This window comes from Anolis sagrei, chromosome 6 (assembly GCF_037176765.1).
Source record: "Anolis sagrei isolate rAnoSag1 chromosome 6, rAnoSag1.mat, whole genome shotgun sequence".
NCBI lineage: Eukaryota > Metazoa > Chordata > Lepidosauria > Squamata > Dactyloidae > Anolis > Anolis sagrei.
Window position 1 is genome coordinate 45,646,881 of NC_090026.1, and position 144,179 is coordinate 45,791,059.

Sequence of the window (144,179 nt, forward strand, 5' to 3'; positions counted from 1 at the left end):
CATGCACATAATTAAATGGCTATTATTTGGAAACTTCAGGGACTCCTATCTCCCTCATTTTTAAAGCCCATAGGGCAGGGGATCTCAACCTGTGGGTCCCCAGGTGTTTTGGCCAACAACTCCCAGAAATCCCAGCCGGTTTACCAGCTGTTAGGATTTCTGGGAGTTGAAGGCCAAAAACATCTGGGGACCCCAAGTTGAGAACCACTGCCACAGGGTGAAACTTTCTACAATGGTAGAACACATTTACCACTCTTGGCCCATCAGTTTAATAACATTTTGCTTATCCACGGATTTCTGGGGAATTTTCAAAGCTTTTATAAACAACATTTAAAAAAAAACTATAACAGCTAGCTCCTTGAATTTTCTATCCAACGACACAAGATAAAAGCGGACCATTCCCTCCAACTTTCAGAAATACTAATACATCTACTGATTTTAGGGGATTTTAAAAAGTTTTGGTAAAAACTGACAGTTTAGGGAGGGACAAATCTCTCCTTTCCTGATTGGTGCTTCTTATTCTGATGCATACTGGGAAATGTAGTTTAGGGCAGAACCTTTTGAATTCTTTAGCATAGGGTTCCTCCCCCTTCTCAAACTAGATTTCCCAAGTTCTGTGCTGTTCCTAAAATGCAATGCTCCCTGTTTTCACACCGAGAAGCAAGCCAATAAATTTTTATGTTGAGAAGCCAATAATTTACAGGGAAATTAATGGCAAAGGAGGCAGGTACAATAACTTGTTGCTTTTCTTATGCTTCCTTTCACTAGCTTAGCTTGCTTTCTTGCCTTGCACTGAATGAAAGTGACTTTGGAAGCCTTCCAACTTTTTACAAAACAGTAACGAAACAATATGGGGTCAGTTTTAATTCTTAAGTTTTTAGTGTGGGCCACACAGACGCTTTAGAATAGCTTCCGACTTACAAAACTTCCGATTTTCTTACGATTTCCGATTCATCCAATTTATTTGCACACCTTTATCGGCTATCATGTCTGCGATGTCAGGATGGGGCACCTGCATGACCAGCAAGGAGATGGGAGTCTGCTTGCTGGTCATGTGGGCGCCCCATTATGACATAACAGATGACATCATGGTTGCACCAGGCATAGTATTTCAGACTGACCCTGGATGAATCAGCCAATGTAGACTTGCTCATTATCTTCTGACATTTTGCTTCATCTCTATGAACGTTTGGTGGGTCTATGAGTAAAAGCCAGTTATTATTAAGGAGTAGGAAAAACAGATTATATTCTTTTATATCTGTTACCTGTCAGTGGGGTACTCCATTTTTCAGGTATGATGAAGTTGAGTTTTGCTCTTTCCAGGTTAACAGGGTGCCTGTCGAAACCTCAAAGACAAAGGTCACCCCCCAAAATGAAAGCAGCATGAAGATCCTTGCTGGAAGAGGAATATAAATCATTATTCACTTATGTTAATAGCCCTTCACTCACTTAATGGGGCAAAAGTAAAATGAAATATGTTTACGGGCATTATAGACTGGATCCAGACTTAATAACAATATGAATAAACATGATATCAGTGATGTCTACTTAAGGTGGCATTGCATCTAATCATTAGTTTCAGAGTAGTGCCTACTGCAGTGGTTCTCAACCAGTGGACTACAACTCATAGAAATCCCACTCAGAAATCCCAGTATACTAGCTGTTAGGATTTCTGGGAGATGCCCAAGACATCTGGGAACCCACAGGTTGAGAACCATTGGCCTACTGGATCAATGGAATTTGCCGATGTGTTGAACTACTAAGTTCCCATTGATTCAATAGATATATATCTTGGTTCACAATGTCTAGATTTTCAGCATCTGGCCTCAAGGTAGTTACAATTTTCTGGTTGTTTGATTTGTTTTCCCAGCATGGCTACATCCAGGCCCAGTCCATTTGGATCCATTACTAATCCACTTCCTACTAAAACTCACGTGCCAACTAGCTGCGGAGAAGCAACAGCTACACCCACATGCAGGAATAGGGGAGAAAGGTTTGGACTTCCATTTTCCCTAGAGGACCACAAAGGCAGATCAGATGCATGGACTAGAAGGGGGAGAGCTATAAGAGTTGTAGATAGCGGCTATTGGATAGAGATGGAGACACATGTCTCCCCCATGTCATGCCAGGTTCTTCGCCACCATCTACTGTTGTATGAGAGATTCCGTCCTGATGATGTCATAGAGCAGGAATCTACTGAAACAAAGATTATGTAGAAAATACAGGAAATCTCTCAATTCTCCTAAAGACCAAGATGCTGTTCCATGTTAAGCCTATGCCAATGGAGCAAAGGAGAAGCACAAGGGATGCAGAAGTATCCCTTGTGCTTTTCCTTTGATTCATGGACATATACACATACACATTTTGGTCCATGGGGAAAATGTATAAATTAGGTGAACTAAGTAAATAAATGCATGCATCTTTTGCAATTAAAATGAACATGAATTTTCATTTGGGGGGAAAAAACCAACAACAAAGTTTTGCAACTTGAAAGGAGATGAGGAAGGAAATGCAGGGTAACAAAATCAATCTATAATGGTTTTTATATCCCTGTACAGGACCACCATGTTAGAATGAGATCTGCTACCAGACATTTAACCTGTATATCAACTCAGATTAAGATCAATAGTGGCAATTCAAACAAAAGAAGCTGGCATAGTAGTCAAACATTTACATGCTATTAAGGATGTGGCATGCTCTTGATTTTGCTAAGCATTATGAATACTTACGCATTGTTTGTATAGCAAAATGCTGTATTAATTTTGATGAAATCCCACAAAATGCCCTTAGATGTCACTGTTTCTCTAACTCTAGATTCAGATCTGCTTTCCTATGGTGAATAACTCCAGTGACAAATTGCAGATACTCCCAGAGGGAAGGGTTTAGAGGTACCACTTTGTCAATTCAGAACACACTGAATGTGGAAAATATTGCATATGGAAAACAAGGGTCTTGTAGCTATTGATAGCTATTGATAGCAGTGCAGTGTGGGTTGGTACAACTTCTCATGCAATGGGAGTGGATTGAGAAAGAGAGTCACAGGAGATGAAATTCTTCCTTCCACACAGCTAGTACTGTAATGGAATACAGTTCTACAATACTGGAAATAACTGACAAAAAACACCAAAATCTAACAAATCACTAGTAGCTGATGTGCATCAATACAATAAGTCTATAACTAAATGAAATGATGTCTGTGTGTGTGTTGGAGGGGGGTGGGTGTCTCTGTTTTTAACTTGCCGCTGTGTAATTTCACTGCATGGCTCTGTATTTTAGTACAAATTGAGTATCTCTTATCCAAGGTGCTTGCAACCAGAAGTGTTTTGGATTTCAGATTTCGAAATACCTGTATTTGCACCTATGTACCTAGTGAGATATCTTGGAGATGGGCCCAAATGTAATTCATTATGTTTTGTATAGACCTCAAACACATAGCCAAAAAGTGATTTTATACATATTTTAAATGTTCCTTTGTATGAAACATTGTTTGTCTACACTGAACTATCAGAAATCCAACATGTCACTATCTCAGCCATCCATTTGGACAATTTCCGATTTTGGAGTATTTCAGATTTCTGGATAAGGGATGTTCAACCTGCATAACTTGTCTATCAGTTTTGTCCAACTAATTGTTTCATAAACCACTGTTGTATCCTCCAACTCTGTTGTTGTTGTTGTTGTTGTTGTTGTTGTTGTCTTTTCCTTATAAAGACTGAAGGCTTATAAAATCTACTTGAGAATAAGTTGCATTGAGTTCAATAGGATTTATGTTTGACAGGGCAAATCAATTTAATCAGAAACAGAGATGGATATCCTGTGTCCTTTAAGAAATTTGTTGGACTGCTATTCTCACCACGATGGTTATGCAATCTGGGACTTCCAAATGCATTTGGATTGCAGTTACTGCCCTTTTAGAGGCTTTTCAAAGGTCCAGAATATATAGATATGTTTCACAGTTTTGTTCACTTATTTGATACATAGTTGTTTAAGTCTAAGAACCTTTGTTTGTTTGTTTGCTTAATTTCAAGAATTTTAATGCTGCCTTTCTCCCGACGGACTCAAGGCAGCTCACATGATCATTAAAATAGACAATCATTAAAATAGACAATGTAACATAAGCCATTCATTAAAACAGACTATGAGATCAAAAAAGGTTACAAGGATGCTCCATAGCATCAATCGTAAATAATTAAAATTAAATTAAACTAAAATACCTCTAAAATTCCCGGATATCCATAAAATGCTAGGACTCAGTAAAATCAATTAAAAGCTATATAGTTCTTCTTTAAATCTATGCTTAGTTCTTCTACACTTTATTTTCTCCTGCTTCTACCATTCTCCTCCTCTCATAGAATCATAGAATCAAAGAATTGGAAGAGACCTCATGGGCTATCCAGTCCAACCCCCTGCCAAGAAGCAGGAATATTGCATTCAAATCACCCCTGACAGATGGCCATCCAGCCTCTGTTTAAAAGCTTCCAAAGAAGGAGCCTCCACCACACTCCGGGGCAGAGAGTTCCACTGCTGAACAGCTCTCACAGTCAGGAAGTTCTTCCTAATGTTCAGTTGGAATCTCCTTTCTTGTAGTCTTTCCTCCCAATCATTGCTCATTCAATATTTCCATCACTTCCTTCTTCTTCCTTTACTTATTAGGCAGCTGGACCCATTCTCCCTTTTAAAAACTGTTTAAAGAGTTCAGAACTGTGCAGAAGAAGTACCATCCAGATCTGCCTAAAAGGCCAGCGGCAAAACAAATAACCCAAGCTTGATGGCAGCTGCTTCTCTGATGCTCAGAAGTCAGATTGTTCTTCATTTAAAGAAGGGATCTGCAGGGTGCAAATATCTTTTAACTAATTAAAATTGATCAATATTGCTAAAACAAAACTGTGATATGCACTATGCCAGGCATCCTATACAACAGGGGTCCTCAAACTTTTTAAACAGAGGGCCAGGTCACAGTCCTTCAAACTGTTGGAGGGCCGGATTATAATTTGGAAAAAAAACCATGAATGAATGTCTATGCACACTACACATATATTATTTGTAGTGCAAAAAAACACATAAAAACAATATGATAATTAAAATGAAGAACAATTTTAACTTATTAGTTTATATGGGACGTGTGAGCCTGCTTTTGGCTGATGAGATAGGGTTGTTGTTGTTGTTGTGTGCTTTCAAGTTGTTTCAGACTTAGGTTGACCTTGAGCGAGGGCCAGGTAAATGACCTTGGAGGGCCGTATCTGGCCCTCGGGCCTTAGTTTGAGGACTTCTGCTTTACAACGATGACAACAATAGTAATGTTCATGTATTACCTGCTTCTCCTTACGACTTGAAGCAGGGCAGATTCTTTTGAGTGAGATTCATTCTTGGAGTAACGACAAATACACATATTTTCTTTTAATATTGATATCTTCTTAAGTTTATATAAAGCACCAAGTAATCATAGTAATCAAGTAATCTGTTCTTTAGCAGTGAATATTTGGGTCACTGTCTTTGGCTTAGATGTCTTTCTTATATGAAGACCACAATATAGCTTTATTTGCATCACCTTTAATCATCTTTGGCAAGGTTGAGATGTCCAGGTTTCATGATCAAACTAACAAACACTATTGTGATTTATTAGATGAAGTGTACGCTCCCAAGGTACATACTTATTACCCCAAAAGTGTCATTGGTGCCTTCTGTTTTCCTAACCCCGCTGTCATTTTTTAAACTTTAGGAATGATAACAATAATACCTCAGAGAGCTCTCACTCTTTTCCCCACTTCAAAAAAAAATCACCAATTGGAAATCATAATGGGGCCACCATAAGCACAACGAGTTAAACAGCGTAAGCTATAGAAACTCTTGACAACTGGAAGGCTGTCAGTTCAAGCTGCAGGTGGGGTGAGCTCCCATCATCGGCCCTAGCTTCTGCTTACCTAGCAGTTCAAAAGCAGCAATGTGAGTAAATAAATAGGTACTAATTTGGTGGGGAGGCAAAAGATGCCCCTGAAGTGGTGTTTCTCAACCTGGGGGTTGGGACCCCTTGGGGGAGGTCATGTGGGAATGTCAGAGGTGTTGCCAAAGACCATCAGAAAACACAGAATTTTATGATGGCAATGGAATTTCTGTGTGGGAAGTTTGGCCCAATTCTATCGTTGATGGGGATTCAGAGTGCTCTTTGATTGTAGGTGAACTATATATCCCATCAACTACAACTCCCAAAGGTCAAGGTCTATTTTCCACAAACTCCACCAGTGTTCATATTTGGACATATAGAGTATTCATGCTACTTTTGGTCCAGATCTATCATTATTTGAATCCACAGTGCTGTCTGGATGCAAGTGAATTACAACCCCAAAACTCAAGGTCAATGCCCACCAAACCCTTCCATCATTTTCTGTTGATCGTGGGACTTCTGTGTGCCGAGTCTGGTTCAGTTCCATCATTGGTGAAGCTCAGAATACTCTTCACTATAAATTCTAGCAACTACAACTCCCAAATGACAAAAATCAACCCTCCAAAACCACGCCAGTACTCAAATTTGGGCGTATCTGGTATTTGTGCCAAATTTGGTCCAGTGAATGCAAATACATCCTGCATATCAGATATTTACATTACAATTCATAAGAGTAGCAAAATTACAGCTATGAAGTAGCAACAAAAATAATGTTATGGTTGGGGGTTACCACAACATGAGGAACTGTATTAAAGGGTCACAGCATTAGGAAGGTTGAGAAACACTGCCCTAAAGACATGCTGGCAATTTGATCAGGAAAAGGCATCCATGGAACAGGTTCCTCAGCATGGAAAAATGGAACAACAGCTCCTCCCTATGGCTGAGTCGAGCACAGCCTCCAGATGCCGGAAATGTAACAAAGGGAAGCCTTGCCTCTGTCAATGTACTGTCTGTCTTTGTATAATAACATTAAATGTTTGCCATAAATCTATTCTGTAATCTGCTCTGAGTCCCCTAGGGGAAATAGCACAGATTATAAAGTATATTATAATATTATTTGTATAGTAGTATTACAATGCCCCCTCTTTCCTAGTGCTCATAAAATTATTTCCCAATCAAATATAGTAGACCCTTCTCACTTCCTTTTTTTGCTTCTAGGAATCCTGTCCTCTATGGAATTTTGACTTGAAACTGGCTCTTGGGATTTGGACAATAACCAAAGCGAACCTAATGTTGAGGCATCTAGCACAACTACACTAATCGGTTATGAAAGAAGATAATATCAGTGGATTATGGCTGCCACTGATATTATCTTCTTTCATAACCAATTAGTGTTGATATTCAAAGTGGTATGTGTTAAAACCAAAACAATGATGAACAAACAAAGAAGAGAAACCTAGATAATTAGTGGGATTTTTATTTTATTTTATTTGGATGTGCCACAGGTATGTCTTCACCACAACATTGCCACAACAGAATGATGATTTACCAGATCTACATGACAACCCTGTCCTGCCCTTTCTAAATATTCTTGTAGCTCCAGAGTTAAACAGCCTTACTTCCCGCCACCTCTCCTAATCCAAATCCAAATCCATGTCTGCTGGCAAAGAGGGCGAAGTGAATTGCCGATGTGAGAAAGACTGAGAAATCCTTGGGGTTGAAGGTGGAGAATATATATTAATAAAAAAAGAAAAACATCCAAACTGGTTCCATGTGAGCTGTTATGTTGTGACATTAACATTGTTCCTATGTACCAAACATATATAGTTTAACTGTAACACTGGTTCTTCTCACAATATCAGAGAAGGACTTGAATATGTAGTTGGCTGAATGTGGTGAGTGGATTCTGCATACGTACTGAAGGACAAAAAAAGGAAATGGAAGCTGTGGTGTGAGTGACAGGCTGGAAATTAGATGGTAGGGTGGTGTTAAAGTTCTTCCTTTTTCCATATTAAGACATGACTATGGGTTTCTACAAGTCAAGCACCCACAAGAGACTTTTCTGAAGCCTTTTCACAATGTCCAACTGTGAAAAGGTCTAATTCTGCCAGATCAGCTTACAACCCAAGCAGAATGAGGCAGTATTTCTACCCGTATTTATATACATCTTGGGTTACTTAAAAAAAGCTCCATAAAGAAGAGGTTCCTTAGCCATGTTGTTTCAACATGTCCCCACCTCCTTCAATGCACCTGAGGGCAATTTTGGAAGCAATGTTTATGCCATCCAGGACACTGAAGTGTTTCATCTAATGCTGAATCTTTGATTCCCTGAGTCAAACCTGAGAAGAAACAAGGGGACAAAAGGACACTAACAATTCAGAAGGACACATAATATTTTGGCAAAGAGATTTTTTTTTTGCTTTACTTGCACTGAGTCAATGCTTTCAGATCAACTCAACCAATATTGTTCATTCTGAGTACTCTTAGAGCAGTGGTTCTCAACCTGTGGGTCACCAGGTGTTTTGGCCTTCAACTCTCAGATATCCCAGCCAGTTTTCCAACTGTTAGGCTTTCTGGTAGTTGAAAGCCAAAACATCTGGGAACCCACAGGTTGAGAACTGTTACAGTAAGTCGTAACAGGATCAAGTATATGTGTGTGTTAAAGAAAACCTTATGCTGTTAATTATGTGTAGCTGCTAATGTAGGTCAACTAGTAAGTTTGACCACACCTGGTGGGGTGTAACTGTATGGTTTTTAGAATACAGTTCAGCTTTTGCTCTGAGGAGCCTTTACTCAACCATTTCTATTGCTTTCTCATTTGGATGAAGATGAAGAAGCCTTATTCTGATGGCTTACAAAGACTTTGCAAGTTTGTTGCACTCTTTTTAACATCGCAAGTTTATGTTTTAACTCTGCAGATAAGAGTAAAGTTTTATGTTATTTTTCCTCTTGCTTGGGTGCAATGTTTTTGTGTCTTCTGCATTGGACTTGACTGAAATATGCTTAGTGCAACAAGAACCACTGTCTTAGAGCAAGAGAAAGATTGAGAAAGACCTTTCCAGCCTTGATGTTGTCTTAACCCAAAGTGCTGAGGAGCATATTTGAAACTCTTTGTATAGTAACCATCTATCATTGACTGTTGCTCCTTCTTCAAATCCCTGCTTTACATGTACTGAATCATGGCTTTCAGACTAACTCAACCAATATTCTAACAGTTCTGAGAAAGAGAAAAACTGAAAGAGAGGAGAGGCCCCTTCCAGCCTAGATATTTTTAAAATTCGAAGTATTGAATCATTAACTATTACTTATTTAATTCCCTACAGTGATTGACTGGATATATAGCTATTAGGCTTCTTTGATCATGTTCGTTAGTTTCTAAAGTCGTTATTAATTCGTATTTAAATTAGCTTACGATCCAATATTGAGCCATGCAGGAATAGTGTGAAGAGTAGTTAAGAATAGAAACAATTTTTCCAAATTTTCGTAATTATTTCGTAATTATTAAGACGGGAAAGAAGGAGAGAAAAGTTGCAAGTGTTGCCTTTCCTCCCCATCCTCCTCCTCCTCCTGGAGATATTATTTTATTACTTATTTTATTATTTTATTTTATTATTTTATTATTTATTTTATTATTTTATTATTTATTTTATTATTTTATTATTTTATTAATTTTAAGTGATTTCAATTTGTATTTTTACTAACTTAATGTATTTTAATTTCATCCTGAATTTATTTTAATTTGGTTTCTGTTAGTTGTAAGTTTTATCACCAACAGTCAGCAACAGAGAGAGAGGGATGCTTCAGAAGTTCCCCCTGTCCCGTTTGGAGGTGTTTTTAGCGCATTGTGCAATCGTGTCCGCCATTAACGAATCGATTCGTAATTAACGAAATTTCGTAAATTTTGAAATTTTGAAATCTTAAATTTCAGAAGTCCTCAGAAATTTGAAACGCTGGCGCCCCCTGGAAACGAAGCGAGTTTAGAACCAAATTTTTTCTTGATCAAACAAGCCTTATAGCTATGTTTTCAAGCCAATGGTCTTAGACTCAGGCTCAAGCATTGTTCAGTCACAACGGAAAAGAGAAGTACCTGTACAAATATGCAGAATATTTTTTTCTTTTCCTTTCACTAAACTTTGCCATGACAAAGCCACAAATGATTAGCATCACAGGATGTTCAGAAAAGCTTGTGCTTCTGCACACCCCCACAATGCTTTCTTTCTTTCTTTCTTTCTTTCTAGAAATTAAATACCAAACACCTATGATCTCCTGATGCGGAAATAAGGACAATAAGAGGAATATTTTCAAAACAGGATATTTTGACCTTCTCAAGGAAAATGAGATCAGTTTTGAATAGATTCCGGCAATACATATTTTTAAAGCAGTTTTTAAAAAAAAAATTCTAAGCCCATTCAATCCTTTTGTGGTTACAATTATATTATCAACATATATGACAGTAGTGCTTGCCAGTCCTAAACATGTCCCTGTTTCCCCTTCCACAAAACTTTTATCTGCAATAAATTACAAATCTCCCATCGTACCTTGCGTCGGAAATGCTGCCAAGCAGTAGTCAAGCTGTAATTTAAGCTTTCCTATATCTACCTTACACATGGACTTGCAGGCCTGGATGACAGCAAGCATCTCTGGCTCAGCTATACCAAGTCGATCTTGACATTGGACATTTCAGCTCCTTAATGTGCTCCACTAATTCCAAATCAGGTGACTGTTCCCAAACCCTTCATTCCTAATTTCATTATACAAAATCAGTTACATCACATACTTCAGTACTTTTGCCCTCTACTTTTATTCCGTCAAAATGTCCTATAACCCCACCCCAGGATTCATACAGTGCTGGTCCTACTGAAGATCAAGTCCTGCTTTCTCTTTCAGTGTATGGGTTCATTCCGAAGTTCTGAGGTAAAAAGAGTAATTGGAAGAATCACAGTGCAAACATCCTCACGTGACAGCAGAACAATGAAGAGCAAAGGCTTTTGAACAACCTGAGCAAAAGCTATTCAAATATCACACACAAAACACTTGCCAAAACAACACAAACTGTTCTGTAAACATGAATAGGGAAGCCCCAGAACTCTCTCCCTTCATGAATTTCCACGGTATGTGATGTTGGTGAACGTGGAGGTAGCTCCCTTGTACAAGGGGTTGTTGGCCTGAAAGAGAAGGTAGAGAAAGGAGTGAGAACAAATGATATTCTGCATCTATCAAGTAGGAAATTTAGGTACTACCTATTCAGGGAGGCTAATTTGACTAATTTACGATGCCATAAAAATCTCCAGGAAGTATGCAAAGAATGAGGAAGTACTTCACCAGTGTCACAAATGGACGGTGAAGCAACAGCTCCCCTGGTGGCCAGAAGCTGGAATGTTAAATAGCCTCTGATTGTTTGTCTATATATGTTGTGTGTCTATGGCATTGAATGCCTGCCATATATATGTACATTGTAATCCGCCCTGAGTCCCCTGTGGGGTGAGAAGGGCGGAATATAAATACTGTAAATACATAAATAAATAAAATCTGCTAAGGAATAGGTGCATCAATGCATGCATTTTCAAGACTTGCATCAGGTCTTGTATAAGAAATAGGTGCATCAATGCATGCATTTTCAAGACTTGGCAACTATCACTCGGATCCCCAGGAGACCTTTTAGAGCCATATATGCACTTCTATGAATCTGCATTTTGAAACTCAGGACCCCAGATATACAGCTATATAAAATAGATAAAAAAACCAAGCATTTGCTGAAAATAGATCAGAATTTTCAAGGCTTGCTAAACAAGCTGATTTCCTTTTTCATAAAGTACATCTGAAGCATTTTTTTGCAGAGTCAAATGTAAATATTGCACATGGTTGCCAATAGATCAGAATTTTCAAGGCTTGCTGAACAAGCTGATTTTCCATTTCATAAAGTACAGATGAAGCATTTTTTTTGCAGAGTCGAATGTAAATATGTTGCCAATAGATTGTTATAGGACCAGGCCTTTGGGTAACTGGCAGATAATTGACAATGGCAATAATGATAATGTCATGGAAAATGGACTATGGACAGGCTTCCAATTGTGTTGTGCTCGCTGAATTTGTTTCTACATAAGGCTAGACAGCCAGTATTAATGCACTTTTCATTCATGTACTTTTTATTTTAAAATTAATTTTAAAATTAATTTACTGTGTTTTTATATGTATTACTTTATGTATTATTTGTATGTAATGGCATCGAATTGTGCTGGATGTACGCCGCCCTGATCCCCCCCCCCGGGGGGGGGGGGGAGGTTGGGAAGGGCGGGGTACAAATGGTTTAAATAAATAAATTTGTGTAAATGGGTGGCATTTAGAAACCTTTTACTGCTGCCAATTTTTTCATGACACCAACATTCAGCCATTTGGGGTCAGAATCCACTGTTTAAGAAGCAGTGCCCTAGAAGGCAGTGGGGGCAATTTAGGGAGATAAGATTTTTTTAGGAAAAGTAACATTTGGAGAGTGTTTTGTGGTCCCCGGGGTTCACAAATTGGTCTTGAGTACTGCATATGGACTACCCTTTCCCCACAGCTGGGTCCATACTATAGACTTAAACTGGTTTAATAGCTAGTGCTTTCAGGTGAAAGAAGAGACAGAGCTCCTGTTCCTGTTAATAGAATGCGTTATGTTTTATTTTTTTATTATTGTATACGGCATTGTATACGGTTTGCCACTTTGTTTTTTGGAAGCCACCCTGAGTCCCCTTGGGGAGAGAGGGAGGGTTAAAAATATATTTATTATTATTATTATTATTATTATTATTATTTTACTGACACAAAAACACAGTATGTCACAGCAAATTTTATGTGTGTGTGTGTGTGTGTGTGTGTGCTGGATTTCAAAGCACAAAATCACAAGTCAAACACTTCCCAAGCATCTAGGACTGTGTGATGTATTATTATTATTATTATTATTATTATTATTATTATTATTCCTTTAATATGTGCACAGAAGATGGAATAACATCAGGTGCTACTTGTGTATAAATGTAAAAGTACACGACAACAAACAGTTCCATGACACAAAATATTGCTACAGCATAGAAAACAAGGATGGAATAAAATATGTGGGATGTGAAGAAATACAATAAAATTGAGACTAAGGCACATCTTTATCCCTTATGGAGGGGCACACATTATATAATTCAGCTTCCCAATGATATGCTAAATTATTTTGTCTATCAATTCCCCTAAAACCTTAAGCAATGAAGCCAACAAAGGAGGAATAAATGATGCCCAGTACTGAGTTTATCAGTATGTTATGAAGAAAAAAAGATGTTGGTGATAACCACATGCTTCTATAGCTAGTTTCAGGTGAAGTCTGTTATAAAATTCTTATGAATATGTAATGTGGAATAATCACAGTATTTATTAAGGGCACAAAGGCATGGAAACTGAAATAGGTCTGCTCTTGGTCCCATCACACCATTCCGATGCCTCTCACCGTGTCCCATTTAGCTCTGGCTCGCTCTTCTTCAAACTTGGCAAACTCCCGCCGGTCATGGATGGTGATAAGAAGTTTCCAGATAAGAAGAGCAACCAAGCCTATAAGCAAGATGGCTCCAGTCACCGAGAGCAGAACTACCAAGACGTCGGGTCCCTTTGGGCAATCTACAAGAAAACATATGATCAAATAGAGTTATGAAGCATTTTCTTCACTTTTGGCCCCTGATATTTCCTGCATTAGTAAATCTAATTACACATATACTCAATCCAGGACCTATGTCAAAGGCCATTTCAAGTAATGGGGATGAGCAAATCACAGTCTGAAACAGGAATGTTCTGAGTTTCAATACTGCTGTTTTATATTTTACTAGCCGTCCCCTGCCACACATTGCTGTGGCCCACATGGGGGTTCTGTGTTGGAGGTTTGGCCCAATTCTATCGTTGGTGGGGCTCAGAATGCTCTGTGATTGTAGGTGAACTATAAATCCCAGCAACTACAACTCCCAAATGTCAAGATTCTATTTTCCCCAAACTCCACCAGTGTTCACAGTACTCGCATATTGAGTATTCATGTAGAGTTTGGTCCAGCTCCATCATTGTTTTAGTCCACAGTGATCTCTGGATGTAGGTGAACTACAACTCCAAAACCAAAGGACACTGCCCACCAAAGCCTTCAAGTATTTTCTGTTTGTCATGGGAGAACTGTGTGCCAAGTTTGGTTCAATTCCATCGTTGGTGGGGTTCAGAATGCTCTTTGATTGTAGATGAACTATAAATCCCAACAACTACAACTCCCAAATAACAAAATCATTTTTTTGAGTGAAGGACATACATTGGGTTGTTAGGTGTCTTGTGTCCAAATTTGGTGTCAATTCATCCAGTGGTTTTTGAGTTCTGTTAATCCCACAAACGAACATTACATTTTTATTTATATAGATGTGTTATTTAATTGTGCCACCCTTTTTATTTTTTATTTACTGTGTATAATCATACTTTCAAAAAGCTAATAAGTACAAAAATTTAGTATAATAAGACAACCTGGCAAAATGGCACTACCTAAAAGAATCCCACACCTTGTGTGACTGTGGAGCAGAACAGACAACTCTGCATCTGTATGCTTGTCCACTATGCCCTGCCTCATGTACAGAGGAAGAATTGTTGGAGGCTAAACACAATGCCATTGCTGTTGCCTGTTTTTGGTCAAAAGATATTTAGCCACCTACGCTCCTTCTATTTTTATCGGTTTTATATTAATTTATGCAATGCTTTTGACACGAAATAAAAATAAATTGTGCTTTTATCTGGATCGTTATATTTTACTATGTTTTTATTTGAATTGTGTCTTTGTTTTAATAGATTGTTTTGTATTTGTATTTTTGGGGCATTTTGTCTCATATCTAAGCCGCCCTGAGACCCTTCAGTGAGATGGTGGCATGGTATAAGAATAAAGTTATTGTTATTATTATAGAAAGTTGTTTTGCAAGCCTTCTTTTGGGAAATTGATGCTCAACTTACACCATTCAATATGGAACACATCTCACCACACTAAAACAGTGGATGTGGCTCTTAATGAGACATGCCGCATTATCACGGGGTGTCTGCGCCCTACACCACTGGAGAAATTACACTGCTTAGCTGGTATTGCACCACCTGACATCCGCCGGGAAGTAGCAGCCAATAGTGAAAGGACCAAGGCAGAGACATCTCCAGCTCATCCCCTTTTGGGTATCAGCCAGCACGTCAACGACTTAAATCTAGAAATAGTTTTATAAGATCTACAGAGGCACTCGCTGGAACAACTCAGCAAGCAAGAGTCCAAAAATGGCAGGCTCAAACCCTGAACCTCAACCAATGGCTGATACCAAATGAGAGACTCCCTCCTGGGCACACGGAGGACTGGGCGACTTGGAAGGCGCTGAACAGACTGCGCTCTGGCACCAGGAGATGCAGAGCCAACCTCAAGAAATGGGGCTACAAAGTGGAATCCACGACATGCGAATGTGGAGAAGAGCAAACCACTGACCACCTGCTGCAATGCAACCTGAGCCCTGCCACATGCACAATGGAGGACCTTCTTGCAACAACACCAGAAGCACTCCAAGTGGCCAAATACTGGTCAAGGGACATTTGATCAACTACCAAACTCACAAGTTTTGTATTTTGTCTGTTTGCTTGCTTTGTTCTGTTAGAAATGTAATATAATTTGACTGGTTGTCCTGACATGACAAATAAATAAATAAAAATACAATTCAATATTTCACATACAAAATCCAGAACTTATATGGCCAAGTAACATCTGAGTGTGGACAAGATGATTAAAAAAATAAAGATGGAAACATGTGTTAGGAGAGGTTGCAGCAGTCTGCCTTTGTTTAAGCCAACTGTGAAAGACAGAATTTGCTTTCTCTGTTGCTGAATTAAGTGGAAAGTAGTATTGCACTTTGAACTCAGTCTGCAAAGGGCAAATGGAGAAAATGTGAAAAGGCTGGAGAAACTGTTGGAAAAGAGGGACAACAAAGCATTAATGAGGTTTGCTTCTGCCAGACTGGGACTGTGTATCAGCTTCTGGCTCAGAGATGACTCCATAGTGCAAGTTTATTTGGAGAGCCTATGGTGCAACAGTAGGTAGAAATATATTGCCTTTTGTGTCTGGCAGATGCACGCATTACTAGATATTATTTCATAATCACAACTTGATGACTGCATATGTGAATTCCAATTTTGCCACACTTTTTCATCAGAAATTGTCGATATATTCACAGTTGCAAGTCATCAAAAGATGCACATGTTTGAGTTACCCAGTTTTCCAGAAAAAGCTCTCTCACATCCATTTGCCCAGGTCAAACCAGGCTAAGAAAAATTCTTAGTTGGTAAAATTCTGCTATGTTAAAGAAAATCTACTTTTGGAATTTGGTGTCAATTCGTCCAGTGGTTTTTGAGTTATGTTAATCCCACAAACGAACATTACATTTTATTTATATAGACTTAATATAGTTGCAACTACTGCCTGGTCACTCCCATGTGGGAGTCTAAGGTCATATCAGTGAATCCCATGAAGATTTTCCTGATACATCCCTCTTTCACATTCACCCTAGTTCAGTGGTTCTCAACCTTCCTAATGCCACGACCTCTTAATACACTTCCTCATGTTATGGTGACCCCCAACCAATAAATTAGTTTCATTGCTACTTCATAACAGTCATTTTGTTGCTGTTATGAATAGTAATGTAAATATCTGATATGCAGGATGTATTTTCATACACTGAACCAAATTTGGCACAAATTTATACTGGTGGGATTGGGGGAGGGTATTGATTTTGTCATGTGGGAGTTGTAGTTGCTGGGATTTATGGTTACCCTACAATCAAAGAGGTTTCTTCATTCCACCAATGATGGAATCTAATCAAACTTGACACACAGAACTCCCATGACCAAGAGAAAATACTGGAAGGGTTTGGTGGGCATTGACTTTGAGTTTTGGGAATTGTAGTTCACTACATCCAGAGAGAACTGCGGACTCAAACAATGATGGATTTGGACCAAACTTCGCAGGAATTCTCAATATGCCCAAATGTAAACACTAGTGGGGTTTGGGGAAAATAAACCTTGACATTTGGGAGTTCTAGTTGCTGGGATTTATAGTTCACCTACAATCAAAGAGCATTCTGAACCCTGCCAGCGATTGAATTGGGCCAAACTTCCCACACAGAACCTCCATAACCAACAGAAAATACTTGTGTTTTCTTGTGGTCTTTGGTGACCCCTCTGACACCCCCTCGCAACCCCTCCAGGGGTCCCGACCCCAAGTTGAGAAACACTGCCCTAATTCTTATCTTACGTCGATATTCTCTCTGATTCAGATTAAGTGCAATAGTCCTGAAGCAGTCCAGTACAAGCATTTACATGACAGAATTAGATTCAGACTGGATTCAAATTAGATATCAACTCTTTCTCCTAAAAACCAGAACACCACAGAAACTATGCAGACTGCCCAAAATGACTGGACAATGGGTTGTTGACAATGATGCAAGAAGTGGGGAAGGATCCTGTCCAATGAGTACAGGTTTCTATAGCTTCATGTTGATCATTTGGTGAATCAGTTACTTCCCAAAACAGTTTTCCCCAGAAGGTTTATGGATTAGCCAAACATCTATTGCTCCCTAACCACACTATTGTGTATATCACTTTAACAATCCTAAGGTATTATGGAAAGAGTGACAGCTTTTGTGGTTTCCCACCAAACATTAGCTGGTCTCAAAGTATTCCCTGCTGAGGTCTGGTTAAATCTACGCAAGTGTTAATTGGGTGTCAATTTCTTACATGCATCCTGAGTCACCAGCCAAATGTATATCCCCTGTGGCTAAGGGTGTGTGTCTTTTCGAATGCATTGTGCAACCAACTAGTGGTTTTAGCATCCTCTATGGGGGTCAGAATGACCTCTATGACTTTTTCTCACAGGTTCCATCATGCTTTCAAGAAGGAGGAAGTGGGTTTTATGTTGCTAGAGGCTACTGTAGAGTTCATTCCCCTTTGTGCTGCAAAGAAGACTGCCCTGAGTCCCTTTGGGGAGTGAGGGCAGGTTATAAATAATAATAATAATTTAAGATTGAAGAGAAACAACTGTAAAAGCTGACACAATATGAGAATTTAAAGATTGAAATGCAAAGACTCTGGCACAAGCCAGTCAAGGTGGTGATCGGCACACTGGGTGCAGTGCCTAAAGATCGTGGCCTGCACTTAAACACAATCAGTGCTGACAAAATTACCATCTGCCAGCTGTAGAAGGCCACCTTACTGGGATCTGCATGCATTATTCGCCAATACATCACACAGTCCTAGACACTCGGGAAGTGTCCAATGTGTGATCCAATACAACAGCCAGCAGAGTGTCTGCTGTAACTCATCTTGTTGTGTTTCAAATTATTATTATTATTATTATTATTATTATTATTATTATTATTACCACAGGATCAACATCTGAGAGCCTAACAGCTTTCTTCAGAAGTCTGACAAAGAATTGCATGACTCCAACCCTTTGTAGCAAAAGATGACAGACAGCACTTAATTCTGAACTAAGAGATGGCAAAGTTCAAAACTGAGCACAAAAGTCCTTGATCCCAGCCTAGGTAAAGTTTCTGTCCATTCTATATACCAAAAAGAGGCTTTTACTCCAAGAAATATAGAAGCCCATTTCTGCAGATGGTAACAAATCAATCCTAGATATTTTGGAAGAAAAATCAATTTGTATGGCATTTTCTGTTCTTATTTATAAACATTTTAGTAAAATTAATGATTGAATAAATTATAGAATTTTTCTTGATAAAAGAAAGCAATTACCATTTAACAACAAATGACAGTAATTAATTAAAATGACAGTGATAACATAAATTTCCTAACAATTTGTTGAGCTAACACTTAATAGTTAACAGTCAAATATTTGAGTAGTAACTGCTGCTTAGCTTAAAGTCATCTTGGCTCAAAATATTCCTACATAGTAAGTGCACCCTCTAGTTTTACTGTCCTTAGCTTACTCTGATTATCTAATCTTACTGGCTCATGGGATAGTAATTCACTTGCTGAATATGGATGTCGGGACAATTTTTTTCTCTTTGATGTACCCATTTTCCACAGAAAACTTTGACCTACCCGCAATTCCCCTCTCCTACAGCAAGGATGAGGAAACTCTGGCCTCAAAAGCCCCATGGCATTGTGACAAACAGGAAGGTATTGTAACAGTGCATATGAAGAGCCAATGTTCCTCCATTCTCACTCAACAGAAACAAAGCTTGAATGCGTGCCGTTATTTTTTGCATATATTGCCCATTTTTATCTTCATGTGTCCCTTAATTCGTCCTCTGTCTGTTGCCTTTCCACACCCTGTTGTAGTTTGCCTAAATGTACTTCTGACTTATAGCAACTCTATTGCTGGGTTTTCTCAGCAGGATATGTTCATAGGGGTTTGCCATTCTCTTTTCCTTAGGCCGAGTAGCTTCCCCAAAGTTTTGAACTCCCATTTCTCAAAGTTCTTGTCCGGCACTCAAACCACTACATGACACCAGCTTTCTTTTTCCCTTCACCCTAGATATTCAGATTTTAGAAGCTCTTCTGGAATCCATGCCTTCAACAATGTGTCTTAGGTGCAACATATACACAGTTGGCTGGAAAATAAAGCGGTTCCCGAGAATGAACTAAGCAGAACTGAGAAATGCTACTTTTTTGAACTACAGTTCTAAAGTAATTTTTCTGAATTACAACAGTCTCTTTCACGTATTAGTGAGAAATCATTTGCAATTGTCATATACACAATTGCCAAAGATCAAGCCCTGGATCAATGGTTTTTAGCCCTCACCTGGTTCTTCAATGACATAGAGGATAGATTTCCCACTGGAGTCTTCAAAATACTGGAAACGTACCACACAGTCATCCTCATCCTTGTAAGTACAATTCACAGCGTTTTCCCCCTTGTCTCCTACAATAGAAGGCCGAGGAAAGAGCAGTTAGTCCATTTCTATGTCTCCATAATGGACAATCCAGATGCTGTTGAGAAATTTGCAAGTGGGACTTGAAATGTCACAAGCATACAAAATCAAGAGCTTACTATTAGAGTCATGTGTGGTCCATTTCCCTTCATTACATTTGTTCTTTCGTTACTTTCGTTACCTTCGGGAGCACGTAACGGGAAGCCCCCTCCCAGAATGAAAATCAGCTCGACATGAAAGCAGGTGGGAGCGAATCATCAGCTCCCCCTCTGCTTTTGTGAGCATGTGGTGCTCCATACTTCCTTGCCTTGGAAAGAGAGAGTGTGCATGTGGCATGCATGCCTGTCTGCAGCCAAGTGCCTCCTCTAGAGTAAGAAAGTCAGAACTTGCCTCTTTGCCTTGGAAAGAGAGAGTGCATGTGTGGCAGGCAGGCCAAGAAACACAAAATGGGGCAAGGTTACCCGAACGCACAAGTCTACTTGCAATTAGATTTGAGGTAAGCAGGGTTTTGTTTGCTTTCAATGTGCAAGTTTGGATTCTCAGTTCAGAAATAATCAAACACAAAGTCTGGAGAGTGGGACTGTGTTTGTTGTTCATTCATTCAGTTGCTTCCGACTCTTCGTGACCTCATGGACCAGCCCACGCCAGAGCTCCCTGTTGGCCGTCACCACCCCAGCTCGTTCAAGGTCAAGCAAATCACTTCAAGGATGCCATCCATCCATCTTGCCCTTGGTCAGCCCCCCTTCCTTTTTCCTTCCATTTTCCCCAGCATCATTGTCTTCTCTAAGCTTTCCTTTCTTCTCATGATGTGGCCAAAGTACTTCATCTTGGCCTTTACTATCCTTCCCTCCAATGAGCTGTCAGGCTTTATTTCCTGAAATATGGACTGGTTATATCTTCTGGCGGTCCAAGGCACTCTCAGAACTTTCCTCCAACACCACAGTTCAAAAGCATCTATCTTCCTTCGCTGAGCCTTCCCTATGGTCCAGCTCCCACATCCGTAGGTGACTATGGAGAATACCATTGGTTTAACTATGTGGATCTTTGTTGCCACTCTTCACTATTTTATCAAGATTGGACATTGCTCTCCTCCCAAGAAGTAAACATCTTCTGATTGCCTGGCTGCAGTCTGCGTCTGCAGTAATCTTTGCACCTAGAAATACAAAGTCTGTCACTGCCTCCACTTTTTCTCCCTCTAATTGCTGTAGACTGTGTAGTCTACAACAATTCTTTATCTCTCTCTTTCTCTGTCCTCTGTCCTCTCTCTCTCTCTCTCTTGGATTCTTGACTAATGGGTTTTATGATTTGTGAGCCTGGTGTTGAGCTTTAGATACAGAACATAGATTTAATCAAAGTAATCAGCTATCTCATTGCCTCCTTATCTGAACTGAAGGAAGTGGCAACCTATTTTCTGTTGCTATTTCAATCTGACATGGGTATGATGGAGCGTATCAGAAAATTTTCAGAAATGAAAAATGACTCATATTTTTTACGCACCAAGTTCCTGAACCAACTCAATCACATCCCGGCAGTTGCGACTGCAGGCATCTTGCTCCATCAAGACACCCCGTTCAAACTTTTTACATTCAACACATTCTCTGTATAAGAAAAAAAAAAGGCAGGTGCAGTGAGAATATAAAAACAATAGTAAGGGAGGCATTCACTTCAAATTTGTCTCCTACAAAATGTGGTGAGAGAAGAGTGACTGTAATAGCACATCAAGAGCCCATCTCCATTCAGCCAAGTAATGTATCTCTCCAATAGAATACCACACACTTAAGGTTCCCAGGTCTCAGGATTTGTCCTAAGCAGCTACTAAGAATGGAGTGAGACAGCATGATCCCTCCCATTGGTGCACTTACTGATTTTATTCATTCTATTGATTCTGCATCAATAAAAGTATAAATTGAGGGAAGTCATGGTCCTACTCTATTTTGCTTTGGTCAGACCTCACCTAGAATACTGTATCCAGTCCTGGGCACCACAATTCAAGAAGGATATTGACAAGCAAAAACATATCCAGAGAAAGATGGCCAAAATGATCTAAGATTTGGATGCCAAACCCTTTGAGGCATGGCTCAGGGCGCTTGGTACATTTCGGTTGGAGAAAAGAAGGCTGAGGGGGATCATGATAGTAATGTTCCAAAAATTTTGAGAATGTCACATTGAGGAGAAGGTGAACTTGTTTTCTGCTGTTCTGGAGATTAGAACACAGAGCAGTGGATTCAAATTGTATAAGAAAAAAAATCAGCTGTACATTAGGAATAGCTTCCTGATGGTAAGAACTGTTTGGCAGTGGAATATGCTGCCTCGGAGCATGGTAGAGTCTCCTGTTCTTGAGGTTTTTAAACAGAGGCTGGATGGCCATCTGTTGGAAGTGCTTCAATTGTATTTTCCTGCATGGCAAGAGGTTGGACTGGATGGCCCTTGGCATCTCTTCCAATACCACGATTCTATGTCTGCGACTATATTCCACATGGCTAGACTAGCTCAATCAACTAAGAAACTACAGTACCTGTGTCTCAAACCCTTTCAATTCCAGATGGCCATTCTAATAAACATTACTCAATATCCTTGCCTACAATAATTTGTTTCTGGATTCGTCATAAACAAGAAGACAACTGGAAGAGGTTTTGGAGGTGTTAGGTTTAGGGTCCCCTTTAAATTCCAGGGTGAATGGCTAGAAGAACTAGTATAGGCTAGTTCCTGCTTAGATTAATCAGAGCATTTGCCAAATCTATCAGTCTCAACCTATTAAACATCAGACCCAGCCAGGTTCTTCCTATGATCTACAAGGTCACATTCTTCTCCTGCTGCTATACAACTGCCAGGTGTCATAAAGTTCTGCTCACACCTGACACCTCTGTGACCTATCAAACATTCCTCTGGCTCCATCACCCGAATTGCTAGGTCTCAGAGCTTTAGGAAAACTGGCAGTTCTGCTGCATTAAATGAGTCCATAATTCTTAACTCATTGTTTCTACTGACCTCCCAAGACCACGTAAGCAAAATCACGAATCACAAGGACAAATGTAACAAGAACATCTCATTATAATATACATAAGGGCCTGACAGGTATATGCAATGGAATTGGACCAATGTTCACAAGGGCTCAAAGATTCTGGGAGCTATAGTTTAAAATATAGATGTCAAAACCTGATTTTGAACTAAATATTAGCAGATGACATTTGAAATTAAGCTGAGAGCCCAAGGTTTCCACCCCTGAACTCATGGCACCTTGTCAGGACAGGAATAAACAAAACATGCTGATAGCATAAATATTGTGGAAGCAGTCATGGATGGCTAAGTCTCTCTGACATGCTGAGATTCAGACACCGAGACTTCTGGAGACAGAGCCTGGAAGCTCAGGTGTGACTTATTGGGTCAGCAGGAGAGCATGACTATCCCTGTGGCTCAGTGGCAGATTATTAATAGCAAGAGCTAAATGAAGGAATGGCTTGCTCTCTTGCTTCTGGCCACTCAACCTCAGATCTTCTGACCCCCCATGGAGACCTTGAAAAACAAGTCCAGTCCCAAGGACCAGAGATCTTCCCCATATAACCAAGTCATAGTTTTGAAACCAGCTCACTTCTTGACTACTTACTTCTTGATGGTGCAGGCATCAGGACACGTGGGGCATTTCTCACAGGTGTCTCCATAAGAGCCAGGCTGGGTACAGACACATTTCCCACAGGCACAGTATCCACGGCCTTGTCCACTGCACACCAGGCCATTGGTAGACATGCAGGTGTCAGTCCGTGTGGTGCAATTGCAATAGGCCCCTGTCCAATCAGGATCACAGTTGCAGTCACCACAGTCACATTTTCCATGGCCTGTAGGAAGACAGGAAACTAGCTTAGTCTGAGTCAAACCACTGATACAATTAATTAATTAATAATTAATAAAAATAAATAATACATCTAGACCAGTGCAAGAAAAATTATCTGGGATTTTAGGTAGCCATCTTCGCAAGTCCTATCTGGAGATTCTTACAGCCTGACTTGGATATGTTTAGGATCGGAAATTAGACAGGATCAGATGCAATCAAATTGGTGTGTAGACAAACCACTGTGTGACTAAAAGGCTGGATTGGAGCCCTAATTGAATTGAGTGTTGGACTTCTTTGAATACCTCAACGATTTCTCGCAGCAAGGGATCTGTCTTAGGATTCAGGGAAGACACTAGCTCTCTCAACTTTCAGATCCTCTTTAGTGACATGTGGTTAGTAATTTGAGATGTGAACATATATGCCATTATTCTGCTGGAGCATGTAAAAAGTGCAGGAACAGGTCATGGATTTCAAATGTAGTTTATTGCTGTTTTTTAAAAATGTATTTATTATTGCATTTTATGACTTTCTATCAGAGGGCTCAACGTTTTCAATCCTAACGGCTACAAAAAATATGACTGAAGTGCATAAGAAATGCTTTCTGACATCAACGACAAAGCTGAATAAGATTTCCAGAGGTTAGGAACAAAACTCCACAGTAGAGACTTGCACATTTTTAAAAAACCTAATGGAATTGTCCTCTAGATGTTTTTGACTTCAGTTTCCAGAATTCCTAACAGCTAGTAAAGTGACGGATTTTTCAAGTACAAAACAAAAGAGATTGTGATGAAAAAGTTTAAGATCCCGCGATATCTGCTGCTGGTAACATTGTAACTTGTAATAAATTGCTTCCAAATCGCTCCACAACAAACCTATGTATCAGAGGTGGCCCTAGGTAATTTTCAACGGTAAGCAAACAGTATTTCGGCGTGCCTCCCCCCCCCCCTTCCCAACCAATCACTGATATATATTTTCTGTTCATTGTGGGAGTTCTGTGTGCCATATTTGGTTCAATTCCATAATTGGTGGAGTTCAGAATGCTCTTTGATTGTAAGTTAACTATACATCCCAGTAACTACAACTCACATATGTCAAGGTCTATTTTCCCCCAAGAGCGCCCCTGGGCAAAATCAACTATACTGCAAATGCTTACTTTGCGTAATGGGTTGAGCCGCCCCTGTATGTATTCTTTCCTCTTATTTCAAGTGCAAACAGGGCTGGGAAATTTACTACTTTGGATTTAAAATTTAGAATCATAGACTCATAGAATCATAGAGTTGGAAGAGACCTCATGGGCTATCCATTCCAACCCCCTGCCGAGAAGCAGGAAAATTTCATTCAGATCACCCCCGACAGATGGTCATCCAGCTTCTGTTTAAAAGCTTCCAAAGAAGGAGCCTCCACCACACTCCGGGGCAGAGAGTTCCACTTCTGAACAGCTCTCACAGTCAGGAAGTTCTTCCTAATGTTCAGATGGAATCTCCTTTCTTGTAGTTTAAGCCATTGTTCCATGTCCTAGTCTCCAGGGCACCAGAAAACAAGTTCGTTCCCCCCTCCTTATAACTTCTTCTCACATATTTATACATGGCCATCATGTCTCCTCTCGGGCTTCTCTTCTTCAGGCTAAATAGGCCCAGCTCTTTAAGCCGCTCCTCATAGGCCTTGTTCTCCAGACCCTTGATCATTTTAGTCACCCTTCTCCGGACAATTTTGGATAATTTGGATAATTTTGGGGAATTATCCAAAAAAAGTATTTTCTCCAAGCAGCTCTGGCTGTGCCGTCGCACCAGGGGGCTATTATTCTTAATGAAGGAGGCGTGGACGTGACATCTTTCCCCAGGGGATTGCTTCTTGCCCTCCTATAGGAAACTGGAACTCTCAAAAACCCAAAACGCTGTAAATAACTCAAAATAAGTTTTATTGATCACAAAGTTATTTCTTTAAAGCAACGAGCTGGAAACTTCAGAGGGGTGAAGGACAATATACATTACAGTCTCCGTTAGTCCTGGGTCCAAGGTGTTTGAAGCTGAGAAGCCTTTCCAAGTTTCCTCTTTCCTCAATGGCTGTGAATGCCGGAGCAAACCACAACCCCAGTTCAGATGGCCTATGTTTGAAGACTCAGGATCTTCCTCTGGTGCCAAAAGAACCGGTTCGAAGGCGCTTGAGACTTCCAACATCGTTCATGTTGGTCTGAACATGAAGCACAAATCTCAAGGGTAAAAAACCTCAGAACTGGTGCTGAGAGGTAATTTAAATCAGGGTCTTTTAGAGTCAAGTCTCTTACTCACGTCTATCTGGTAGAAACTCTGATGGCAGAATGAAAAGAAAGGAAGCATTCCCCTCCCGCAGGAAGAGGTGGAGCCAAACAGTACTGATTGACAGCTATAAGTAACCAATCCATACAACTATACATAAGCAGGCTAAAAAGGCAGGATTAAGCATAATACAACAGTTTAAATCTTGCAACTAACAGTTCCACACATAGGTGGCGCCACTCGCGCCATCACACTGGCAGTGGCTAGTACTACACCGACCTAGAAACGACAGAAACTAGAACAAAAGACAGGTAAACTGAATGGGAGAAAGTTTCACAACTATTGTCAACTTTGAATCATATCCTGACACCTCTATGTTTTTCATAATTGTAACTGGTTAAGTTTGAACTGATGACAACTGGTTAACTTTTGCATCTACTGCTTTGAGTTTCCCAGAAAAGGGTCAAAATATAAATGAGGTAATTAAATAACATTTTTAGCTAGAAGAAAAAAAAATCTATTTAGTTTTGAGGCTGCCAAAAGCAACAACAGGAATACACTTAATATTTTACAGCTCTTGGAGCCAAATAGTAAGACCTCTGTCTCTGCAATTAATATAAATCCTGTTTGGCTGGACACTGATCTTTCAAAGCTACTGATGCAGTAAAGCCATTAGTATTGGGACATATGTGCCACAATCAGGAAAAGGGCCAAAGGCTTCCCACCAAAGACTCCCATGAAACTATCTGGAAAATGGTGTTTTCCCCGAGGTATTTTAGCTCTACTGTATTTCTATCCACATAATCCTGGCCAAAGGGCAGCAGCCTCCTCTGCAGTGGAATAATAATGAAAGACTGGTTAATGAAAAACTCAAGTGAATCATGAGTAGAGGGGAGACTAAATAGCAGCTGGTTGGAATATATCTCTAGTGGCGCTGGGGGAAAATATACATACATACACACACAAAGACACTCTTAAAAACAGGTCGTGGGTTGGTCACATGCATGAGAAATAATTACTCGAGTGGAATGAACAGAGATAATTTGGCTTAGTCAAATGTTACTGAAAAAGAGGGGTAAGAATGATGAACAGCAACAATATAATTATCTATCAATACACATAATAAAAGTGAAAATAAATATGTATGTGTGTATGTCGTTGCAGTGGCCTCTTACACAGACAAGCTCCTACCTCAAGAAACAACTATAACTTACACCACTCAAGAGACACCAATGGTCTTCCCTCTACTGACATTGCAGGTTATAGTGAGCACCATGAACAATGTACAAAAGCCCTCCAATGTCCTCCACAAACACCATACTGCCCACCACCCAAGTGAAGACTTTCATACAGGGACAGTTTCATCCTAATTTTTCTGTTTTTTCTCCACCACAGACATCCCTTACTCTCTCCATTGGTGTGGAATTTGCATGATCTCACCCACTTAACCATTTTCTACTCTTTTCCATGGCACATAGCTAACAGAGGAATTGATCAGCAACTGAACATGCTAGAGCAGTGGTTTTCAACCTGTGAGTCCCCAGGTGTTTTGCCCTACAACTCCCAGAAATCCCAGCTAGTTTGCCAGCTGTTAGGATTTCTGGGAGTTGAAGGCCAAAACGTCTGGGGACCCACAGGTTGAGAACCACTGTACTAGAGAGGTTTGGGGAGAATTCACCATGATATATAGGATGTGTAGGTACTGGGATCTGCAATCTAAAGGGCACTCTGAACACCACCAATGATGGACCTGGAACTAGCATGGCACACAGAGCCCCCATGACCAACAAAAAATACTGGAGGTCTTTGGGGAAAATTCACTTTGATTTGGGGAAATTGCAATTCACATCCAGAGAGCACTGTGAACCCAAACACCAATGGAACTGGACCAAACTTGGCACACATACCTTGTATGCCAAAATTTGATTACTGGAGGAGTTGGGGTGAGGGTGGGGGGGGGGGGAACTGACATTCCTTTCTGGGAGTTGTAGTTCACCCACAACCAGAGAAATTGTGACCTTTACAGATGATGGACCTGGACCAAACTGGGCACACATAAACCCCATGATTAATTCAACCTACTGGAGGGATTTGAGGGGACTTACTCACCATAGTGGGAGTTGTAGTTTACCCTACAGCCAGAAAGCACACTGAACCGCACCAAGGATGCATCTTGAGCAAACTTGCCCAACATAACAAACTTTAAGCACTGATGGAGTTTTTCGGGGTTAACCTGGCATGATGACAGCTGTACTTAATCCACAACCTTATGCATTCTGTACCATTAAAATTGACCTTTTCAAATAACCTGGGCAATGCTGGGTACCCAAGCTAGTATTTTATATTTGTATTCAGCAACCCCCACTAAAGGATTGAATTTATGCATCGTAGCTAGCTTTGCTCTCATATCTTAACCATGGTCGTATATTCCCAAAATGTAAGATAGTAAACAGAATCTCCCCTCTCCCCAAAATCAGAAAAATCTTAGCCTGATGGTTACAGTAGTTCAGGAAGAGCAAAGAAACTGAAAGCAACCCTGCTCAGAATTCACATTGTAAAATATATATGTTGGAAATTATGTCCAACAATACAACAAAAACATATAAGGAAACGTCACAGCCCATGTTCTCCAACCCTTATGAAAGCTCCTTCTGGACTTTGAAATCTGTGATCTGATCCCACCAGATTTGAAAGAGCTCAACCAGATTGCCTGTTAAAATTGAGTGCACGCATTCAAGAATAAGCAGCTATCTCTGGGGATAGTTATGGGTTCCTTTCTTGTTCTCAATTCTCAGATACAAGGCAACAACAACCTCTGCCTCATGTCAGTGGCATTTAGTGTACTACATGGTTATTGTTTAACCCAAACCACAGTAGCATCATTTTCTAAATCAAGGAGATTTTGGTTCCAGTGAGTTGTTTCAGCAAAAACCCTAGATCTTGTATCTGCTCTGATATCTGCTGAACAAGATTAGCAGAATAATAAAAACTCAGTGTTGTTGTTTTTCCTCTCTAAAGAATCACAATGGTTGAATTGTGCAATGAATAGCCCGGTTGTTTTATCAGTGTTTGACATGTGCCACAAACTGCCATGTTGCACAATACTTGTTGTATTTTACAGCTTACACAGAAACTTGCATGGAATGGAATGTGCTGTGGTTCTCTATGAAGGGCAAGGCGGAATTAGTCCTGCAACTCAGTGAGTCACACCAAATTGTTTCCTTTTCTGTTATCATCCTGGATAATTTACACAAGCATCTGATCTTGTATAGCAACACAGAAAGCCAATCTCAGCCTCTTCAACACAGTTAAATATAATCCCACATTTTCTGCTTTGAACTGGAATATACGGCAATGTGGACTAAGAAAACTCAGTTCAAAGCAGATATTATGGGATTTTCTGCCTTGATATTCTGGGTTATATGGCTGTGTGAAAGGACCCTCAAACAGTTATTTCTGCTATTATAATAGGAAACGTAATATGAACCTGGACCCAAAAGTATTTTTTTTATACTTGAGTTAGTATCCTCACCTTTGCATGAATAACAGAAGCTTTTATTCTACACTGAATTATTCTTTAAAGAATGTTATATGAGCTTCTGTGTAAATGATTACGATTCACAGATTTACTCTTAGGATTCATCTACACAGTTGAATTAATGCTTTGAAATCCTATAAAAGCACTGGGATTGTGGCGCAGCTGGCTGAGTGTCAGCTGCATTAAGATCACTCTGACCAAAAGGTCATGAGTTCGAAGCCAGCCCGCGTTGGAGTGGGTTTCCAACCAATTGTGTAGCCTGTTGTCGACCTTTGCAACCCGAAAGACAGTTGCATCTGTCAAGTAGGAAAATTAGGTACCACCTTGTGTGGGGAGGCTAAATTAACTAATTTATGAGGCCATAAAAAAGACTCCAGCAAAGCACTCCAGCAAAGCATGCGGGGAATGCGGAAGTATTTCATCAGTGTCGCAGATGGACGATGAAAGCGACAGCTCCCCTGGCAGCCAGAAAAAATTAAATAGCCTCTGTGTATGTCTGTATACGTTGTATGTCAAATGGGCATTGAATGTTTGCCATATATGTGTACACTGTAATCCGCCCTGAGTCCCCTGTGGGGTGAGAAGGGCAGAATATAAATACTGTAAATAAATAAATAAATAAATAAATTGTAGTTTGATCCTCATCAGAACTGTTTGGCAGAGAAAGCTAAAGAGTTGAAAATGACTTTTCATTGCATCTAGTCACACTGGCAATATTGCAGAAATCGGAATAAGTTTCTTCACATTCGGAAAAAGACAAGATATGTTTCAGGGCATTTGATGCTTTTTCTGCAAATGTAATCTTTTTCCATTTTCTACACAACAGGTAAAACTCTTCCATCACTATGCTAGTATTTTGAAGGCATTCATTGTAAAGTTATGTGCAATTGTTCAAGTTTATTTTAAATAGCCACAATTAATAAAGAGGAACACTAGCAGTTCCTGAACTACTTCTCTGTGCCTTGTATTTGTAAACCTTTCTTGAAGCTGGCTGTAAAAAAAAACCAAAAAGGCCAGAAATGGGATGTACACATTTAGCCTATAATATTCCATTGATGATGTTGCTTTTACAAATCTGTCTTGAATAGATGTGAGGAATCCAAACTTCTCCACCCTAGATTCCACCACTGATCTTGCTGTGTCAATAAATATCTCCTGAAAATCTTTTACAGATTCTGTCCACATCTCCTTGCCTGTTTTAAGAGTGTTGACATGTTGCAAACTACAGAAAAATTCCATATTTACTTTTTGTAATTTTTGCTAAGATGAAGGGATGATGACAGAAGCTTTTTTAGGATGTGTATGGTTACTACATATTCAGCATTCAGAACAGCTAAAAGAAGGTGTCCAGCTTGGGAAGAAGTCTCACTGTTGTATAGAGGACTCTCTTTTAGTTCTTCAAGTGTTCTCACTACAACCCTGGACAGTTCAACAAAACGTAAAACTGCATAATGTCACTCAACCCAGTGGGTTTCACAAAGCAGCAACAGGCTGTCTGCTCTTGATTCAGGGAAACAGTTTCTGATATTTTTCTTCAACAGTTGCATTCTGATGGATGGTGCTCTGAAGAAATTGCACACAGATGGTATTGTTCCTTGGAAGTTTCTGAAAGGTGGAATGCTACAAGTTTTTGCTAAGGCTAGATTTAGTGAGTACTGCAGTGGATGTACACACCCATTGGATACTTCTGTGATATAACTGCTTGTGCACTAATATGACCACTTATATTAGCAGATCCATCATAACCCTGTTCTTATAAGTACTGTAAATTCAGCCCAATTTTCCACTGTTTTCAAATTCAAAATAATGCCTGTTTTCCACCTGTCATATCATTTATCTTCACAAAGCCTATATATTCCTGCAACTTCAACATCAAAGTAACTTACTAAGAGTGTTAACTGTTCTAAGGTACTCACATTCAAAGTTTAATCTGCCAAAATAGAGAAGCACTGTGATGCATTGCATCTTTCAACATTTTTTACTACCATGTCACCACAAATGCCTATTAGTTTATTCTGTATTCGAGAACTACTATACTGAACACTTATAGCTGCAGTTTTGAGATGACATTTCAGGGCATTGTCTCCTTATTTATTTGTCGTGTCAGGACAACCAGTCAAATTATATTACATTTCTAACAGAACAAAGCAAACAAACAGACAAAATACAAAATTTGTGAGTTTGGTTGTTGATTAAATGTCCTTTGACCAGTATCTGGCCACTTGGAGTGCTTCTGGTGTTGCTGCAAGAAGGTCCTCCATTGTGCATGTGGCAGGGCTCAGGTTGCATTGCAGCAGGTGGTCAGTGGTTTGCTCCTCTCCACACTCGCATGTCGAGGATTCCACTTTGTAGCCCCATTTCTGAAGGTTGGCTCTGCATCTCGTGGTGCCTGTCTCCTGATCTGGCACAAGATCTCAAGGTGGTGAAATTACCATCATTGTGAAAAGGTTCTTCACAAGTCATTGCTCCCTATTAAAGTCAGTTCTTATCTATCACACAGGAAAATAATTTTCACAATTGGCAAGAGTTTCTTTCTGTTTTCGTCTTATTTTCTTTATTATGATGATGGACTACATCAAGACATTTAGGAAATCTGTTGATCCATTTGGGTTGAAAACTTAAATGCATCTTCTTATCCACAGGAAATACATATCCTGGCAATGGAGTCTGTGGATTTTGCACTAATTGAACTTTTACTTGGTCATCAGAAACAGACTTGTTCATATAAAGTCCAAGGTTTAACAATGACACAGTACTTTTCTTTGCTCTTGTTCCGTGGTTTCTTTGGCAGAGCTTGGATTAGATGAACCAGTGGTAGACAGCTCCGCTTCCACAGTTTCCTCAGTTCTGACCTGCAATCCAGGTGTGCATGTTCTTCATCAGTATCAGCCACTGCAATGATTCTCAACCTGCTGCCTTCTTGATCTTCAATATTTGGCCTTTTGTATTGTCGAAGGCTTTCATGGCCGGAATCCATGGGTTGTTGTAGGTTTTTCTGGGCTATATGGCCATGTTCTGGAGGCAATTTTTCTCCTGACGTTTCGCCTGCATCTATGGCAAGCATCCTCAGAGGTAATGAGGTCTGTTGGAACGAGGTAAATTGGTTTATATATCTGTGGAATGACCAGCGTGAGACAAAGGACTTTTGTTTGCTGGGGCTAGCTGTGAATGATTCAGCTGATCACCTTGATTTGCATTCAATGGCTTGGTAGCGCCTGGGGGGAATCTTTTGTTGAGGGTGATTTCTAGGCCTGTCGGTTTTGTTTCGTTAATTCGTTATTTCGTATTTAAATCGTTTTTTTTTTCATATCCGACGCGATATCAAAACATATTTTCAAACCCGGAAGGGTTTGAAAATATCGAAACAGCAGCCCCATTTTTTTTACGAGCTTCAGCTCGTCTCGTAAATGGAATGGCGGCTGCTGTGCTGACTTCAGTGCTGTGGTCATGTGCTGGTGCCTGGGAGCCAATCCGGCGCTCCCAAGCACCCCAGCAGTGAGTGCACCGTGGCAGGAGCCGATTAGATGGCGCGCGCGCGCGCTCACCCGCGCGCCATCCAATCGGCTCGGGCTCCTGCGCCCCCCTCCTCCTCCTCCTCCTCCCAGCTGTGTTGCAGGAAGTGCTAGGAGGAGGAGGAGGAGGAGGAGGAGGGTGCAGGAGCCCGAGCCGGATGGCGCGCGGGGCTAACAGCAGGAGCGGAGGCCGGTTGTAAAGGTGAGCGGAATGCGCTGCGCGCCATCCGGCTCGGGCTCCTGCGCCCTCCTCCTCCTCCTCCTCCTCCTAGCACTTCCTGCAACACAGCTGGGAGGAGGAGGAGGAGGAGGAGGAGGGCGCAGGAGCCCGAGCCGGATGGCGCGCGCGCGCTCCGCTCACCTTTACAACCGGCCTCCGCTCCTGCTGTTAGCCCCGCGCGCCATCCGGCTCGGGCTCCTGCGCCCTCCTCCTCCTCCTCCTCCTCCTCCTAGCACTTCCTGCAACACAGCTGGTAGGAGGAGGAGGAGGAGGAGGAGGAGGGCGCAGGAGCCCGAGCCAGATGGCGCGGGAGGCCGGTTGTGTGAGTTTACTTTTCAGGGCTGTATGTATGACCAATCCAGAAGCATTCTCTCCTGACATTTTGCCCACATCTATGGCAGGCATCCTCAGAGGTCTGTTGGAAACTAGGCCTGTTTGATCAAGAAAAAATTTCGATATTTAAAATACTAGGCAAATGGAGTTTAAAAAATGTTTTGTAAATATTTACGAAATTTCGTAAATAACAAAACATTTTTTTGGAAAGTTTTGTAAATATTTTAAATATCGAAACAAAAAAACACCCCAATTACAAAACGATTTTAGAAACAAATTTTTTCTTGATCAAACAGGCCTAGTGATTTCATGTGCCTGTTTGTTTCCCCTCTGTTGTTTTTCTGCTGTAATTTTTGAGTTTTTTAATACTGGTAGCCAGATTTTGTTCATTTTCATGGTTTCTTCCTTCACAGAGAAGCCATTGAAATCCACAAGCGTGTGGACAATTTCAACAGAAAGGAAGAAACCATGAAAATGAACAAAATCTGGCTACCAGTATTAAAAAACTCCAAAATTACAGCAGAAAAACAACAGAGGGGAAACAAACAGGCACATGAAATCACCCTCAACAAAAGATTCCCCCCAGGCGCTACCAAGCCATTGAATGCAAATCAAGGTGATCAGCTGAAACATTCACAGCTAGCCCCAGCAAACAAAAGTCCTTTGTCTCACCCTGGTCATTCCACAGATATATAAACCAATTTTTCCTAGTTCCAACAGACCTCATTACCTCTGAGGATGCTTGCCATAGATGCAGGCGAAACGTCAGGAGAAAAATTGCCTCCAGAACATGGCCATATAGCCCGGAAAAACCTACAACAACCCATTTGGCCTTTTCTTTTTTGCCATGAACTCAAAAACATTCAGTTGCTTTGAAAAACATTTAGGATTCTTTTTGGAGTCAGGTGGCTGAAAGAGAACACTAACAGCAACTAAGAGGGCTTTAAATCACAGAACAGCAACTCAAGACAATTGCACAGTAAGATAGCTGTATTTGGAATGACCCAAGGCTGCTTTCATGCCTTCCTTTTATACCCCAGTGGCAGGAACAAGAAGGAGGATGTGGGAAAGAGCTCTGAAAGGGGGAAGAGCGAGAGAGCAGTAATGTGACTACTTTCAGGTATGTTTTTTTTAAAAAAATCAAAAACTATTAAAGACATGCATACCACTGAAACCCAATTTATCTTGCTATATCCCACTTACCAGAACACAACTCCCCCTTGAAGCGGACACAGGAGAAGTCATCGCATTCGCAGTATTTTCCAGAGATTTTGCCAAAGTCACTGCCGTAGCAAACACATTGGCCGCAGATACATTCACCCCTCTGGCTGCAGAGAGGCTCTCCTTGACGGGGGCTGCAGTTGTCCTGCTGAGATGGGCTGTATTCTTCCTCTGAACATTCACAGTGGGAGCCCAGTCGCCCTGGGTGGCAGCGGCACATGCCACATTCAAAGGTCCCATTACCATGTGTACAGGTGTCACTATCAAGCTCAGCATGTTGCTGGCATTGGCAGTCACAGTCAAAGTTCACCTGAACTGTCAGGCTGTCCTGAAAGCCCACTGGCTTGATGGTGAAAGACTTCTGCTGCTCCTGAGGACATCCTCGCACCTTGGCCTCAATGCTGAAACTCACCTGAGAAGGGCAACACAAACTGAACTGTTTATGCTTAGTATATAAACTGCCTCTATCTATCTATCTATCTATCTATCTATCTATCTATCTATCTATCATCCATCTATCTATCTATCTATCTATCTATCTATCTATCCATCCATCCATCCATCTATCCATCTATTAGAGATGTGTATTTTTTTGTTTGTACCCACAATTCGGATCAAATTAGTTACATTTGTAGTTATGAGGCAATATCCATTACATGTCCCGACTAAACAGAACAAACTGCAGCCTTCCAGATGTCATTGTGTCACAACTCCTATCAGTTCTAATCATTATGTCTAATGATGAGGACTATAGGAGTTGTAATCCAGCATCTGGAACACTACATAAAATGACATGGTGGGTTGGATTCAGACCGCAGGCCTTGAATTTGATACATATGCTTTAAAACATAGAGATCAGGTTCGACATTGTTCAAACTAACAAAAAGTATCATTTCAGTATTTATAACCTCTAGATCAGTAGTTTCCAACCTTTGGACCTCCAGGTTCTTGGGACTTTAATTCCCAGAACCTCCACCCATCTTTGCCAACCCAGAGGACAAATGTTGAGAACTACTTAGACTATAGAAGTGTTTGTTCTGATGGACATGGGACAATAGGTGTCCTACACAACCCTTTGAAACCATTAGTGCCCTAGAGCTGCACCCCTGCAACTCACCGTGTCACCAATGTTTAGGCCTACACAGGACTTAACTCCTGGAATTACTTCATTATTAAGACAGGTGGCATTGAATGAAAGGGACAATTCTTCTGGTAGATTGCGTACTTCCAGTTCAATCTTGGAACGGATTTTCTGAAAAGAAGAGAAAAGATTGGGTTGCAGTGACCCCAAATCATAATTTTTTTTGTTGCTCTTTCACAACTGTAATTTTGCTACTGTTATTAATCGTAATGTAAATATCTGATATACAGGATGTATTTTCATTCACTGGACCAAATTTGACACAAATACCCAATACGCCCAAATTGAATAATTGTGGGGTTCGAGGGGAATCGATATTGTCTTTTGGGAGTTGTAGTTGCTGGGATTTATAGTTATCTACAATCAAAGAGCATTCTGAACTCCACCAATGATGGAATTGAACTAAATACTAGAAGGATTTGGTGGGCATTGACCTTGAGTTTTGGAGTTGTAGTTCATGTACATCCAGAGAGCACTGTGGACTCAAACTATGATAGATTGGGAGAAACAGACCTTGCCATTTGGGAGCTATAGTTGCTGGGATTTATAGTTCACCTACAATCAAAGAGCATTCTGAACCCCACCAATGATATTATTATTTTATTATTATTATTAACTTTATTTGTACCCCGCTAGCATCTCCCGCAGGACTCGATGCGGCTTACAAAGGCCAAGGCCTCAATACACAACATAACAATACAAAACCTAAAGCACATTAAAAACAATTAAAGCAATATTAAACAACAAACAATAAACAATACGCCAAGACACAATAAAACTGGGCCGGGCCAGAGTAATGGGTACAGAATTAAAAGTGCTGATGTGACAGGTGGTATATAAGGATTATAGGGTAAGTGCAGTGTGCAATATGCGGCAATCTTAGTTCTACTAAAGTGCTTCTGGGACTTGGTATTGGAGATTTCCTATTCTGGGAAGGCACATCGGAACAGCCAGGTCTTCAAGTTCTTTCTAAAGACTGCCAATGTAGGGGCCTGTCTAAGATCTTTGGGGAGGGTGTTCCAGAGTCGGGGGACCACCACAGAAAAGGCCCTGTCTCGTGTCCCCACCAAACGCGCTTGCGACGCAGGCGGAATCACGAACAGGGCCTCTCCGGATGAACGAAGTGAACGCGTGGGTTCGTAAACGGAGATGTGGTCACACAGGTAGGATGGTCCCAAACCGTTCAGGGCTTTGTAGGTAAGCACCTGCACCTTAAATTGGGCTCGGAAAAAAAACTGCAGCCAGTGGAGCTCCTTGAACAGAAGGGTTGACCTCTCTCTGTAAGGAGCACCAGTTAACATCCTGGCCGCTGCCCGTTGGACCAGTAGAAATTTCCGAGCCGTTTTCAAGGGCAACCCCACGTAGAGCACATTACAGTAGTCCAATATAGAGGTGATCAACAGAAAATACTGTGTTTTCTGATGGTCTTTGGCAACCCCTCTGACACCCCCTGGTGACCCCTCCAGGGGTCCCGAACCTCAGGTTGAGAGACGCTGATCTAGGCACTTCATCCCAAAGTACAGGCAGTGTTTTTATTCTACAACATACTTGCTTTACTAGGGCATCTTTGGTGGTTGCCTAGTTTGCTTCTATAATGCTGATAACATGGTGCATCTTTTGTATGTCACTGCTGGTTTACTCACCCCATAGGAATCCAAAATAATCTGCAGAATATTGCTGGAGTCACTTGTCAGGGTCCCTACTGTGGTGCCTGGAAGGAGCTCACTATAATTCTGGAAAGAAAGAAGTAAGCAGAAAGGCAGAAGCTAAGAAAATCTTGATGAGACTTTGCTATTTTGGCCAACATTTTCCCCAACAAGTGGGCTAGAAGTAGTGCATGACAAGATCCTTATTGTATTATTATTCCTCCACAAAGGCCTACTCCACTGGCTCAGTGTGACATGGAGCCACCTTGGGCTCTCAAAAACTTTGCCAGCATAGCACAAGCCCTAGCTGGTTTTAATAACCAGAAAAGGTTTTGAATTGAAATTTCTAACTGATGCACTGAGCTGGCATATGTAAACCATATGTAGGAGTTCACAGATGACCATTCAAAGAATTACAGTTACAGACAGGAAACCTGTCCTTCGTCCACACAACATATCCACTTCTGACTAACCATTTTTCTTTTTGGCTGTTTTTTGAGTGGCTAACTCTGTGATGGGGTATCAACTCTGTGATGGAACATCATAGTTAAATAATAGATACTCTGAATATTTGTTAAGCTATTGCATGTCAGTTAAAAATTTGCTTGTAAGAGACACAAAAAACTTTTATTTATGATATTTCATTGCATTTCATCCCAATCCTTTCATGTTGATGTCCCACAGTATCACAGTCCAATAACCTCAGAGCAAACAGAAGCTCAGTAAGCCCACTTACCCGGTAAAGTCCCACGATGCCATGAGTCACAGCAAAAATCAAGTTAATGTTTTTCTGGGAGAGTTTATCTGTCAGCAGACCAAGAGATGGGTAATCCTTGGGAAAGGGCAAGATAGATAAATTCTAATGTCACTTATGTCTCATTGGGGGGAAAACAACAACTGGGGATTATAGGGATGAGAAGAAAGTGACATATGTAGGCTTTATTCTCTTTTCCTCAAAAACAACAACCAAGCAAAAGAAAAGAAATGTGACTATGATACCAGAACTAGGTATTTATTTTCTTATAAATATTATCTGTGTATGCATTTCTGAAGTGAAGGGGTATAAGATCAAATAAATAAATCAAGCCAGGTCTCAAGAGTCTGCTCCATTTATCCCAGCATGCTGCCATGCTTTCATAGTTGGCATTACACAAATGAAGTAGAAACATTATGCAATTAGGAACATTCTCCATAATAGTGATCTATAGAGGCAAGAAGTAGGCTTGGCCTCTATTTCAACAGGATCCTTGCATGTGTCCCCTTTCACATAACTGGGAAAAGTGTTGCCTTTGGGCTTATTGTCACAGGAAGGGAAAAACTGTTTTCCATCATTTGAGGTAAACCTTTCCTCCTGCTTCACTTTTATTGGGATAATACATATTTATTCTGCTGTTCCTAGTGTTAGTATACTACTTTAGGTATTCAGGAGGTCCATCAGTCTCAATAAACTGGGGATGGGAGAATATGTAATTCTACATCTTTTATAATTGTCCAAATGTATCATCAAATATAGTAGAATGATCCTTGTAGTGGTTGTAGTTCTAGCTCTGTATCTGCAAAACAAGGTTCTTACCAATCTGGTTGAAGCTTCATATACATTGTTGCTGTCCATGTGGCAATGCCCATCATTGGGTGTAACAATCCCGGCTAGTCTCCCATCTAAAGCAATGTGTGTTTTGGCATCTGTAGTGAAGACCAGTAAGTGGGAGGCACCTGGTCTCCAGCCAATTTTCTCCTGAAACAAAACAAGAACAAAAGCATAGTGTCCATGATCCACACAGAAAAGTACAACCCATAAAGAAATAACCAAAGGCATAGATTTGACATCAGTTAGTATAAAATGGATATATTTTTAAGACTTAAACTCCGAAAAAAGTAATGGATAAAAAGTTAAGGGGGGAAAAATTAGACAAAATAGGGGATTGGATAAAGGTTGGAATGAAGAAGGAAATGATTATGGAAGAATTTAGAGAGTTAAAATTGACATGGTTCCATTGTATACAATTAGAAAATGGTTTAAAAATTGGGGGAAAGATAATAAAAAACGGAAGTAAGCTTAACCAATTTGAACAAATAATACAAAATGGAAGGGTTGTAGAGGAGCATGAAAATTTGAAAGGAATAACTAGTAAAGTATATAAGATAATAATTGAAATAAAGGAAGGAAAAACAAAAAATAACATCCTCAAGGAGATCTGGGAAGAAGATTTAGGGATAAAAATAAATGAAACAGAATGGCAACAATTATGGAGACAAAGACATTTTAAAAACTTATCAATACGGGTTAAAGAAAATTATTACAAGTTAATATGGAAATGGTACCTAACACCAGTAAGAATAGCAAATATAAATAAAAACTATTCAAAAAATTGCTGGAGAGGATGTCAAGAATCAGGAACATATATACATATGTGGTGGCAATGTAAATTTGTAAATAAATTTTGGGGGAAAGTATTTAGAGAAATAGAAGATATAATGTATTGTCGAAGGCTTTCATGGCCGGAATCACTGGGTTGTTGTAGATTTTTCCGGGCTATATGGCCATGTTCTGGAGGCAATTTTTCTCCTGACGTTTCGCCTGCATCTATGGAAAGCATCCTCAGAGGTAGTGAGGATGCTTGCCATAGACGCAGGTGAAACGTCAGGAGAAAAATTGCCTCCAGAACATGGCCATATAGCCCGGAAAAACCTACAACAACTATATAATGAGCATTAAAATAGAAAGAAGTCCTAGTATAGCCTTATTATCATTATATGGGAGCCCCCGGTGGTGCAGTGGGTTAAAGCCCTGTGCCGGCAGGACTGAAGACCGACAGGTCGTAGGTTGAAATCCGGGGAGAGGCGGATGAGCTTCCTCTATCAGCTCCAGCTCCTCATGCGGGGACATGAGAGAAGCCTCCCACAAAGGATGATAAAAACGTCAAATCATCTGGGCATCCCCTGGGCAATGTCCTTGCAGATGGCCAATTCTCTCACACCAGAAGCGACTTGCAGTTTCTTAAGTCGCTCCTGACATGACAAAAATATCATTATATAATAATAAACAATTGAAAAAAGAGAAATAAATATAGAAATAGAGGAGTGGTATAAGGAAGTATGGAAATTGGCAGTAAATGATAAGCTGACATGTATATTAAAAGTCAAAAGAGGTATATGGAAACAAAGTGATTTTGATGATGTATGGAGAAATTTATTGAAAAAAGGATTAAAAATAAAGAAGGAAAGTTACCTCAACAAGAAGTATTGAAATTTTGGACAGATGATATGTAAGCTATGGCTTGGAAGGCGGAGTGGGGAGCACAGCGGTTAGAAAATATGTAATTAAATTATTATTTTTATAAAAAAGAAAAAGGGTAATAAAAAAAAGTCTTAAACTCCACTCAGGATGGTAGATAATTTTTCAACACAAGGCTGTCCCAAGACATTTTGGGTGCTTCTGAGAAATCCAATTGATACATCTCTCCATATGCAACCAGATATATAACATGTTTACATCACTAAGATGTTCTTCTTAATCTATTTATTGACCCATGAAGGCCTGGAAAGGTGGGTGGCTCTTACATCACAGACAGTAGCTTGGATGATGGCATCAAAACCTCCTTCAGGTGCATCACGGTTCCTTGACACACTCTGCTTTTTCACCTCCTCATTGAAACGCTGAACTTCATCTGTAAGTGCCAACACATGTTTATAGCCAAACATTGGCAGGCAGTAGTTATCTGGTGGTTTCAAGCTAGAAAGCAATAGGATAGACTTAGGACAAGAGAAAGGAACAGTTGACTTGAGGGCTTGTCTGAAAATGGCATAGTTACTGATATGAAGAACCATTCTCTTCTCCAAATAGCACACTTCATTGCTTGGCCTTTTGCTGAGACACAAACGAAGAACTCCCTACTCCACTTCTGGCTGTAATCCAGTATATATAACTCAGGGAAAGGTGGAGGGGTGTATTTGTCTCTCTTATGACAATGCAAGACTGAGCTTAGAAAATGTAAGGTTTAGTACTACAGCTTTGAGTAAAAGAGGATTCATATATCTGCCCAGACACTAAGATCGAGCGGATTTAATCTTCTTGTATGAATATACCACTCGAATTTATTCTTATGCCAAGGATTGTAGTCAAAAATTGAATGGCAGCAAAGAAGTGAGAATAAATGAAGGGTGATATTATACAGAAGGAATATGTCAACCCAAGTGAAAAATAGCCAAAGCTAAAGTACTACTAGAGCTGTCTAAATGTCTGCCCTTTTCAGTTTTGTGAGACAGAAATAGTGCATGGGGAAGAATTAAAAAACCACTGGATGAATGACATCACTCAATATTTCGCCAGTGAATGATACTATTTTCTCCTGTATTTTTTCTGTATTATCACTTCTTATGGTTTTTATTTTCCTTCCTGAAGCAATTTCAAGCTATGAAGGATCATACAGGAAATGTGAGGTCAACATCCCGCTACAGTTGGTTGTGGAATTACTTTATTGAGGGCAAGGTCAATTGAGACTGAATATAATTAATCATTTGTGTGGTTCTAGCAATCAATTCACAATTGTACCGCACACTTCATGGCTAAACACTACTGCTCTATTCCATTTTATTTAAAGCAGGGCTGGGCAAAGTGTGGCCTGTGGGCTTTTTACCCACCCTCATTTTTTTAAAGTCTGATTTTGGGTTTGATTTTTGGCCCCTGAATGACCCTTAATCTCCCAAAACCACTTAAAAGACACCAGTTCTTTCCCTTGAGCTATTCCATCTTTCTCAAACAGAAAAAAAGAAAGAAGGTAGGGGGAAAGGAGGGGGAAAGAAAGAAAAATGGCCAAAATAGTAACCAGAAATGACATCAAGTCACTTTGGCGTACTGAAATGTGATGCTGTGGCCTGCCACAGGAAGGGAAAATGGTCCATCATGTCTAGTTACCCAACCCTGATTTAAAGTGTTTTCACCCCATTCTCTGGCTGGAAAAGGCCACAGAACACTTTACATTAAACCAATGTTACACTTTCCTCTTACTTTGACACTGTAAACAATCTTTATAAAAGACACACATAGATTTTGAAGACCTTAGTCCTATGTAAATATAACATGCTCATAGGAAAAGAAATTAAACATAAAAGGAAAGCACTAGGGAAAAGTCTTGATCATCCACTATACAACTTTTATAAATCAGGTTTTTTTTTGCACTTGTATCATTTTTCTTGAGAAATTATATATTTTCCATTGATTTATGCAACAATTAACTCCAATTACTTACTTATATTAAACTGTGTTACACAGGCACACAATCTGTTCAAAAATGTGATGGATGCTTGGCTGCATATTGTTTGTATGGCTTCCTGCAGAGCGACTTGGAAATGTTTACCATTTTAGCACAAAACCACCACCACAAAAAATAAAAATAAAAATAAATCCAGTGAATAGACAGCTGTCAAAAACATGCAGTGCTGAAATTTGTACAGATTGTGGGATCAGTTCAGGAAATTTGACAGATAAGTTTTTGATGTGCAATTCTCCTGCTTCATTCATAGAGTTTTGGGAAGGAAGAAGGGGAGATAAGATGTCAGTACTCAACTTGTAATTCACTTATCTCCCCTTCTTCCTTCCCAAAACTCTAAATATACTGGATCTCGACTTAAGAATTCTGCTTCATTGGGTAACCTGCTCACTTTTTATTTATTTATTTTATTTATTTATTTGGTACACTTGTATACCGCTAATATCTCAGCCTATACAGCGACTCATTGCGGTTTACAGCATATTTAAAACTACAATATTCCAATTTAAAATATAAAATTAAAATATAAAATACATACATATACATACATAGTATTGGGCCACCAATACAGACCAGAACATCTCATAATTAAAGTCACAATCCAATTCGTTGTCCGAGATTGCTAATCCATGATCAAAACATCATCACGTCGGGTTAGCCGAAAACTTGCTGGAACATCCAAGTTTTCAGTTTTTTCCGAAATGCCATTAGCGAGGTGGCTGATCTTATTTCAGTAGGGAGGGCATTCCAAAGCCGCGGGGCCACCACAGAAAAGGCCCTATCTCTCGTACCCGCGAGCCGCACCTGTGAAGCAGGCGGGATGGAGAGAAGGGCCTCTCCCGAAGATCTTAGGGTCCTGGTGGGCTGATAGGCCGAGATGCGTTCGGATAGGTATGTAATATTGATGCTGAAGTATTTTGAACATGCAATTGAAAAAAAAATCACTGGATTCAAAACAGTAAATTGAAGTGTCTATTTTGCACCTCTCAACATGTATTTCAAGATGAAGTGCACCTTACTTGCAACATCCCCAGATTTAGAAGGCCTGTAGCATGTTTGGGAGGAAAAAATGGACTGAAACTATAGAAACATTTTAAAAATGTAGGTAGGGAATAATATATACATGCATTTCACTAATGAGGGAAATGCAAACAAAAACACAAATTTTATCAGTGCAACAACAACCCCCCCCCCCCCCCGAAATTCAGATACATGAATTCCATTATGAGAAATAAAATGGAGACTTACAATCTAAGAGGAGGCAAGGATAGGATGAGAAAAAAACATGCATGAGAGGAGTTTTTTTTAATAAGCACAAGTCCTTAACTGATTTGCTTCTTAAATTTAGTTTAGAAATGTTCACAGTGCCTAAAATAAGCATTAAAATCAAACATTACAGAAAACAAATTAGCATTTTAAAGGCTCCCAAAACAGGCTGACATTCCTTTTTGTGGAGTACAGCTAAAGCATTTTCTGCAGGGTCCATTGCATCTCCTGCATTTGTTGCTAACAGAATTGTATAAATGGATGGCATCCAGAAACCTTTCACTGTTGCCAAATTTTACAGGACCCTAACACTGAGTTAAGGAACCCCAATTGGGGTTGGGACCCACAGTTTAAGAAGCATTGTTCTAGATGACATGTTTTTACAAAGAGATCATAGCAACCCAACTGTGTATCAGCAGAGAACTTACTCATAGCATGGATTTCTGATGGCTTCCGGAGGTGAAATGTACATGTAAGGGGACAGAGGCTTGTCCACGAAGGCTCCAAAGCCAATCCTCAGGTTACTGGTCACTGTACGCATTTTCAAGGCTAGGTTGGTACCTAGGTTCTGGATGTTACGAAGATCATCCTTCATTGAATTGGACAAGTCCATCAGATAGTAGATGTCTACAGGGTAATCTTCCACCTGCCGCACTTGCACCGTGAAGGTTTGGGAGTCATCTGAAATGTTAACATATGGGAAAAGTGTGAAGAGATAAGGTTTTCCCCAAGAGATTTTTGGCCACCTTCTATCTCTCCAAATGTTTGATTAACCATGTCTGCTGGCCAAGCACTGAGCAGCACACATACAACAACAATGTACCAGCCAGTTTCCCATTGTGGGAATTTCTGACCATGCACAGTCAATACCAGGAATGATACTGGTAACAATGACTCAGAATGTATAACTGGTTGCAACCCACTTCTGCTACAATAACCCATAAATGTTAAAAGCTGTGTGTCCTGCTTTACCTACCTACTGGTTACATCCCGCATAGATTACTGCAACGCGCTCTACGTGGGGTTGCCTTTGAAGACGGCCCAGAGTGCGGCAGCCAGGTTGCTAACAGGAACAGGGCTCAGGGAGCACACAACGCCCCTGCTGCATCAGCTCCACTGGCTGCCAGTTTGCTACCGGGCTCAATTCAAAGTGCTGGCTTTAGCCTATAAAGCCCTAAACGGTTCCGGCCCAGCCTACCTATCAGAACGCATCTCTTCCTACGAACCCTCCAGGAAGTTCAGATCATCTGAGGAGGCCCTGCTCTCGATCCCGTCTGCTTCGCAAGCACGCTTGGCGGGGATGAGGGACAGGGCCTTCTCTGTGGTGGCCCCTCGGCTGTGGAACTCCCTGCCTAGGAATATTAAATCAGCCCCCTCCCTCCTGACTTTTCAGAAGAGAATAAAAACCTGGCTCTTTGGGCAAGCATTCAAAACCCTGGAATAGATAGTCAAGCTTGAGATGGAGAATGACCCAGGAATGGCCAAGACGATGAAATAGATGAAGATTGGAATGAGAGGATACAGCTCTTTTTAAATTGTTATTGTTTTTTGTCTAAATGCACTTAATTGTTTTTGCTTTTTGAATGTATGTATTGATGGCATCGAATTGTGCCGATATGTAGACCGCCCTGAGTCACCTGCGGGCTGATATGGACGGGATATAAATGATGTAAATAAATAAATAAATAAATACCTTCGTGATCATGGCTTGTGGGGACAATGGAGAGAGCCCTCTCTGTGGTGGCCCCTCGGCTCTGGAACTCGCTACCCAGAGAGATTAGGCAAGCACCCACTCTGGCAGCCTTTAGGAAAAGCCTAAAAGCTTGACTCTTCCGGTGTGCTTTTGAGGAATGAACAACAAATCCCCATACCATGATCATCCCAGTACAAAGAATTGTCCTTTTGAGGCACTTTATCTCATCCCTTAGCGAAAATCAACCCCATCTTTTGTCCCATCTGAATCTCTTACCAGATTCATTACTCTTTACCTATCTCACCCAGGGTTTTATAATTTTATCCCTTGCATTTGGTCCTGCCCACTATGTTTAATTCTTTACTGTTTTATTTTATATCCTGTGTTTACCCTATTGTATTATTTTGTTATTGTTTGCATTTGACTGTTGTTTGTATTTTACTTTGCTTTATTATATTCTTGGGCTTGACCTCATGTTAGCCACCCCGAGTCCCCTTGGGGAGGTGGTAGCGGGGTATAAATAAAGTTTATTATTATTTATTATTACCTGGCCGCAAGTTGAGCTCAATCTTCTGTGGAGTCATTTGGGTGATTTCACTCCCTGACCCTTTATTGCTGAGGGGCCTATTCTCTAGGATGCGAGTGCTGCTGACTGGATACTCAATAAAGTCACTTGTACAACCATTTTGAAGAAGATTGTCTTTCAGGTCACAGCGAGAGAATCCTTGTGGCAGGTTCTGTTGGATGGAGAAAGAAAAGTGAAGATCAGCAATAAGACAAACAGTTCTCACAGATGGAGTCTGTGAGCCATTTAACTTTGTCATTGATCTGATATGATACTAATAAATACTTTCTAAGGCAAGAAGTGTTACAGGGATGAACCTACTTGGAGACTATAGCTTTGCATAAATCTTGCTCCTAATCTATATAAATAAAAATGTAACGTTTGTTTGTGGGATTAACATAACTCAAAAACCACTGGACAAATTGACACCAAATTTGGACATAATACACCTATCAGGCCAACGAGTGACCATCACTCATAAAAACGCTGGAAAACACAGCAGAAGGGACTTAAAAAGCCAAAAAAAAAATTACAACGTATGCACATAACCACATATATAAACATATACACAAATATACATATATACACACATATACATATATATACACACATAAAACACATATACACAGACCGGGCCACAGCAATGCGTGGCCCGGTCCAATGTGGGCTAGGCAAAACTACGGTGAGGTGGATCTGTAATTGGTTAAATGGACGAACCCAGAGGGTGCTCACTAATGCTTCCTCTTCATCCTGGAAAGAAGTGACAAGTGGAGTGCCATAGGGCTCCGTCCTGGGCCCCGTCCTGTTCAACATCTTTATTAATGACTTAGATGAAGGGCTAGAAGGCAGGATCATCAAGTTTGCAGACGACACCAAATTGGGAGAGATAGCCAATACTCCAGAGGACAGGAGCAGGATTCAAAACAATCTTGACAGATTAGAGAGATGGGCCAAAACTAACAAAATGAAGTTCAACAGTGACAAATGCAAGATACTCCACTTTGGCAGGAAAAACGAAATGCAAAGATACAAAATGGGGGACGCCTGGCTCGAGAGCAGTACGTGTGAAAAAGATCTTGGAGTCCTCGTGGACAACAAGTTAAACATGAGCCAACAATGTGATGTGGCGGCAAAAAAAGCCAATGGGATTTTGGCCTGCATCAATAGGAGCATAGTGTCTAGATCTAGGGAAGTAATGCTACCCCTCTATTCCGCTTTGGGTAGACCACACCTGGAATATTGTGTCCAATTCTGGGCACCATAATTCAAGAGAGATATTGACAAGCTGGAATGTGTCCAGAGGAGGGCGACTAAAATGATTAAGGGTCTGGAGAACGAGCCCTATGAGGAGCGGCTTAAGGAGCTGGGCATGTTTAGCCTGAAGAAGAGAAGGCTGAGAGGAGATATGATAGCCATGTATAAATATGTGAGAGGAAGCCACAGGGAGGAGGGAGCAAGCTTGTTTTCTGCTTCCTTGGAGACTAGGACGCGGAACAATGGCTTCAAACTACAAGAGAGGAGATTCCATCTGAACATGAGGAAGAACTTCCTGAGTGTGAGAACCGTTCAGCAGTGGAACTCTCTGCCCCGGAGTGTGGTGGAGGTTCCTTCTTTGGGAGCTTTTAACCAGAGGCTGGATGGCCATCTGTCAGGGGTGATTTGAATGCAATATTCCTGCTTCTTGGCAGGGGGTTGGACTGGATGGCCCATGAGGTCTCTTCCAACTCTTTGATTCTATGATTCTAAAGCGAATTCACTACATCTGGCAGTGTAGCCACCTATAATCCAATTCACTACATCTGGCAGTGTAGCCACCTATAATCCAATTCAAAGTAGATAATCTGGGATCAGATCCTGGGATATAGGGCAGTGTAGAAGAGGATACAGTGGAACTCCCAGTACTGCAACTATTTAGTATGAAAGGTGGATTGGTCTACCATAAAACAGGCTCTGTTCTTAGTGAACAACAAAACTCAAAGAATTACAGCACAGGGAGAGGCCTTTCCTTAAATGAAAGCTAGACCAGTGTATCAAAGCAAGGGGGCAGAAAGGCATCATACATGGCCAAATAACTTTTAAAGGATGAAACAATTAAAAGAACTAAAGCAGCAACAAACTTTGAATTACCATTCAAATCTCGTAATTAGTATGTAAAGGACTGAATGTGCAAACAAAGAAACTTGCTTTCTTTTTGTTTTTCATACTTCTTATGCTTATGTCATCCATTCTATCCTGCCATCTTTCAGCTAATAAAAGTTATAGGGATCCAGTGTGGCGTAGTTTGAATCCCCATTTGGCTATGAAAACCCACTGGGTGGCCTTGGGCAAGTCATACACTCTCTACCTTTTCAGGCTCTGCCCTGTTCCCAGATGGTTCCATACAACCAGAACTATACAGGGTTAGTCAAAATGCATAGGCCAATAAGCCATTCAATTGAATGGCTTATTGGCCTATGCATTTTGACTAACCCTGTATTTTTGAATTGTGTCCAGAAAGAAACAATTTAGCAGCTTCTAGAGGCTCCAAGTCAGTCTATAAACCAACTTGGAGCCACTAGAAGCTGTTAAATGCAATGTATGTGTCATATTTGAGGAAAATACTAAATTCTTATTAATTTGATTACAAGTTTGGGGGCTTTAAAATGCTGTTGTCTATGCAAGCCTTATAGTTTGCACACCAGTCTTTTTAAAACTGAAAGCAAATTGGGCTGAAATTTGTTCAGATAAAACAAAAATCTACCTTAAATTAAAACAAATCTAGTAAGTGTAGCAGTTATTGCAGCCCAAACTCCACAGATCATAATAATTTTGCACGTATAGGTAAAGGTTTTCCTCTGACATTAAGTCCAGTCGTGCCTGACTCTGGGGGTTGGAGCTCATCTCCATTTCTAAGCCAAAGAGCCAGCGTTGTCCATAGACACCTCCAAGGTCATGTGGCCAGCATGACTGCATGGAGCGCTGTTACCTTCCTGCCAGACCTATTGATCTACTCAAATTTGCATGTTTTCGAACTGCTAAGTTGGCAGAAGCTGGGGCTGACAGCAGGAGCTCATGCCACCCCCCTGATTCGAACCAGCAACCGTTCAGTCAACAAGTTCAGCAGTTCAATGCTTTAGCCCACTCTACTACCGAGGGCTCCATATAATGACCCTGAAAAACTCCGAAAAATTCAAGAAATCCCATTTTCCTTCGAATCAATAATTCTATAAGCAGCATTACTTTGTCACCAATTATAATAGCTGCCTGGGAAGAGAAAAAAAAACCCACCAGCCCCCAACGTCTTATCTCTTCCTCCAGACTATTAGTAGCGGGAACACTGCAGGGGGCAAAAAGACAACCAAAAAGGGGATAAGGATGAACATGCAGCAAGTGGAACACTAAGAGAAAAAGCACAAGGAGAAGGAAATTTAAAAGTTGACAAAGGATCAACATGATACTTCAGTATATTTGGTTGGGGGTAGAATCTTCTAGTTTTGATCTTTTTATTTCCCCCAATCTTTGCAAAGATTTTTGTGCATTTGCAACAATAGAGTATCTTTTCTCTGAGCTCAAAGGAGAAGCAAGAAAAGACCCCAAAGACAAAGTGCCCGTGATCATGTTCAGACTGCCTTTCCCTTTTGATGGGGAGCATTTAAAACCATCTTTTCAGGGAATGGAAATGCAGTTTAGACAATACATGGTGTGCTCCTATAGAAAAAGACTGCATTTAAAAAACATTTAGTCTCATTATAAAGCATGGATACAATTACATTGCTCTCCACATGCATATTACACGTGATTTTAGACAAAAGACTAAGAGGTATATCCTTCCCAACTACTAATTCTAATCCTCCTCTACTGACAATTACCTAGAAAGATGGGACATCGACTGAGCTACAGAAACAATGACAAGTTGACAACTCGAGATAAATCCTCAGAATTAGACAAAATCTCTGACTTTTCTGAGCAATATACAGGCATGTGTCTTAACAAAGCCTCTAACAAGGAAACTCATTTTACAAAATATGTTTACATCCAGCCATCTCTTCTTTTTTGTCGTATTTGAGGCATGAGAATGACCAAGAAGAGAATGTTCAAGAAAGATGGCAAAGTGGTAACAGATCACAATGAAAAGGTAAAACTACTTATTTTTACTTCAATTTTCTCCCCAAAAGAAATCTGTTTGCTTCCATGCAACAACAAACACCTTGACATGGTATCTTGATTGCAAATCAAGATGGAAAGGTAAACTTGTGCTCCAGCTGCGCCTGTACCTTGGGAAGTCTAACTTGACCACGGTAGTCCACGCTCTGGTTACATCCCATAAAGACTACTGCAACGCTCTCTACATGGGGTTGCCTTTGAAGACTGTTCGGAAGCTCCAAATGGTCCAACAGGCACCAGCCAGATAACTAACAGGAGCGGTGCTCAGGGAGCACAGAACTCCTCTGCTGCACCAACTCCACTGCAAATGCAATGTAACTGGCAAATTTAGACCGTGGAATGACTGGACGATATGATTGGAAAATGTTTTAGTAATGAGATGCTGAGTACTAATGGTTTTATATGGTTTTATATGATATGTTAATGGTTTTTATTGGTAATTTATAATAATAATAATAATTCAGTTCTTGTGGGTTTTTTCGGGCTATCACAGAGGGCAGGGGACAGGCCTATTTTCATAGAATCATAGAGTTGGAATAGACCTCATGGTCCATCCAGTCCAACCCCCTGTCAAGAAGTAGGAAAATCACATTCAAAGCACCCCTGGGTTGGACCAGGTCTAATAGTTTGCAAATAAAAGATTTTCATCAATAGACCCTATTTCTTAGAGAGGTGGAGGAACCTTACTCTTTGGACATGTTTAAAAGGAGACTGAGGATATTTTAGCAGGAAATGCTACACTGAGCTTGGGGTCTGACTCAATAGCCCCCCTTCCAACTCTATGATTCAATAAATTAGAGGAGGTACACTGCATAAAGGCAGATATAGAGCTGTCTGATGGCTTGGAAAGGTGAGCTCACTACAAATGGGAGAAAAGGGCAAAACACTGCCTGGCCAATTGGCTGGATCTGGCCTTTTCACCCCAACATAGCAATTGGGTAGATAATCAATTTTGCACGGACACTACCACTTCAATATCAAAGCTCTTTTTTTTGTTTGGGGATGATGTCTGGAAGCACTATTCTCAAAGACAAAAATGTATCAAGCTGAAATTCTACTACGGTGGAGTGTGAAGGATAGAACTAAGGACCTCATCACATGGAACTGAAATCCAGACAAGACAGAGGTCCTACTGGTCGGTCGTAAGGCCGAACAGGGCATAGGGTTACAGCCTGTGTTAGATGGGGCTACACTCCCCCTGAAGACACAGGTTCGCAGCTTGGGAGTGATCCTGGACTCATCGCTGAGCCTGGAACCCCAGGTCTCAGTGGTGGCCGGGAGAGCTTTTGCACAATTAAAACTTGTGCACCAGTTGCGCCTGTACCTTGAGAAGTCAGATCTGGCCACAGTGGTCCACACTCTTGTTACATCCCGAATAGATTACTGCAACACACTCTACGTGGGGTTGCCTTTGAAGACTGTTCAGAAACTTCAATTAGTCCAGCGGACGGCAGCCAGATTACTCACCGGAGCGTCATACAGGAAGCATACCACCCCTCTGTTATGTCAGCTCCACTGGCTGCCGATCCAGTATCGAGCACAATTTAAAGTGCTGGTTTTGACCTACAAAACCCTATACGGTTCCGGCCCAGCGTATCTGTCCGAACGCATCTCCTTCTACATCCTGCCTCGGAGTTTAAGATCTTCTGGGGAGGCCCTGCTCTCGGTCCCACCTCTATCACAAGTGGGACTGATGGGGAGGAGGAGCAGGGCCTTCTCGGTGGTGGCCCCTCGCCTGTGGAATTCACTTCTCGGGGAAATTAGGTCATCGACATCCCTCCTCTCTTTTAGAAGGAAACTAAAAACATGGATATGGGACCAGGCCTTTGGGTAATCTGGCAGATAGACAAAGGACAATGACGACTAGAATTGATAGGATTTGACAATGTGGAATAAATTTACGGATTCTGAGCTGGCAAACGTTGAGCATTTGACTGGTTTTATTGATTGTGATGTATAATTAATTGTTTTAATTGTTTTATAATTGCTGTTGATATGTTTTTATCTTATTGTTTGTGCTGGCATCGAATTGTGTCTTTTGTAAGCCGCCCTGAGTCCCCCCTCGGGGGTTGAGAAGGGCGGGGTAGAAATGCGTGAAATAAATAAATAAATAAAGCTTGGGGACAGCAGGGGAATCCATTGGGCAGCAGGGTGAATCCGTGGGGCAGCATTGGAAACCATTGGGCAATGCCCCAAATCGCCCCCTCACTATCCCATGCAGTTTCCCGTCTCTCCTCGGCTTGATCCTACACAATCTCCGGCTTATTCAATGTGGACACGGGCAGTCACACACATTATTAGGGTTGCCTCTTAGCATACTGTCAAGACACAGCGTGTACTGATCCAGGACGGAGCCTGCTAGAAGTAGCACTATGTCATGTAATGGGTTCCATCCTGGCTGCATCCTAGGACAGGCATAAAGCCCCATGTGATGAAGTTGTCAGTGCCGGTCAAGGCTACTCTATGCAGTTCTCATCATCTTCCTCCAGACTGATACCAAATTGAGATGAAGGTAGCCTTGGCAGAAAAATTCTGAACACACAGCCTTATTTACAAAAAAACAAAACAAAAAAACCAAACCAAACAAAACAAAAAAACTGGGCTGAGGCAGGAAAGCATGAGTAAAACCAAATGTGTTCCAAATACAGGGCCTCCTTTTTGCTCTTCCTTGGAACAGTCACTGTTGTACTGTTACATTTCCTTTCCCAGAAACTGGGCTGATAAGAGGAGAATTAATGGTCCCTTCAAGAATGCCTTCCTGAAGCTGTCTTTTTCTGGCTGGCTCTCTTCAGACTGGCTCTGACCCCATCTACATGGCCATGAATGGAACTTTATGGCAGTGTAGACTCATATAATTCAGTTTAAAGCAGATAATGTGGATTATCTGTTTTGATAATTTGCAGTGTAGAAGAGGCCTAAGTGAAAAAGCACTGCTTTCTTCTTCTGGACTTGTTCTACTGATGGGGGCAACTACTACAACTATTTCCTGCTCCTCCCCTCGGGATGATGCTTGGGAAAATGGAAGGAAAAAGGAAGAGGGGCCGAGCAAATCCCTGCAAATCCCTGCTTTAAAATCTTCATATTTCCAGGTGACAACAGGGAACTTTGGCTTGTCATATAGATGTTTGAAAGTAACTATATACTTCAGGTTGTTACTATCTTTAATACTTTTATACTGAATTCTTATTTGAAGCAACAGCTTACTTAATTTTGTATACTTTTTTATTCCAATGTCCTGCATTTATTAGATTTCAACATGTGGAAGTAGAAACAAACATCTATCTATCTATATATAAATGCTCTGTGCATAATGAGTACCTTAAAAACAAAAGAACCAATGAACGAAATCACACCAAATTTGGCAACAAAACGTCACACAACACAAGGAGTGACCATCACTCAAAAATTATGATTTTGTTATTTGGGAATTGTAGTTGCTGGGATTTATAGTTCACCTACAATCAAAGAGCATTCTGAACTCCATCAATGATGGAATTGAACCAAACTTGGCACATAGAACTCCCTTGACCAACAGAAAATACTAGCAGTGTTTGGTGGGCATTGACCTTGAGTTTGGGAGTTGTAGTTCACCTACATCCAGGCAGCACTGTGGGCTCAAACAATGATGGATCTGGACCAAACTTGGCACAAATATTCCATATGCACAAATATGAACACAGATGAAGTTTGGGGGAAATAGACCTTGACATTTGGGATTTGTAGTTATTTGGGATTTATAGTTCACCTACAATCAAAGAGCATTCTGAATCCCACAAATGACAGAATTGAGGCAAATTTCCCATACGACCCCCATGACCAACAGAAAATACTTAAGGCCATCCAGTCTGACTCTCTTCACCAGGGCAAGAAAATGTAATCAGAGCCCTCCCGACAAAGAGCCATCCAGCCATAGATATAGATAGGTAGATAGGTAGATAGGTAGATAGATAGGTAGGTAGGTAGATAGATAGATGATAGATGATAGATAGATAGATAGATAGACAGACAGATAGATATAATTCACACACACACAGTATCATAGATTTGAAAGGAACCCCTAAAGAAGGACTATGATATGTTGCATATTCCAGAGTAGGCAAACCAGACACTCCCCACATCAACACTGACAAACAACAAGAAATACTGTTTACCCACAAGCATAAAAAAATACATATATTACAAACCAACACTTTCTCATTACTTAATTTTCCAGATCACCAGACTGGGCCACAGCAACGTGTGGCAGGGGAAAGCTAGTTATTTATGAAAAGTTTCAAATGTGTATGTTGTGTTTTTGTCAAACTTTTAGGGTAGATATTTTATCTCCCCATATAGTTCTAGTGCATGCTTGAAAACAATACAGAAAGAGGAGGAATATAACAGTTTCTTATGGCAAATCCAAAAATTACTACCTGCTAGAATTTATAGTAACTTTGTTTTCATATCCGTCTCCAAATTTCAGACAAAATTCAGACAATCCAATTAGTTTAAAATCTTTTGTTATCCTTGGCTTCTGTTTTAAAAAAGAAAACGAAGGGACATGTCTCATTTTGGCCATACTAAATTCAGCATAATACATATGAGCAGAGTGACTCTGGGCAGAAAAAGAGAGACAAGCAAAAAAAAAAAGAGGCTCTTTCTTCTGAAATGCGGCAAAAGGGAGGTCTGGGGACCCTAGGGAGGGAAAAATATCATTTACTAAATTAATACAACATGTTAGGAAGTTCCTTTTTTGGCAAGTTTTGCACCCGGGCAGGGTTGTGGGGTGGCTTTTGGCAAGACAAAGAAGACGGCTTCTTCTAATTGTAACATTTCTCCAGTAAACAGAGCCTGGAGGCTCAGAGGAGAGATTATTGCCATTTTTGGAAACTCTTGTCAGGGTAGGCAAAACAGCTCTGTAGTCATAGCTGCTGTCTAGGAATACAGAAGACCAAACGCCGAGGCAGCTGTGGGAGTGGAGGGAAACGGTGACGTATTGCCCTGAACTAGCCAATTTTTAAGTTTCCCCATCATATTATAAACAAAACTGGCAAGAATTCCTGGCAAAGGTCCTTGTGGTTCACTCGTCGCACGCCCACAAATATTCTTCTCGTGTAATCAACAGCCAGGATGTCTGATGAGCTGGATCAGATGCCTCAGACATGGACTGTGCACAATCCTCGGTTTTCGAGTTAATCTCTTCGATATATTTACATTCCCTCCGACTCAGTTCTTAGCTGTACAAGGAATGTGGAGCTCTTGCAAAAAGCAGCTCCACATTTACATGTTTGACTTTAGCAGATTTGATTATTCATGGATTTGATTAAAAGGTTTTCTCTAAGAATATATATATGTGTGTGTGTGTGTTGTTGTTGTTGTTGTTGTTGTTCATTCGTTCAGTCATCTCCGACTTTTCGTGACCTCATGGACCAGCCCACGCCAGAGCTCCCTGTCGGCCGTCACCATCCCCAGCTCCTTCAAGGTCAGTCCAGTCACTTCAAGGATGCCATCCATCCATCTTGCCCTTGATCGGCCCCTCTTCCTTTTGCCTTCCGCTTTCCCCAGCATAATTGTCTTCTCTAGGCTTTGCTGTTTCCTCATGATGTGGCCAAAGTACTTCAACTGTGTCTCTAGTATCCTTCCCTCCAATGAGCAGTTGGGCTTTATTTCCTGGAGGATGGACTGGTTGGACCTTCTTGCAGTCCAAGGCACTCTCAGAACTTTCCTCCAACACCATAGTTCAAAAGCATCTATCTTCCTTCGCTCAGCCTTCCCTAAGGTCCAGCTCTCACATCCGTAGGTGACTACAAGGAATACCATGGCTTTGACTATGCGGATCTTTGTTGCCAGTCTGATGTCTCTACTCTTTAATATTTTATCGAGATTGGACATTGCTCTCCTCCCAAGAAGTAAGCGTCTTCTGATTTCCTGGCCACAGTCTGATTTCCTGGCCACACACACACACACACACACATATATGCTAGCTGTCCCCTGCCACGTGTTGCTGTGGCCCAGTTTGGTGAAGTGGAAAATAAAGTAATGAGAAAATGTTGGTTTCTAATATATGTAATTTCTTTATGCTTGTGGGTAAACAGTATTTCTTGCTGTTTCTTTGTCAGTGTTGATGTGGAGAGTGTCTGGTTTGCCTACTCTGGAACATGCAACATATCATTGTCCTTCTTTAGGGGTCCCTTTCAAATCTATGATACTATATCTCTCTCTGTGTGTGAATCATATATATCTGTCTATATCTATGGCTGGATGGCTCTTTGTCAGGAGGGCTTTGATGATGTTTTCTTGCCCTGGTGAAGGGAGTTGGATTGGATGGTGTTAAGTATGGGGGTTCTGTGTGGAAAGTTTGCCACAATTCTGTCATTGGTGAGGTTCAGCATGCTCTTTGATTGTAGGTGAACTATAAATCCCAGCAACTACAACTCCCAAATGTCAAGGTCTATTTTCCTCAGACTCCATCTGTGTTCATATTTGGGCATATGGAATATTCGTGCCAAGTTTAGTCCAGATCCATCATTGTTTGAGTCTACAGTGCTCTCTGGATGTAGGTGAACTACAACTCTCAAACTCAAGGTCAATGCCCACCAAACCCTTCTAGTATTTTCTGTTGGTCATGGAAGTCCTGTGTTTGGTTCAGTTCCATTGTTGGTGGAGTTCAGAATGCTCTTTGATTGTAAGTAAACTAAAAATCCCAGCAACTACAACTCCCAAATGACAAAATCAATTTTTTAGTGATGGTCACTCCTTGGGTTAGTAGGTGTCTTGTGCCCAAATTTGGCAGCAATTCATCCAGTGGTTTTTGAGTTATGTTAATCCCACAAACGAACATAACATTTTTATTTATATAGATAGATATGTCCTCCCATCTTATTTGCCGGGGTAATGCTAGCATCCTGGTCTCCTCCCAATTCAGAAGCTATATCCCCACCAAGATAGACTTCTACAGGCTTGAGCAGGCATGGGCAAACTTTTGCCCTCCAAGGGTTTCGGACTTCAACTCCCACAATTCCTAATAACTGATAGGCGGTTAGGAATTGTGGCAGTTGAAATCCAAAACACCTGGAGGGTCAAGGTTTGCCCATGCCTGTGCTAGAGAATGGTGACATATGCCCTGACATCTTTTGATCCTTTCTGGTATTTCAGATGGGAGCCAGCTTTTTTCTGCTTTCCTTCATGGGTAAGAAAAAAGGAAGAAATAAGGAAGGAAGGCCCTATTCTTTCCCATCAGGAAAGTGGAAATTCCATTTATATACACCTGACGGAAGCTTGTGATCTGCTTCTAGATATCTGCAAGCCTGTTTTTTCTCTCGCCTGGCTAAAAGTTCTCTTTCCCTGTTGTCCTGCAATTGAATAATTTAAAAATCAGTAATAAGATTCAGATGAAATTTGCCTCCAGCCGTAACCTGAGCCTAGAAGATGAAGTTCTACATCAGTGGGTCTCAACCTGTGGGTCCCCAGGTATTTTGGCCTACAACTCTCAAAAATCCCAGCCAGTTTACCAGCTGTTAGGATTTCTGGGAGTTGAAGGCCAAAAACATCTGGGGACCCCAGGTTGAGAACAACTGGTCTACATCCCACTGTTAGACCAAAAACAGGATAGCCTCAATGACTCGATTGAATGTATATAAGTGAATATCAGTTCTCTTTGATTCAGTGCATCTACTTCAGTTGGGATTCACAACTGGATTTAAATGTTATCAAGATAGACAGTTTTATACTGTTGTTATATTTGTTTATATTTGTATTATCTTATGGCATCAAATTGTTGCCGGTGTAAGCCGTCCTGAGCCTCCCTCCCCCCCCCCTCCCCCAGGGTTTGAGAAGGGCAGGTTAAAAATGTGGGAAATAATAATAATAATAATAATAATAATAATAATAGTAATAATAATTTGATGGAGAGGAGACTCCAAGTGTTATTTTTCCTATAATGGCTGTTTGGCTTAAATAAATCTCATTCAAAAAGCTGTTTCCTGGGTAGAGACATTATAAGTATAATATTTTGCTAATTAGCTGCAGGAGAATGAATAAACAAACAAACAAATAAATATATAAATCAATACATCATGCTGCAAAGAAAAAATAAATGAATGAATAAGTAGTTGAAGTACCAAAACAGCTTTTAAATGTGTGCTCCTACATTTGGAACAAATCTTTATAGGCAGTGAAAAGAAACTGGTGCATTCCAACAGATATCTGGTGTTATTCTATTTGCTGCTTGCCAACTAAGTTATCTCCAAATTCCATGTTTCTGGGAAGTCTCTGAAATGGCATGAAATTGAAATTGCCACTAATTGAAGTGAAGGGGAGGGGGGAGGGGGCAGGGGACAGTTTCATCTTGTCTCCTGTGCTACGCTAATAATATAATAATATAATATAATATAATATAATGTATATACATATAATATTTATAATATTATAATGTAATACAATATAATAATACAATATTATAATTATATATTTTATATTACATGTAATATTACTAATAATATTACAATATAATGGTATAGTACAATATAGTAATATATGATACTGATATTGTACTATGCTAATAATATAATAGATTGTATGTAAATATATCTTGTACGCCACTCTGAGTCCCCTTCGGGGTGAGAAGGTTGCATATAAATGTTGTAAATAAATAAAATAAATAAATTGATGAGTCCATAGAGCTTCTAACAGTTATTCTAGCAAAACAGCAACTTTTGATGGGAAGATAGATACATTTAAGTGATCTCTTCCTCGTTGAGAGCCAGTTATTCTGAATCTGATGCATCATCAGTTAATTAAAAATACCTTTGGGAAATATGTCAAAGGCTCTAGAAAAGCAAGCCGGATGCAAACATATGCTGGAGCCAATAGGTCCTAATATTTAGATTTTAGCAGCCATGAAAAACATTCTTGAAATATTTCAAGAGGACTCCACTTTTAATTAGGTTTTTCTTATTTAACAGAAGGACATTCTTCAGTCTTCTTTTGCACGTCCCTGTCTCCTCACCACACTTCTCTTGAGAGCTTCTAGAAGGGTAGGTCCTAGCATTTTTCAATCATTACTCTTCTGTTTTAAAGAATTACTTCCACTTTTCCTGTATGCATATCCTGCTACGATCCAACACTACTATTGGGCATGCGGAAGACACAGTAGTGGTGAACAGGAAGTTATGTGACTCTACAAAACATTTTCCAAATGTTCTGGATACATTTTTGTGTAGAAAGTGTTTTAGATAAGGTGCATCTCAAGCAATGTGGAGTAAAAAGCCACTAAAATGGTAACAACCAGAAAGACAGTAGGCTTCTTAAAAAAAAATATTGCAGATTTTATCAAGGCGCTTTTGTCCAAGCATCTCTAGATGTTCCTTTGTATGGATGAAGTTTCTAGCATGCATTAAAAGATTGTTGTGCTGTAAAAGAAACACAATGATAAAGTGGCACCGTCCGCAAATGTCAACATGAAAATCTGCCAACTGGTGATTCTGTGCATGTCTATCATGTCGGAATGGGAATTGCAATCATTATGTACCTCTCCTAATCATATATCCTCCTTCTTAGAGAAAGTAGGCAAATTTTCAACATTTGCCAGCATTTACAATATGAATACTTCATAAACTTACAGCAATTTAGCCAACTTCTTGCTCCAGAATATCTGCCTAGAGGTTTATCTTATGACATTTCAGTGTCACTTGAATGCTTTTTGTTCCAGATGAAGACCTTTACTTCCACTTTCATTTGATTACATTGATGCTGGCTCTTTCGTAAGTACAGTATTAGCTTTTAACTTTCCCCCCATTGTTATTTCTCATTAAACATTAGTTATGAAATGGTGCCAATATCAGTGATCCAGGGACTCTGCTCTGAGGTTTAATCTGCATTTTGAAGGAGCTTTCCATGGTGCTGAACTGTATACTCAAAATCCGATTGACACCTTGGTTAGTTCCTTTAATGTTCAGTCTGAAATACATTTGCCATTGTATTGACTGGTGTTTGAATTATACTGCTTGTATTGAGAGCTTCTTATTGATATTTGTTCTTGCTGGGTTTGGAGGACACCTCAGCTTCATGACTGAGGTGTCCTCCAAATCTTCTTTGACAGTCTGAAAAATATGGGGGTTGGTAAATTATAATAAACAGAAGCATTATCACAGTTTCTGAACCACGTATACCCTGCAGTATCATAAAGTGTCACTCGAACTTGTGTAACAAGTAACAGTATCTTTACTTCAAAGGATCAAACGGCAACAATATATAAAGCAGTCTCTCTGAATTCACATAGAGAACAGAGGGAATGAACAGTCCTTTTAAATAGTCTTTAAAATATGCTTCCTGCCTTAAAAATGATAAGGCTTCAGAGAGCTGGCAGCCATTTCCTTCCTGACTGTTTCCAGTCAGCACTCTCTTCACTTTCCAAAGTGAAAGTGGCAGTTAAAACTGTTTGTCTCAGCAGCAAGCCAGAGATAACAGCCAATCAGAACTCTGGCCCCTGGCATGCTCAGCCAATCAGCTGCTGACACATGTCTTTCCAGTCAACCCACCACATCATGGTGTCTCTTTTCAAATCCTCACAAAAAAGTAATACTAGCCAACACATGTTTTGATTAATCAAATGTTAGATCTGTTCCTGGTATATTTGACCTATTCATCCCAAAAATGGCACCAGTTTTCCTCTATAACTCTAGGTTTTGAGATACAGAACATATGCCCTATACCAGTCTTTATCTTCTCTCCCATAGAAAATCATACTAACCACATCTAAGAAACTAGAGCTGATATAGTCTATCCAATGCAATTTTCTGAATCAACACCCCAACAACCCAGAAACAGGCCTGGAAACCAAGACACCAAGATTGAAATTTTTTTTGGGTTGGGCTATGTTGTTGTTGAGCTAATGTTAACCCTCCAGAGCAGGGGCCCTCAAACTAAGGCCCGGGGGCCAGATGCGGCCATCCAAGGTCATTTACCCGGCACTCGCTTAGAGTCAACCTAATTCTGAAACAACTTGAAATAGTACAATAACAACAACAATCCTATCTCATCAGCCAAAAGTAGACCCACACTTCCAATTGAAATACTAATAAGTTTATATTTGTTAAAATTGTTCTTCATTTTAATTATTGTATTGTTTTTAAGTGTCTTTGCATTACAAATAAGATATGTGCAGTGTGCATAGGAATTCATTCATGTTTTTTTTTTCAAATTATAATCCGGCCCTCCAACAGTTTGAGGGACCCTTGATCTACAATGACCTGGCCCTCTGTTTAAAAAGTTTGAGGACCCCTGCTCCAGAGTGTTTAAGCCAGAAGTGTAAGGGTAAAACATAAATGCTTTAAAAATCAGTGTATAAAATAAGAGATTTCCAGCCAAGGAACGATAAGCTGATTAAAACAAAACAGAAATAGTATGACCTCTTTGTTGTTGACACAGAAGAAACCTACAGTGAATATGAGAAAAGCACATGATATAGTTTTAGTTATGCCTCACCTCCTCAGAACACCAAGCACATTGTGGATTCACAGTCAAACACTGTTGGCATGAGTTCACTCCTCGTGTAGTACAGATATTACCACCTGAAACACAAAGAACAGAACTTTAGATGGGGAACTTTCATGGACAACTACTGGTGGCAAAGTACGTGACATAGAATGCTGTCCTGGAACAACAAAAACACTAAATTAGATGGCATTTGAAACTGGTGGCAATTTATCTGCCACTTTCTTGCTGAACCCCCTCAGCAGTAACCAAGAATGCACTTCATTTCCAAGGGCTCACATCACACAATCTTCACAATCAAGAGTAACTTGATTCTCCAACTTGATTCTCCAAGAAAAGGAAAAGGGGAATGGCTCTTACTCAGATTCCCAGATTCTGGGGCCTAAATTCAACTGCTGGGGAATTAGAACTGTATTTAGTCCTGAGTGTCCATGCATTGACTTTCATCACAATTTTCAAATTCAGGATACAAATACAGGCAGTTCCCAAGTTACATACATCTAACTTACAGTTCGAAACAGGGGTGAGACAACAGGAAATGCAAAGAAATCTACCCCTAGGAAGGGAAATTCACTGCTGAAAGAGTTATCATGGAGAAAAGATGTCTACACTGAAACTTTCTCACCTATCCCTGATTCCACAACAAACCAATTTTTTCAAAATCCAAGTATTATAGCAGTGGTTCCCAACCTTTTTGTGACTAGGGGCCACATGACCAGGGATCACTCTCCAACATTAGTACCAAAAAGGTTACTAATCAGTTTTTGGTCAACTTTAAATTCAGTTTGGATATTTGGCACGATGATTCAGAAAATTTATTTATTTATTTATTTGCGACATCTATAGCCCGCTTTTCTCCCTTTTTTGAAATATATTTTTATTTTAAATAACCAGAAAAGTAAAAAAACAAAAAAATAACATGGAAAGTGGTAGAACAATATAGTTATAGAAAAGTGGGAAAGATAAAAGAGTTTAATAGAAAAAGAAAGAAAGAAAGAAAAGAATCAAAAAGGTTTTTGACTTCTATTCTGAACGTTGTGGTTTCTGTTGTTCTTGTAGTTATTTTAGTCTATTTCCCTCATTTTGTTTAGCTGCTACTTTCCACTAATTTTCTTTTCGTAGTCCTGGAAAAGATCCCAGTTATTCCTTTTTTATAGTTTACCTACATTTTTCTTTAGTCAGTAAGTTAATTTGTCCATGTCCTTTATTTCCTTCAATTTAATTATCCAGTTTTCAATGTCAGGGACTTGTTCTTGTTTCCAATATTTTGCAAAGGAGATTCTTGCTGCCGTTGTCATGTATGTCAATAATCTGTCTTTATTTTCATCAAGGTCCAAGTCCGAGTCAGTAATTCCTAGTAAATATTACTCTGGTTACTTCTTGAACTCCATTTTAAGGATTTTTTTGTGATTCTTCATGAATTTTCGTCCAATATTTAGAGGCTATCTTACAGGACCACCACATATGGAAAAGGGTCCCCTCATGATCTTGGCATTTCTAACACTTGTTTGGTGTGTTCTTGTACATCTGGCCTAATTTCTTGGGTGTAATATACCATCTATGGAATATTTTAAGTCAATGTTCCTTTAAATCCATTGCATAGGTATATTTTGGAACATATGCCATCCAGTATTCATTATCTGCTCACCCACATAAAACCATATTCAATAAGCCTTGGCATTATAAGAGGGTTTTGCGAGACCAGTTCCTCTTGTTGCAACGGTGTAGTAACGGTGAGGCTGCGGATCATATTTTAGTTCTTGTGGACAACTGGTGTTCCACAGACCAGTGGTTAGGAACCACTGTATTACAGTGACAGAAAATGAGATGAAATCTTCTGAACAGGGGCAAAGACAGCAAAACAAAAGCCTTCCGTATGCTATCCAAAATCACTCACTCTCACACACACATACCCGTGGCCTGGAATTACACTTTTAAAATGTACTTGTTCTGACTTACATACAAATTCAACTTAAAAACAAAACTACAGAACCTATCTAGTCTGTAACTTGGGGACTTCCTGTATATGGCATTTGGCCTCTCTGATATAAACAGATTTCTTTGCTGGGGGCGGGGGTCATTAGTATATTCACATCACTCAAATACAGTGTATCCCTGTCATAAAACATTTTTAAAACCCCCAAAAATACAGTTGAATAATATGATAAATGACAGAGCTGTAAATAATTTTTGTTCAAGTGAGTCATTTTGGTACTAATTCAGCAACAGCTCTAATTTAGTAACAGCTCAAAGGAGCCTAAATTTTCACACTCCTGTCTTCAAATCTTATGGGGAAACAAGCACATTATATATTAATTTCTGATCTAGGATAAAAATATCCAGCTCTTGAATTTATTGTGAAACTAGCCGTCCCCTGCCATGCATTGCTGTGGCCCAGTCTGTGTATATACGTTTTGTGTGTGTATATATATGTGTATATACCACAGAACAACAGACTGGTTCAAGATTGGGAAAGGCGTACGGCAAGGCTGCATACTCTTACCCAACTTTTTAAACTTGTATGCAGAACTCATCATGCGATGTGCGGGGCTTGATGAATGCAAAACTGGGGTGAAAATTGCTGGAAGAAACATTAACAACCTCAGATATGCAGATGACACCACTCTGATGGCCGAAAGCGAGGAGGAGCTGAGGAGCCTTCTAATCAAGGTGAAAGAAGAAAGCGCAAAAGCTGGGTTGCAGCTAAACATAAAAAAAAACCAAGATTATGGCAACAAGAATGATTGACAACTGGAAAATAGAGGGAGAAAATGTGGAGGCCGTGACAGAATTTGTATTTCTAGGTGCAAAGATTACTGCAGATGCAGACTGTGGCCAGGAAATCAGAAGACGCTTACTTCTTGGGAGGAGAGCAATGTCCAATCTCGATAAAATAGTAAAGAGTAGAGACATCACACTGGCAACAAAGATCCGCATAGTGAAAGCCATGGTATTCCCTGTAGTAACCTACGGATGTGAGAGCTGGACCTTAGGGTAGGCTGAGCGAAGGAAGATAGATGCTTTTGAGCTGTGGTGCTGGATGGAGGAAAGTTCTGAGAGTGCCTTGGACTGCGAGAAGATCCAACCAGTCCATCCTCCAGGAAATAAAGCCCGACCACTCATTGGAGGGAAGGATACTAGAGACAAAGTTGAAGTACTTTGGCCACATCATGAGGAGACAGCAAAGCCTAGAGAAGACAATTATGCTGGGGAAAGTGGAAGGTAAAAGGAAGAGGGGCCGACCAAGGGCAAGATGGATGGATGGCATCCTTGAAGTGACTGGACTGACCTTGAAGGAGTTGGGGGTGGTAACGGCCGACAGGGAGCTCTGGTGTGGGCTGGTCCATGAGGTCACGAAGAGTCGGAGACGACTGAATGAATGAACAACAAATATGTGTATATGTTTGTGTACATGTGTGTTTGCGTATATATGTGTTTGTGGTTTTGAGCATGCATTCTAATGGGTTTTATGCTTTTTTTTGCTTTTTAAGTCTCTTCTGCTGTGTTTTTCAGTGTTCTTATGAGTGATGGTCACTTGTTGGCCTGATAGGTATATTGTGTCCAAATTTGGTGTCAATTCGTCCAGTAGTTATGTTAATCCCACAAAGGAATGTTACATTTTTATTTATATAGATGATCCCTCCCACTACTACGGGCTTTTAATTTTACAAGACTGATCTGGAGGCATACCTAGGACTTTAAAAAGAACTAAATACTGCTTGCTGAGCGTTTACAAGGGCGGATTCCAGTACAGTTGAAACTATGCATTCCTCAGGGAATTATCAGCAATATCTGGACAGCAATGCAAAATGAAAGCATTGCTTAGCCAAATATCCCTTATCTTATTTATGCCCTTCAGCTAATAAAGAAGGCATTACTTCTGAACCTTACATGTCAGGGAACCAGTGCCTGCTATTGAATGTACAATGCTTGGAACCCTGCCCAATTTCTACTGAATGTGTGGTTTTCTAAAAGCATATAAGTGTTATCTCAGCTGAAAAGTCTGGGAAACACTGATTTAAGAAAGGGTGTGATATAAACCATGTATATCTCTGAAGACATAAATGGAGACTACATATTTATTTCACTATAGAAATTACAGTACGGTTTTCTTGACTTAAAACCATTGCATCTTTGATTTAACTGATAACTATTTTGCAGTAGTGTTATTCCATCCTCTTTTTATTTTGCAATAAAAATAGCTGGAATCATAAGCCTGACCTTGATTGAAAACATACTAAGAAGAAAGGTGAAAGCTTCCTCCTTCACTGCCAACCCAATCTGTATCAGTTTATTATAGTTCTCTGTGCTTATTACAGAGCAGAGCATGTGCTGTCCTCTGGCCCTTAATCTTGCCTGCTGCCCTTAGGCGCAGAAGAGAGTGCTGGGCTTACCTGTCAGTTTCTGAACATGGAATGTGAATACAGACACGTTTTCTTTTGCCTCAGGCAGGAAACTATCTTGGGCCAGTTTGGACAAAATCCTGAAATCATACAATCTATTGGGGAGGTCCTTTTCCTTATTTTGTACTAAGGTATGTACCAAGTGTATCCATCATTTCTTTAAAGACATGCCCTAAAGGCACAAATGCCATAAACTAAGAGAATTGTGAAACTTTCACTTGTTCGCCTATCTACCTAGTACACAGTAGCCTAACATTAGAAAGCACTAACTCTCCCCTTCTCTCTTTGTTATGTTCTCACTGTTTCATATAATTATTCATAAAGAATAGTATGCATGTACAGGACAATTTGAAAAAATATTGCTAATGCTGCCAAAGGCCTAAAAAGTCAGCACAAAAATACATTACCTGTGTGTTCCCCACTGCCATGCATGTAGCCGGGGGGGGGGGGGCTTGGGGGCTTCAGCCCTCCCCCCGAAAATTCGGATGGTGGTCCGCGAGAAGGCCTTACTGGTGCATTATTTAAACTGCTATGTTTATTCATATCAATATATCCCATATGCACGGGGATATTGGGGTAACGATACAAAAGGTTTGCTAGGGTAGACCCTCTTTCACTCAGACTCAGCCCCCCCCCCCCCCGAAACAAAATCCTGGCTACGGGCCTGCCCACTGCAATAATGATATATAGATATATCCTCCCCATGTACACATCGGTTTCATGCTTATATTATTTAGTTTGGTACTGTTTCATTATCCAGGCATAGGAACTCTGAAAGACACACGCTGAGCTCGTGATTAGTTTTTAGTGATTGTGTTATATATTGATTGTTTAATTGTGATAAATGTTGATTGTTTTTATATGTACATGTACTCTATGTAGGCATCGAATTGTACCTTTTTTGTAAGCCGCCCTGAGTCCCCCCTTGGGGGTTGAGAAGGGCGGGGTAAAAGTAACTGAAATAAATAATAAATAAATATAAATAGGCCATAAGGGGCACTAGTGAGAGAAAGATAGTCCATTTTATAGGGGAAATTAAAGGAGGAAAGCCATTTCTCCCATTTTCATTGGTTATTCCCCTTCCCCGCTTCTGATGTCATAAACTGTTGCACTCCAGGACAGGGAAAGCCCTCTGACTGTAAACACCACACTGTTGATTGGAAAACAATCCTTTTATTGAAAATAATTTTAAAAATAGCAAAGTAAAAAAGCACTTTAAAGGAAAAACGTAAATCCAATTAGGTAAGAAGATAAGCAGGAGCAAAAACAGTCCAGGGTAAAGTTCAACAAAGTCAATAAAAGCAAAGTCCACACTTCTCTAATATAATTCAGAAAACCAGAAAATATTACTTCAAGACATGAAATAAGAAATACTTAGACAAGAATCTTCCAAGCAAGGCTTCCATAAAACAAGGATGAGAACTACACTTGATTCCAACAATGCTTCATCTAACTATATTTCCCATACTTGGAACTTTTATCCCCTTGTTAAGCTATTCCACGCACTTAGGAATTTAGTTTTGCTTTACTTGAGATCCCCTTATCTTTTTCTGTTGGAGCTTGGCAGAATGCCGAAGGTACTGTCCGACCTGTCTGTTTTGACTAATTTCCTCTTGTCTATCTATTTGCTCATTAAGTTTTGCAGCTGGGCCAGGTGCCCAGTTGTTTTCAAGCCCCAAATATTGGGAACTCTCTGGTAACAATTCAGGGAGTGCACTATCATCCCCACACCCTTCAGGGACAATCTCATGGGAAACTATTCTTTGCACAGGGGTCTCCTGGTCCTTCTTTGCATCAGTATCATTGACCAGACCATTGCCATCTTGAAATTCATTGGCATCACTTCCCACATCCAAAGCACCCTGATCCTGAAACTGAACTCCAAATAAACGAGGGTTGACAAGGGTGAGGGGAATAACAGGAAAACAGGGGGAAAATGGTCCTTCAACCCACCCTCCACCTCCTTAAAATGGACTATCTTTCTCTCTCTAGCACTCCCTTGTGGCCTCTGCCTGGATAATAGAACAATAACTTTAGTTTTCTTCTCCGATGTGCTCTTTCCATTTTTTAAAATAGATGTGACTTACAAGAAAAGTCAAGCACAGATACACACAAGCACATTATCACCACCAGCAATGGTGATAATGTGCTTATCACCATCAGCAACAGCATTATTTTATAACAGCATTCATTGGCCCACTAGAAATACACACTCCTATGGGAAGGGTTTGGGGGTTTTGTTTTGTTTTGCAATACATTTGGACATGATCAATGTGAAATTATATTTTTTTTAAAAAATGCAGTTTGCACATTGGTAACGTGCAATTGTAAAACGGGGAGGCAAACTAGAAACATTGTTTTTTTAAACAACCAAATAACATATTGATTGGGCAATTTTGGTAAAACTTGGAAATACCCAATCTGGAAGCACAAATTAGATGAGGCAAAGAGACTATCACTCTGATGTGTCACTGACCTGGGGTTTACACTGGTGCATGAGACATTGGATTGGCCTGTTAGTTAATAACAAACAGTTTCATAAACAAAGTGCATAATAGACAAAAGCTACTGATTTCTGTGGGAAACCATTACCAATACTTGCTTGTACCAATACAAGGTGTGAGCAATGAACAAAGAGGAGAGAATGCTACTGGAACATGGCCATACAACCCGAAAAACTCACAATAACCCAGTGATTTTGGCCATGAAAGTCTTTGACAACACATTGAGCAAAGAATGCTTTATATTTTCTTTTCTTTGAAATTTCTGTTTAGTATTTGGAAATGTGTGCTGTTGGAATATCTACTTCTACTTTTAAAAATGACCATGGAAGCCTGGCAGCTTCTGCAGCATCAATACAGTGTTGGAAGAGCCAAAACAAATAAGAAAAAGCAATAGGAAAGCAATAATATGATACCCACCCTCAAACCATATACAGAAATCAACTCCTTTGATATGTAAATAAATACAGCATAATATACGAGGGTTGAATGAAATGTGATGCCTCCACCTTCGTAACTCCTCAGCAGATGACAGTACTGGTATGCGGCAGGTACTGGCTTGTTCAGTAGACTCTCCTCTACAGTTCCATTTTGGTGGGAAGCCTTAGCATTGAATGGTTGTGTTATTAAAGTGCAAAGTATGGAACCCTGTGCAGACGGTCGGTCAATGCGACTTAAGGAACGTGCAGTCATTGAATTCTTGACAGCAGAAGGTGTCATCCCAAAGGAGATTCATCAGAGAATGCAAGCTGTTTATGGTGATTGTGTTGATGTGAGTACTGTGCATCGTTGGGGAAGTAAGTTTAAAGATGTTGAGGTGGGAACATCTGACTTGCATGACAAACAGGGAGTTGGACATCCTGTGACAGCAACCAGAGGTGGCCCTAGGTAATTTTCAATGGTAAGCAAACAGTATTTTGGTGCCCCCCCCCCCCCCCCAATCATTGAAATATATTTTCTGTTCATTGTGGGAGTTCTGTGTGCCATATTTGGTTCAATTTCATCATTGGTGGAGTTCAGAATGCTCTTTGATTGTAGGTGACCTATACATCCCAGTAACTACAAGTCGTATATGTCACAGTTTATTTTCCCCCAAGAGTGCCTCAAGAGCACCCCTGGGCAAAATCAACTGTACTGCAAATGCTTACTTTGTGTAATGGGCTGAGCTGCCCCTGACAGCAACCACTGAGTTTCAGAAGCAAAAGGTTGACAAATTGATTCAGGACGATCGTCATATCACTCAGAGAGAAATTTCAAGCATAATCGGCATTTCACAAGAATGTGTGGGTCACATTATTGCTTTGCTTGGCTATTGGAAGATCTGTGCACAATGGGTACCCAAAACAGTGTCAATTTCTTCCGTGACAGCTTCAGAAAACTTATTCATCGTTGGCAGAAATGTATCCAATTGTCTGGTGATTATGTGGAAAAGTGAATAGTGGTAGTTAAAGAGCACACTTTAAGGATTATTTCTGTGTTTGGTTTATTAAAATATTCCCATCCAAACCAAAGTAACGAAGGTGGAGGCATTACTTTTCATTCAACCCTCGTATGTTCTCCAACACTTTTGTGCTGCTACAGCCACCTAAAGCTGCTGCCTTACTCTGCTTAATGACAGGCCTGGCCCTAAATACACCTATAATGATTAACACAACAGGTTTCAGCCAGTCTTAATTCAAGGTTGATGGAAGAGAGAACACTCTCTAGAAGCCCCTTATTCCTTCTCTGTAATTTCTTTCCTTCCCTGAAGCTTCACCCTCCTCTAATAACCATGTCTGTCTGCTGACTCACAGGCTGTGGCTTTTGCAGCTCCTACAGGCTGAGGATTACACAGCTCTGAGAAACTGTTGATTAACAGCCTTGGATTATTATTAACTCTATACTGCCTTGTGAGTAGGTGATTGCTTTCCCCTGTTCTCCACCAAGTGTTTCCTTCTTTTTTGGATATGTGGTTTCCCCCCAAAAAATTGCTCATCAGTTTCTGCAGAAATCTGTTTCCTGCACCCTCTCCCCACCCCACTTCCAATATCCTTTTCTAGAGTTTCAGGCATCACAAATGGGTGTGTATGTGTGTCATTCTCTTATCAGGAGATGACAAGTACCTAGCTTTTTCTTTTTTGTTTGCAAGAAATATCATGACCGGAAACAATTTAGAGATAAAAAGTGGCTGTTAGGACATATAGATGAGGGTGAGAACAGAGGATTGTAATGAAACAAGAGGTGGAGTGAGAAAGAGAGAACCAAATGGAGATCAGAAAATCCTATCTTTCTCTTAATAGTCTTCAAGAGCTATAAGGTTGTGGCCATAACTCATTTGGCTGCCGGTCCACTTCCAAGCTCAATTCAAAGTACTGGTTTTGACCTATAAAGCTCTATACGGTTCTGGCCCAGCTTATTTGTCTGAATGCATCTGTCTCTACGTCCCACCTCGTAATTTAAGATCATCCGGGGAGGCCCTGCTCTTGTTCCCACCTACATTGCAAAAGCATGGAGACTAGGACGCGAAACAATGGCTTCAAACTATAAGAAAGGAGATTCCATCTGAACATGAGGAAGAACTTCCTGGCTGTGAGAGCCGTTCAGCAGTGGAACTCTCTGCCCCAGAGTGTGGTGGAGGCTCCTTCTTTGGAAGCTTTTAAACAGAGGCTGGATGGCCATCTGTCAGGGGTGATTTGAATGCAATATTCCTGCTTCTTGGCAGGGGTTTGGACTGGATGGCCCATGAGGTCTCTTCCAACTCTTTGATTCTATGATTTGGCCAGGACGAGAGACAGGGCCTTCTCAGCTGTGGCCCCCTATCTGTGGAATGTGCTTCCAAAGGAGATAGGATCAGCCTCATCCCTCCTGGCTTTCAGGAAGAAAGTGAAATTGTGGTTGTGGGACCAGGCTTTCGGACAGCAGACTTAATTAGCACTTTGGTTGGAAATTGACTGGAATGATGATACAGCTGATAATCGTATTATTGTTTTAATTAATGTTTATGTACTGTTTTAATTAATGCTTTATATACTTTAATTGTGTTGTATTATTGTAATTATTTATATGAAGCAGCATCGAATCGTTGCCGTCCTGAGTCCCCCTTCAGGGGAAGAAAAAAGATGGGGTAGAAATACCAGAAATAATAATAAATAATCTCTTACTGTAATTGAAGACTTGTGTGTGAGAGAGAACTAAACTGCACCATTGTTACCCATAATAACAGGATCAGCATTCATTCAGAGCAGTGGTTCCCAATCTTTTTTTGACCAGGGACCACTTTGACCAGGGACCACTCTCCAACATTAGTAGCAAAAGGGTTACGAATCAGTTTTTGGTCAACTTTAGATTCGGTTATTTGAGGTGCTGATTCAGAAAATTGCATTGAATAGAACACATCAGCTCTAGTTTCTGATACAGAACATATGCCATCTAATAGTTGCCATCTGCTCACCCTCACAAAACCATATTTAATAAGCCTCAGCACTATAAAGGGGTTTTGTGAAACCAGTTGCTTTCCTTGCAACAGCGTAGTAATGGTGAGGCCGCAGACCATATTTTAGTTCTTGGGAACCATGAGTGGTCCTTGGACTACAGGTTGGGAAACATCGATCCAGATAAATGCAGTTGAAAAGCAGCAACAGCAAATTTGAAAAAGAACTGAAAAGGGGAAATCTCCAGAAATACAGGTTCTTCACCAGAAAACAGATTTTGCCTGAAGTTTTCAAACGGAAAACATCTCCACTTATTACCATAGACAGAGGCCCATTCTGCACAGCCATATAATTCAGATTATCAAAGCAGATAATCCACATTATCTACTTTGAACTGGATTATAGGAATCATATAATCCAGTTGAAAGCAAATAATCTGAATTTTTATAGCAATGTTGAAGGGGCCTGAATTACAGCACCAGCAAGATAGGAATATTTGAAACACATGGAAAATTGTGAGCTCCTTTAACCTTTCCATTTTGAGGCAAAAATCCAGCTTGACCCACACGGGGTATTTCCCTGCTTCTCCTTTTTCTATAAGATGAAATGACATTTTCCAGCCACCTGGTTCTGAAACAGTGCAGGAATCATGACTCCTTTCAACCAAAACAAAATATAAAAATCCCCATATGTACACAATTAGTGTATGCAAAGAGATTAAGTTGGAATCTTGTTTGTAGTTTTCTATGGAACATGCACGAGTGTTGTTTGTGTTCCTTCATACAAATTGCATAAGACCCTATGTGGAGGCCATCACTAAAAATCTAGGCAGTTCTATCCACACCCTTTATCCTGGGGATCATCCAGAGTGATGAATGCTGGACTATCCCTGGAATAGTTTTGACAGGGAGTCCCACGGCTGCTCCAGGAATGGGAGGGAGTCTGAGGTTGGATCTACATTGCCCTATATTCCAAGATCTGATCTCAGATTATCTGTTTTGAACTGGATTATATGAGTCTACACTGCCAGATTACCTGGGATAAGAAGATGATCTGGGATTGGATCCTGGGATATAGGATAGAGTAGATCAATTCTAACTGTCCAGCAACACCGAACAGATGGCCATTCCTACCATCTCCGTCTTGTTCTTGTTGCAACAGCCAATGGGCACAACATGGCCCATGCTCAACACTCATCATCTGGAGTAATGTCTACCAGGGCTCCAAAGTGATGCAGTAGACCAGTGGTTCTCAACCTGGGGTCCCCAGATGTTTTTGGCCTTCAATTCCCAGAAATCCTAACAGCTGGTAAACTGGCTTGGATTTCTGGGAGTTGTAGGCCAAAAACATCTGGGGACCCCAGGTTGAGAACTACTGCAGCAGAAGAATGGAGAGGACAACAGCAATAGCCTCATCTTTTATCCTCTCTTCCAATCACCTTGTTGCTCTGACTAGCTTCACTCCAGGCTGATGGACACTAGTGATGTCACCCCCACTAGACACCACAATGATTAAAACAGGAGGAGACAGTTAGTGCCAACCTGTATCCCCAAGATGTCCAGCCCAGGGAACATGGGATAGCCATGTGAACATTTGCATTTGGCTACATTTCACAACTGACCCAATTGTTTAATTCAACCCAAAATTATAGTTTGCTCTGAAGTCTCAGGGAGAATTCAGAGCAACCCACAACATTTGTTAATGCAGTGTTTCTCAACCTTCCTAATGCTGCGACACCTAAATACAGTTTCTCATGTTGTGGTGACCCCCGACCATAACATTAATTTTGTTACTACTTCATAACTGTAATTTTTCTACTGTTGTGAATTGTAATGTAAGTATCTGATCTGCAGGATGTATTTTCATTCATTGGACCAAATCTGGCACAAATACCCAAATTTGAATACTGGTGCGGTTGGGGGTGGGGGGATTCATTTTTGTCATTTGGGAGTTGTAGTTGTTGGGATTTATAGTTCACCTACAATCAAAGAGCATTCTGAACTCCACCAACAATGGAATTGAACCAAACTTGGCACACAGAACTCCCATGACCAACAGCAAATACTGGAAGGGTTTGGTGGGCATTGGCCTTGAGTTTTGGAGTTGTAGTTTACCTAAATCCAGAGAGCACTGTGAATTCGAACAATGATGGATCTGGACCAATCTTGGCACAAATACTCAATATGCCCAAATGTGAACACTGGTGGAGTTTGGGGGAAATAGACCTTGACATTTGGGAGTTGTAATTTGGGAGTTGAAATTTCCCATACAGAACCCTCATGACCAACAGAAAACACTGTTTTCTGATGGCCTTTGGCGACTCCTCCAACAATCCCTCGTGTCCTCCCCCCTAGGGGTCCCAATCCCCAGGTTGAGAACCACTGTGTTAATGCATTAAGCTCCATACAAAATTTAGTGGAGCTGATTCATCCCACTTTAGGGGTAATAGCTCAGTGTAGATGTGCTCCTAGGCTTCCAAAATGTCTGATGGTATGCACTCTTTCTTCTTTCTTTTGGTTTGTGGCTAGCAATCTTTCCTGAACATTCTGAACTCCTTTTTTGCCTACTCTATTAGTATTTTATTCTTTTCAACCTTTTACCTGCTGTGACCAAACTGGTCTACTCAAAAGTAAATGAAAATCTTTTAAAGGTAGAGTGTGAAGTCTTTGTATATTCTGTACACTTCTGACATTACTCTGATGTCATCTTCTCCAGTAGAATTCAGTGTGGTGTACATCGCAGTTGCTTCACTTATTCTCTTAGCAACCATCTTGCAAGATGTACTAGGCTGTTAGATATACCTGATTTCACATAGGTGTGAAACTACAGAGGGAGAAATGTCCAATTTAAGGTGTGTGTGTGGGGGGGGGGGGGGAGAATCCTTAACCACAGAAAACTAGAAGCCAAGAAGAAAGGTTCTGGCTGAGCATTTCATTTAAAAAAAATATGTAGACATTGTTATTTATTTATTTACTAGCTGTACCCGCCACGCATTGCTGTGGCCAATCTTCCCACTCTCTTTCTCTCCTTTCCTCTTTTTATTTTCCTTCTTCTGTCTTCCTTCTCTACCTGTTACTTTTCTCGCTTCCTTTGCTCTTTGGTTCCATCCTTCCTTGTCTCTTTCCTTTTTCCCTTCCCTCCCTCTTTCACTCTTCCTTCTCTCCTTCCTTCCCTCTTTTACTTTTTTATTCACTTCTCTCCTTCCTTCCTTCTCTACCTTTCTTTCTTTCCTTCTCTCCTTCCCTCCTTCTTTCCCTCTCTCTCCTTTCTTCCTTCCTCCCTCCCTCCCTTCCTTCCGCCTTTCTGTGTATGTGTTTTGTGTGTGCATATATGTGTGTATATATTTCTGTATATATTTGTATATATGTGTATATATGTGTGTTTGTGTATATATGTGGTTTTGCGCATGCGTTGTAATGTATTTTTGTTTTTCGGCTTTTTAAGCCCCTTCCAATGTGTTTTTCAGTGTTTTTATGAGTGATGGTTACTTGTTGGCCTGACAGATGTCTTGTGTTCAAATTTCGTGTCAATTCGTCCAGTGGTTTTGAGTTATGTTAATCCCACAAATGAAAATTACATTTTTATTTATATAGATATCAAGGAGGCATCTAATTGCATGAGCACCTTCTGTCAGTGAAACTACTTTGGGATGGATTGATTAACTGTGCTGTAAGCAGGACAACAAAAATACATTATGTCATTTGATTAACAATGCAGGATAAAACCATTACTCAAAGCAAGAGCTCCACATCTGGAATCCAAACCAGATGAGACAAAGCTGTGATTTAACTGCCCATTCCACCCACATATAGAGGGGATCATGCTTTCACCATAAAAATAATATGCAGAGAATTGTTGAATCCTGTTTCTTTGTCCCACCTCCAATAATTGGGGTTTTTTCATGTCAGGAGAGACTTAAGAAACTGCAAGTTGTTTCTGGTGTGAGAGAATTGGCTGTCTGCAAGAATAATTGGGTAATTCATGGGGAATCTACATTATAGAATTAATTCAGTTTGAGATCACTACTATGACTCCATGCTATGGAATCCTGGAAGTTGTGGTGTGGTCAAGCACCAGCATTATTTTGCACAGAAGTCTAAGTGCATCATAAAACTAAAACTCCCAGGAGTTAAAGTGGTGTCAAACTGCATGAATTCTACAGTGTAGGTGTATCCCCGGGAGCCCCTGTGGCGCAGTGGATTAAAGCACTGAGCTGCTGAACTTGCTGATCGAAAGGTCACAGGTTCAAATCTGGAGAGCGATGTGAGCTTCCATTGTCAGCCCCAGCTTCTGCCAAACTAGCAGTTTGAAAACATGCAAATGTGAGTAGATCAATAGGTACCGCTCTGGCGGGAAGGTAACGGTGCTCCGTGCAGTCATGCCAGCCACATGACCTTGGAGGTGTCTATGGACAACGCCGGCTCTTCGGCTTAGAAATGCAGATGAGCACTGACCCCCAGAGTCGGACACAACTGGACTTAATGTCAGGGGAACACCTTTACCTTACTATGTGTATCCCCAGCATACAGAAGTCAGAAACAGACATCTGGTATATAATTTTATTCCTCATTCCATATGTCCTGTACTTTTGCTCAGAAGCCTTTAACAGACTGGAATGTTTTTTGCTGGATATATACTTCTATACAATTAGTTGTTTGCACAAATACACAGGAACTAATAATGAAAGAAGCATAGGATGTAGCAATCATAGTTTCGTTTGTAACTGATTTGTCTCAGGGCAGTAGTGACGGGGGTTATGAGTTTGTAAAGAAAGGACAGGAGCATACATGTGATGGGCAAATCCTTTCTATGCAAGTCTTTCAGGACAAGAACACTACGAGTGAATACTACAGCTTCATGGTAGAGTTTTGTATGCAGAATGTCCTAGGCTCAGTGCTTAGTTTCTCCAGTTAAAAGGATCCAGTGGCAAATGACATGAAAAACACTAGAGAGAGATAGTCAAACAATGTAGAAAATACTGGCTAAGAGGGGCAGCCTGATCTGGAAGGCAGTTTTCTTTATTACTTGCATTTGCCCCCTAAAACTGGGCTGGCTCCAGTGCTAAAGAGCCTTAGGCAAAGTGTTAGGTAGGATCCTACTAACAGGGTGATGGACCACTGCCAGTGTGCGACTCCACCCATGTTGCTATTAGGCAGAGTGATTCAAATATCTTGACAAACATTGGGCATAGCAATGATGCTACCCAGCTGTTCTTCCTGAGCCAGCTGGCCTTTTTCTACTGTTGGAAAGCAGGACTGTGATTGCAACACAGCCTGTCTTGTCCATGCTCTAAACCCGGCATCCTCAAACTGCGGCCCTCCAGCTGTTTGTGCCCCCAATTCCCAAAAGCACCAGCACCTTGTTCAATGGTCAGGAATTCTGGGAGTTGGATGCTCAAACATCAGTATAGCCGCAATTTGATGATGCCTGTCTTAATCTGTCCCAGTGCCATCAGATGTCATGGAGGATCCTAAACCTATTGCCTTTGAAGTTATTATTATCATTATTATTGACACAAAAGCACAGTATGTCACAGCAAACAAGATCTATATGTTGGATTTCGTATCACAAAATCAGAAGTCGAACACTTCCCAAGCGTCTAGTACTGTGTGATGTATTTTCGAATGATGTACGCAGATCCAAGTAAGTGGCCTTTTGCAGTTGACAGATCGTGATTTTGTCGATGTTTATTCTTTCCAAATGCCGGCTGAGATCTTTTGACATGGCACCCAATGTGCCAATGACTACTGGGGCCACCTCTACTGGTTTATGCCAGAGTCTTTGCAGTTCAATTTTAAGGTCTTGATAATGGAGTTTCTCTTGCTTTTCCTCAATGCAACTGTCACCCGTATGGCGATATCAATAATCCAGACTTTTTTCTTTTCCACAATCGTGATGTCTGGTGTATTGTGCTCCAAAACTTTGTCAGTCTGGATTCGAAAGTCCCACAGTATTTTTGCATGTTCATTTTCCATGACCTTTGCAGGTTTATGATCCCACCAATTCTTTACTGCTGGCATATTATTATTATTATTATTATTATTATTATTATTATTATTATCTTTATTTGTACCCCGCTAGCATCTCCTGAAGGACTCGATGCAGCTTACAAAGGCCAAGGCCTCAAAACACAACATAACAATACACAACTTAAAGCAAATTAAAAACAGTTAAAACAATATTAAACAACAAGCAGTAAACAATACACCAAGACACAATAAACTGTGCTGGGCCAGAGTAATGGGTACAGATTAAAAGTGCTGACGTGACAGTTGGTATGTAAGGATTATGGGGTAAGTGCAGTTTGCCAGCAATCTTAATTTCTAATAAAGTGCTTCTGGTACTTGTTGTTGGAGGATTCCTATTCTGGAAAGGCACATCGGAACAGCCAGGTCGATGCCTCTCCGGGAGCCTCAGTAGACACCTCTTAGAGCAGCTTCTAAGATAAGCTCCGGAATTTGCTCCTGGAAATAGCTGTTTTTCCACAACTCCCCCAGGATTTATAACCCAAAATGACATCCAAGGGCAAGAAAAGGTCCCGGACCAGCCCCAGCAATGGAACAGGGTCCCATAAATCACCAAAAGCACGGAAACAGATGAGAATCGATGCTTACCTTCCAAACTCCCCGGATATAGCAACATCACAAACTGTGAGTAGCGGAGCACTGATAACACCTTCGATAAACTCACTGAATGTGGGTTCCCCCCTCTCTGACCAGGAGACAAGCCCAGGACAAATGCCAGAGGGTAATGGAGATAATGGTCATTTGAACTCTCCGGGGTGCAGCCCCTCCCTAGACCATGATATGCAGAAATATCGGGAGATATGTTTGCTGTCAGTGGAATCAATGATGCTGATTTTGAACAGACTAGGTCAAATTTCACAACAAATTCAAAGGCTACTAGACTTGCATTCCACACAGTGTTTTCAGGGAGTCAAGCCTGCAGAGACGCCCAGGTGCTCACATGCTGAGGATGCTCCTCTGACCACAGCTGCTGTTAATCACAGTAATAAACCAACAGTTGAAACTAAAGCATGCCTCACTCTGCAAAAAGCCCAGATAGTTCTGCAGCTCAATCAAAATGCTTTGGGCTGGAACCATAAACAACAAATTGTAAAATCACTGGCTTACTTGCTCAGAATCCAGCCCAAACTTATTGACTTAAAGGATCACCATTTTCTTCCAACACAGAATGGTGTAAAACGAATCCTCCTTACCTCCAACTCCCTTGAGATGTCAGACCGCCTAGCTCAAATGAAGGACATCTTATGGAACAGGCATGGCATAACTATCAGTAGGGTATTTAAGGATCAGACAGTCAATCATCTCATTCCTCGAAGTACATTGGACACACAGGTACAAGAAAGAAACCCAACACAGTTAACACAGCTCCAAGTCAGGAATTGTCACCCAGCAGTTGCTTACATTGATTTGGAACTTAAATCAGACCCTAATACAGATTCTTCCATGGCTCCGCCCAAGTCAAGTCCCCCCTCTAAGACTGTTACAAAAGAAAACAACAATGACAGAGATCCATCTGTGATTCCAGTAATGACTCAAGTAACAGAAAAGCCGATCAAAGACACTCCTGCAGGTGCTGCTTTAACCATTCCACACACTATGGACTCTCCTCAACCCCAGATGGAGCTTGCCTCTCCACCGGTCATAGGTGAGGGCTTGCAGACAGCAAATGAGTTTGGCTCTCTACTCGCCAATGACCCACATTTCATTACTCATGTGGCATTGGTCCATCCAGCCCCTTCATCAGAAGGCCAAGTTTCTTACTCACCAAACAATGACCCAGACCTGATACAGAAGGATCGTGACCAGGCCATAGATCCTTTGGGACTATGACAGCTACAGGGCCAGCACGGGGTCAGCCTATTGACTTGGAATGTGGCTGGGTGGCTCGCATCCATTAGAGACCCTTGTTTTATAGACTTTCTTTCCCACTATGATATTATTCTGATCCAGGAATCTTGGGCAGTAGGTGATCTGATAGCTAATGGATTCCACTCGTACTGTGTAGGGGCAGAGCCAGGAGCTACACATGGAAGAGCAAAAGGTGGATTAGGGATTTTAGTCTCTACCACTTTACGTGCCATAACAAGGCCCCTTCCCTCATTAAAAACAACTGCAATGGCAGTGCTAATTCAACTTAAGTATCATACCTTGATGATAATAAATGTCTATCTGCCTCCAACGAGGAAGAAAGCCCAAACTAGAGCTTTATGGTCAGAATTGGAAAATTATGCTGCAGACCTCATGGTGCAGAACCCAAATGCCTCTGTAATTATGGGAGGGGATTTCAATGCAAGAATGGGACCTGATGATGCCACACTCTTTAAATGTTACAAAGGCCTTCCTCCTGCCACTGAATATGAGGTTCCACTTCTAACTCGTCGTTCCAAAGATCAAAAAACAAACTTTGCAGGGTTGTGTTTGGCTCAATCAACATCACGACTGAATCTCCACATCTTAAATGGTGCTCTGGAAGGTGATCACCCAGCAGAATTTACATATCTTTCTGGCTCTAAAATGAGCGCCATTGACTATATAACCATCTCAAGGGACCTTCTTCCATATGCCAAAACCTTGGAAGTTAAGCCCAAGTTTGACAGTGATCATTTTCCTGTCCTGCTGCACCTAAATTCTTTCACCCAAAATACCCACACAGTGGAATGTTTCCAACCCTCCCTATCACCTCCAGGAGGAACCCATGTCAGGGCCAAATGGACTCCCTGTCTGAACCAAAGAATATCTGAGCTCCTGGCCTCTGATCGACTAATGGGACTACAGACTGCCTTGACATCATCAGCATCCCCCAACATACTACTTGACAACTATATGAACATCACTCAAGAAATACAGAAGCACCTAAGGTTTAACAATTTTACATCAAGGAAGCAGCAACAGCAATACTCCAAGCCCTGGTTTGATAAAGATTGCGTCAATGCTAAAAATGCTCTTGTTGCCACTTATCAGGCCTTCATATCCAATACCTCACCATCAGCAGCGCAAGACCTTCTTCAACAAAAGAGGCATTACAAGCAGATGCTCGCATATAAGAAAAAGGAAGCTATGAAAAACAACTGGGTTCAGCTTATCAAAGCTGTCAAAGAGAAAGACTCAGCCACTTTCTGGCATATTACATCAAATGCCCAAACATCTGATCAACCTATTGTGGATTCCCACATCCCTCCGGGGATTTGGGAGGCATATTTCCAGGATCTCTATATGGACACCTCTACTGGAAGGGACTGTCCCAACTTTGATACAGAGAACCTTCCACCATGGCCACCTGTATCAGCTACAGAAATTAAGAACCTGGTTGCCCAACTACGATCAGGCAAGGCCCCAGGAGAAGATCTTATCCCAGCAGAGGCCATCAAGAACAACCTGGATTTCTGGACCCCCATCCTAGCCTCACTTTTTACATGTATTGACAACCATGGCCAAATCCCCAAGGATTGGGGGCTTGCAATCATTGTTCCCATCTATAAAAAGAAAGGGAAAAAGGATGATCCTGCGAACTATCGACCAATCAGCCTCCTTAACACTATCAGCAAGCTATATGCTAGACATCTACAATGGAAACTCCAAGATTGGTTGGAACAAGAAAGCATATTAGCTGAGGAGCAAGCTGGATTCAGGGAAGGTCGATCCACCATAGATCAGTGCCTAGTGCTGCAACACCTTGTGGAAAAATATTCCTCTCAAAACATAACCTCACTGTATGCTGCTTTTATTGACTTTAAAGCAGCATTTGATTCCATCTCGCGAGTTAAACTTTGGGAAAAACTGGAGAGTTCTACAATTGATCGCCGTCTACTATATCTTATACGCCAACTTCATGAAAAGACCACACTCAAAGTAAGATGCAACCCACAGGGCCACCTCACTGAGGCTGTTGAAACATGCAAGGGTGTCAAGCAAGGCTGCATTCTGGCCCCTTTGCTGTTCAACTTCTATATAAACTCCATAGTGGACCAGCTTCAAAACATGGACTTCCACCCCCCAAAGCTGGCGGGAAGACACATCTCCATCCTGCTTTATGCAGATGATGCTGCTGTGCTCTCTAGAACACCCATTGGGCTCAAAAGAGCTTTGAGAGCATTAATACAACATTGCAACACAGATCAGCTCCAACTCAATTACAATAAAACCAAAATCATGGCTTTCGCTAATAGGCCCAGGACTTACTCTTGGAGCATAGATGGTCATAAAATTGAACAAGTTACATCCTTCAAATATCTAGGTGTAGTTTTCCAATCTAATGGTAGCAGAAGAGCTCATGGGGATCAAGTATCCAACACCGCGCAGGGGAGCTCAATTGCCATTCTCAAATATCTCAGGACAAGAGGGGGCCACTTCACACCGGCAGCGCTCAAGCTGTTTGAAGCCAAGTCATTAGCCCAACTCTTGTCTGGTGCTCAGCTGGGCCCCTTCCCCAGTTTTGCCCCATTAGAACTGGTCCAGTCCAAGTTTCTGAGATCGGCCTTGCAGGTACCTAAATGTGTTTCTAATGCCACCCTGCGACTAGAGACGGGTTTTATGAGAGTGGAGGCCAGGGTGTGGGTGGCCATACTTAACCTCTGGCTCAGACTGTCCCGTGCACCCCTTGGCCTTGCCCCACTAACCATGGAGGATGACTTCCAATCCACATGGAAGCAGGCGGTAGCATCCAAAATCTCCTCGCTGGGATTTTCTCCAGGTCTACTATTAGCTATGGATTACAATCAAGCCAAAGCACTTATTAAACAACGTATCACAGACACAGAGCGCCAACTAGATCTGGCCTCGGCTCCAACCTTTCTTGTCAGTGAAGACAGCAGATACCTTGCCTCCCCTATGGCATATTTAACATACTTAGAGGTTCCTATTCATCGGAGGGCTTTCACCCTGGCCCGATGCCACGCTCTCCCATCAGCTGTACTCGAAGGCCGCTACCGGAAGATCCCTTTCCCAGAGAGACTCTGCCCCTGTGACTCGGGTCATGTGGAAACAATAGAACATGTGCTCCTTCAGTGTCCGTTCTACAGGGATACCCGTGCCAGGCTTATCTTACCCCTGATAGACAAGCACCCAGGCCATTCAGGACAATTTTATACCTCCCTGCTACTTGCGGATACTAATTCAGCTACAACCTACAATGTCGCAAAGTTTTGTGCAGCAGCATACAAAATCCGCCAGGGAATGACTAGTTCCAAAAGTCAGCTGTGTGTCCAGTAATCTTCTTCCCTGAATCTACAATTTGGTGATGGATCTGGACATTGTATGTTTTTACCCTGTTTCCCCTTCTGCTCCCTCACCCATATTGTGTTTTTAGTAGTTGTATTTATATTTTTAATGTACCAAACATGCCAGGCTTGTAAGGAAATGTGACACTATTTCCTGTGCTGGTCAATGACCGAAATAAATGTTTTGAACTTTGAACAGCCAGGTCTTCAAGTTCTTTCCAAAGACTGCCAACGGAGGAGCCTGTCTAAGATCTTTGAGGAGGGTGTTCCAGAGTCAGGGGGCCACCACAGAAAAGGCCCTGTCTCGCGTCCCCACCAGACGCGCCTGCGGTGCAGGCGGAATCGCGAGCAGGGCCTCACCGGATGAGCGCATGGGTTCATACACGGAGATGCGGTCATGCAGGTAGGATGGTCCCAAACCATTTAGGGCTTTGTAGGTAAGCACCTGCACCTTAAATTGGGTTTGGAAAATAAACGGCAGCCAGTGGAGCTCCTTGAACAGGAGGGTTGACGTCTCTCTGTAAGGGGCACCAGTTAACATCCCGGCCGCTGCCCGTTGGACCAGTTGAAATTTCCGAGCCATTTTCAAGGGCAGCCCCACGTAGAGCGCATTACAGTAGTCCAATCTAGAGGTGACCAAGGCATGGACCACCCCAGCCAGATCAGCCTTTTCGAGGTATGGTTGCAGTTGGCGCATGAGTCTCAATTGTGCAAACGCCCTCCCGGACAGCGCCGACGCCTGAGCCTGGCATATGGTACTTATGACATAAGTTCCAGTGAATCATCTGGGCCACAGAGTTGTGCCTTTGTTTGTAGTCCATCTTTGCGATTTTCTTGCAATAACTAAGGATATGGTCCATGGTTTCATTAGCTTCCTTGCACAGTCTGCATTTTGGGTCATCTGCTGATTTTTCAATCTTGGCCTTAATTGCATTGCTTCTGATGGCTTGCTCCTGGTCTGCAAAAATCAGGCCTACTGTCTCCTTCTTCAGGGTTTATTTATTTATTTATTTATTTTACTAGTGATATGACCATTTCAAAAGCCTTTGAAAGTAAGGTAAAGCATCATTTGGCTTTTGCATATAAGATGAGGGATGCACAATCTTGCCTGCTACTTTAGGCAGCAAAGTTTCTTTGGGTGGTCCTGCAAGGGAGTGAACAAGTAACAACAGTTGCACCAATAGCAGAGGCAGACACTTGGTGACGCCTGTATCAGTTTGCTATTGAATACATACTGGGTTTTAGCCTGACTTTTAAAGACGTTGTCCAAGGTGCTGATCTGATTTGGAGATTCAGTTCTTTTTAAAGTCTGGACTAAATTCCAGATCAGACTCATGACACTGCCAACCTGGAGACCACTAGCCACCACTTAGTAATACTGGTGTTTGGCTACAGCAGGCAGCAATGACTCAGAGGCTCATTATCAGGAGACTGCAGAAAGGAAAAGAGTAACTATCCAGCATACTTTTCCTGCCAGACAGGAAGGATTCATATGTTCAACACTGTTCACAAGCACGTATCAAGAGTTATGAGCCTGTTAGGACTTGAATTTTACAAAAAAAACCCTGACCTTTTCTTTCTAAGGTAATATTGAGAGCTAGAAGAAACATGGACCCAGTGGCATAGTTGTAGGGCTGTGGGAAAATTATGTGATTGTCCTCCCAAATAAGAATTCTGCCCCCCTTAACGCTTCCCTCTTCTTTTGTATTTAATATTTGCCATGGTTTAATCTACTAACAATAACTCCACCTCCCCATCCCAATTTTCTTTGTTTTCCCTTTCTCGTTTCCCTTTTTATTTTATTGTTGTATAAATTGAAATTTTAAAAAAGAAAGAGTTCTGCCATACAATTGTTTTTCATCACCAAGTTTCTAGCATTGCAGTAACTTAAATTTTTAATCCAGCATTTAGAAATACAATATAAACATCAAAAGAAAATTGTGTATAAAAGTTACCAAGGGAATGCAAAAACTGCAGTATGAGTTGTAGGTGTGCACAATTTTCTCATTTTCTATATTGCTAGAATTTTTGGAGTGAAAATGTCCTATTATGAGGCAGAATTATGGAAGGCGGTACCCTCACCTCCTTGGTTTTCCAAGGAATTGGTGGCGATGAAGCAAGTGAAACGGAGCGATGTTGGTGGAGAACTCGAACTGAATCTGACTGAACATGGACTAGAGCGTACTTGAAAGCCTACTCCATGATGCTCATCTCCATTTCATAGAATCATAGAATCAAAGAGTTGGAAGAGACTTCATGGGCCATCCAGTCCAACCCCCTGCCAAGAAGCAGGAATATTGCATTCAAATCACCCCTGACAGATGGCCATCCAGCCTCTGTTTAAAAACTTCCAAAGAAGGAGCCTCCACCACACTCCGGGGCAGAGAGTTCCACTGCTGAACGGCTCTCACAGTCAGGAAGTTCTTCCTCGTGTTCAGGTGGAATCTCCTCTCTTGTAGTTTGAAGCCATTGTTCCGCGTCCTAGTCTCCAAGGAAGCAGAAAACAAGCTTGCTCCCTCCTCCCTGTGGCTTCCTCTCACATATTTATACATGGCTATCATATCTCCTCTCAGCCTTCTCTTCTTCAGGCTAAACATGCCCAGCTCCTTAAGCCACTCTTCATAGGACTTGTTCTCCAGACCCTTGATCATTTTAGTCGCCCTCCTCTGGAGACATTCCATCTTGTCAATATCTCTCTTGAATTGTGGTGCCCAGAATTGGACACAATATTCCAGGTGTGGTCTAACCAAAGCGGAATAGAGGGGTAGGATTACTTCCCTAGATCTAGACACTATGCTCCCATTGATGCAGGCCAAAATCCCATTTCTAAGCTAAAGAACCAGTGCTGTCCATAGACGCCTCCAAGGTCATGTGACCAGCATGACTGCATGGAGCACCGTTACCTTTTGGTTGAAGTGGTACTTATTTCACATTCACATTTGCATGTTTTTGATCTTCTAGGTTGCAGAAGCATATGCTAACAGTGAGATTCGAACAACCAACCCTTCAGTCAGCAAATTCAGCAGCTCAGCGCTTTAACTCGCTGCACGACTGGAGGCTCCTATTATTCTATATATGTACATATAATGAGATATCTTGGAAATTAATTAATTAATTAATTAATTAATTAAAAAACATTTATATTCCGCCATTCTCACCCCGAAGGGGACTCAGGGCGGAGCACAATATACACAGCAAACATTCAATGACGGGACACAAATTCACATACAATGCATAAACATTAAAAAACATTTATCAAAATATTAAAATACATCATTTAAAACCGTTCTAGTCATCCGCATCAAATCTAATTGGCCTGGTAATCTTTCCTATTGCCGCTTTATTGCCCTGTCCCGAAAGCTTGGTCCCACAGCCAAGTTTTTACCATCCGTCTAAAGGACAGAAGGGAGGGGGCCGACCTGATCTCACCAGGAAGGGAGTCCCATAGCCGGGGAGCAATCACTGAGAAGGCCCTGTCTCTCGTCCTCACCAATCGTGCCTGGGACAATGGTGAGACGGAAAGCAGGACCTCCCCGGAGGATCTTAATCTCTGCGATGGTTCATAGCGGGAAGATGCGTTTAGACAGGTAATTTGGGCCGGGGCAGTTTAGGGCTTTATAGGCCAAAGCTAGCACTTTGAGTTGTGCCCAGTAGCAACCTGGCAGCCAATGGAGCTGGCGTAACATGGGAGTTGTATGTTCCCTGTATGCCGCCCCAGTTATTAACCTGGCTGCCTCTTGTTGGACTATTTGAAGCTTCTGAGCAGTCTTCAAAGACAACCCCATGTAGAGTGCGTTGCAGTAGTCTATCCTAGATGTAACGAGAGCATGGACCACCGTGGCCAAGTCTAACTTCCCAAGGTACGGGCGCAGCTGGTGAACAAGTTTAATTGTGTGAACACTCCCCTGGACACCGCTGCAACCTGGGATTCCAAGCTCAGTGATGAATCCAGGAGGACCCTCAATTTACGAACTTGTGTCTTCAAGAGGAGTGTGACCCCATCCAGCACAGGTTGTGACCCTATACCCTGTTCAGCCTTGTGACTGACCAGGAGGACTTCTGTCTTGTCTGGATTCAACTTCAATTTGCTTGCCCTCATCCAGACCATCACAGCGGCCAGGCATGGTTCAGGTCTTGGACAGCCTCCTTAGCATCTGGTGAAAATGAGTGATAGAGTTGGACGTCATCTGCGTACAGATGACATTGAACTCCAAAACTCCGGATGATCTCACCCAGCAGCTGTTACACATACACCTTATACAATATTTTAAATAATTTTGTGTATCAAAGGACTGATGTAAACTGAACCCTCAGAAAGCAAAGGTGCCACTTTCTCAGCCGCCCATGTCAGCACTTTTCAATTTGGGAGTGTATCATATTTCAGCATTCCAGATAAAGCATGCTCAACCAGAACATAGCTCTAGAAACGCATTACCTATGCTCCAAAGAAACAGACCTTTTAAACTGCACTTTGTAAACAAACCCTTCCTGTACAGAGATTGTATTTTTAAAAACTGGCTTTGTTCCAAGAGATAAGAAACAAATCCCTGGGTAAATAATACACAACAGTGCTGCAATTCTGCACAATTTACTTGGGACTCCTGTTTGAATTGGGATTTTTGACACACTTCCTTTCACTCATTCTCTGCCAAAGAATTCCACCCACTTTCCTCCAATTTCTAGCTGATATTTGTTTATTTGATACTGTTGCATTATCCGGGTGGAGGCCACAAGGGGGTGCTAGACAGAGAAATATAGTCAATTTTTTAGGAGGAGAACCTGTTTCCCCGTTTTCGCTGATTATTCTCCCACCAACTTCTCATTTCATAAATGAGGGATTTTCCATGACAGCGAAATGGGTGGGGGCAATATCAGGAAAACAGGAAAATAGTTTCACTTCTTCAACCCCCTCTCCCCCATAAAATGGACCATCTTTCTCTCTTTAGCGCCCCCTTTGGCCTCTGTCTGAATAATGAAATACAAATATTCTAAATACAAAATATTGGTAATATTGTCGAAGGCTTTCATGGCTGGAATCACTAGGTTCTTGTGGGTTTTTTCGGGCTATAGGGCCATGTTCTAGAGGCATTTCTCCTGACGTTTCGCCTGCATCTATGGCAAGCATCCTCAGAGGTGGTGACCTCACCACCTCTGAGGATGCTTGCCATAGATGCAGGCGAAACATCAGGAGAAATGCCTCTAGAACATGGCCCTATAGCCCGAAAAAACCCACAAGAACCTATTGGTAATATTTTCAATGAAAAGAAATATTTTTAAATGTTGTTATATATATATATATAATGTAATGCAATATGACACTACTAATAATATAATTATTAGGAGCCCCTAGTGGATTAAACAGCTGAGTGGCTGAGTTTGTTGACCAAAAGGTCGCAGGTTCGAATCCGGGGAGTGGCGTGAGCTCCCACTGTCAGCCCCAGCTTCTGCCAACCTAGCAGTTCGAAAACATGCAAATGTGAGTAGATCAATAGGCACCGCGCCGGTGGGAAGGTAACAGCGCTCCATGCAGTCATGCCACCCACATGACCTTGGAGGTGTCTATGGACAATGCTGGCTCTTCGGCTTAGAAATGGAGATGAACACCACACCCTAGAGTCGGACACAACTGGACGTAATATCAGGGGAAAACCTTTACCTTTGCCTAATAATATGATATTACAATTATATATTTATATTGCGTGTAATATTACTAATAATATTACAATATAATGGTATAGTACAATATAGTAATATTTAATACTGATATTGCACTATGCTAATAATATAATATATTGTATGTATATGTATCTTGTAAGAGCCCCTGGTGGTGCAAAGGGTTAAAGTGCTGAGCTGCTGAGCTTGTTGACCGAAAGGTCGCAGGTTCGATTCCGGGGAGCGGCATGAGCTCCTGCTGTCAGCCCCAACCTCTGCCAACCTAGCAGTTCGAAAACATGCAAATGTGAGTAGATCAATAGGTATCGCGCCGGTGGAAAGGTAACGGCGCTCCATGCAGTAATGCCACCCACATGACCTTGGAGGTGTCTATGGACAATGCTGGCTCTTCGGTTTAGAAATGGAGATGAGCACCACACCCTAGAGTCGGACACGAATGGACTTAGTGTCAAGGGAAAACCTTTACCTTTACCTAATAATATGATATTATAATTATATATTTATATTACTAATAATATTACAATATAATGGTATAGTACAATATAATATTTAATACTGATATTGCACTATGCTAATAATATAATATATTGTATGTATATGTATCTTGTAAGAGCCCCTGGTGGTGCAAAGGGTTAAAGTGCTGAGCTGCTGAGCTTGTTGACCGAAAGGTTGCAGGTTCGATTCCGGGGAGCGGCGTAAGCTCCCGCTGTCTGCCCCAACTTCTGCCAACCTAGCAGTTCGAAAACATGCAAATGTGAGTAGATCAATAGGCACCGCGCCGGTGGGAAGGTAACGGCGCTCCATGCAGTCATGCCACCCACATGACCTTGGAGGTGTCTATGGACAATGCCGGCTCTTCGGCTTAGAAATGGAGATGAGCACCACACCCTAGAGTCGGACACAACTGGACGTAATATCAGGGGAAAACCTTTGCCTTTGCCTAATAATATGATATTACAATTATATATTTATATTGCATGTAATATTACTAATAATATTACAATATAATGGTATAGTAGAATATAGGTAAAGGTTTTCCCCGACATTAAGTCCAGTTGTGTTCGACTCAGGGGTGTAGTGCTCATCTCTATTTCTAAGCCAAAGAGCCAGCGTTGTCCGTAGACACCTCCAAGGTCATGTGGCCAGTATGACTGCATGGAACGCCGTTATTAATACTAATATTGCACTATGCTAATAATATAATATATTGCATATATATATATATATATATATATATAGACTAGCCGTCCCCTGCCATGCGTTGCTGTGGCCCACATGGGGGTTCTGTGTGGGAAGTTTGGCCCAATTCTATCGTTGGTGGGGTTCAGAATGCTCTGTGATTGTAGGTGAACTATAAATCCCAGTAACTACAAGTCCCAAATGTCAAGGTCTATTTTCCCCAAACTCCATCTGTGCTCATATTTGGGCATATGGAATATTCGTGCCAAGTTTGGTCGAGATCCATCATGGTTTGAGCCCACAGGGCTCTCTGCATGTAGGTGAACTACATCTCCCAAACTCAATGTCAATGCCCACCAAACCCTTCTAGTGTTTTATGTTGGTCATGGGTGTTCTGTGTGCCAAGTTTGGTTCAATTCTATTGTTGGTGGGGTTCAGATTGCTCTTTGATTGTTGGTGAACTATAAATCCCAGCAACTACAATTCCCAAATGACAAAATCAGGTTTTTTTGAGTGAAGGACATACATTGGGTTGTTAGGTATCTTGTGTCCAAATTTGGTGTCAATTCGTCCAGTGGTTTTTGAGTTCTGTTAATCCCACAAACGAACATTACATTTTTATTTATTTATTTAGATAGATAGATAGAGATAGAGATATAGATATTGATATATCTTGTAAGCCGCTCTGAGTCCCCTTTGGGGTGAGAAGGGCGGCATATAAATGTTGTAAATAATTAAATAAGGTCTGTGGCACATCTCTGTCAACGGTGGCTGGTGCCTCGCCAAAACTACAAATCCCAGCAATTTGGGATCTGTCGTTTGGTGGGGCACCAACTTTCTTTGACAGTTAAAAGTGTTGTCAAACTGCATGAAACTCCAGTTAAAGTGATACCAAATTGCATTCATTCTACACTCTTGATGAGAGTCACCCCAAACTTCTCCCCTATCCCAACTTTCCCAGCCATACACAGAAATGAGAAATGCAATAATCAGCCTTGTCTCAAGTGCAACTTACCCCAGACTTTGGAGGTGAAGAAGAGCATGCTACACATTCCAAGGAGAGTGGAAGAGGAGGAGAATGTGCCCATGCTTTGCCTGTTCAGAGGAGCTGCTGGGGTAGAGTTGGAAGAAACTTTTCTGGGCGCCTCTGTCCCTGAGAGATGCTTGAAAGAGAGCAGGGAAACAGCTGTGTGCCCGCCCCACTCTCCCTCCCTCTCTGCCTGGCTCAGGTCACCAAGGCTTAGCAGGATCCGCCTCTTTCCTTTAGGAACTGCTTTGTTGGGGAGGAGAGATGGAGTGACCGACTCCTTCTGACCTTTATGACACTTTCCAGACCTCTCCCTCCTCTTCCCATTTTCCCACAGCCCCCGCCTCTCGCCAGGGTTTGAGATGCAGTTTGAGATATTATCATTTTCTTTCCAAAGTTCATGGAAACAAACAGAAAAGGAGAGGCGGCTTCTCTTCCGCCTTCTCTGCTGAACAAGGAGGTGCTGTGTTTGGCTGAAGTGAGTCTCCCTTGTTCAAACTCAGGCTGGCTCCACACTGCCACATAATCTTGATTATCAATGCAGCAAGATGGGATTTGTGGTTTGGCGAGGCACCCACTTTCTCTGCTAGAGGCCCCTTCTACACTGCCATATAATCTAGATCAGTGTTTCTCAATCTTGCTAATGCTGTGACCCCTTAATACCGTTCCTCATGTTGTGGTGACCCCCAACCATAAAATTATTTTCGTTACTACTTTAATAACTGTAATACTGTTATGAATCGTAATGTAAGTATCTGATATGCAGGATGTATTTTCATTCTCTGGACTAAATTTGGCACAAATACCCAATATGCCCAAATTTGAATAATGGTAGGGTGGGGTGGGGGGTTGATTTTGTCATTTGGAAGTTGTAGTTGCTGGGATTTATGGTTCACCGGCAGTCAAAGTGCATTATGAACTCCACCAACAATGGAATTGAACCAATCTTGGTACACAGAACTCCCAAATACCAACAGAAAATAGTGGAAGGGTTTGGTGTGCATTGACCTTGAGTTTTGGAGTTGTAGTTCAGTTACATCCAGAGAGCACTGTGGACTCAAACAATTATGGATCTGGACCAAACTTGGCATGAAAACTCAATTAGCCCATATGTGAACACTGGTGGAGTTTGGGGAAAATAAACCTTGACATTTGGGAGTTGTAGTTGCTGGGATTTATAGTTCACCTACAATCAAAGAGCATTCTGAACTCCCCCAACGATAGAATTGGGCCAAACTTCCCACATGTAACCCTCATGAGCAACAGAAAATACTGTGTTTCCTCATGATCTTTGGTGACCCCTCTGATACCCCCTCGCGACCCCTCCAAGGGTCCCGACCCCCAGGTTGAGAAACACTGATCTAGATTATCGGATGAGATTATCCACATTATTTGCTTTGAGCTGGATTATATGAGTCTACACTGCCATATAACCCAGAATATAATTTGGTGAGGCACCAGCACTTTTGGCAGAGAGGGCTGAACACTCTGTAAAACTACAGCTTCCATAATTCCACAGCATTGAGCCATGGTGGTTAAAGTGATGTCAAACTGCATTACACATGGAGTGGCTTTCCCTCCCAACTCCTCTAATAATAATAATAATAATAATAATAATAATAATAATAATAATAATCTCTATATATAAAATGCTCAGTGCATAATGAGTACCTTAAAAACAAAAGAACTAATGAACGAAATCACACCAAATTTGGCAACAAAACGTCTCACTACACAAGGAATGACCATCACTCAAAAATTATGATTTTGTCATTTGGGAGTTGTAGTTGTTGGGATTTATAGTTCATCTATAATCAAAGAGCATTCTGAACACCACCAACGATGGAATTCAACCAAACTTGGCACACAGAACTCCCATGACCACCAGAAAATACTGAAAGGGTTTGGTGGGCACTGACCTTGAATTTTGGAATTGTAGTTCACCTACATCTAGAGAGCACTGTGGACTCAAAGAATGTTGGATCTGGACCAAACTTGGCACAAATACTCAATATGCCCAAATATAAATACAGATGGAGTTTGGGGAAAAAAGACCTTGACATTTGGGAGTTGTAGTTACTGGGATTTATAGTTCACCTACAATCAAAGAGCGTTCTGAACCACACTAATGACAGAATTGGGACAAACCTCCCACACGGAACCCCCATGACCAACAGAAAATACTTAAGGCCATTCAGTCCAACTCCCTTTACCAGGGCAAGAAAATGTAATCAAAGCCCTCCTGACAAAGAACCACCCAGCCATAGATATAGAGAGAGATATATGACTCACACACACACACACACACACAGATATAGTATCATAGATTTGAAAGGGACCACTAAACAAGGACAATTCTATTTTGCATGCTCCAGAGTAGGCCAACTAGACAATCTCTATATCAACACAAGCATAAAGAAATTACATATATTAGAAACCAACACTTTCTCATTACTTCATTTTCCAGATCACCAGACTGGGCCACAGCAACGCGTGGCAGGGGATAGCTAGTAATAATAATAATAATGCTGTCACTCACTGGGCCTGTAATAATTGTCTTTTGAACAGGACGTGCACTTTGTGCCCAGCGGAAAGCCAGGGCGCCTTGATAGAGAGGCCCTAAGGATTTTCCTCTGGAAGAGTCTTTAGAGGCTTGAAAGGTTTAACAAAGTCCTTTATTGTTGAACAAATTAAACAAATACTTCTTCAGTCTTCAACGACAATCATACAAATGACTGGTAGCTTTCTTAATCTTGTCCACAAGTAACAGGCAAATGGCTTTGACAACTGTTTCTTTTCTTTTGAAAGGAAAACCCTTTTTTAACTTCTCCCAGGCAATCTACTATAATAATTACTGTTTCCGTGTATATTGTAATCTGCTCTGAGTCCCCTCGGGGATACAGAGCGGAATATAAATAAAGTATATTATTATTGTTGTTGTTATTATTATGGTTCCAAGAACATACACAGATTATGCTAAGGAGGTAATAAGCCACCCAGCTTTGATGGATCAGCCCCAAATTATCCATAGTTTGCAAACGAGTCCAACTGTAAAGTTTTTATCAAAGAAACATAACTGATTGAAGAAGGTTTGGTGCCTGCAGTTTAAGTAATTGAACAAAGATCACCCAAAACACCAGACATTAAGGAACTGAATTCGTTGATAATTGGGAAGAAGGGAATATGCTGCTTATGTAATTAGTTGCATCTTTTAATATGTTATGTACACCTGAAAGTTTTGTTTTCAGCTTCTCCTTTACTGCCCCCTTGTGTTCAGATCCAAGCCATACAGAGAACATAGGTGGGATATACAATGCCCAAGGCCTAAATGCTGAAGGCATCGGATGCTCTGACTTTGAAGCTAGGCAGACTCAGATTTGGTTGGCACTTGGAAGGGAGACCACCAAGGAAAATCAGGGGCTGTAGGTGCGACCAGCTCTGAATATTCTTTGCCTAAGAAAATCCAAGGAAATGAATGATTTGCCACGTGTTGATAACTGACTTGAAAGCTCCTTCTACATTGCCATATAGGTACTAATTCAGCTACAACTTACAATGTTGCAAAGTTTTGTGAAGCAGCATACAAAATCTGTCAGGGAATTATTATTATTATTATTATTATTATTATTATTTACTGTATTTGTATACCGCACTTCTCAGCCCTCAGGCGACTCAGGGCAGTTTACAATGGCAACAATATGATGCCCCAAAACACCATAAAACATTTTAAAACATTAACACATAATATAAAACCATAACAAGAATACTAAAAACAAAGATCATTTGCATCTCCTAATAAAAACATTGTCCCATCTCGTCGTCCAGTCGTTCCAATTCCTATGTCTTTTTCCTTGCATTTTCAAACACTTACTCCAACAACCAAGTCTTGACTCTCTTCCGAAATGTTAAGAGGGAGGGGGCCGATCGAATGTCCCCAGGAAGAGCGTTCCATAGTCGAGGGGCCACCACTGAAAAGGCCCTGTCTCTCATTCCCACTAAACGTGTTTGTGACGCAAGCAGGATCGGGAGCAGGGCCTCCTCGGACGATCTTAAATTCCTAGCAGGTTCATAAAGGATGATGCGTTCCGCCTGGTAAGTTGGGCCAGAACCGTTTAGGACTTTATAGACCCGGTAGCAAACTGGCTGCTAGTGGAGCTGGTGCAACAGAGGAGTTGTATGCTCCCTGAGTGTTGCTCCTTTTAGTAATCTGGCTGCCATCCGTTGGACCATTTGAAGCTTCTGGACAGTCTTCAAAGGCAACCCTGCGTAGAGCGCGTTGCAGTACGTTATACGGGATGTAACCAGAGCGTGGACTACCGTGGCCAAGTCAGACTTCCCAAGGTCCGGGCACAGCTGACACACAAGTTTTAACTGTGCAAATGCTCCCCTGGTCACTGCCAAAACCTGGGGGTTCCAGGCTCACCAATGAGTCCAGGATCACACCTAAGCTGCGAACCTGCATCTTCAGGGGGAGTGTAACCCCATCCAACTCAGGCTGCAACCCTATACCCTGTTCAGCCTTACGACTGACCAGGAGTGCCCCTGTCTTGTCTGGATTCAATTTCAATTTGTTCGCCCTCATCCAGATCGTCAAAGCGGCCAAGCACCAGTTCAGTACCTGAACAGCCTCCTTAGTAGCAAGTGGGAAGGATTGACAGAGTTGGACGTCATCTGTGTACAGGTGACTGGTCCCAAGAGTTAACTGTGTATCCAGTAATCATCTTCCTTGATTCTATAATTGCTGATAGACCTGTGCATTGTATGTTTTCACCCTGTTTCCCCTTCTGCTCCCTCACCCCTATTGTGCTTCAGTATTTGTATTTACATTTACGTGCAGAATATTTTATCCTTATTCCTCTCTATCTTGAAATCTGTTAGGTTTGGGAATGACCCTGGACTCATCGCTGAGCCTGGAAGCCCAGGTCTCGGTGGTGGCCCGGAGAGTTTTTGCACTATTAAAACTTGTGCGCCAGCTGCACCCGCTCCTTGGGAAGTCTGATTTGGCCACAGTGGTCCACGCTCTTGTTACATCCCGAATAGACTACTGCAATGCTCTCTATGTGGGGCTGCCTTTGAAGACCTCTCGGAAGCTCCAATTAGTCCAATGGTTGGCAGCCAGGTTACTCACTGGAACGGCATACAGGGAGTGTACAACTCCTCTGTTACGTCAGCTCCACTGGCTGCTGATCAGCTTCCGAGCACAATTCAAAGTACTGGTTTTAACCTTTAAAGCCCTAAACATTCTGGCCCAGATTACCTGTCTGAATGTATCTCCTATTATGAACAATCATGAAGCTTATGATTGTCAGGAGAGGTCTTGCTCATCGTACCACTTTTGCAAACGCGGTTGGTGGGGACAAGAGACAGGGCCTTCTCGGCAGTGGCCCCGTCTGTGGAACTCTCTCCCTAAGGACATCAAGTTGGCCACCTCCCTTCTGTCCTTTAGAAGACAATTGAAGACTTGGCTTTGGGACCAGACGTTCGATTAGTGGACAGCGGCAATTGGAAAGAAACTTAGGATATCTCTAACATTGGATTTAAACTGACTTCGATTTGGTTTTAATTAGCATGTTTAACTTATTGTTTAATGAATTGTATAATGTGTTTTTATTGATTTTTAATGTTTTAAATGTAATTTTTGATTGTTTATATGTTGATAGCATCATATGATGCTAGTGTAAGACCGCTCTGAGACCCTTCGGGGGAGAAGGGCGGGGTAGAAATGCATGAAATAAATAAATAGTATTCAGGCCTGAAATCATATTTCAATTTTAATATTTTTGAGAGTCTTCGTGTATTTTTTTCCAGTAGTTTTTAACTTCTTTGCAGGACCCCCAAGAATGGAAGATGGTTCCCACTTCTTCCCCACATTTCCAACATTTGTTGTTTTGATTCTTATAGCACCTTGCCAGATGCTGGGGTGTGAGATGCCATCTATAAAACATCTTATACCAATTTTAGGGGGGAAAGTAATAGAAAATGTAATAGTAATGTGACTTTTATTTCCTGTGCTGGTCTATGACCGAAATAAATGCTTTGAGTGAGTGCACGGCCATATAATCCAGATTATCTGATTTGAACTGCATTATATAAGTCTACACTGTCATATAACCCAATTTAAAGCAAATAATCTGGATTTTATATGACTGTGTAGAAGGGGGCATAGATACCAACTAATGCTATTACTATTTGCTTGTTATTCTGGAGGTAGACCTTGATGAATCTAGAATACTTCTATGTCAGTTATAACATAGTGCTGAAGACACAGAAGAAGAAGTAGGCTATGGTGCTGTTTTAAATTCTTCATTTTTTATTTATTTATTTACTTACTTACTTTATTTATATACCGCTTTTCTCAGCCCTCAGGTGACTCAAAGCGATGAACAACATCAATACAAAACATCACGAGACAAGTATAGGGCAATTAAAAACAATTGTAACATAAATCACTAAACATCCGTATAACAATCATTAGCGCCTCAACAGTAAAATCAGAATCCAGTCTCATCATCCATTATTCTGTATTCCTATGTTCAATTACACTGCTTAATCAAATGCTTGTTCGAACAGCCAGGACTTCACTTTCCTCCGAAACGCCAGCAGGGAGGGGGCCGATCTGATATCTGCAGGCAGGGCGTTCCACAGCCGAGGGGCCACCACTGAGAAGGCCCTGTCTCTCATTTCTGCCAGGCACGCCTGTGATGCAGGCGGGATCGAGAGCAGGGCCTCCCCAGATGATCTTAGTGTCCTAGTCGGTTCATAGGAGGAGATGCATTCGGAGAGGTAACTAGGGCCAGAACCGTTTAGGGCTCTATAGGCTAAAGCCAGCACTTTGAACTGTGCCCGGTAGCAAACTGGTAGCCAGTGGAGCTGGCGCAACAGAGGAGTAGTATGCTCCCTGAGTGCCGTTCCTGTTAGCAACCTGGCTGCCGAGCGCTGGACCATTTGAAGCTTCCACGCAGTCTTCAAAGGCAACCCCACGTAGAGAGTGTTGCAGTATACGGGATGTAAGCAGAGCGTGGATTACCGTGGCCAAGTCAGACTTCCCAAGGTACGGGCGCAGCTGGCGCACAAGTTTTAACTGTGCGAATGCTCCCCTGGTCACAACTGAAACCTGGAGTTCCAGGCTCCGCGACGAGTCCAAGATCACACCCAAGCTATGAACCTGCATCTTCAGGGGGAGTGTAACCCCGTCCAACACAGGCTGTAACCCTATGCCCTGTTTGGCCTTACGACTGACCAGGAGTACCTCTATCTTGTCTGGATTCAATTTCAATTTGTTCGCCCTCATCCAGACCATTACAGCGGCCAAGCACCGGTTCAGGACCTGAACAGTCTCCTTAATAGCAGGTGGAAAGAAGTGACAGAGTTGGACATCATCCGCGTACAGATGACACCGTATTCCGAAACTCTGGATGAACTCCCCCAGCGGCTTCATGTAGATGTTAAACAACATGGGAGACAATATTGATCCCTGTGGAACCCCACAAGACAATGGTTGTCCCCCTGCAAAACCTTCTGAGATTGATTTTTTCCTTTTTACTGTTTTGTGGACATGCACCTTCATAGCTATTAGGGCTGGGCAGTTTCGTTTTGTTAATTCGTAATTCGTTAAAAATTCGTTATTTTTTTGTTAACGAAGCGATAACGAACCATTCTGGAGCAGCTTAAAAACGAAACGAATTTTTCAATTCGTTTCGTAAATGCTTCGTATTTCGTTATGTATTCGTTTCGTTATTGGTTTGAGGTCGTTTCGTTATTATTTCCGCATGTCTGGGGCAAGTTTTATAGTTGTTTTTTGTTTAATTAGTGAAAAAAAATTATAATATCACACCAACAGTCAACAACAGAGGGAGAGGGAAGCTTCAGAAGTTCCCCCTGCCCCATTTGGAGGTTTTTTAGCGTATTGCGCGGTCGCGTCCGCCATTAACGAATCGATTCGTTATTGTTTCGTTATTGTTTTGAAATTTTTTTACCATTTACGAAATTTCGTAAATATCGAACTTTTTTTAAAAAAAAATTTCGGAATTCTTTTAAATATCGAAACGCAAAAAACCCCAAAAACGAATCGATTTTAGAAACAAATTTTTCCGTTGTTACCCAGGCCTAATAGCTATGCAGCAATGCAGATATAACAATAATATATATATTTATTTCCAGCTGCATAGCTGTAGAAGATCACAGTGCAAAGTAGTTTAGGTAAAAGAAATGACTGCTTTCTTGATCAGCACTGGACAGGTGAATGGGAGCAAAGGCTAGTGTCTATCATATAAGTGGATTATCCAGTTTCATCATCTATGCCTTATTATCAGGCCAACAGCTATAAACAATAGCAATGGTGACATTTTGTTTCCAACCACATCAGATGTATGTGTGCCTTGGCTGCATCCACACCTTGCTACATCTGTAAAAATAGATAGGAATAGGCAATTTGCAATGAAACTATGGGTATGTCATTTTTCACTAGATTCACTGAGGCTGGATCTATTTATTTATGTAAATAAATAAATAAATATTTACAGTACTTATATTCTGCCCTTTTCACCCTGAAGGGGCAGATCACACAACATACATATGCAGCAAACATTTGATGCCATTTTATACACAACTAGACATACAATTATACATAGATAAGAGGTATATATATCGGCTTTCCCCATCTTTCGGCACCTTGGAAGGTGTTGTGCTCGGTTCAGGCCATGGGGGGGGGGGGGCTGCCTTCACTGTATAATCCAGATTATCAAGACAGATAATCCACATTATCTACTTTGAACTTGATTATATGAGTCTACATTGCCAGATAATCCAGCTCAAAGCAGATAACTTGGATCTTATATGCCAGTGTAGAAGGAGCCTAAGTCAGTAAAGAACACTTAGACCAAAGCATGACAGTTATTTTTATATGTAAATGTAAACACCACTATGATGTTTAATCCTATAAAAAAATTCCAAATTGAGGGCTCCAAGTGTTGAGCACACAAAGGCACTGGGCAGGTATACCATCCTGAATGGATTTTGAATTGTAGAGAAAAAGAGAAGCAATAACGCAAAAAGCAGGAGGGTTGCAAATGAAAGAAATTTCATTTGTACACATCCCACCCAAATGAAATGATGTGTTTGAGGTAGGATTGGTGCCGAGGAGTCTCATTCACAAGTACTCAATGCACGAGAAAATAACTTCTCAAGAACTAAGTTCATATTTCACCCAAAGACCACCAGAACCCCATCAGAGGAGATATTGGTTACAGGCATGTAGCCGGGGGGGGGGGGGGGCTTGAGGGGCTTCAGCCCCCCCCCCCCCCTGAAATTCTCATGGTGGTTCGAGAAAAGGCCTTACTGGTGCATTATTTAAACTGTTATGTTTATTCATATCATGATCTGACCGTACTCAATATATCCCATATGCATGGGGGTATTGGGGTAATGATACAAAAGGTTTGCTAGAGTAGACCCTCTTTCACTCAGACTCAGCCCCCCTCCCCCGAAACTCAGCCCCCCCGAAACCCACCCTTAAAAAAAATTCACACCCCCCCCCCCCCCCCGAATTGAAATCCTGGCTACGTGCCTGATTGGTTACAAACCTCAGAGGGAAGAGTAAGTGGACATTGTGCATTGTACACAACTAGCTACTGGATCAGATAGAATCATAGAATCATAGAATCAAAGAGTTGGAAGAGACCTCATGGGCCATCCAGTCCAACCCCCTGCCAAGAAGCAGGAATATTGCATTCAAATCACCCCTGACAGATGGCCATCCAGCCTCTGTTTAAAAGCTTCCAAAGAAGGAGCCTCCACCACACTCCGGGGCAGAGAGTTCCACTGCTGAATGGCTCTCACAGTCAGGAAGTTCTTCCTCATGTTCAGATGGAATCTCCTTTCTTGTAGTTTGAAGCCATTGTTTCGCGTCCTAGTCTCCAGGGAAGCAGAAAGCAAGCTTGCTCCCTCCTCCCTGTGGCTTCCTCTCACATATTTATACACGGCTATCATATCTCCTCTCAGCCTTCTCTTCTTCAGGCTAAACATGCCCAGCTCCTTAAGCCGCTCCTTATAGGGCTTGTTCTCCAGACCCTTGATCATTTTAGTCGCCCTCCTCTGGACACATTCCAGCTTGTCAATATCTCTCTTGAATTGTGGTGCACAGAATTGGACACAATATTCCAGGTGTGGTCTAACCAAAGCGGAATAGAGGGGTAGCATGACTTCCCTAGATCTAGACACTATGCTCCTATTGATGCAGGCCAAAATCCCATTGGCTTTTTTTGCCACCACATCACATTGTTGTCTCATGTTTAACTTGTTGCCCCAGAGCTTGGAAAGATTTGTGGGGATGGCTCATGACAGAGCAGAAAGCACTTCACCCCCATGTGATGGAGCAGCAACCATCTCCTCTCTCTTTGACCCATTTCTAATGCGGCACTTTGTTGTAATTTCTATGGTGGCTTTGAACAATAGCTCTCAGAATTCCTCTGCCAGCATAACAATTGTTGTCTAAAACAACAACTTTTCCAGGCTTTGCTCTAGCTCTACTGAGATAACATTTTCCACCTAGTCTTCACTCTTTACACTTATAGACTTTCTCTTGGATGAAAAAGGAATCTAAGCTGACAATTCTCAGTTGATGGTGGTGGATGAAGGTGGTGCTTAGGAGCAGTTGGGGTGGAGTTTTTGTGTGCAAGAGGGTTTTCTTTTCATCGTGCTGCTTGAGAGACTTTACAACGTGCATCTCCCGAGTTCCTAGTCTGACTGACTGCACACTCTTTCCATTGCCTGGAAATTTTGTTTCCTGAATTGACTTATTTTCCTTAAAGATTTGGCAGAACAGTGCTGATCTGAGGCTCTTTCCTTGCATTGCTATTTCCTTTCCATCCCTCTACTCTCTTGGGCTGTCTTTTGTGCAAAGGAATCCAGGGGTGAGACAAACCGACTGCTTTGCTGAAGCATCTTCTTATATTTAAAGGGCAATCTTTAAAAAGAGGTTTATTTGTTTACTCTTTATTTTTTGGAAAGTCTGGTGGATTCAAATATTTCTTTTTTAAAAAATGAATAGTACATTGTTTAACCAGACTTTAGTAGAAGAAGGTGTGTATTCCAACCGATCCCAAGATTTGGGCAGCACTTTGATTGGCTGCTGCAATGGGACAGGAACAATGGTGGCCAGCGATGGGGGAGCCTCGGTCCTGATCCCAGATGAAAGGAACCTATTCATCACCCGTGTGGTCCAGATTGCAGTTCTTTGTGTCCTCTCCTTGACTGTGATCTTTGGGGTCTTCTTTCTGGGCTGCAACTTGCTCATTAAATCAGAGAGCATGATCAACTTTTTGGTCAAAGATCGGCGGCCGTCAAAAGACGTTGGCATTGCAATCATGGGACTATATTGAGAAAAGAACTTGGAGCATTCTTTACGGGTGACTGGCATGTGCAATTCTGTCGCAAGCAAGTATGGAATTTCGTCACAAAGTTTGGAAGAATGAGAGCCTGGGAGCATCATGCTGCTCGATGGAGCGACATTAAAAGGGAAGAAAGAGAATGGAACAAAAGAAAGAAAGAAAGAAAGCAGAACAATAACAGGGCAGGGAAGTAGTGAAAGAGAAAGATGTAGTGTATGTCTATGTGCATTATAAGTGATGAAGTTTCTGTGTTTGGAAAAGAGAGAGAGAATCTTTGTAGCAAGTTGTGCACAAAGTTAAATTTCTTCCTAATGCTGCATGTAGAAATGTTGTATGTTTTGCATGAACATTCTATGTGCAAAGAGATGAAAAAAGTGAAGATGTTCCAGTCTTTTTAGTCTGTTTCCCTTGGATACCAGTGACTGGACATACAAAGCTTTTGTTACATGAGACAGGTGTTCGCCTCCAGATGCCTCACTCCAACTCCTGCGATTCTATGCAGGAGAATGATGCCTGTTAAGTATCTCAAAGTGATTTGTGCTGTGACGATTAGTGATCTAACACTATGACTTGAAGCTTTTGTGTATTTCTTTGTATGTTTGTGTGGAATCTGAGGCAGAGAAGTTCTGTAAATTGGCAGAGCTTATAGATGAAATGTTGTGCCATGATCGAGGTGTCTGGACTCCCTTTATGTGTGTACGTGTACTTCCAGGCAAGATTTTATTGTGCCTACCTTATTCATGGGATTTTTCTTGAAGGATGGGTGCCCAGTTCTCCTTCTCTTCCATATGTAACCTTCCCATGTTTTCCCATTATTTATTTTATCTTCTTTTCTTGCTGCAGAAACAAAAAAACCTGTTAAAGATATTGTTATATTGCTTTTATATGGTCTATATTATATGTAATGTTTGAACTATATTTTATGTTGTTGGGGGCATTGACTGCCGACTGTAAACCACCTCGAGTCGCCTTCGGGTTGAAAGAGGCAGTATATAAATATGGTTAATAAATAAATAAATAAATAAATAAATAAATAAAAAAGAGGGGATAGGTGTGCAATGCTTTTTGAGTCATAGCGCTAGGAACCCTCGATCTGGAGTTATTCAGAATCAAAGCACTTTTAATAGAATGTACACAGATATTCTTTTTCAGATACAGTGTAATAATATAATGTTAATTCTTTGGAAATGATGTTGTGAATAATTAAAAGAGAATTGGACCAGGAGGGAGGGTATTTTTGTATCATCATCCTGCAAATCAGATTAATTTCTGGGTTGTTGTGAGTTCTCCGGGCTGCATGGCCATATTTGAGAAGCATTCTCTCCTGACGTTTCACCTGCATCTATGGCAGGCATCCTCGGAGGTTGTGAGATCTGTTGGAAACAAGGACAATGGGATTTATGTATCTGTGGAATGTCCAGGGTGGAGAAAGAACTCTTGTCTATTTGAGGTAGGTGTGGAGGCCATTAAATGCTTATCAAGGTGGCCAATTGCAACATTCATACCTACCTCAAACAGACAAGAGTTCTTTCTCCACCCTGGACATTCCACAGATATATAAATCCAATACACCCAATGCAGTTATAAATTGCATTTGTCTGTATATATAAATTGGTGCAATTTATTGAATTTGAAAATGTGCACGTTTTCTAAAATTGTGCAAAATATTTTACTTGTCATACTTACACATAGCTCTTTATCCAAAAAGCTCAGAAGTGTGTCTATTTTCACTTCACAACATCTCATGAGCTAGGAAAGGCTGAGACGTAAACCGTAGCTTGCCTGCCCAAAATCACCAAGTGAGTATTATGGATTGATGTTTGAACCCAGAATCCATTCAGTTGAAATCTAGTCTTAAATGCTTCTCAAACACTGCCAGCTAACGTTCAAATGTCCAAAGAAAAAGATCAGAGCTTGGAAATATGATTTTGGGGGACTGGTCAATTTGGCTGGAGAATTCGGGAAGTTGTCATCCAAAAAATGACATTACCAAATTCTGAGAAAGGCAAATGCCTGCTCATTGTGCACCATGTATTTAATTTTTCCAGCTCCCAGCAAACATGACTTATATGATGGACTTCATTTAGTTTGCTAGCTCAGGCTGCATCTACACTGCCAAATAATGCAATTTGAACTGCATTATATGGTCAGTATAGACCCATATAATGTAGTTCAAACTACATTGAGTTGACACTGACTATATAAGCAGGGGTGGCTCAATCCATTACGCAAAGTAAGCATTTGCAGTATAGTTGATTTTGCCCAGGGGTGCCCTTGAGGCGCTCTTGGGGAAAAATAGACCTTGACATTTGTGAGTTGTAGTTACTGGGATGTATAGTTCACCTACAATCAAAGAGCAGTCTTCACTCCACCAATGACGGAATTGAACCAAATATGGCACACAGAACTCCCACGACGAACAGAAAATATATATCAGTGATTGGTGGGGGGGGGGGGGGGCACCAAAATACTGTTTGCTTACCGTTGAAAATTACCTAGGCCGCCTCTGTTTATAAGTAAAGGTAAAAGTTTCCCCTTGACATTAAGTCTAGTCGTGTCCGACTCAGGGGGATGGTGTTTATCTCCATTTCTAAGCCAAAGAGCCAGCGTTGTCCACAGATGCCTCCAAGGTCACATGGCCAGCACGAATGCATGGAGCGCCATTACCTATTGATCAACTCACATTTGCATGTTTTTGAACTGCTAGGTTGGCAGAAGTTGGGCTAACAATGGGAGCTCACCTCATCACATGGATTCAAACCACCAACCTTTCAGTCTGCAAGTTCTGCAGCTTAGTGGTTTAACCCGCTGCACCACTGCGGCACTGACCATATAATGCAGTTCAAACTTCATTGGCAGTGTAGATCCAGCCTAAACCTGGTCTTGAAATCTGGGAGTGAAAATCCCAAACTCAAATCTCCTCTCAGTTATCCTAATCTGAGGTTACAAGCAACAATTGCTGGTAACTTAACAAACTCATGTGAAGATGAACCATTGTGGACCTACTATTAAGGTCAGCTAAGTAACTTTTTTCCATAAAGGTCGCTCAACTGTTAGTCTCCCTTATAATGGAGATACATGTCATTCTCTCCCTGTTCACTTTCAAGATTTTACTAATAATTTTTAAAGCATTTGTTTCAATCCACTTTTTTATTGAAATGAATGAGCTGGGCTTTAAAACTGTCATTGTTCTCTCTGCATTTCAATTGTAATATGATTCTTACCGGTCTGACTGGCAATTGTTTTATGATGTGGCTTTAAGATAAATGTTTGTAAATATTGGTTTCATAAATCTTACGATGTTTACTACAAGCTGCCTTGAGGAAACTCCTGTTTTGAAAGTCGGCATGTCAATTCTTAAATATCTAAATTGAACACATTTCTGTGTACACCTGTATTCACATCAGAATAAAGGAATCAGGATAAAGTTGGCATAGTAGTATTTTCTTTCTGGCTTTTGGTATTACCTTTGTTCTATCCTACAATCACAAGACAACAAACAACCACAGTAGTTGAAGATTTCCATGCCTGTGGAGATGGAGAATCCACTCTAGTGTTTACTCTGAATTTTTAAAAAGATACCAAAGGATTAAATTCCATCTTCAAAATTTCAATACAATGAGCAAACTCAAACTTGGTCCCCAAAGCTGCCATTGTCATTATCTCTGCCAAGCTTTTCTAGACTGGATCGTATCCTTCTTTTCATTTTTGTGCAAAGAGTTTGAAAGCAGCACTATTCTCAGGGCATGTTATGGAGGCAGGAATCCAGAATTCAGGTCCCTTCAACATTGTCATATAATATTATCTGCTTTGAACTGGATTATATGGCAATGTGGATTCATCCAGTTCAAAACAAATAATGTGGATTATCTAGTTTGATAATCTGGATTATATGGCAGCGTAGATCCAGCCTCACTGCCACAAGATGCAATGATGGCCATCAACTTGCGTAAGCATTGAGCTACCAATGGCTATTTGGCCATTCAGTGGCAAGGACCCACTATAATGTATAGTTCCTTTTCTTTCATAATAAAAGTGATTAGTTATGCACACATTTTTTTAAAAAAGCAAAAAGTTTGTAAAGTTTCTTACAAAGTAATTTATATTATCATACATTTGTGTTTGAGAAGTAACTTCTTTGCAATATTGAAAAAGTAACTTGTTGAGTCACTTATTTGTGGAGCTAGTGGTAAGTGTGGGGCATTATTTTAGCAAGAACACAGAAAACATGATGTGGGAACAGAAATGGACACTATATAATTGGTTACATCTAAATAGCATGGGACTATTGGCCCATAGCATGGGTCTTGATCCAGACACTGGGTTGACCAGCCTACTGGTGGTTGCCCCCCCTCCCCCATCACTGGTCAACCCACCTCACTCAGCCATCTTGCTGGGTAGTTCTGGAATGCCAGACATGGGGATCTGCTCAGGTTAAAGCACTGTGTGGTTCCCTTATGACCTGGGAATGAGGGAGGTCCATTAGACCCGAAGCTGGATGTTGAGATGCTAGTCTATACCTCCAAGGTCTTTTAAGGAAACACCGCCCCACTATTGATTACGACCATATAACAGACATGAATTAAACATATATAACCATATTTGTCTGTAATATCAATATACAAAAGGAGCTTAGAAACTTACAGTGATAATGAAGTTGGTAGCATAATCTTTTATAGACTTAAGGCTACTTTCATTACATTTGAAGAAGTAGACTTTGGCCCCTTCCACATAGCTGTATGAAACCTCACATTATCTGCTTTGAACTGGGTTATATGGCAGTGTGGACTCAGATAACCCAGTTCAAAGCCAATATTGTGGATTATCTGCTCTGATATTCTGGGTTTTATGGCTGAGTGGAAGGATCCTACATAACACAATTTTGTTCCTGGCTTATAAATGTCATTTCTTAGTTGGTTCCATCATTAAAATCATGGGAAACGGTTATTAAACTGCAAAAACTTTGTTTCTGAGCGACATTCTACAGCACATTTTGCTATAGTTGGGCTGGGCTTTAGCACAGCAGGTTAATCACCAGCTGCAGCAAACCTTGCCAACCAGAAGGTTGACAGTTCAGCCTTCATCCCAGTTCCGCACCCACCTAACAGATTGAAAACAGCAATGTGAGTAGATAAATAAAGACCACGTTAAATGATGAAATGATGCAGGTGTGCATGTGCAAGATCTGATAGGCAGAAAAGGAGGTACAGTAATAGGAAACTTACCATATTGAAATCAAATCTGATGCTTTTAAAAAATTATTTGGTGTGTGTTGGAAGAGGGGTAGTCTTATACAGCGAGTATATCCCAAACTCTATATTTTAACTGGAAAACTTGGGGGTCGTCTTATATGCCCAGTCATCTTATATGTTGGAATATACAGTAGTTCCATCCTAAAACCACCCAAAACTATGAAAATAGCAGTGTGATTCTGCTAACAAAACAATTATGTATACAAAATTCAAAACCTTGAGAGAGGGTGGCTAGGACTGTACATATAATGAAGAAATCGGTTTACATAGTCCAGAAGCACATCTGAGTCAAGATTTCACTTGCTCCTGAGTCCTGCACCTGCCACTCAGACCCCTTCTACACTGCCATATAATCCAGTAGAAGCACCAGGTTTTTTTCTACCCAAGGGAACTTCTCTAAAAATGTCTAAATCCCACCAGAAGATCCAGGTATTCCTAGTGAGAAAGTATTCATTAAATTCACAAATAAATCTACCAAAATCACACTTTCAAATGTGGGTGGCAAACTGTACATGTTTCTGTTATTTTCTTGACTGAGGGGGGGGAAAATACATTAGGATTGATAAGAGAATGGCATAAAACTCTTCTCCAAACCCTCAAAACAGCCCTATCAAAACTTCTGTTCAAATACCCTTTAACTTGCGAAATTAACTACAAGCCATCACTTATTGCATCTAAGGGCCCTTCCAGACAGGCCCTATGTCCCAGAATCATATTCCAGTTTTTCTGCTTTAAACTGGATTATATGAGTCCTCGCTGTCAGATAATCTGGGATAAACAGAAAACCTGGAATCAGATCCTGGGATTTAGAGCCTGTCTGGAAGGACGCTAATTTTACTTACTTGTTGCATTACTAATGATGTGTTTTGTTTCATTGCACCGTTGTTATGCAAAAAGGTAAGTAGCAGAAAGTTTATTTCTGAGTGATATATTTTTCTTTTTAGTTTAAAAGGTTAAGATAGCATATTGCTTATCCCGCAAAGCCAGAAAATCTTTGCAAAGCAGACAGTTTAAGTCAATGAGCCAAACCACATATTTCTGAAGTTAAAGTCCCCAAGGCTTCACAGTTGCCAAGTTGTTTTGCTGTAGGGAAAAATACTATCAATTCTTTGTTCCCAATTAGAGAACAGCGATTTTTCTTTCTATTATTCAAACTGGGCAATTTTATGCTGAGATTCACCAGAAAAGTGAACAAATGTTAATGAAGGAAAGATGGCGAAATACAGATTTAGAAATAATGGGTAAGAGATTAATTTCCTAAATGTTAAGATCTGGTGTCCATATATTGCCTAATAGTCCTATCTATCTATCTATCTATCTATCTATCTATCTATCTATCTATCTATCTATCTATCTATCTATCTATAAATGCCCTGTGCATAATGAGTACCTTAAAAACAAAAGAACCAATGAACGAAATCACACCAAATTTGGCAACAAAATGTCTCACTACAAAGGGAGTGACCATCACTCAAAAAATTATGAATTTGTCATTTGGGAGTTGTAGTTGCTGGGATTTATAGTTCAGCTACAATCAAAGAGCATTCTGAACTCCATCAACTAGGGAATTGAACCAAACTTGGCACCAGAACTCCCATGACTAACAGACAACACTAGAAGGGTTTGGTGGGCATTGACCTTGAGTTTGGGAGTTGTAGTTCAACTACATCCAGAGAGCACTGTAGACTCAAACAATGATGGATCTGGACCAAACTTGGCACAAGCGCTCAATACGCCCAAATATAAACACAGATGGAGTTTGGGGAAAATAGACTGACATTTTGGAGTTGTAGTTACTGGGATTCACAGTTCACCTACAATCAAAGAGCAATCTGAACCCCATGAATGACAGAATCAGGGCAAACTTCCCACACAGAACCCCCCATGACCAACAGAAAGTACTTAAGGCCATTCAGTCCAACTCCCTTCATCAGGGCAAGAAAACGTAATCAAAGTCCTTCTGAAAAAGAGCCATCCAGCCATAGATAGATAGAGGGAGAGAGATGATTCACACACAGAGATATAGTATCATAGATTTGAAAGGGACCCCTAAAGAAGTACAATTATATGTCACATGTTCCAGAATAGGCAAACCAGACAATCTCCACATCAACATTGACATAGAAACAACAAGCATAAAGGGATTACATATATTAGAAACCATTACTTTATTTTCCAGATCACCAGACTGGGCCACAGCAACGAATGGCAGGGGACAGCTAGTTTGACATATTTTTTTGAAAAGGCATTACCAATGAACTGGACTTCTTGGATGACAGAATAATAAATGTAAATGGACATTTGTAATTCTTAGCTACTTAACAGCTCTGATTGCAAATGCAGGGTTGTCATGTTGTGTTTCCAAGTTGAAAGGCAGAGAAAGAGTAATCAGCAGCAAGGCTACTATATTAACATCAGCATCAGTATCAGAACAACCATTTCAAGAAACTCATGGATTCTTTTCAAATCTGTTAGTATTCACTAGTCTCACAAAGGCCTTCATGAACAGAGCTATAGCTTCAAGCACAAACAATCCAAATTCAGTCTCAACATAAAGTAGATTTTGCAATTGTAGAAATTATGCAAATATTGGATATTTTCATGTAGTATTTTATTTTTCACCATTCAATGAAAATGATGGTATTTTGCTGTTCTATAATGTTTCTTCCAAGCAGCACTCATAGGGGAGCTGCAAGTGATTATTGTCTGTTTATGTCATTTAACATAATATTTTGGAGCCATGGTAGCCTAAGAAAGCTATCTCTGTGATGCATACTTTAAATATTGTTTGCTCATTCAATTATGAATTTATAGTAAACTAGCCATCCCCTGCCACATGTTGCTGTAGCTCAGTCTATGTGTTTTGTATGTGTATATATGCATATGTGTGTGTGCATATATTTGTTGTGCCATCGTGCTTGGGGGCTATTTTTCTCAATGAAGATGGACGTGCCATCTTTCCCCCAAGGGATTGCTTCTTGCCCTCTTATAGGAAACTGGAACTCTCAAAAACCCAAAACACTGTAAATAACTCAAAATAAGTTTTATTGATCATGAAGAGTGATTTCTTTAAAGCAATAAGCTGGAAACTTCAGAGGGGTGAAGGAAAATATAGCCCTGGGTCCAAGGTGTTTGAAGCTGAGAAGCCTCACCAAGTTTTCTCTTTCCTCAATGGCTGTGAATGCTGGAGCAAACCACAACCCCAGTTCAGATGGCCTATGTTTTGAAGACTCAGGATCTTCCTTTGGTACCAAAAGAACTGGTTTGAAGGCACTTGGGTCTCCTCAATGTTGTCCAGGACGATCTGGACATAAAGCATGAGTCCCAAGGGTAAAAAACTCAGAACTGGTGCTAAGAGGTAACTTAAATCAGGGTCTTTTAGGGTCAAGTCTCTTACTCACGTCCATATGGTAGGAACTCTGATGGCAGAATGAAAAAGAAAGGAAGCACTCCCCTCCTGCAGGAAGAGGTGGAGCCAAACAGTACTGATTGACAGCTATAAGTAACCAATCCATACAACTATACATAAGCAGGGTAAAAGGGGCAGGATTAAGCATGATACAACAGTCTAAATCTTGCAACTAACAGTTCTATACATAGGTGGCGCCACTCGTGCCGTCACATTTGTGTATGTTTGTGTATATGTGTATATATGTGGTTTTGCACATGCGTTGTAATTTTTGGTTTTTGGCTTTTTAAATCCCTTCCGCTGTGTTTTTCAGTATTTTTATGAGTGATGGTCACTCATTGGCCTAATAGGTGTATTGTGTCCAAATTTGGTGTCAATTTGTCCAGTGGTTTTTGAGTTATGTTAATCCCACAAATAAGCATTAAATTTTATTTATATAGATAGACTAGCCATCCCCTGCCACGCGTTGCTGTGGCCCAGTCTGTGTATATGTGTATATTTGTTTTTGTGTGTATATGTTTGCATATATGTGTGTATATATTTGTGTATATGTGTATATATATGTGTTTGCGTATATGTGTGTGTGTGTGTGTGTGTGGTTTTGCACATGCGTTGTAATGTAATTTTTGGTTTTTGGCTTTTTAAGTCCCTTCCACTGTGTTTTTCAGTGTTTTTATGAGTGATGGTCACTCATTGGCCTAATAGGTGTATTGTGTCCAAATTTGGTGTCAATTCGTCCAGTGGTTTTTAAGTTATGTTAATCCAACAAATGAACATTATATTTTTATGTATATAGACTAGCTGTACCCGCCACGTGTTTCTGTGGCCAACCTTCCCTCCCTCTTTCTCTCCTTCCTTTGCTCTTTTTCTTTCCCTTCCTATTTATCTTCTTCTTTCTTCCATCTCTACCTGTTCCTTTCCTCCCTTTCTTTGCTCTTTGGTTACATCCTTCCTTCCCTGTATTTTCCCTTTCACTTTTTTATTTACTTCTTTCCTTTCTTGCTTCTCTGCCTTTCTTTCTTTTCTTCCTTCTTTCCTTCCCTCCTTCTCTCCTTCCCCCTTTCCCGCCTTCATTCCTTCCCTCTTTCCCTCCTCTCGTTACTTCTTGACTGTCCCTTCCAACTCTATTCTGTAAGTCTATTTAATTTGTATTATGTAGTAATATATAATAGTAACATATTATATAGTAATCTATATAACAACATATAAAATGTTGTATTTATATCTTACATGGAAAGAAGGAAAGGAAGAAGGAAGGAAAAAGGAAATGAGGAGGGGAGGAGGAAAAGAAGGGAAGGAAGGAAAGGAAAGAAGGAGGAGGGGGCGTGGCCATGGGTCTCTTTGTAGACATGCAGTTTCTTCTTTGTGGACATGCAGTTCAGAAGTGCTTTCTGCTTTTTGTTTTCGTGGGTTTTTTTAGTGGAGAACATTAGAAAATGCATACGGATATGGGTGGGCTGGAAGTCCCATCATCCTCTGTCTTTTCCCCCAATTTTTTATTGTGCCAGAAGCAACTTGAGAAACTTCAAGTCACTTCTGGTGTGAGAGAACTGGCTGTCTGCAGAGACTTTGCCCAGGGGATGTCCAGATGTGTTACCATCCTGTGGGAGGTTTCTCTCATGTCCTCGTATGAGAAGCTGGAGCTGGCAAATGGGAGTTCACCCCATCTCACAGATTCGATCCGCCGACCTTCAGCATTTTATCTTGTACATGCAGCCCACTCATTGTCACTGCGATTGTGGATATTGTATTTTTATATTGCTAATTCTATTGATATGTTTTATGTATTTTACTATGTTGTCGTTTGTATCTTTGGTTTTTATTTTATTGTAATTTGTTGTTTGAGCTTGGCCTCATATAAGCCGCTCCGAGTCCCCGTTGGGGGAGATGGTGGTGGGATATAAATAAAGTTTATTATTATTATTATTATTATTATTATTATTATTATTCAGGTCAGCAGTTCAGCCGGCACAAGTGTTTAGCCCATTGCGTCATTGCGAATCCATTTCTCCCAGTGAAAACCCATGAGTATCCAATGCTGCAAAGAAGCTAAGCTGTTCAAGGAGCTCCACTGGCTGCCGTTTATATTCCGAGCTCAATTTAAGGTGCAGGTGCTTACCTACAAAGCCCTGAACGGTTTGGGACCAGCTTACCTGCGTGACCGCATTTCCATCTACGAACCCACACGCTCACTTCGGTCATCTGGAGAGGCCCTGCTCGTGATCCCACCTGCGTCACAAGCGCGCTTGGTGGGGACGCGGGACAGGGCCTTTTCCGTGGTGGCCCCCAGACTCTGGAACACCATCCCCAAAGACCTTAGACAGGCCCCCACATTGGCAGTCTTCAGAAAGAACTTGAAGACTTGGCTTTTCCGATGCGCCTTCCCAGATTAGGAAATCTCCACTACCAAGTCCCATAAGCACCTTATCAGAACCAATGACTGCTGCACATCGCACTTGCCCTAGAAGCCTCATATACACCTCCTGTCACATCAGCACTTTTAATTCTTGTACCCATTACTTTGGCCTGGCTCAGTTTTATTGTGTTTTAGTGTATTGCTTTTGCCTGTTGTTTATTTGCTTTATCCTGTTTTTAATTGTTTGATTTGCCTAGTTTGTATTGCTATGTTGTGTGTTGAGGCCTCGGCCTGTGTAAGCCGCATCGAATCCTTCGGGAGATGCTAGCGGGGTACAAATAAAGTTTAATAATTTGAATATCTCTTCATCTGAGAAATGTAGAGCAAACTTCTTTTGTTTCAGATAAGGATGGTGACTCAAGATCAACGTTACCACAATTTTGAGTCGACAATTGAAGGGATGAGAAAGGGGTCATTATCTCCACACCCCTGGTTTTCTATCTTGAAATTGACAGCTTCTCACAACTACTTAAATAAATCAAAACCAGAAGGAAACTATTCACCCATTTCGTTCATTGGTCTAAACCTGGCCCTGGCAGCACTAGGAGTCTTCGGAAGCAATGAGATATTTTCACAGATGAATGCTGCCATGTGTGAGAGAGGAAAGGGCACAAAATCTCCCTGAAGCAAGGTGACGGGTAAGTGGAGGAAGGCAGCTGGGTCTGGACAGCTGGTGCCAGACATGTAAATTAAACAAGTTCGGTAAAACTGGAACTAAGCAAGGAAGAAGGGTGAGTCTCTCATGCTTGTAAGCTGTGGTGGATTGTTAGAAGAGAATATTATAATTGGCTCCTCTCCCCCATTTAGTCCCTACCATGACAAGACAGAGGTTGTCAGGGGCATAGGGAAGCAGGCATCAGGCTATAACGCAAAGCCTTTAATGAAGTCAGCATGCTCAGAAGGATACCTGAGTACACCCCATCCAATAAGTTGCCCATGAATAACTTTGACAGGTCAACAGATGAATTACATTTCTGCTGAAAAGGTACCAGGAACATAAAATGCAAATGAAATTCTTTTCACATTTATGGGGAAAAATTGAATGCTCACAACAGGGCTATGCTTATTCCATGACACTAACATCAGGGATCAAAGAAAGCACATGACTATATCTGCCAGGGTGGCACCTTTAGTTGAATGAGTACAAGAAGCAAATACTCTGCTCAGAACTGTTTTAGAGATGGGCAACTCCACTTTAGCAAGCGTGTTGTTCTTAATTTACTTTCAAGTATTTCCAGAGGATGAACAATTATCAATCAAACACAATTAATTGGTAAGCCTTGAAAAAGTAAGCTATCTCTCTGTGTTCAGTGTAGTACAGTATTATTCTACATTGACACTGAAATACAACACCGCCTGAGCTCTGTGAGTGCAGCTTTTTTCCGAATGAAGCAGAGAGTGTTTGATGACTGGGACATCCGCAGGGATACCAAGGTGCTTGTTAATAAAGCTATTGTGCTCCCAACCCTGCTTTACGCCTGCGTGATGTGGACTGTCTACAGATGTCACATGCAACTCCTGGAACGATTCCATCAGCGCTGTCTCTGGAAAATCCTGCAAATCTCTTGGGAAGAGAAGGGGACAAATGTCAGTGTGCTGGAAGAAGACTACCAGCATTGACGCAATCGTCCTCCGCCATTAACTCCGCTTGACCGGCCACATTGTCCAGATGCCTGACCATTGTCTCCCAAAGCAATTGCTCTACTCCAGCATTATTTTTTAATTTTAATTACATTTGGCCTACCCATAGATTTTAAAGTGTGTTGTCCTATTTGATAATGCTTATGTTATTGTTTTGTTGTTTTGTTGTTTTAAATTGCTTGATTGTTGTTGTTATTGCTTGTATTTTTGTATTTTGGGCTCGGCCTCATGTAAGCCACACCAAGTCACTTGGAGAGATGGTAGCGGGGTATAAATAAAGTGTTATTGTTATTATTATTATTATTATTACTCCGAACTCAAGAATGGAAAATGGAATGTTGGTAGGCAGGAAAAGAGATTTAAAGATGGGCTCAAAGGCAACCTTAAAAACTGGCATAGACACTGAGAACTGGGAAGCCCTGGCCCTTGAGTGCTCTAGCTGGAGGTCAGCTATGACCAGCAGTGCTGTAGAATTTGAAGAGGCACAAATGGAGGGCGAAAGAGAGAAACGTGCCAAGGGGAAGGCATGTCAAGTCAACCCCGACTGAGACTGCCTTCCACCTGGAAACCAATGCCCTCACTGCGGGAGGAGATGCAGATCAAGAATAGGGCTCCACAGTCACCTATGGACCCACTAGTACACTGATCTTGGAAGACTATCCTACTCGGACAACAAAGGATCGCCTAAGTAAGTAAGTATTCTAAGGAACACTCAACAATAACAGCATATTACATAGTGTTTGATCATTTGGTAAACTTCTGACTTGTTGGTCCACTTTTGCCAGATCATTTCAAGGAAGACTCAATCCCACTTGTCTAAACTGATTAATTGCTACGCAAACAGTGAAGATCTTCATAGTTTAGTGATTATGAAGAGACTGAGTTATCATTCAAGATGTTCTATCTTTGCCACGAACTCACAGAGAAGTTCCAGCTAATTCACCATCCCTCTACTGCAATCTCCATTTGTAATATTGGTGCAATAACAGCAGTGACAAGTTAGCAAAAGGATGAAAACAGTGCTGCGATTAGTCCTATTCCTCACCCATGGAAGTCTTCTGGTAATATGCATTGAGAAATAATCATCTCTGTTGCTAAATTTGAGGCCAGAATGAAAATTAAAAGGAGGAGGAGGAGGAGGAGGAGGAGTAAATTAGAAGGAGAAAAATACTCAACTAAAAACATTTCAAAAAACAGTTACCATAGTAATTGAGCTTGGCTCATCATTTCCATAGCAATTATAATTCATAAGATGCTGTTTAAGGATAGAGACATAGCTGCAACTTCAACCTAAAGCAAGATAAGAACTGCATTTTAAAGCATCAAGTTTCATCAGACAGTTCTTGAGAACCTAGCTGTAGATACAGCTGAGAAACTTAGTTCAAGTTGTTGATATTAGCAATGTTGCTTAGTATTTTGAAAGTGTGCTGCTTTAGTTGTTTAAAACGCACAGTGTTTTACCCTTTAACTCTTATGGCCTATTTTATGGAATCCTGGGATTTACAGTTTGATAGGAACTTAAAGTTATCTGCTGTGCGGGGGGGGGGGGGGGGGGGGGGTACTAGAGTGGTCTAACATAAAGACTATAACGATGATGCCATGGTAGTTAAACTGGTTTCAATCTACTATAACTTGGAAATGATCACACACACTATCATATTGCACATAGGTCTACTATCCAATAAAACCACAAAATTTGGGAGTTACCTTTTAGACCAGGTACAGGCAAACCCAGGCCAGAGGGCTGGATGTCACTCCTTGGGATCTTTTCTCAGGCCCTCCTCTCTCTCATCATCCTCTCCTTCCTTCCTTCTCTCTTTCCTTCCTCCTTCCCTCCCTCTTTCTCCTTCTCTTCCACCTTTTTATCCTTCCCTCTCCCACTCTTTCTCCATCTTTCCCTTCCACCCTTTTATCCTTCCTTTCGTTCTTCCCTTCCTTCCGTCTTTCCCTTCTTTCCTCCCTCCTTACCTCTCGTCTCTCCCTCTTTCTCCTTCCATCTTTTCCTTCCTTCCTTCCCTCCTTCCCTTTCCTCCCTCCTTCCCTCTCTCCCTCTTTCTCCTTCCTTCCTTCCTTTTTGTCTTTCCTTCCCTCTTTCCTCCCCCCTTCCATCTCTCCTTCTTTCTCCTTCCTTCCTTTCATTCTTCCTTCTTCCTTTCCTTCCATCTTTCTGTCCTTCCCTCTTTCCTCCCTCCTTCCCTCTCTCCCTCCTTCCATCTTTCTCTTCCTTCCTTCCTTCCTTCCTTCCTTCCTTCCTTCCTTCCTTCCTTCTTTCCATCCTTCCCTTCCATCCTTTTATCCTTCCTTTCATTCTTCCTTATTTCCTTCCTTCCATCTTTCCCTCCTTCCCTCTTTCCTCCCTCCTTCCCTCTCTCCCTCCTTCCATCTTTCCCTTCCTTCCTTCCTTCCTTCCCTCTCTCCCTCTTTCTCCTTCCATTCTTCCCTTCCTCCCTTCCTCCCTTTTGCCCTTCCTGCCTTCTCTCCTTCTTTCCTCATTCCTCTTTCCCTTCCTTCCTTCCATCACTGAGCAGCCAGTCCTCATAGCAGGGAGTGCTAGCATGCAGCCCCCAAGTTAGAAAATTGGCTCATGCCTGTTTAGACTATAAATCCCAGAATCCACCTACTCCTCACAGCAAGTCACAGCAGGAGATCCCACACTGGGATAAAGTCTTTTCAGTGATAGTCCCATATTTTTGGAACTTCTTACCCATGAAGCCATAGATTGTGTCCTACATGGAGAACTTTTTGGACTTCTACACACAAAGTTTCTCAAACTGTGTTCCTTCATATATTTTGGATTTCACCTTCCACAATTCCTAACAGCTGATAAGCTGGATGGGGTTTCTGAGAACTGAAGTCCAAAACACTTGGTGGAGCACAATTTGAGAGACACTGCTAGAGCATCTCTCCACTTTAAATCCTGTTGCTACCTCCTGCAGAATTCTGGGGTTTGTAGTTTATTGAGGCACAGGAACACTAGGTGAGCAGATTAAAGGCACCTCCTTAAACTACAAACCCCAGAATTCTGCAGGAGGCAGTAATTGGATCTAAAGCGGATAGATGGTGTAGTGTGATGAAGTCCTTCTCTGTCTTTGACTATTTACACTAATATTTGGAGTTCTTTCCATTATTTCTTGTTCCCATGTTCTATTTTAAGCTTATTTTGTTTAAAGTATGTGTCATCTGAACAGTAAACATTATCGATCTGTCATTGTTCGAATGTTTTAAAACCTTTGACATATAATGCATTATATATGATGATTTATGTATTGTGAGGAGCCCCTGGTGGCGCAGTGGGTTAAACGCCTGTGCCAGCTCAAATCCAGGGAGAGGCGGATGAGCTGCCTCTATCAGCTCCAACTCCTCATGCGGGGACATTAGAGAAGCCTCCCATAAGGATGATAAAAACATCAAATTATCCGGGCGTCCCCTGGGCAACGTCCTTGCAGACGGCCAGTTCTCTCACACCAGAAGCGACTTTCAGTTTCTCAAAAAATGTATTGTGAGGCAGCTTCGGGGAACTCTTTCTCATTTTGAGACCAGAAAGAGAACTTGCTGACTGCTAAGCTGCAGAATTTGTTGACTGAAAGGTTGGTGGTTTGAATCCATGTGATGGGGTGAGTTCCCGCTGTTAGGCCCAGCTTCTGCCAACCTAGCAGTTTGAAAACATGCAAGTGTGAGTAGATCAATAGGCACTGCTTTGGCAGGAAAGTAATGGCACTCCATGCAGTCATTCCGGCCACATAACCTAGGAGGCATCTATGGACAACGCTTAGAAATGGAGGTGAGCACTTGACTAGACTTAATATCAAGGGGAAACCTTTACTACAGGGTTCTAAGACTTGCACAAAGGGAAATATTTCTGCCAGATACAATAGAAATCACTTCTCATCACTTCTGTCCCCAAATTCAAGTGAGGCAACTTTCATTCTGCCTAACCCTGTTGTGGAAACTAGAGTGCTAAAATTGCCATTTCCATCTTGGGAGCTCTCCCTGCCCGCAACCAGTGTCCCCCTTTGGACACAGTCTTTTATTTCGTGTTCCTGCCTCCCTGCGTTCCAAATTGCAGTCCTAATGGGATGAGACAGCTGATGGAGCAGGAGGAATGTAATTAGACCTCAATTAGCATGCTCGTTCCTCCAGATAATTGGGAAAAAAATAAGACTAGACACCCACACAAAATTTCCCGCTCCAGTCATCACTGCTCCTACTCGTGGTTCTCTGTTTGATATCGTCCATCATGTTTCATAAACATTGCTTAAGGGACATGGGAGGGGTGTATATTCTCCCTAGAGCGTGGCAGGAAGGGTTTTCAGGCAAATGTTCTGTCAGAGCTCTCCATTTCCACCCGTATTAAAAAGAAACAATCTAGAACATAGATTTTTACACAGCTTATAAGAGTGCAACTGGAATAATTGGCCTTTTCGGAGAAAGCAGTCTGGAAATGCATTATTAAACACAGCTGAATTCACTAGATATCTCTGCTCATGTTCACTAGAGAATAAAGGGGACATGGTATTGCCAAAAATGTGAAAAGTAAATGGCAATTCCACCTGCGCCTGCACCTCCAACAGTCCTGAATTTGAAGGGACAGGACTATTAATCCTTTATCATCCCACTTTTTCAGCTGCTTTTTAAATGCCCCAAGTTTCTCTTGCATCTTCCCACTTTTCCCTTCAAACACGGCTTATTTCAGTTCCTAAAAATTTAATGCAAAATGCAAAAGTTGTTTGTGCTCACTTAACTTAGCGGTAGGGAGAGGAGAGGCAGAGATTTCTCCTTCTCAGTAGGATTGTTGGGCCATGCGAGGACCAATCAAGCAAAAGTAAACTGCTGCAGCCTTTACTTTGCATTTATTCTTCCAAATTAATAATGTTTTCCATCTTGAGCATACTCTGTGGACATGATCTTCACTGCACGACAGCTCCAAGAAAAATGCAGAGAACAAAATCAACCTCTGTACATGGCATTTATCGACCTTGCAAAGGCATTCGACACAGTGAATCGCAGCGCTCTCTGGACCATCCTCCAAAAAATCGGGTGCCCTAACAAATTTGTGAACATCCTGCGGCTCCTCCATGATGACATGATGGCAACAGTCTCGGACAGCAATGGCTCCCAAAGTGACCCATTTAAGGTGGAATCCGGTGTCAAACAGGGATGTGTTATTGCCCCAACTTTATTCTCCATCTTCATCGTTATGATACTTCACCTTGTTGATGGGAAGCTTCCCACCGGAGTGGAAATCATCTATCGGACAGATGGCAAGCTATTCAACCTCAGCAGACTGAAAGCCAAAACCAAGGTTACAACAACATTTGCTATAGAACTCCAGTATGCTGATGACAACGTCGTCTGTGCGCATTCAGAAGAAGATCTATAAGCCACTCTAAACACCTTTGCAGAAGCATACAAGAAGCTCGGCCTGTCATTAAACATTGAAAAAAACCAAGGTGCTGTTCCAGCAGGCACCAGCCAACCCCTCTCCAATGCCAGTGATACAGCTTAATGGTGTAACATTAGAAAATGTTGATCATTTCCGCTACCTTGGCAGCCACCTCTCCACCAAAGTCAACATCGACAACAAAATACAACACCGCCTGAGCTCTGCGAGCGCAGCATTTTTCCAAATGAAGCAGAGAGTGTTTGAGGACCGGGACATACCAAGGTGCTTGTTTATAGAGCTATTGTCCTCCCAACCCTGCTATATGCCTGTGAGACGTGGACTGTCTACAGATGTCATATGCAACTCCTGGAACGATTCCATCAGCGCCGCTGGCGGAAAATCCTGCAAATCTCTTGGGAAGACAGGCTCAAAGCCAACCTTAAAAACTCTGGCATAGACACTGAGAACTGGGAAGCCCTGGCTCTTGACCGCTCCACCTGGAGGTCAGCTGTGACCAGCAGTGCTGCAGAATTTGAAGAGGCACAAATGGAGGGCGAAAGGGAGAAGCGTGCCAAGAGGAAGGCGCGTCAAGCCAACCCCGACCGAGACCGCCTTCCACCTGGAAACCAATGCCCTCATTGCGGAAGAAGATGCAGAGCAAGAATAAGGCTCCACAGCCACATACAGACCCACAAGAATATTGGAAGACAATCCTCCTAGGAAAATGAAGGATCGCCTAAGTAAGTAAGTAACTCTATAATGGTTGCCCATGGATGTCCCAGTTTTCATCATGTTGCACAAATATCAAATAAGCATTCGCGTGGTCATTGTAATAGATAGACAAATTTTTGTATCTTTCATCAACATCACCACAATCATCACCACCATTAAGTTAGAAGCCTTTATGAATAATGCAGTAGTCCTATTATCATGTATGCAAACTTCTTTGTGGAATTAGAATCAAATATGCATAATGCAAATTAGAAGCCACTTTGAATACATACAGTACAAATATGGACATGCCTGTTCAAAGGTAATTTACAATGAATTCACTGGACTCTCAGGGCAGTTCCACACAACTGTGCTGTCGCACGCTGGGCCTGTGCATAAGACTGTAGACAGGACATAAATTCTGTGTGCCCAACGGGACGTCGGGGCTGCCTCAGATTAAAGGCCCTTGGACCTCCCCAAAACAAAGTCTTTAGATTGCTTAAAGGTTCAACAGAGTTCTTTATTAATGAAAACAAACAGGTATTTCAAGGCTTTCTTAACAGTCTATAGGCTCTTTCAATCTTGTCCACAGGGAACAGGCACTATCTTCATGACTGGTATTTTAACTAATGGGGAAATCCTTAACTTCTAATCTGGGCAGTCTGTCTTTGCCTCTGTTGGCATGGAGCCCCTACACCCGGTACCAACTGCGTCTGACTTCCGCGAGTGACCCTTACCAAGCAGAGCTTTGTAGACTTCCAGGGAAAAGGAGTTCAGGTTTCGGTGATGGCTGGCTGAAGTCCCTCAGCAAAGGAGCTGTAAGGCTGTATGATCCTCGGCCAAGCTGTGGGCTGTATAACCTCGGCCAAGCTGTGGGCTGTATAACCCCGGCCAAGCTGTAGAAGACGAAACTTTCTTCAGGAGCTCTTGGTTTCATGTCTTGCATGGAAAGCTGCTCTGTATGGACTGAACCAAAAAGGCTCCTATTCCCTTCAAAACCCAAAGGGGGTGGGACCAGGGAACCTAACTATAATTGACAGGTGGCTTGCCCTATGATTGCAGCCAAAAGAAGCCACCTATCTGCAGAGTCCCTGAAACTTAAGACTACCAACAAACATTTAATGCAAAGCAAACAAAATTGGAGCTCCTGGTGCAGTTGTACCAGCACAACAACTTAAACCAAGTTAGAAAGTGGATTTAAAAGAACTGGTTCCACTGCAAAGTGCCTACACAATTGCCTCAGGAAATGATTCTAGGCTGGGACAGTGGTCACAAATATCTGTTGAATCCAGGAATCATTTTTTTCTTACCTAGTCCACCAAGATGCACTGATGTGCATTGTCATGACCGTTTGGAATCAGTGCTAGGTCAAAGCAGGACACACAAAATGCAGGCAAAGGGGTAGATAATGAGTATTCCCATGGGAACAAAGTATTTTTCTCTTTATGTGTGTATGTTTGTTTGTTAACTTTCCAGTCTGGGTTTTCAAAAGTGTGCTAGCATTAGTCCTGATGACCACTCTGCATTTATCGGTCCTGGATTCCAGCATGGATCAGCTGCAGTGAATTTTGTAGTTTGTTCCTGACATTCTGGTGAACAATTTTAATGCGCTGTTTTAAGCTTAACATGTGCATTGAGTGTGTACATTTTGCAGATATCCTGACCTTGAGCTGCCTTCAAGCTGCATTGTAGTGCCTGTGTAGAAACACCCTTAGACTACTGCTCCAGATAAGTGTTATTGAAAAATCGATCCCACTCCCTAAAGACAGACTCAAATGGATTTTATGGATTCTAAAATCACAATTGAATTTTATAATATTTTTATATTTATGAAGTTTTGCAATATTGCAATAATAACATTCTTCCTGCTCACAATGGACTTCCAGTAATCCAGCCAGAAAGCATTCCAAAGGGGATTAGCTAACCTTTCACCAGCAAAACACCTGAGGGGAACTGAAAAGGAAATGTGTACCCACCAATCCCAGACAAAAAAGCCTATCTACAATTTTTTCTAATATGGAGGAAACTCCAGCAACCTCTGACATCAGGCGAATTTATTAGCCAATGAAGACCCGGATACTGGCCAGACCAGCTTTCTGCTCAATCAGGGGAAGGTGCGAGTATTCTTAATGGTTCTCAAAGAGAATAAAATGTCTTGTACTATACTGCTTTATGTGTAATCCGTTAGAGCAGGGGTCCCCAAACTACGGCCCACGGGCCACTTCTGGCCCGCTAAGGGCACTTATCCGGCCTGCGGAGGAGGCGCCCCCCCACACACAGTGCCCCTCCCTTGGCTGGCTCACGCTATCCATCAGGCCTGATGGGCAGCATGAGCCAGCCAAGGGCAGCTGCTCCGCATGGCCTACTCGTGCGTAAAGCACCTTGCGAGGTGCTTTACGCATGAGTAGGCCGCGCGGGGCTGCTCCTCCCTTGGCAGGCTCACGCTGCCCATCGGGCCCGATGGGCAGCATGAGCCAGCCAAGGGAGGCTGCCCCGGCGCTCCATGCAGTCACATGACCTTGGAGGTGTCTACGGACAACGCCAGTTCTTCGACTTAGAAATGCAGATGAGCACCACACCCCTGAGTCAGACACGACTGGACTTCATGTCAGAGGAAAACCTTTAACTAGGAAAATTGTGGAAGATCCAGGGTGGGAGAAAGAACTCTTGTCTATTGGAGGTAGGTATGAATGTTTCAATTGGCCACCTTGATTACCATTTCATAGCCTGACAGTTTTTAGGGAGAATCCTTTGTTGAGAGGTGATTAGCTGGCCCTGATTGTTTCTTGTCTGGAGTTCCCCTGTGTTTGAGTGTTGTTCTTTATTTGCAGTTATAATTTTAGAGTTTTTTAATACTGGTAGCCAGATTTTGTTCAGACTAGAAATAGGAAGATTTCCCATTCTCTGCTCCTGGAATTACTGCCTAAAGAGGGCTAGAAAGAACCCCCTCTAAGGGCCCTTCCACACAGCAAAATAAGATATGTGCAATGTGCATAGGACTTTTTTTATTGATTTTTTTTTTTTAAAAAAACTATAGTCTGGCCCTCCAACGGTCTGAGGGACAGTGAACTGGCCCCCGGTTTAAGAAGTTTGAGGATCCCTGCGTTAGAGTGATGACTTTGCATCAGACATCCTTTCTGTTCCTGCTGCCTTTAAACCTGGTTTGTGAGTTGATCTGATCTTCAAGGTAGGGAGGTGCACCAAGCATCAGACTTTCAGCCTACTCCTTTGGTGTGTAGTTGAATCTTGACCTCATAAGCATGTATATGCCTGCAACCTAAAGCAATTGTGTAGTCATGCCTTCACATTTGTAGTTTTGACTTTTTCACATTTTGTTACTTGAGGATCGGATTGGTAAGTTCCCTCTAGGAATTTCTAGGTCCTCCATTGTGACATTAAAGTCAACTTCTGGAGGAAACCAACCAAAAAGTCATGCTAGAGATTCCTAAAAAAACACTTCTCTAGGCCATATTATGTCCTCTAGCATGATTCTATGGTGAGCTTCAGGCATGGCCAAGAGGTTCCTTGACAGGTTTTTGCTCAGAAAAAAGTGGGGGTCCTTTACCCCTAATGTACATGAAAGCGGAGATCCTACTATATTGTATAAGCAATATCAAATAGTTCCATTTAACTAATAATTAAATCATTATATCCACCTAGGTCTATTTGAGGAAACAGCAATGTCAGCTCAACAGATGGTGGTGGAGGAGATTAGTAAAAACACTTTTGGTATCATCTTCACATTTGGTTCAGCTGCCTACAGCACTGTGGGCGACTTTCTAAGCAGCATATGGCATCTTTGTGGGTCTGTTCTTGAAACTATATAGACGTCAGCTCTATGGACCGGTTTGTTGCCAAATGTCTGGTTTCACTACTGACAGTCACAGTTTTCGATATCTCTTTGGGGAGGCCTTGTCATTGGTTATTTCTAGCTGAGCTTGAAGACTTCTTTCAGCCCAAATATAACAAAATTCAAAATTTGCATAACAGTGATTCACAAAACAGCCTGCTACATTGGCTTTCTTCATTAAGCAAAGATGTTAAAATCATACAGAAGAAGAAAAGTGATAATGTTAGAGTCACAGGTCTACATTTTATCTCAAATGTTGCTGCTGTTGTCAGTCTACATAGCTAAAAAGAGCTCTCTCCCTGCATTGAGATCCCGCCAAATTATTTAACTGACAACAGACATAAAATCTCAGGCAAAATGTAGGTCAATATATTTGCCCTATGAATATGTCAGTTTAGCTTTAAAAGCTTACATGATAATATTTTGTGCATTTTAGTTAACTCAATAAATTGAAATTGAATCCAGACAAGACAGAGGTACTCCTGGTCAGTCGAAAGGCCGAACAGGGCATAGGGTTACAGCCTGTGTTGGACGGGGTTACACTCCCCCTGAAGACGCAGGTTCGCAGCTTGGGTGTGATCTTGGACTCGTTGCTGAGCCTGGAACTCCAGGTTTCAGCGGTGACCAGGGGAGCATTCGCACAGTTAAAACTTGTGCGCCAGCTGCGCCCATACCTTGGGAAGTCGGACTTGGCCACTGTAGTCCACGCTCTGGTTACATCCCGTATAGACTACTGCAACGCTCTCTACATGGGGTTGCCTTTGAAGACTGCTCGGAAGCTTCAAATGGTCCAGCGTTCGTCAGCCATGTTGCTAACAGGAGCAGCACTCAGGGAGCATACTACTCCTCTGTTGCGCCAGCTCCACTGGCTGCCAGTTTGCTACTGGGCACAATTCAAAGTGCTGGCGTTAGCCTATAAAGCCCTAAATGGTTTTGGCCCTACTTACCTCTCTGAACACATCTCCTCCTATGAACCGGCTAGGACACTAAGATCATCTGGGGAGGCCCTGCTCTCTGTCCCGCCTGAATCACAGGCGCGCTTGCCAGGGACGAGAGACAGGGCCTTCTCAGTGGTGGCCCCTCGGCTGTGGAACGCCCTGCCTGCAGATATCAGATCGGCCCCCTCCCTGCTGGCATTTTGGAGGAAAGTAAAGACCTGGCTGTTCGAACAAGCATTTGATTAAACAGTGTAATTGAACATAGTAATACAGAATAATGGATGATAAGACTGGATTCTGATTTTACTGTTGAGGCGCTAATGATTGTTATACAGATGTTTAATGATTTATGTTACAATTGTTTTTAATTGCCCTATACTTGTCTCATGATGTTTTGTATTGGTGTTGTTCACTGCTTTGAGTCGCCTGAGGGCTGAGAAAAGAGGTATATAAATAAAGTAAATAAATAATAATAAATGTGTCAATGTTTAGTGGATATTGAGTTATGTTGTATTTTGCTGCATGGCCAACACAGCTAACTCTGAATATATTATTCTTTCTACCCAAACGATCTTCTCTTCACATTTTGAAAGCACAATTAAGATAAAGAGTGCATCTACACTGTAGAATTGATGCATTGTGACTCTACTTTAACTGCAATGGGTTAATGTTATAGAATCCTGGGATTTGTTGTTTGGTGAGGTATCAAAACTATTAGGGAGAGATAAGTGTAAAATAGTTATAGTTCTGAGAGTTTATTTTTTTTAAATTATACTGTGAAAATATTAAGAAAAAAACAGCAAAGGATTCAAAAATGAAAACAAATTAATAAAGAAAAGTAAACTGAGATACACAATGAGATACGTTGGTTCATTGTTATCAGATAAAATTGGAGTAAATGGACTTTTATGCTCATCCTCCATGGTGCTAGAGTCTCAAGGTATTTTGGCATTCAGGGACACATTTTGATTAAGATTCCCTCTGTCTTCAATATCGGATGATGGGAAACCCATGTGGAATCCTGCCTCTGTCATCACAGGTCCTTCCAGCATCCAAACTGATTTGTCAACATAAGGGCAATGAATTAATGAATCTGCACTCCATGTCAAGCCAGTTGTAACACGATCCCATCAGTACTAAGTGATCCCACCAATACTAAGCGATCCCACCGATATGCCACCAAAAATATAACAGGATATGGGGATTTAAGAAGGAGGGAATCTCTATCAGGCTGAGAGGAATCCCCCTTTGTTTGGAGACATCACCGCTGCCTCACCACAAATTTAAAGAGAAGGAGATTTATTCTATCAATCCCAATGCTGAACCACCAAATGTAAACAATATTATTAAATAGATGCAATTAAGTGTTTGGAGTCTGTTGGGACTTTGCCACCAACACACTATTTTCTGAGGTAAAGTTCTATGAACATTGGCAACCACCACACTTTAAGGAATATTAAGCTTCTGGTTTGGCAAGAGGCTTTAAGTAAACTGTGTTGTTCTGGATTCGCACTCAGAGCTCTGTACTCTGAGGTAAATAATACTGAGATTCCTTTAAACAAACGCTGCCACCATTCTTAAAACTCTGTTTTTTTATACGGCTATGGAACTGTGTTGCATAGAGGCACACTTGAGACAGATGTTATTTAACAAATAGCAAAGTTCTTTATTTGTGAGAACTTTGATAAAACAGGTACTTAATCTTAACGGTTGCGTTAATGAGTAAAAGCTTGTGGTTACTTCAAAAATAGTTCAATCCTTAGTTTCAACAATAACTCTCCACTCCCTCAGAAATCTATCAGACTTTCCTCTGACGAGACTTCCTTAAACTCCAGACAGTCCTTTCCCTTGGATCTGTCTTTACTTTAGACTAGCTATTCTTCTTAATAGCTATCTATCTATACTAACTGACCAACTCCTGGCTTCACTAACTCTTCTTCTTCACACAAATCCTGACTGAACTCTGTAAACACCAAACCCTAACCCTTCAGACACCATTCCCTGACTGAGCTGTCAGATTTTTAAAAATGCATCTAATTCAAGGCTTTTTTTCCTCTTCCCTCCAGCTAAGCTCCGCCCACTCTCTCCCAGCCAATTACAGAACTTCCCACATTCCCTCTAGGCTGCTCCTAAACTCCGCCCCCTCTAGAAACTGGGTGCTCTAAGATGGCTGCCTCCATGCACCATCTCTTCAAAATGGCTGCTGAACTTCCTGGGCCTACTTCCTGGGCTTTCTCTGGCCTAGAAAGGTAGGGAATTCATCACATCAGTCCTTTCAGCTGTTATCAATAAAACTGTGATATGTTTAATTCCATATTGAAAATGGTTGATTTTATTAGAATGTTCAGTCTTGATTTGCCACTAAGGGCTGCAATTCATAGAGAGGAAGAAGGGGTGGGGAGAGAGTAAGACTTTTCAAGATAGCTTTCTTGCCTTGAGATTTCTTCCCCTCTCTGAGAACAGCTTGATTCCTAAGATCTGGCAATAAAAGAAAGAGCACAACAGAACTACCACCTGGATGGGACTGTTTTGTAAAAGAGACTTAGCAAATTAATTCAAAATTTGCTAAGGGACTTAACAAATTGATAACACTTATTTATTTAGGTGTCTGCTTCATATGTGTTTTTGTTTATATTGCCATATATATGACTTACTGTATCACAGGAGTGGGAAACATGGCCCCCCCAGATTACACTGGACTATAAGACCCAGCAACTCTATATAGCAGGGGTCCCCAAATTAAGGTCCGTAGGCTGGATGTGGCCTTCCAAAGTTATTTACCCGGCCTCCAATCTAAACTTTAGACTTATGTTCACCCAAAGTTTGAAACAACTTGAAGGCACACAACAACAACAATCCTAATTAATTTGACGGAGAAAGACAGGATAGAAATACTGTAAATAAATAAATAAATAAATAAATAAATAAATCAGGCACACCTTTCCTATTGAAATAGTTGTAAGTATATGTTGGTTAAAATAGTTCTTAATTTTCAATATTGAATTGTTCTTTCATGTTTGTTTGTTTTTATTTTTGCAGTGTGTGTAGGAATTCATTTATATTTTTTCAAACTATAGTCTACCCCCACCCAATAGCCCTGGGGGCTGTGAACTGGTCCTTGGCTTAAGGACTCAATGCTATATAATGTGGCTCATAGTGAGGAATACTGGGAGCTGCAGTTCAGCAACATCCTTGCTTCCTTCTCTCCCTCTCATGCTCCTTCTCCAATGGTGGCAATCTTTTCCGCTCTGGGAAGCCTCCCAAGGGTGAGAAAAGTGCGGGTGAGGGCAATGGCGCTGGTACCTCCTTCCTTCTTTCCTTCTCCACCTCTTGAGCTCCTTCTCCAATGGCAGCAGTCTTCTACACTCTGGGAAACCTCCCAAGGGCAAGAAAGTGCAGACGAGGACCAACTCACACCCCCGGCACATGCACAGTTGCACCTTTTGTGCATGTCTCGCAGACCATATTTTAGGTCTCCTGGACCACCACTGATCATGGGTTGGTAACCACTGTGCTATATAATGTGGCTCATAATGAGCAATGCTGGGAGCTGCAGTTCAGCAACATCTAGGTCCATACGATTTCCACCCTGGTTATATCCAGAAGAAACAAATAGCTAAAGACTGATTGCCAGTCTCTCTCTCTCTCATTTGTCTTTTAACACCATGCAGATTAATGATTGTTATCTGGAAAGTGACTGGGCCATGGTGACTGCTGTTAATCATCATAAATCACATCTTGAAACAGGGAGTGATGCCAGCCTCTTTGAAGGTGATTATGTTACTTCTGTGTTAAAAAATAAAATCATACAGTTACAACTTTAAAAACTTCACCCAAGTTTGCATGGATTGTCAAACTCCCTGTGGGTCAGGGTCAGGCCAACCTTTGAAACAGAAACTGTTTCCGTAGCCCTGGTGGACAATCTTCTTCTGGAAATTGACAGGATGCATATGATCCTGTTGACACTCCTTTGGACCTCTGCACAGCTTTTGGTGCAACCAGCCAGTAAGTTGCCCTTGACAGCAGCAGAGAAGCTTCACTTGGTCAATAAACAGCTGACTTGAATGTATAATGTGGATATCACTCCACTGCTTTTGGCAAAATGGCCCTGGCTATTTATTCACTTTTAATTTTTACCTTAAAAGACCGCAAATGACACTGAGAACACAGGTTTCACTTTGAATCTTACGGAATAACTCCAAGAAAGAAAACTTGTTTTATAAAATATATCAGTCCCAAATTAATGCAAGCATTCAAGAATTGATTTTCCCTTGGACATTTGCTGTATTTAGTACTTATTCAAAACAGCCTGGGTTGTGGAGTACTTTCTTTTGCCAAGCCTTAGAAGAGACAACATTTCCTAGAATTCCACAATTTTACACCACTTTACATTGGCTATGTTTCCACCTCACAATAAACCATGTTTTGTAAAACATAGTTTGTTGTAGATGCTACAAACTGTATGGTAAACAATTAACAAACTGTTGTGTGTCTTCTCCACTTTTGATTTATTTTCCTTATATTACTTTCTTTGGCTATCTATGAACCCACACGATCTCTTCGATCATCTGGAGAGGCCCTGCTCACGATCCCTCCTGCGTCGCAAGCGTGATTGGTGGAGATGGGGGACAGGGCCTTCTCTGTGGTGGTCCCTCGATTCTGGAACTCTTCCCAAGGACTTCAGACAAGCCCCAACATTGGCAGTCTTTAGGAAGAGCTTGAAGACATAGTTGTTCCAGTGTGCCTTCCCAGAATAGGAAACTCCAAGCATTATGTCCCAAATGCACTTTACTAGAGATTTAAGATTGTCTGCACGCTGCACCAATCTCCAAAAACCTACCTATTTTATCTGTCATGTCCAGCATTTTAAATTTTTTAATCATTACATTTGGCCCGGCCTTAGTTTTTAAATGCGTCGTGGTGTTATTGTCTAATGTTTATTGCTATTGTTTTAATGTTTATTGCTTGTTTTATGAGTTTTATTGTTGTATTTGTTATGCTGTTGTTTTATTGATGTGTTGGACCTTGGCCTCTTGTAAGCCACACCGAATCCTTCGGGAGATGTTAGCGGGGTATAAATAAAGGATTATTATTATTATTATTATTATTATTATTATTAATATTATTATTATTATACCAAACCACTGACAAGCTTCAGTTTACTGTAGATGGCCTTATAAGGCATAGTTCAAGCAAACCAGACTTCATAACGGAATGACATTTTAGGGCAATGATTCCCAACCTGTGATCCGTGGATCACCAGTGGTTCCCAAGAGCTAAAGTATGGTCTACGGCCTCACTGTTACCACACCATGACAAATACCGTATGGCATATGTTCTGTATCAGAAACTAGAGCTGATATGGTCTATCCAATGCAATTTTCTGAATCAGCACCCCAAATCAACAAACTGAATCTAAAGATGACCTAAAACTGGTCCCTGGTCAAAAAAGGTTGTGAACCACTGTTTTAAGGGCTCAGACTGAGATTTGTGGCTGATCAAATGATTGCTTGCAAGATTTCAACGAACCATACCATGGTTTGCTTTACTGTGTGAATATAGGCCAAAGAGTATGCAGAGGTAGAATGTCTCTCCTGAAGTATCTACTTTGCTGAATTATTTTGTTAGAACATTTAGACTCCTATTGATATTGGAGGAGACCCACACCCCCCCCCCTTTCCTTTGGACTCTGTAAAAGATAATTCAAAATCAGGAAATTCTCAAGAGATTTGCAGGATTTTCCGGAGGCAGCTCTGATGGAATCGTTTTAGGAGTTGCATGTGACGTCTGTAGACCGTCCACGTTTCGCAGGCATATAGCAGGGTTGGGAGGACAATAGCTTTATAAACAAGCATCTTGGCATCCCTACGGACGGTCCTCAAACACTCTCTGCTTCATTCGGAAAAATGCTGCACTCGCAGAGCTCAGGCGGTGTTGTAGTTCGGTGTTGATGTAGACTTAGGTGGAGAGGTGGCTGCCAAGGTAGCAGAAATGGTCAACATTTTCTAATGTTACACCATTAAGCTGTATCTCTGGCATTGGAAAGGGATTGGCTGGTGACCGCTGGAAGAGCACTTTGGTTTTCTCGATGTTCAGTGACAGGCCGAGCTTCTTGTAATGAAACCCATATCTCAGGACTGTAAGGACAAAGGCCACAATGTTGAATCAAAGGACCAAAACCATAGCCTAGGATAGGCATGAGAGCCTAAAGGGATTTCGCCCTGGCATTTAGCAAACATTAGTCATTTAAACTAGTCAACTGGTTTCTTCATTGTTTTCCTGTTGCCCGACCCCCTTCCACTCCACTGGATGTCACAGCCAATCACAACGAAGCTGGCTCAGGAGGTGGGCATGGAGACTTTTGAATCTGAATCTATATATTCTGTATTTACCTGCCTAGCAAACATGTCAGTTTTTGGCAAGGGATTGCAGCTTGACATCCATACCAGCTGGGATGAAATAAACAACTTGGTGGCATTTTATTCAACTTTGGTGAGATTTATTTGGAAAAAAAAATCTGTTTTGCGTATTTCTTTTCTCACCAGAGTAACGGATCCTCGTTGGTGGGTCTGGCTGGTCTCTGCCTCCTAGGCAAAGACCCTCAAATTCTTGCTCGATATCACTATTTCCTGATTCTTTTTTTCTCTCTACCAATACGTTAACAGTCTTTCAGCTGATTTCTCACCCTATATTCATAATTTTTGTTTTTATAAGTTCCTATGGCTGATTTTGTACCATGATTTTCAATTGATATTGACTTGTTCCATTTTTGATGCTGAAAAAAAAAGAACTAATAAGTTTTATAAATAAATATGCAGCTATATCTGTGGAGCATCTGGACAGGGAGGATATATCTACACCTCCTTCCCACGCCATTGCAAATACGCAAAATGAGACTGGTACAGATGCTGCCTAGTGAAAGGTTTGTGGGCAGCACTGTATTTTTACTTGAAGAAAATAAGTACTGTGAATCAACCAGCCTGTTGTGTCAATTTAGAAAAAAGAAAGAGTTATGAAAGAGTCCCAATGAAACGTTAAAATACAATTCTTAAATCTGACTGCAGTCCTACACACACTGGTTGCAAGTATGGCCCACTGAACTTTATAAGATTGTCCTTTGAGTAGACTTGCATAAGATTGTGTTGCTACTAAAAGGCTTTTATTATCAAATAAATATCTTGAAAATGTCTATCCAGATTTACATTACTCTACATTCAGTTGCTAACTCCAGCTAACAACTATGGGACTTATATAAATATCAATTTAAGAAATCCCACTGATTCAAATAGTCTAGCTGAGACAAGATTGTATCTACCCCATTCCAAGCATTTACTGAAAAATGAAAACACATCAAACCAAATTTGCTACTATCAACACAATCCTATACTTGTCTACTCATAAAGCCCCAGTGAGTCAGAGGCCTCTTATATATCTTGGGAAGTCTGACTTGGCCACGGTGGTACACGCTCTTGTCACATCCCGCCTAGACTACTGCAACGCTCTCTACGTGGGGCTGCCCCTGAAGACGGCCCGGAAGCTGCAACTAGTCCAATGCGCGGCAGCCATGATTCTAACAGGAGCGGAGCGCAGGGAGCACACAACCCCCCTGTTGCACCAGCTCCACTGGCTGCCGATTTGCTACCGGGCCCAATTCAAGGTGTTGGTACTGGCCTATAAAGCCCTAAACGGTTCCGGCCCAAGATACCTAGCTGACCGCATCTCGGCCTATGAACCCACCCGGACTTTGAGATCTTCCGGGGAGGCCCTGCTCTCGATCCCGCCAGCCTCTCAAGCACGGCTGGCGGGGACGAGAGATAGGGCCTTCTCGGTGGTGGCTCCTCGGCTGTGGAACGCCCTCCCTGCAGATGTTAGGCTGGCACCATCTCTCATGACATTCCGTAGAAAGTTGAAGACCTGGATGTTTGTGCAGGCGTTTGAGTAATTTCAGTGCAATTCAGGTAATTTGAACATAGGAACGGAACAATGGACGACGAATTTGGATCACGTTTTGGATGATGAGGCGATCGGGGGTGGGTTTTTTGTGATAACTGTGTATTGATGTTGTTTATTGCTAGTAATAGAATTGTGTAGTTTAATTGTCATGGTATATTGATTGCTGCTGTTTTTATTGTCTTTGCTGTTTACTGTCTGGAAACCGCTGTGAGTCGCCCTCGGGCTTGAGATACGGCGGTATACAAGAATAGTAAATAAATAAATAAATAAATAAATATACTGTCATATAAAATCCAGATTATCTGCTTTGAAATGGGTTATATGGCAGTGTAGACTCATATATTCCAGTTCAAAGTGGATAATGTGGATTATCTGTTTTGGAAATCTGAATTTTATGGCAGTGTAGAAAGGGCCTAAGAAGTAGAACAATTCTAAAGAAGTCTAAATAAGAAAGATGCGGGACTACAATGTCTATTATTCTTCATCACTGGCTATGCTGACCTGGATTGATGAGAGTTGAAGACTAACAACATCTGGAGTGCCGCATATTGCATGCCAATTTTTGCCTTTGGTTAAAAATCTGGTGCATATACTTGTGACATGTTTATAGAATGGGAACAAGTGCTTTTTGAGGGGAGGTTATCAGGAAAAACTTGGCAGGGTATAAATGTTACTGATTGACACCTCCCTTACTTTCCCCGCTCCCTCTTTCTATTTTGCCATATCACAGTGTTTTCCTGGCAGGATTTATGCAAAAGAGGATTGCCCTTGCCTTCCTCTGAGGGTGAGAATGTGTGATTTCTCCAAAGTCATACAGTGACTGAGCAAAGATTTGAATGTTCTCCAAAGTCCAATGCACAAACCACTACACCTTGCTGGCTCTCACTATATAGGCATCAAGAATCCAATAGGACTGGGTTCTGAATTGTACGGGACAGAATAATTCCTCATCTTGAGGAAGATGTCTCACTTAGGAGACACATGTCAGGCCACGAGATCCACACAACTCACGTGTGTGCTTTCCATTTCCTTGTTACTGCTATAATAATAAATAATAAAACTTTATTTATAGACCACTACTATCTCCCCGAGTGCTATGACTAGTGGGAAGCTCGGACGGGATAACAATAAAGTTAATCTTCACTGAGGGAAGAGATGGTGAACAGCAGAAAGACAAATTGGTCCTGGGATGGAACGTGGCATGGAAATTGATTGTTCAATTCAAAAGCTCACCAACATTTGCTGGCTGAGGTTGCCACCTCATTGACTGTAAAGGTAGGGCTGAACTTGTCTTTAGAGAAGTACATCCTCCATTTGAAAGCCTCCTCTCCTGTTTGATCTGAAACCAGTTTAGACATCAAGATGTATACCAAATGGAACACAAAAATCTTCCACCAAGTTGCCCATTGATAGTTAGCTCCTAGGCACACTGAACAGTCACTTATCTGCATAAGATAAGGTATGACTCTATTTAAATTACAGTAATAATTTCTATGCTTCTCAACCTGTGGGTCCCCAGATGTTTTGGCCTTCAACTCCCAGAAATCCTAACAGCTGGTAAACTGACTGGGATTTCTGGGAGTTTTAGGCCAAAACACCTGGATTCCCACAGGTTGAGAACCACTGGTCTATACATATCAGTATAAACAGGTTCTTGTAACACCTTGGAGACAAATAGAAAGCAGTCCCTGCAGACCAACATGGCTATGTCTTTGAATATTCTATATGTTATAGTTAGCATGTGCAAAATATATGCAAACCTGTCCCTCTTTTGAGTTTTTTGTTGAATTCTTCCATTCCTTTTAAAAGCAATTATAGTATACTAGCTGTACCCGCCACGTGTTGCTGTGGCCAACCTTCCATCCCTCTTTCTCTCTCTCCTTCCTTCCCTCTTTCCTTACTTCTCTTTTTTTCATTCATTCTCTTTCCTTCCCTCTCTTCCTCTTCCCTTCCTCTCCCCTCCTTTTCTTTCCCCCTTCCCTTTTTCTCCCCTTTCTTCCTTCTCTACCTATTAATGGACTGCAACTCACAACAGTCCTCCTGATCAATCTACCTACCTATCTCTATCTAATCTATCTATCTAATCTATCTATCTATCTATCTATCTATCTATCTATCTATCTATCTATCTATCTATCTTATCTGGAGGATTGCAGGGAGTTGCAGTCCAGGAATAGGAAACTGGAAATATGCAGGGATTGGAATGCCCTCAAAGAAACCCAAGGAAAAGAAAGCTTACTGTTTGGAAGCAGTGCATTTGGATAATCCTCCTCTCCTAAAGAGCCTGGTCTAGGGGAGGCTGGGAGCTGTTGTCCAGAAGAGAGTGTGGATATGCTATTGTGTGTTTTGTTTGTCTGGGGGAACCATTTTTGCACATGTGCTGTAGCTTCTTTTTGCTTATTTTGGCTTTTTAAGTCCCTTCCGGTGTGTTTTTCAGTATTTTTATGAGTGATGGTCACTTGTTGGCCTGATAGGTGCATTGTGTCCAAATTTCATGTCAATTCACCCAGTGGTTTTTGAGTTATGTTAATCCCACAAATGAACATTACATTTTTATTTATATAGCTAGCTATTGGTAATGCTGAGGGTGAGAGATATGTAGCCAAGACATTGGATAGGAATTCTGTTATTCAGATATATAATTGCCCCCCCCCCCCATACACACACACATTTGCAGGTTTGATTGTCATGAATTTGATTTTTCGTGGATTTGATTAAAATGTTATTTCCACAAATCACTTGGTGTCCCACTGCTACTTCATTATAATGTTGGAGGACCTAGAGATTCCTAGAGAAATGCTTTCTCGGTGAAAAGAAAGGGGTGATGTGAAACCATATAAAAAAATTGTATAGTGTCTTTAAGTTTAAATTTGCCAAACTGTTTACAAATGTAAAACATGCAACAGAATCCAGTTACATGTGAACTGGATAAGAAAGTAAGGATAAGAAAGTAAGAATCATGTAGATCTCCCAGGGCTGGCCATTCCCCAGTCCCAAACCTGATGAGGTTAAATGCAATCTGGCATGCCAGGACTCAGCAAAACATATAGTGGATCCACACATTTAAGTACCGGTATTCACACTGTGAAATTGAAACGCCAACATTAGTTTTAAAAATAATCTGGCAACCAGTCCAACTGTCTGGCTTCTAGCACACACAAATATGGCAACTGTCCCAGAAACAAAACAACCATCTGTAATGGGGTTTTTCTTCGTCTCTTTTCCCCTTGCCAGTTGGCAGCCCGACATGCATTTCTTATCAAACTCCTCAGAATGGTTTTTAAAAGCACCAGCATTTGGAGACAACTATGGCTTAGCCCTCATTTCTTGGCCTTCATCCTAAGGAAGCAAACCACACACGCCCGTAATGTCTGTCTACTCACTGAATTCATGGGACAACAAACTCACAAAAGCCATTGAAGCCTTCCAAGTGCAATCTTTGAGCATGATACAGAAAGAGAATTCTTCATTTCAGGACTATGATTATCCATTTGAAAAGGCAGTGAGATAGGTTGCCAAAATAGCTAGTTAGAGCCATCTGTCATTCTGGACTGGACAGTGTGTTTTAATACAGAATTTGAAATCATTTGGGAAAACAAACTGGGTTTTCCAGTTTATGCCCCCATGAGTCTGCGTTACATTAAATGAGCCCATGGTAGAGTGTCATCCAGGACTTCATCACATGCTGTTTTCTAAACACTTAATAAACGTGCACTAATAGAGCTCATCAGATGACGCACAATCTTTCAGTGTGTTTACAGTCTGTCCCTGTCTTTGGACTATTCTTAAAACCAACAATTCAGAACTCGATAGTCAATCAACTTCATTTTCTTTCCCCGCATAGAGACTAACAAAATTGGCAAATTTCACATGTGATGGGATTTACACATGTTTTCTTCCAACATTACAGTTATGTCACCACAGAGAAAATATCAGTAATTAATTATTTTATTTTATCTGCCTTTAGTATTTTCTGTATAATGAAACAGAATTATTTATTTATTTAGAACTTTTATGTCCCGTTCTTCTCTACCTTCGTGGAGGGACTCAGAATGACTAACAGCAAGAATTCAATTCAAACAATAAATAACATTTTAAAACATCCATAAAACACAGGTTAAAATACATATAAAATTAAAATGCATATAAGACCATTCGCCAAGTTAAAAACACCGTCCAACTCAGTCCACACATTGTGGTCCAATAACTTTAGTCTTTACTGGTCTCCGTCGTCATTCTGCAAATGATTTCAATTCTGCAAAGCCAGGATTTCAATTGCTTCCTGAAGATCAGAAGGGAGGGGGAAGACCTAACTTCATTTGGAAGAGAGTTCCATAGCTGGGGGGCCATCACAGAGAAGGCCCTGTCTCTAGTTCCCACCGGATGTGATTGCGAAGGCAGAGGGGGCAAGAGCAGGGCCTCTCCAGATCTTAACACCCTTGATGATCTATAGGGAGAATATGTTCGGACAGGTAAACTGGGCCGGAACCATACAGGGTTTTGTAGGTTAACACCTGCACTTTGAATTGTGCTCGGAAGCTAATTGGCAGCCAGTGGAGCTGGCGTAACAAAAGAGTTGTGCGCTCCCTGTACTCCCTCCCGTGAGCAACCTGGCTGCTGAGCTTTGGACTAATTGCAGCTTCCAGGCAGTCTTCAGAGGCAACCCCACGTAGAGTGCGTTGCAGTAGTCTATTTGGAATGTAACCAAAGCGTGGTTTTCACAATTACGAAAAGAGAGGGTTTAAAAAAAAGAAAATAAGGAAATGAGGGAAGGACATTGGGTGGAAAGAAATCTCTCCCATGTGAATCAAACAGATACTTTCTAAAGAAAGCGGAACACCACAGAATGTGCCATAGATGTAGGAAAACCAAACATTTATTTTCAAAACAGGGAGTCCCGTAGCGCTGCAGCAAAAATACGATTCCCCGTTTTCCTCCTCTCATGGGATGAAGTCCCTCGTCAAGATTTGTTGAATCTGGTAAACTGAAATTGCAGTTGCAAGGTCTCAAGGGGCTTGGGCCCTGTTCTTCATTTCAAAGGGCAAAGAGGAGGAATCTAAGGGTAAGAGTGCATTGGACGAAAATGTGTGCATGTGTATTTTTTCTCTTTTGTTACACTTAGTTTTTTATTCAAAATGCTTAACACATTTTTGCAATTTCAGTGTCTGTGTTAGTCCTAATCTGGCAACTTCCACTAGCAACTCTAAGAGCATTATTTGCCATGATCCTTACTTTTATCCTTTGTATCTGGAGCCTTCGGCATGAAAAGCTAAGCCCTTTCCCAGAGGGTGGGGAGTTATACTTTAAACTACAGCTCCCATAATACTTCAACAAGTTTGCCTAGTGTCCAGGCCGACCTAAGAATTCAGAGCTGTGGTCCAGCAACATCACTAATAAAGCTCTTCCTTCACCTCAGTTTCTTCAGTATCTCCAGATCTTTCTCCATTGAACAGACCAATTCCATTCCAGTCCCCTTGGCTTTCTTAAGGAAGGCTCATCCTTGTATCTATTCATTTTACTTAAAGAAGAAAAAAGAGAGAATGCTAACCATAATTATCATTCCTTGTTTTTCCTTGTTTTTGGAAGCTGGTCAATTATGAAATTTAAGTGATTGTAGAGCTCTTAAATATAAACAGAAGGGGTTTCTGCACACATGCCAACTCATGCATAGCAACCCCCATGCATGACTACTAACTAGAAAAAGATTTATTTTAATTGCTATAATTTCCATCCAAATGTGTCTTGTATTAAAAATAGAAAGGCTTGTCTCAAATATATTATCTCAGAACAGTTTTTTTTTCTCCTTCCCCACATATAAGCTTTCTTGAAGTGGTTTTGTTTTTGATATTTTTTTTTCTGGGTAATTCAGACATAGTGGCCATGTGTCCGATCTTATTTATTTATTTATTATTCAAACTTATATGCCGCCACTCCCCTAGGGCTCGGAGCGGCTTACAAGAAACAAACCCGAATCTAACACAATTTAAAACAACGTATCAAAGATCAAAAGCCTGTCGAAACAAATATGTCTTACAAGCCTTGTGGAAAGCTGATAAATCCCGCAAGGCACGGACTTCTGGTGGCAGAGTGTTCCAGAGCGATGGTGCCACTGCTATAAAGGCTCTGCGTCTAGTTGCTGTTAGACGCAAGGTTTTAACTGGGAACTTCCAATAAATCTTGGTCCTTGGAGCGAAGAGATCTCTGGGATTGGTAGGGGTTGAGGCGGTCCCTCAGGTACATCGGCCCCAGACCATGTAAGGCCTTAAAGGTAAGTACCATCACTTTGAAAGTGATCCAGTGCTCAATCGGTAACCAATGCAGCTGCAGTAAGATTGGTGTTATGTGGCATCTCATCGGAATTCCCGCAAGAAGCCGAGCAGCTGCATTTTGCACCAATTTGAGCTTCCGGATCACCAGAAAGGAAGGCCAACGAGAGGGCATTACAGTAGTCCAGTTTTGAGATGACCGTGGCCTGGAGTACCATAGCTACGTCGTCCCTGGACAGATAGGGGGCCAGCCATCTAGCCTGCCGCAGATGAAAAAAGGCGGTTCTGCTCACGGTGGAGACCTGAGCCTCCATCATCAGCAGAGGGTCCAAAAGGACTCCCAGACTCTTTACCAATGATGACGGGCTTAGCGCTTCACCATCCAGGGTAGGCAGCTGGATATCCCCACTGCCCAGGCGACCCAGCCATAGGATCTCCGTCTTTGCCGGATTCACCCTCAACCTGCTGGCACACAGCCATCCAGTAACGGCCTCAAGGCATTGATGAAAATTATCGGGTACAGAGTCCGGTCGGCCTTCCATCTTCAACAAAAGATGAGTGTCATCAGCGTACTGGTAACACTCAAGCCCAAAACCTCGAACCAGCTGAGCAATTGGACATATATAGATGTTAAACAACAGAGGGGAGAGAATGGCCCCCTGAGGAACCCCACAAAGTAGAGGGGACCTCTCAGAGACCAGGCCTCCCCTCTCCACTCGCTGTCCACAGTTGTGAAGAAAGGAGGACAGCCAATTTAAAAGTCTCCCTGACTCCAACAGCAGCAAGGCGATGGATCAAAAGATTATAATCGACTGTGTCAAATGCTGCTGTGAGATCCAATAACACAAGCCGCGCCGACCCACCTTGGTCAAGCTGGCATCGAAGGTGATCGGCGATGGAGACTAGCACAGTCTCTGTCCCATGCCCCACACGGAAGCCGGATTGGAAGGGATCTAATCCAGCAGTGTCATCTAAGAACTGCTGCAGCTGCAGTAAGGCAGTTCTGTATATGAAGGTGTGCAGGACAACTGGAATGTTTCCATCCATTGTTTTTCCACCCTTCAGTTTGCTTTGCCACTGAAGGATCCAAAAGGGAAAGGAGGGCTCCATTGGCACCCATGAAATTTCCTTCTATTTTTTAAAAAGGGGATTGCTAAGGGAAGATTTACCCTCCCTTCATCCTCCTACACCTCTTTGTGCATTAAAATGCAAAGTTTATATCTGGGATGGGCAACATACTGCCTTTCGTATGTTCTTGTGTTGCAAAACCCATCAACCATAGGCAATTGCATAGCCAATAGTAAGAGATTATGGCAGCTGTAGACCAACAACATTGAGAGGGACTAAAATCGTTCACCCATTAATCAGCACACTCCACATTTAATATAGCATATCATTTAACTCTCTTAACATCTTTTGGGACATTTAAGGAGTGTCAGGTTGGCCTTCTTGCACATTTCCTAAGCTTTCTTGCTTGTAGCATCCACAAACGTCAACGTTTACCAGAGTCTGCTGATGCCTCTTTATGGAATAAGTGAAATGCCAGGGTCCGGTTGAGCACCTGCTTTTAGCCCCAGCTCACCTGCCTATCTGGCAGGTCGGAAGCAGAAATGCGAGTAGATAAAATAGGTGCCTCTTTTAGTGGAGAGGTAATAAAAGCGCTCTTAAGGACATAAATTGGAGGAAAGCTCCTTGGCATGGAAGATGGAGTGACAGCACACACACACACACACCCGCTGTGGCCAACATTGAGCACAGCCTCCAAGAGGCTGGAAATAAGATTGGAAAAACTGCCTTTACCTTTGTTTGTGTTGTCTGAAGTTGTTAATTGTATAATCGGCATTGAATGTTTGCCATATGTGTGTTCTGTAAAACCACTCGGAATCCCTTTCAGGTGAGGAGGGTGGGGTATAAATACTGTAAATAAATAAATAAATAAATAAATAAATAAATAAATAAATAAATATGGTTTTAGCTATATCATCTCTATTCTGACTTGGTTGGACCACACCTGGAATACTGTGTTCAATTCTGGGCACCACAACTGAAGAGAGATATTGACAAGCTGGAATGTGTCCAGAGGAGGGCGAGTAAAATGATCAAGGGTTTGGAGCACAAGCCCTATCAGGAGTGGCTTAAAGAGCTGGGCATGTTTAGCCTGAAGAAGAGAAGGTTGCGAGGAGACATTATAGCCATGTATAAATACGTGAGAGAAAGTCATAGGGAGGAGGGAGCGAACTTGTTTTCTGCTGCCCTGGAGACTAGGACACAGAATAATGGCTTCAAACTACAAGAAAGGAAATTCCATCTGAACATTAGAAAGAACTTCCTGACTGTGAGAGCTGTTCAGCAGTGGAACTCTCTGCCCTGGAGTGTGGTGGAGGCTCCTTCTTTAGAAGCTTTTAAACTGAGGCTGGATGGCCATCTGTTGGGAGTGCGTTGAATGCGATTTTCCTGCTTCTTGACAGGGGGTTGGACTGGATGGCCCATGAGGTCTCTTCCAACTCTATGATTCTATGAACCCTATTAAAAGCAATTAAACCTGGAAGGTAAGATTTAGACTTGTAAACATTGTTGTTCATTCTTTCAGTCATTTCTGACTCTTTGTGACCTCATGGACCAGCCCACGCCAGAGCTCCCTGTTGGTCGTCACCACCCCCAGCTCTTTCAAGGTCAATCACTTCAAGGATGCCATCCATCCATCTTGCCCTTGGTTGGCCCTTCTGCCTTTTTCCTCCCATTTTCCCTAGAATTTTCCCCTATTCTCTAGGCTTTGCTGTCTCCTCATGATGTGGCCAAAGTACTTCAACTTTGTCTCTAGTATCCTTCCCTCCATTGAGCAGTCAGGCTTTATTTCCTGAAGTATGGACTGGTTGGATCTTCTCACAGTCCAAGGCACTCTCAGAACTTTCCTCCAGCACCACAGTTCAAAAGTATCTATCTTCTTTCACTCAGCCTTCCCTATGGTCCAGGTCTCACATCCGTAGGTGACTACGGGGAATATCATTGCTTTTACTATGCGGATCTTAACATAAATGTAAATGTAAACATAAACACTGCATTTAGTTCCATGTCCCAAACAGCTTTCAACTTACCATTTTTCAAAAAAAGCAACCCTGCACCATTACTCCGTGTCTCGGAGAAAGGTCAAGACCTGGCTTTATGAACAAGCGTTTGGTTAAACAGTGCAACCGAACATAGGAAGACGGTAAATGGAACATAGGAATGGCACAAGGATTATGAATTCGGATCTGATTTCATTGAGGTGCTATGTTTGTTTCATGTTGTTTGTTAATTGTTGTGGATCGGTGTTGTTGATCCTGTTGTTACATTTGTTGTGTTTTTAATTGCACTGACACTGTTATGATAATTTGTACCTTGTAAACTGCATTGAGTCGCCTGTTTGGGCTGAAAAATGCGGTATAGAAATAAAGCAAATAATAATAATAATAATACTCTACACTTCATTTCAAAGTGTAGGAATACTCCAGACACACTTGGGTAAAGGAGCCTGGCATTTAGAAGAGGAAAGAATCTGTTTACAATGGTGCTTGAAAGCGTCTTTGAGCAAGTACTAGAAAAAGTGCTCACTATGGAAGAA

At 41.4% G+C, this 144,179-nt stretch overlaps 1 protein-coding gene across 1 annotated transcript; it reads right to left on the reverse strand.

The window, feature by feature from the left end:
- Positions 1-10,663: 10,663 nt before the first annotated feature.
- ITGB3 (integrin subunit beta 3) lies at positions 10,664-91,643 on the reverse strand. The gene is made up of 15 exons (XM_067470080.1): positions 91,361-91,643; positions 61,929-62,014; positions 46,305-46,494; positions 44,493-44,745; positions 41,090-41,261; positions 39,102-39,263; positions 38,265-38,360; positions 37,526-37,615; positions 35,859-35,993; positions 34,724-35,153; positions 23,438-23,666; positions 21,331-21,431; positions 19,704-19,823; positions 13,353-13,519; positions 10,664-11,046 (listed from the first exon to the last, which is right to left on the reverse strand). The coding sequence occupies exons 1-15, from the start codon at positions 91,431-91,433 to the stop codon at positions 10,978-10,980; spliced, it is 2,373 nt and encodes a 790-aa protein (XP_067326181.1). The 5' UTR covers positions 91,434-91,643; the 3' UTR covers positions 10,664-10,977.
- Positions 91,644-144,179: the final 52,536 nt, after the last annotated feature.

Coding starts and splice junctions, on each gene's coding strand:
- ITGB3 (XM_067470080.1), bottom strand. CDS start 91,433: ATGGGCACATTCTCCTCCTCTTCCACTCTCCTTGGAATGTGTAGCATG. Junction 19,824..21,330: donor TGAGTTGGTTCAGGAACTTG/GTGCGTAAAAAA, acceptor CTTCTATTGTAG/GAGACAAGGGGGAAAACGCT. Junction 13,520..19,703: donor CTATGTCATTGAAGAACCAG/GTGAGGGCTAAA, acceptor GTTTTCTTGTAG/ATTGCCCAAAGGGACCCGAC.